Source organism: Lithobates pipiens, unplaced genomic scaffold, assembly GCF_037356315.1.
Source record: "Lithobates pipiens isolate NorthernLeopardFrog02 unplaced genomic scaffold, aLitPip1_a1.2 Scaffold_3, whole genome shotgun sequence".
In the NCBI taxonomy this organism is placed as follows: Eukaryota; Metazoa; Chordata; class Amphibia; order Anura; family Ranidae; genus Lithobates; species Lithobates pipiens.
This window is the reverse complement of record NW_027507790.1, coordinates 43708876-43829222: the sequence shown is the minus strand read 5'-3', so window position 1 is coordinate 43829222 and position 120347 is coordinate 43708876. Positions and strand designations below refer to the sequence as shown.

General features: G+C 43.2%; 1 protein-coding gene across 1 annotated transcript; it reads left to right on the top strand.

Annotated features, from left to right (window-relative positions):
- The first annotated feature begins 28974 nt into the window (after positions 1–28974).
- LOC143940334 (solute carrier family 2, facilitated glucose transporter member 11-like) lies at positions 28975–76401 on the top strand. The gene is made up of 12 exons (XM_077461582.1): positions 28975–29176; positions 31582–31680; positions 31850–32010; positions 34588–34712; positions 37868–37997; positions 43424–43572; positions 44652–44839; positions 48799–48909; positions 61830–61931; positions 69912–69987; positions 71011–71138; positions 72762–76401. Exons 1-12 carry the CDS (start codon positions 29153–29155, stop codon positions 72963–72965), a joined length of 1497 nt encoding a protein of 498 aa, XP_077317708.1. The 5' UTR covers positions 28975–29152; the 3' UTR covers positions 72966–76401.
- Positions 76402–120347: the final 43946 nt, after the last annotated feature.

Here is a 120347-nt window from a genome sequence, read left to right as displayed (position 1 = left end):
TCGCCTCCTCTATCTCGCAGCTCCACACCCTGGTGTCGTCCCTCACAACCTCGATGTCTGATCTACAGGGCCGAGTGGCCCTCCTCGAGACCCACCCCTCTGTTTCTCCGCCAGTGCCAGCATCCCAGCCAGCTGTTAGTCTTCCCGCAGGTATCTCCGGAGGTGCACCAATAGTGTACCCATCTCATTTGGTGTCAGCAAACATCAGAAAAGATATATTAGAGGGCAAGGACGTCAACTTGGCTTCTCTTCTGATCTCGATTCACGAGCTGGCAGAGAATAAGGCGTATACTTGGGGGGACGTATCAGTGGTCCTCAAGGCCAAGGATCCCAGACTAGACAGGAAACTCTCTATCACCGAGTTTTCCCTGGCCTTCGGCATGATGAGGGACATCATTTGCTCAGCCTCCCCTGGCAGAAGGGAGGAGCTAGATCGGTACCTCCATGTGGTAGTTGACCTGGGGTACAAGTACGGCGGGTTTTCATTCTATGACTATCACCGCTCCTTCTCCGCTAGAGCAGCTGCCAGGCTCTCCCAGTTCCAGACCCCTACGGACTGGAGCACCATGGACACCGAACTGTTTTGCCGCCACTTCGCGGGGCTACGGTCCCCTCTGTGTGCAATATGCCAGTCAGCAACACATACTGCGGCCTGGTGCGCTACCTCAGTGGCAGCCTCTCCCTTCGACGGTCCATCTACCTCGGGTACCGCTCAGGGCCTGCAAGCACCAGCTCGCCCGCCACAGACCGATAAGCTAGGGCGCCCAGTTAAGACCATGGGCGGTGCTCCGATCTGCAACAACTACAACAGCGGGTCGTGTAACTTCAGTCAGTGTAGGCTGCTCCATGTGTGCACCCAGTGCCATAGAGCTCACCCCCGGCTCATGTGTGAGGTCAAGCAGCTCAAAAGGTCCTGACTGAGCCGGCTCAATGTCGCATGGCTTAGTGTCTACCTTTCCAGTCATCCTACCCCCTCACTGTCCACCTTCCTCGTCCAGGGCTTCACAGAAGGTTTTCACACTGGACTTGTCTCTCTCCCTCACTGCACGCATGAATGCCAGAACCTACGGTCAGCAGCCACGGATGAACAAGCCATCGACCAACTGCTGCAATCTGAGCTAGATCAGGACTTTGTCATCGGCCCTTTTAAACAGCCCCCTTTCAGCACCTGGCGAGTCAGCCCTATTGGGCTTGTCAAGGGCAAGTTCTCTAATAAACTCAGATTGGTTTATGATTTGTCAGCGCCTCATTCCTCCACGGTTCCCAGCCTCAATTCTCTTATTCCCTCTGAGGAATTCTCCCTTAAATATGCATCAGTAGACATGGCCATCCAGGCCATTCTTAAAACAGGCACAGGTACCTGGCTTTCCAAGGCCGACATCTCAAACGCTTTTAAACTTCTTCCCATCCATCCGTCCCTCTGGTGCTGGCATGGAATCAAGTGGAGGCAGCGGTACTACTTTGCCACTAAACTCACGTTCGGGTCCAAAAGTAGTCCTTGGCTCTTCGACACCTTCGCGCAGGCTCTTGCTTGGATCCTGTTACACGTAGCCCAGTGTCAGGAAGACATTCATTATCTGGATGACTTCCTGCTGATAGAGCCACCCGGCTCTCCTCCACGAGATCTGGGTAAGTTGAGGGTAGTCTTCAATAATCTTAATGTCCCCATCGCCGAGCACAAGGTGGAGGGTCCGTCGCAGGCTATCACCTTCCTCGGGGTCAGCCTAGACACCAACACTATGCAGGCCAGCCTTCCCCCGGATAAACTGACCCGCATCAGGACGGTCCTGAGGGACTTCACTCATGCCAGAACTTGTACCAAGAGACAACTTCAGTCCCTTCTTGGTATGCTTAATTTTGCTATGCGCATCATCCCCCAGGGGCGCTCGTTCGTGTCACGCCTGTTAGCCTTGTTATCCCACTCTCAGGACCCGGAGCAAGTACTCAGCCTGGATTCCGCGGCTATGGCAGACCTAGCCATGTGGGAGGAATTCTTATCTTCTTGGAACGGAGTGTCCCTGTTCGTCCCCTCCGTGTCCGCCCTTTCACCTCGGGTGGTGACCGACGCGGCGGCCTCCACGGGCTTTGCGGCGATCTTTGGCAACCTCTGGCTCGCAGCCCCCTGGCCTCCACAGATACTGGCTATTCCTGGCTTCACTGAGACGTCCTCCCTGTTTGAGCTATATCCCATTGTAGCCGCTGCACACACCTGGGGCCGCAGCTGGTCGGGCCAGACGGTGGTCTTTTCTACAGATAACCTGGCCACTGCGGAGATTGTTAATAAAGGCAGGTCCAGGTCTCTACAGATTATGTCCTTCCTGCGGCGACTGACCCAGCTCTCATTATTGTTTCAGTTCAACCTTCATTGTTCCTTTGTTCCCGGCAAATTTAATCAGGCGGCGGATGCTCTCTCCCGCTTTAACTTTGTTTCATTTTTTAATCAGGTACCCGGAGCCGAACCAACATCAGCAGCTATCCCGGACTGGTCTCAACTGATCTTGGATTAGCCCCACACTTGTCAGCAGCAACGCAACTCATCGATCACTCCCTCTCAGACAATACCCGCAAGGCCTATCAGTCGGCCTGGAGGGCCTTTAGTCGCTTCACATCATCTCACAATACAGAGTCCTCCCGGGTCAAACAAGTCCTTGCCTTCCTTTCCTACTGCCATTCGGACTTGGCATTATCCTTTAACACAATCCGCTTGTACTTGGCCGGGGTACAACACTTCACGTCCCTCCAGGACCCTACCAAGCCCTCCTTATTTACCTTTCACGCCGTCCGGGCTCTCATGCGCGGCATTCAGAAACGTCGGCCAGTTTCCAGCGTCAAACGGCTGCCCATCACAGGCGAAGTGTTCAGGGACATGTCAGACATTTTGGCCTCTTCACCTTTCGGTCTCCATGTCAGTGTCGTCCTGCAAGCAGCCATACATCTGGCCTTCTACGGCTTCCTGCGGCCAGGCGAGTTTACCTGCAGTAGCCCCTCGGCACGTATGCTGTGCAAGCACCATCTAGTCAGGTTCGAGGACCACTTCATCTTGCACTTAGCGGTTTCCAAGACACAGCAGCTTGGCCCAGGGACGGACATACATTTCTATAAGACCTACAACCGCTGGTGTCCGGTTACTGTCCTCTCCCGCTTGTTGACCCTTTTGGCCGATCAACCAGGGACTGGCCCACTTCTACCCTTTCACTCAAAACCTCTCAACGCAGCCCAGTTCATGGAGCATGTCAGGATACTCCTGGGCATCCTTCACCTCAATCCTGCGCACTACTCAGGACATTCGTTTCGCATCGGGGCAGCTTCAACGGCCTCCCGCCAAGGGGTCCCGGTCCATGTTATTAAAAAGTTGGGTAGATGGAAGTCCTCCTGTTTTGCACGTTACGTACCCAATCCGCAGATTGAGATGGCCCAGGCCTTTGTCAAGCTTACCCAGTAACAGTCTGTGTTCAATAAAATGCTTCCCCTACCTGAGTGTTTTGCCCCCTTATTTTGGTATACCGTACGTTAGACCAAGGCACACTTTCAGGTCCATTTCAAGTAAGCGAGTTTATGTTATCCTTGTCTGTCATCCTTATCCGTATCGGTCAGAGGGCTCTACACCATAAATAGAAAGGCCAGTATGGTGGCCTGAAATTATGGGTGGAGCCCGGTGGTATATAAGCAGCCGTTCGCCCATCCTTCCTCGTCGGTTCCAGTGCGCGATACCCGCCCACCCGCCCCTTTTATCAGGCCTTTACTCTAGCACACTCCTCATATGAGTACTCATTTCACCCATTTCATATTTATTTCATTTTAAGGTATGCCCCCTTATTTTGGTATACCGTACGTTAGACCAAGGCACACTTTCAGGTCCATTTCAAGTAAGCGAGTTTATGTTATCCTTGTCTGTCATCCTTATCCGTATCGGTCAGAGGGCTCTACACCATAAATATATATATATATAAACTGTTGTTATATCTAGAGAGCTATAGGTATACAAAGACCTAAAATGTCTATGAGGCTGACCACTGGAAAACAATAGTAACCTAACATCAAGCATCCAAATCATCAGCATGGATGATTTTATAGAACCTGGATTATCTACTTTCTGTTATCAATTGCTTAGAAAATCCACCCTAATCATTTTTGTTAACGCTGACATGCCGATCTTAGTCACTTCCTCTATGCTGACATTACCAGTCATGCAATGCTCTTCAGCAGACCACAGAAATTTAACCCTTTCATGACTAAGCCTATTTTTGGAATTTAGTGTATACAAGTTAAAATCCATATTTTCTACTAGAAAATTACTTGGAACCCCCAAACATTATATATATTTTTTTAACAGAGACTCTAGAGAATAAAACGGTGATTGTTGCATTATTTTATGTCACACGGTATTTGCGCAGCAGTGTTTTAAATGCAACTTTTTGGGAAAAGGGACACTTTCACGAATTAAAAAAAAAAAAACAGTAAAATTAGCCCAATTTTTTTGCATAATGTGAAAGATAATGTTACGCCGAGTAAATAGATACCAAACATGTCACACTTTATAATTGCACGCACTTGTGGATTGACGACAAAGTACGGTACCTAAAAATCTCAATAGGCGACGCTTTAAACATTTTTACGGTTACCAGGTTAGCGTTACAGAGGAGGTCTAGTGCTAGAATTATTGCTCTCACTCTGACGATCGCGGCGATACCTCACATGTGTGATTTGAACACCGTTTACATACGCGGGCGCAAAGAGTAAACCGCGCTATTCAAAAAAAAAAAAATATGCTATAAGCAGCAACCCTAATCGTAATACTCCGATATCAAACTAAATAAGTGAACAAAGTGAGCTGCACTAAAAACAAAAAATATTACTAAAACCTAATCAAAAACCATATCAATAACCATGAGAAAAAAACATTTTTTTGTGACAAAAATGCAAGTAATGAAATTCAAATAATAAAATTATATATGTGAATAATATCTTGTCATCATATAAGTGAAAAAAGTGTATACTAAATCAAAACCAATAATGAAATTAGCATAAATAGTATTCAAAAACAACAAAGGATTTATATCTATTGAAACAAAAATTGTCCAAAGAATAGTGTTAGTTCTTCCAAGGTGATATTAAGGTGTAAACACCCACAAATTCCTGTGTGAAAAATAATCCAAACAATCCTCCACCAGTGAGAAGAGGGGCCGCTTACCAGAGTTATAGATCCCAGTGTTAATGGGATCAGCAAAGCAACAGCACAGAAGTTCTGGATGAACCGTCACAGGCACCACACTGCTTCTATCTCCAATACGAAGCCTCCAGTCAGGAAACGAGGGTATCGTGGATTGTGGTTTTCTGCCTCCTTGTAACGTCCTCTGCGAGCTCCCGAAGCTCTCCTATCCACTTTTGAAAAGTGGTTCATAGATGGGCATTGTAATTATTTCAACATCCGCTAGTCGCCATCAGAGAGGAGAGGCCATCGGGTGTAAATCCAGCAGAGGGATAGATGATGTGGATGGTCCCAGGCCCAGAAACACAGCTGGATACAATGTTTCCGGTGGTTGTGGAGCGCAAACACTAGGCACCAGCACTGGCCGGGATCGCCGTCACTTCGGGGTTAGCGGGGAAGAGCTCGCATTCGGGAAATGCGTGTCCCTTCTTCAGGCTTTACGCGGGCGCGACTTCCGTATGCGTTTTCTTTGCTTCGCGAGCTCGCGGGGACGGCCGGCGCTTTAAAAAAAATTTTTTTTTTATTTATTTTATTTATTTTAAAATGACTAAATTGTTTAAAAAATAAAATAAAAAAATTGATCACTTTTATTGCTGTCACAAGGAATGTAAACATCCCTTGTGACAGTAATAGGCGGTGACAGGTACTCTTTATGGAGGGATCGGGGGTCTAAAAGACCCCCCACTCCTCCTTTAGACTTCAGTGTATTCAGATCGCCGAAAACGGCGATTCTGAATACCGGATATGTTTTTAAAACCGGCGCCATTGGCAGCCGAGTAAACGGGGTCATGACGTCGCTTCCGTGTTTACTATGAGGAGACTGGAACGAAGCCGATTACGGCTTCGTTCCAGTTCCTCCCCAGCGGCTGGAGGCATCAGATGGCGAATCGGTGCTCCCGATCGAGCGGGAGCACCGGTAACAGCGGCGGGAGGCGGCGGGAGGGGGGGACGTCCCCTCCCGCTCCTCCGGCATAACAGCCGAGTGGCTTTTAGCCGCATCGGTTGTTATGCCTGGATAGCCAATCGCCCGCTGAACAAAACGGTACCGGGATGATGCCTGCAGGTGCGGGCATCATCCCGGTATACCCCCCGGAAGCCGAGTACGCACATCTGCGTACGCTCAGCGGGAAAGGGTTAAACTAATGCCCTGTACACACAATAGAATTTTCCGACAACAAAATCCATGTTTTTTTGGGGGGTTTTTTCCGATGGTTGTTGGCTCAAGTTTGTCTTGCATACACACGGCCGGTCACACAAAGTTGGTCGAAAATTCCAAAAGTCAAGAACGCGGTGACATACGATGAGCCGAGAAAAATTAAGTTCAATAGCCAGTGCTGCTCTTCTGCTTGATTCCGAGCATGCATGGCACTTTGTGCATTGGAATCAAGTATACACACGATCGGAATTTCGACCGGATTTTGTTGTCGGAAAATTTGAGTGATGGAAATTCCGATGGAAAATGTCCTAAGGAGCCTACACACGGTCAGAATTTCCGACAACAAGCTCCTATCCCACATTTTCCATCGGAAAATCCGATAGTGTGTACGGGGCATCAAGCTGCATACACACGAACGGATTTTCTGATGGGAATTTTGTGATGACAGGCTGTTGTCAGAAAATCCAACCATATGTACGCTCCATTGGACAATTGTTGTCGGACTTTCCGTGGACAAATGTTGGATGGCAGGCTTTAAAATTTCCCGTGGACAAATTTTCCCAGCGTGTGTACACAAGTCCGTCGGACAAAAGTTCAAAGTACAAATGCGCATGCTCGGGAAGCAAGGACGAGTCAGAAGCGGTCGGTCTTGTAAACTAGCATTTGTACTGATGGACTTGTTGCAAACAAATTTTCAAAGGCTTTTTTTTTTCTAGTGATATCAAGAATAATATTATTATGCTTGTGTTTTTTTTATTTGGTGCAAGTTACCACAACACAATTATGCCGTAGTTTTTAAGATCAAAGCTACAACTATGTTGGTGTGCCTTGTTAATTTTACATTGTATTTTTTAAAATATAACTGCCTGTTCTTCGCAACTTTTTTTATTGTGCATTAAAAAAAGAAAACATATAAAATTAGACATGCTATCTGCCAATAGAACTTAACCAAAAAGTACATCCAAAAATATAGAAAATATACCAAATAAAATCATGGCTGGTTGACTAACGGCCATTCAGAAACTAACAGAAAAGTGTGAAATGAAGCGCGAATCTACACTCGCCAAACTTCTACTAACCTGAAATTAGCAGAAGTAGCACAAAGGGTGACGCCTGACAATTGAACTTCCTCTTTTTCGGCTTTTAGTACATCATTACGTTCATGTTTGCCAGCCGAAAATTGTGTACCATTTGTATGCAAGACAAAATCCAGGCACATGCTTTCGTGTGTACGAGGCTTAAGGCTGCATGCCCACTAGGCTTATGTACCACCCCAATTTCCAGGGTCCTGGTGGTGACCCCCAGAGACAGGGAAGGTCGACATTCCTCCTCAGGGTGCAGGTTACTAGGCATGGTGGGTGATGTACAAGGTCCATCAAGAACTCCATCCCTTTCAGCATGTTTTCCAGGTATTGAGCACCTGGATAAGCCTCAGACAGACCTAGCAGCTGGGAAAGCACCTGGATAGGCCTCAGGCTTCAGGCCTAGCAGCCAGTAGCTGATGCTCCTGCACCTACCCAGACTGCAGCCTGGGAGGAGAAGACCTATATCGCCTGACTTTCTCCAAATAAATACCTTCTCCCAGCATTCATAGTGATCAGTCTGATTGGCTGTGAAAGGTATGTTTATTCATAACCCAAATTCACTGTGGCTTATCATACTAAAGCCAAAGACAACAGATCTTATATGCACCCAGCCACCCCCCCAAAGAGACTCCACCCAGCGTCACGCGGTGCAAACACTCAAGCAAATGCAGGCCTCATCCAGCGTAGTGGCAACCACCGCCCACAGCAGCTGTAGACGCTGCCATCCATGTGTTTTCCCAGATGGAAAACACGTCGCCAATGCCGGATTGGCCAATCGGATGTCACGTGTGTGGCATGGGGGTGTGATGCCGATGCACGGAGGGGAAACCTCCCCAGATCCCCCACACCATCAAAGCGGACAAGGGGGAGAGGGAGGGACCCTAACATGCCTCGCAGCTCCCAGATATTAGACAAACAAGGCAGCCAGCCAGCTGCGGACTCCGCAGGGACACACTCAAATACTGCACCACTAAGGGGAAAAAGCTAAATGTCAAAGAGAATTAGTAAAAACCATACGGGGGACATGTTATATCATACTACAACCCCCAATAGGGGGCAAATGATTCAGAGCAAATGCCCTATGTAATAATATCCATGATAGTCTCTTTTTCCCCCCTGCCTGGACTGTACGTTTTTATCCTTTTATCTCTCTCCAAAAAACATTTTTTTGATCTGCATCAAGGCCAGTACTCAAGGGTACAATTAACAGCACATATATAGAATTCAAGATATATAGTATAATATAAATTGCATAAAACTGCATGAAATCGCACGGAATCGCAGGACAATATATACTAGTTTTGAGCGTGGCATTGTAAGCTCCATCCAAAGTTAAGATGTCTAGGAGGAGAGCGGCGGATGATCTGCCACCACCGGAGGGGGCCCTACCAGCACGATCTGTTAAAGACAAAGACAAGGGGAACCAGAGCCAGACTGCAGCAGCATCGGCTGCGAAACTGGAGAAATATGCCCATGCAACTGTAGTGTCGCCGGTTAAAGGGGGGGCCCTGCAGGGGCCCCCGCAAGCTAAGATGACTACAGACATTTCTTCAGATAGAAGGAGCCAAGGACAGACCTCTTCTAATCCATCTACCCCCATAATCAACAAAACTGTGAGTTCTAAAGGGGTAGGAGGGGCAAAAATTGGAGCTGTGCCTTCAAAGTCTACTCAAGCTTTAGAGGTGCCAACGGTTCCCCCGATGGTGAACTCTATATTTGTGAGTGATGAGCCCTCACTGAAAGACATTTTTGATGTGGTAAAAACTTGTAAGGTTTCAATTGATAGTCTTGATATCCAGCTGAAGAGTATAAAGGAGGAGCTGCATTCCACAGGACAAGAACTGTGTAGGATTGCGGAAAGGACTTCAGCTTTAGAGGAAAGAATAAGCATGTTAGAGGATGATGTGTTTCCACTGTCACGTGAAATAAAGGGGTTTAAGGGGAAGTGGACATGCAGGCAGAAAAACTTGATGCGATAGAAAACAGAAATCGCAGAAATAATGTTAGAGTGTTAGGCCTCCCAGAGCAAAGTGAGGGTTCAAATCCTATAGTGTTTTTGGAGAGGTGGCTCAGGGATACACTAGGCTCTGCAATTTTTTCTCCCTTTTTTTGTCTTGAGAGTGCGCATCGTGTTCCTTTGACTATGCGCCAAATGGGAGGCCATCCCAGACCCCTTCTTTTGAAATGTATGAATCACAATGACAAGGTGGCCTTGTTACGGAAAGCTAGGGAGATGGGAGATATTATGTATAATGGGGCTAAGATATCTTTTTACCCTGATTTCTCCCCAGAGCTTCAAAAACGTAGGGCTGAATTTATACCAATCAAACGTATTTTCATGAAGTACAAGATAACATATGCATTATTGTATCCAGCACGTTTACGAGTATCAGCCCTGGGTCAAACATATTTTTTTAATACTCCAGCTGAGGCAGACCACTGGTTTGAGGAAAATAAGACTGTCTTGTGACCTGCGACTTGTTTATGCGATTATATTGTTCTATTATTATTTTTTTGTGTGTAAAGTAATAGGAGAAATGGGGAAAGAAAATGGAGACATATTTTTTTTTTTCTCTTTCTTTTTTCTTTCTTTCAATAACACTTTAAAATGGTATAAAATGGTATAACGGTATAATGTTATAATAATGTTAGGAATACAAGGTAATCCAGTGTGGAGGAGGGTGAGTGCACCTCGATTTGTATGTTTGTTATTTAGAGGAATGTTTGTTAAGGAGCAAATGAGGCTCCCATTTTGGATACACTTTGCACTTATAAACTTGAGACTACAAGGATGGGATGCAAGAGGGGATAGGTATGGTAGGGTCACGAGAAAACCCTTGATGGGTAGCCCAAGTGGGCAGAGGTGGGAGGGTAAGGGAGGGTAAGGGAGGGTAAGGGAGGGTGGGGGGGTGGTCACGGGGTGGATGCACCATATTTATTATGTGCACCTCAAGTATTTCAGGTACTACAAAGATTAACAGACTGGTTTGGGGAGGGTCCATAGAACTCTCACTAACTTGCCTAACCCTGATACGTTTTTTTTTTTCTCTTTTTGTTATTTTTGAAATATTGTTTTTTATGCTTATGCAGGATAAAACCTTCAGTATAGTTTCTTGGAATGTCCGAGGCCTGAGGGACCCAATTAAAAGAAAGATAGTTCTGTCCGTATTAGAGGGGTCAGGGCCCGGACTCCTTTTTCTCCAGGAGACGCATTTGACCAAGGATACTATTCCGCTATTGCGTAGTCAGAAATTTCATTCCCAATATCATTCGGTTCACACCTCCTACTCGAGGGGAGTGAGCGTAATGATTGGGAAATAATTAATCTTCTCCTGTAGAGAAAGTCACATTGATGTACAGGGCCGGTTTGTTTTTCTGTTCTGCTCAATTGAGAATAAATTATATGTTTTAGCGAATATCTACATACCCCCCCCCCCCCCCCCAGTTAATTTTGAGGTATTACAAGAACTGGTGGCATTTACATTAAACAAAGTGGGTATCCCCATTATTGTGGTGGGGGACTTCAATTAAGTTTTAGACAGAGGTTTAGATAGGTTCCCACCTGGGAACAGTCCTAACACAGCAGCTGAGGGCCACTTATCCTGCTTTTTATCTGAAATGGGACTATTTGATATATGGCGAACCCGATATCCGCAAGAGCGCCAATATTCTTGTTTTTCAGGTACTCACCTTACCTTATCTAGAATTGATATGGCCTTAGCTAATAGTGAAGCATTTCCATTGATAAGGAGTGTAGAATATGGCCCAAGAGGGGTCTCTGATCACTCCCCACTGTCGTTGGTTGTAGACGCTGGGGGTAAAGCCCAACGCATCGAGTGGAGAATAAATCCAACTTGGCTAGAACTGATGGGCAGCTCTGGAGGAATAATAGAAAAACTGCAAGAATTTGTCCAAATGAATACTGGTACAGCGTTGTGGGGGGTGGTCTGGGACTCCCTGAAAGCCTACCTCAGGGGCTTTTTAATCCAACAGGTAGCAAGAGTGAAGGGGATTTCTAAAAGGCGGGAGATTGATGCTAGAAAAGAGATGCTGCTTGCAGAAAGGTCCTATGTGATGAATCCAACCTTTGATACCCAGAAAGAGTGGCTAGAAAGACAACGGGCTTACAAAATGACCATCATGAGGAAGGCAGAGAATAAACAAATATTTCAGCAACAATGTCAATTTGGAGAAGGAGAGAGAGTCGGTCGTATGCTGTCCTTCTTGATTAGAGCTAACACCTCCCCTCCGGTTGTTTCTGCGGTCAGAACCCCAGGAGGAGGGATTACGACGGATGTAGTAGAGATAATCCAAGTATTTAGTAATTATTATAAATCTCTCTATACATCCAATAGAGAGCAAGGGAGGGAGAAAATTGATGATTTTCTCCAGGAAATATCAACCCCGACCTTATCAACAGAGGCTAAAAGAGAGTTAGAAGCCCCAATTTCCCTGCAGGAAATCCATTGTGCTGTAGCTGGGATGTCCAATCGGAAATCCCCAGGTCCAGATGGGCTCCCCATAGAAATATATAAAAAATATGGGGAGGTTCTGCTCCCGGAATTACTTAAAACTTTCAAGTGGGCACTACCTAGTGGGGGTCTGCCCACATCAATGTCGGAAGCTAACATCATTGTAATTCATAAAGAGGGGAAAGATCCGTTAGAACCTTCATCTTATCGCCCTATCTCTCTTCTCTGTACGGACGTGAAAATTTTAGCTAGAATTCTAGCAACTCTAAACAGACACATACAAAATCTGATACAACCGGATCAGTCAGGGTTTATCCCCAATAGGTCGACCAGCGTTAATATCAGGCGAGTTTTCTTAAATATGCAGATTCCAACAGATGAGGAGGATTCACGGGCTGTGTTAGCCTTGGACACAGCCAAGGCCTTTCGACACCCTAGAATGGGATTATTTATGGAGAGTACTCGAGAGTTTTGACTTTGGCTCTTCATTTATTAGGTGGGTGAAAATACTTTATACTGAACCACGCGCAAAGGTAAAGATCAATAATGAATACTCAAGTCTTTTTCGGCTTGGGAGAGGAACAAGGCAGGGATGTCCCCTGTCTCCTTTATTATTTGCCCTTGCAATTGAACCCCTGGCAATAAAGACTAGATCAATGACCGAGGTACAAGGATTTCGGAGACAGTTGCAGGAGGATAAAATATCGTTGTTTGCAGATGACGTCCTTTTTTTTTTTTAGGTGATGTCCAGTCCTCACTGAAAAATGTGATACAAATGGTCGGCGAGTTTGAACGGGCTTCTGGTCTGGTTGTCAATTGGGAAAAATCTGCCTTATTGCCGGCTGATCCTCTTGGCAACCAGACCTGTGTAGACATCCCCAAATTAAAAATAGTGGGAAAATTAAAGTATCTGGGCGTCTGGATTGACAGGGACCTAAACCAATACCTCAGGGATAACATAAGTCCATTGTTGCTTAAATGGAAGCAACACACCTCCATCCCTATATTGAGTTAAAGAAGAAAGGTGTGACGCTGGTCTTTCATTGGGGGGGGGGGGGGTGGCTGGGTGCATATAAGGTCCTCATTTCACGCTAACCTGTCTCTTGGCAGCACGTCTATCACTAGGCAGACACGACTGGCCGTCACCTACTATCTATTCACAGGTAAGGCTTTTTTCCCCCCCCAGATTCTTCACATCCCCACTCATGTTTTGACTGCCATTTACTTTCTTTGTTCACCTCAGTCATGATATATTTTCTCCTTGCTCATTTTTAATTTCTCTTTTCCTTTTCATTTTTCTTTTTCTCTTCTCTTTCACTTTCCTTTTTCTTTTTTTGTCTTTTTTCTTTTTCTTCTTTTCCTCCTTTCATCTCAGACATTTCACCACATGGGTACTTATGTTCATATTTGATTTTGGGTTCTAGTAACTTTTTAGTTATACTTTACACTTATCACTATTTATCACCAGTGTGGACACACTTATTATATGGGGACTTCTCTGTGTGCCTGGCCATCCCTCTTTGAGCTCCTCCCTCAGCTCCCAGACTTGACTCATTTGGTGGCTGTGACTGTGGACCTCATGGAGTTCACTCTATTGGCATGTGAGTATCCATTGGGGATGAGTGGCCTTTCACCTCCCTATAACAATGCACATTAAAAACATTTTTTGATGCTTATTGTTTTTTAGACTTCTTTTTTAGTGCAAAACTGCCCCTGAAGAGTGTTTTGATATGCGAAACGCGTCAGATTAATGACATGCACCAAACAAATATTTATTTTACTAGGTCTATATACCAGTAGGCTTTTATTTAGAAGCTCTATGACTATGTGCATTTTAAAATGGGTGTATCGCCTATCAAGGATTATCTGCCCTGTATCACCTGGGGGCTTGTTACTCTGTTCACAATTTATTAATCATGGTGTATATATAATGTGACTGCTAATCCATACTTGGATATTTATCAAGTTACTATGTTATTGTTTACCAATAAAATTATTTTATATAATGGTGACTGCTCCTTTGGCCTCACTTGTCCACCCCATTCAAAGTCCCAACACCCCTCTTTTTCATGTATGCATAGGGATGGAGACCTGTGTTTCATTCAAAGTCCCAACCTTTCTTCTATATTTTAGGACAAGGGTGCTATGCAAAAAACACTCATATAGATCATTTTTAGTAAATAGTTTAGGCGAACTTAGGAGAATTTAGCGTTTTTTTTTCTGCCAGAAGGTCCCAATTGAAAACGCAAATCTGAAGGTTTTTTTTTTTTGTTTTTTTTCCCTGCCTCTAAAAATTAAGCTTAAAATATGCCTGTAATCGTCCATGGACACATAGGATAATGCCGCGTACAGATGATCGGACGCTCCGACAACCACACCGTGGATTTTTTTCTGACAGATGTTGGCTCAAACTTGTCTTGCATACACACAATCCAAAATTTTGTTGGAAATTTCGATCGCCAAGAAGGCGGTGACGTACAACACGTACGAAGAGCCAAGAAAAAGGAAGTTCAATAGCAAGTGCCGATCTTCTGCTTGATTCCGAGCATGCGTGGACTTTTGTGTGTCTGAATTGTCTACACACGCTCAGAATTTATGACAACGGATTATGTTGTTGAGAAAATTTGAGATCCAGCTCTCAAACATCTGTTTTCAGAAATTCAGACAGCAAATGTCCAAGGGAGCCCACAAATGGTTGGAATTTCTGACAAGCTCACATCGAACATTTGTTGTTGGAAATTCCGATTGTGTGTACGTGGCATAACACTGAGCTGCTTCTACAGGCAAAACACAAAACTCCTCTAGAAGTAGCAAAATTATTATTATTTTTTTAAGCCAGTGTGCATGGAGCCTAAGATAGGTTGGGCTGTTCCTACACAGATAACTATCCTCTCAAAAATATGAGCAGCTTTATACGTTTATATGAGGAAGATTGGGAACAATAAATATGAAAAATAAAACTAGCTAATAATGTTATTTGGTAATTCACACCCACATTATTGCTTTTAGTCTACAGCTGTGCTGGCTGCTATTTTTTATTTTTATAATTTTATTTTGTTCACAGCGCAGTATATTTTTTCCTGTTTGTCCAATAATGTGATTTGGTAATGACCTGGATCATGTGTAAAGTGATTTTGAATATTAGGTCTGCTTTAAAGGCTCACTCCGAGTACAAATAAGCACAGTGAATAGGAATTGTGAAGTCATTGTCATTTTCTACCTCCATGCTATGCTTTTCTAGTTACTGTTCAATTTTGAAAAGAGTGTTCAGAGTAATGCCCGGTACACACAGTTGGAAATTCAGATGGAAAATGTCCGATCCGATTATATTGAGCGAAAATCCGATCGCGCGTGGGCTCTATCTGACTTTTTCCATCAGAATTTCCAACAGAAAAAATTTGAGTGCAGGATCTCAAATTTTCAGACAAGAAAATCTAATCGGACTTTTTCCAATCATTTGTACAGGATTCAGATCGGACAAAGTGCCACGCATGCTCAGATCAAATTTAGAGACCAAAGCTATTGACTACTAGCCTCAACGTAGTCCCGTCGCAGCAAATGAACGTCATCACGTTCCGAACGATCTGATTTTCTGACAACTTTGTCCGACCGTGTGTATGTAACACCAGTTTAGGACAAAAACAGTCGGAAAAAATCCAATGGATTTTGTTGTCGGAATGTCCGACCGTGTACAAGGCATTAGACCAATGCTGGTCCATGCATTGTGTGCTTCCTGTCCCTGCTATTTTATTAACGCAATTACCTTCTGCAGATGGCAGCCATTGCAGCAACTAATTTTGTTTGTAAAATATCAGACACCATAAACAGAATGCACTGTGCACACAAACCAGAAGTATTGACTTAACAGTACCACAGTTTTCAAAGAGCAGTAACGATAAAAGTACAACATGAAGATAAGGATATTTGACAATTCACACCTACCTACAACTGTCCTTTTCAGTTATATTTCCTTGAGCTCCACTTTAAAATAAAAAAGCATTACATTAATTTCCCCTGATTTGTATACCACACTGAAGCCGTGAGTATATAGTGCCTTGAAAAAGTATTCATACCTCTTGACATTTTCCACATTTTGTCATGTTACAACCTGTAGCGCTGGCTCCTGACGAGCTTGCGCTATATGTTTTTCAAAGTTAAATCTCCTGAAACCACAGTTGGGTTTTGGGGCTAATTTTACTAAATGTATGGTTTCAGTACCAGTCTGGCTGGGTTCTCTATGGCCGCAGGTGTCGCTGTCACCACCGGCAAGGCTGAGAACGCAGTCTAGCTGGGTGTATTTAATGCCACGTTTCTTTCGGCATCGGCCCAGTGGGAGTATTCTCCTACTGTGCATTCTGGGAGGTGGTATTTAAGGTAATGACATCACGTGCTTAGGTGTTCTGTTCCAGAGGTTATTTTCTGTCAGTTTGGTTCTGGTCCTCCTGACCAGCCCCCATGGCCCTCCTGGTCTGGGGTGCAGAACCATGCATTTCCAAGTCTCGGGGCTAGCTAGCCCGAGGCGACGCAACTGCAGGGACAGGCCTGAATAGATATTGGGGCCTATTGATTCAAAGGTGGTCCGGTTCCATCTCATCTAAGGGAGAGGCTCAGCAACTGGAGGAACCCCAGGGGAAGACTCTTCAGGAGAAGGCCGTGCGCAAGGCTGGCTTCGCTGAAGGCGCCTGGAGGCTCAGTTGAAGGACACTTCATGGATGTTCACTCATATGGTATCACCGGATCGGCTGAGAGATACTGGTACTGTATGATAGCTCTTTAAATTTGTCTATGTCCCTCAGTTACACTCAAGTCTGTGGCAGAGACTTTTTTTGACACCCTGCCGGCTGCTAGGCCTAGTGAGACGAGGTCTATCGGGGGGTTGTGAAATCCAGCTGTGAAACGGTTATTCTCTGGATTTTTCATATAAGAGACTTTCCATTTTTTGCAGTCTAAAGTACCTGAACTTACTCCTAATCCTCTACCCTAAACTGAGAGACTGTTTCTACTTTAAATAAATAACCCAAAAGAAAATTCAGTGTCAGTTTCCACGTTTCTTTGGGCCACCTACCACAGGAAACCCTAGATGGAAAAGCAGTCAAGAAGGTAACGGTAAGCCCAATAAAACCAGCAGCTCCTTCAGGGGTCAGTGCTACAAACCAAAAATGTAAATGTATTTTATTGGGATTTTGTGATATACCAACACAAAGTGGCACAACATTTTTTCAAATAAATATCTGAAAAGTGTGGCATGCATTTGTATTCAGCCCCCTTACTCTGATACCCCTAACTAAAATCTAGTGGGACCAATGCCTTCAGAAGTTACCTAATTAGTAAATAGAGTCCATCTGTGTAATTTAATCTCGGTATAAATATAGCTGTTCTGTGAAGCCCTCCGAGGATTTTTAGAGAACCTTAGTGAACAAACAGCATTTATAAAGGCCAAAGAACACACCAGACAGGTCAGGGAAAGTTGTGAAGACGTTTAAAAGCAGGATTAGATTATAAAAAAAAATATCCCAAGCTTTGAACATCTCACAGAGCACTGTTTAATCCATCATCTGAAAACAGAAAGTATTGCATAACTGCAAACCTACCAAGACATGACCGCCCACCTAAACTGACAGGCTGGACAAGGAGAGCATTAATCAGAGAAGCAGCCAAGAGGCCCATTGTAACTCTGGGGGAGCTGCAGAGATCCATAACTCAGGTGGGAGAACATGACAACTATTAGTCATCCACTCCACCTTTATGGAAGAGTGGCAAGAAGAAAGCCATTGTGGAAAGAACAATTAAGTTAGTTATGACACCTTGGCTACCATGGACATAAAGAAAGTATACTATGCCTTGTCCCTATGAGAGAGAAATGAAGACCACAGAAAGTGGGACTTTATGGGCACTGTATCAGAAACATGTATAAAGGTAAACCATAGTAATTTATTAAAAATAGTTAAAACATCAACAGTAATTACCCAAACTGCTATGTGAGCATACCCACCCCCTAATACAGGTTTACAATACGCACCCCTCTATAGCCATAGCCCCTGTTTGCTACTGACATTCGGTGACTTTGTTGATTATGTTGCATATTTGCCATTGTTAATACTTTGGAGGCTCCCTACCTGTATTAGGGGGTGGGTATGCTCACACAGCAATTTGAGTTGATGTTTTAACTATTGATGTTTTAACTATTTTCAATAAATTACTATGTTTACCTTTTTATACATGTTTCTTATACGGTGCTCATAAAGTCCCACTTTCTGTGGTCTTCATCTCTCTCTCTCTCTCTCTTTGTTGAAAGAAAGCCACAAAAAGTCCTGTTTACTGTTCGCAAAGCCATGTGGGGAACACAGCAAACATGTGGAAGAAGGTGCTCTGGTCAGATGAGACTAAAATTTAACTTTTTGGCCTAAAAGCAAAATGCTATGTGTGGTGGAAAACTAAAGGCATGTATACTCGATCTGACTTTTTGACAACAAACATGCAAATTAGCTGTTTTAACCACTTGACAACTGGGCACTTAAACCCCCCTCCTTCCCTGACCAATTTTCAGCTTTCGGTACTCTCACACTTTGAATAACAATTACTCAGTCATGTAACACTGTACCCAAGTGAATTTTTTGTCCTTTTTTTCCCACAAATAGAGCTTTCTTTTGGTGGTATTTGATCACCTCTGTGTTTTAAATTTTTTGCGTTATAAATGAAAAAAAAGACCTAACATTTTGGAAAAAATAATAATTTTTCTTTGCTTCTGTGATAAAATTTTGCAAATTATTAATTTTTCTTCATAAATTTTGGCCACAATTTATACTGCTACATATCTTTGGTAAAAATAACCCAAATTAGTGGATATTATTTGGTCTTTGTGAAAGTTGGAGAGTCTACAAACTGTGGTGCGAATCATACAAAATTGATCACACCTGAAGTACTGGTGGCCTATCTGATTTCTTGGGACCGAAACAAGCCAGGAAAGTACAAATACTCCCCCAAATTACCCATTTTTGGAAAGTAGACATTCCAAGGTATTTAGTAAGAAGCATGGTGAGCTTTTTGATGTTGTCATTTTTTCCGCACAATTCTTTGCAAAATGAAAATTCTTTTTTTTTTCCCCACAAAATTGTCATTGTAATAGGTTACATCTCTCACATGGCATGTGTATACCACAAATGACACCCCAAAATAAATTCTGCTACTCCTCCTGAGTATTACGATACCACATGTGTGGGACTTTTCCACAGCCTAGTCACTTAGAGAGGCCCAACATGAGGGGAGCGCCATCAGGTGTTCTAGGAGCATAAATTACACATCTAACTTGTTAGCTACCTATTACACTTTTGAAGGCCCTGGAGCAGCAGGACAATGACACGTGACACTGACGTGGCACTGATACGTGGCACTGATGACACGTGACACTGATGTGGCACTGATGACAGATGCCACTAATATGTGGCACTGATGACAAGTGACACTGATGACAGATGGCACTTATACGTGGCACTGATGACAGATGGCACTAATACGTGGCACTGATGACATGTGACACTGATGACAGATGGCACTGATACCTGGCATTGATGACACGTGACACTCATAACAGATGACATGTGACACTGACAGGTGGCACTGATGACAGATGGCACGGATACATGGCACTGATGACAGATGCAATAATATGGGGCACTGATGACACGCGACACTTATATGGCACTGATGACAGATGGCACTATGTGGCACTGATGACATGTGGCACTGATGTGGCACTGATGACAGATGGCATTTATACGTGGCACTGATGACAGATGGCAGTTATACGTGGCACTTGGGACAGATGGCACTGATGACAGGTGGCACTGGGGACAGATGGCACTGACAGGTGGCACTGGGGACAGATGGCACTGATGACAGGTGGCACTGGGGGCAGATGGCACTGACAGGTGGCACTGGGGGCAGGTGGCAGTGGGGACAGATGGCAGTGGAGACAGGTGGCAGTGGGGACAGATGGCAGTGGGGACAGATGGGCACTTTATTTTCCTATTTATTTTTTTTCACTAACCGCTGCATCTCTGACTAAGCCATTAGCTCTCCCTCCTCACATGCTGTCTCTGTGTGAAGAGGGAGAGCCGGCAATGAGAGATGATCTCATATGTTTACATATGAGATCATCTCTCATTGGACACGCCGATCATGCTGTAAACAGCCGCTGTGATTGGCCATTTACAGCGATATGTGACTGGCTGTATCCAAGGGACACGGCCAGCACAGAACTTCCCCGATGCATGCTCACGGGAGCTCACATTGCGGAAGTAAACAGGAGGACATCCGGGGACGCCCTCTCTGCAATTGGCGTCCGCGCTGTAGCCGTCTTTCGGGTATGAGTCTATCAGCATGGTACATCTTGCCTTGGCAATATTTGCCCACTCTTCTTTGCAAAAACACTCCAAATCTGTCAGATTGTGAAGGCATCTCCTGTGCACAGCTCTCTTCAGATCACCCCCCAGATTTTTCAATCAGATTCTGGATTTTTACATCACAGAAAACTAATATTTTAACAGGGGTGTGTAGACTTTTTATATCCACTGTACATGGATATGCACTCAGGTAAATAAATTTCACAGTTTCAGTATTAACATTATTACTTCTGTGTGTTTCCTCTTTGGCATTGGTGATATGTAAGCACAGATATTCTCAGAGTTCTTTCAGTGGTTGCTAGAGGTTCCATGAGCAATGGCAGATTGACTTCCCATCTAATGGTGCCTGCACGGTTGCAGGGCCAAAGCCCCTTTTTAGAGTCAGAGCCCTGTGAATTACACTAATGATCATTTTAAATGTCTGTATGGGCTGCACTGATCCCACTGATTACCACTGTTTTGCTGACCCCTAATGAAATGGTAATTTTTTTCCTCTGACTACCAATGTAAGAGACATTCTTCCTCTCAATAAACATTTTCTCACTAGGGAGACACCTTTCCCACTGGCCATCAGTGTGATGGGACCCTTCTATGAACACCAATATAGGCATTTATTTCTCCACTGACCAACAAAGTAGGAGAGTCTGTCCGTGATTCTTTTTTGCCCATTTTTAAAATAATTTTTCATGTTTTTAAATTGTGATTATTATTGAAAATTACTTTATAAAATACATGAAGGGGTATCAAGCATTATCCATCTTGGTCGTCAAACTCAGTGTAAGTAATGGGTGGGAGTCTTTATTCCCTATACACCAGCGAGAGTCTCTGGGTGCGGAAACACTGGGAGCTCAAATACAGTATACAGGACATGTTAAAAAAGATTGGAAGCTAATGCTGGAGCTCGCAGTAGAACATAGCTGCATGCTGTGTTGAAAAGCAGAAACCATAAGGGTATGCAGGGCTCCTCAGGAAGAAAAATGCAAACTCTGGAGATACAGGGGGCTTGGCAGCTAGATAGTACCCTATTAATGTGTTGCTCAAATGCTGAGATCGACTTGGGATCTGATTTGCTGTGGCACCAGCAGTCTCTAATTAATTGAATTCCGGGAGCCTTGCACAGAGGGGAAGACCTGGTGTTGGAATATAGCTGTAACATTTGATGAAAAATTATATCATTGCTGTTTGGACATTAAACTGAAATGCAGCTTCTCTCTGGGAGCAAACTGCTAAAGGACATTTGCACATCTGGCCAACATCAAAGAGGGCTAGATAAGTGAATGAGTTTGTTAACACTTGACTAATAGACCCCTGCCCCCAAACTTGGACAGTATGAGTTACTGAAGGGGGAGGGACAAAATGGACATTCTGATAACCAGGACTCTTGCAGGGGTTTAATGTCCAGATCTGGCTAGAATAATAGCTTACCTTCTGGGCTGGGAGATCCTATGGACAGCTGATGTGATTACCTGATCAAAGAGTCAACTGTAAGCCCGGGGACAGGAATGAATTTTTTATGACCTTTGGTTTAAGATATCTTCACTGACTGCAATTACCAACCAACCCCCCACCCTCCCTCCAACTGGAGAACGTGTTTCAACTCTGGACAAAAAGGACTCTTAGTATGAGGGATTCAGAGAGAATGCGTGTATGTGAGTGTTAGACAAGTAAAGATCCCCTTCTTCCCCTGTTACCCCATTTTCCCCTCTCCTTATTTATAACTGTAATGTATTGGTATCCCTATTGTAAGTAAATCTGACCCTTACTCTAAGAATTAGTCGTCCTTTTATTGTAAGCCAGACACCCCAAACAGAGCATATTTTACAAGATCAAAGGTAAGTGTGACATATGCCCCCGACCAGTTTTGCGGGGCCTCTCCACTCGCTGAGGTCAATATTTTAACAGAAAGCAAAGATTGAATCATGTTACCAGGAGTGGGACTGCAACATCTGAAGCGGGGACACAGTATCTATCCTCAGGCACCAAATAACTGTTACTGAATTGCCAATAGTACATTGTTACATATAGTTACATAGTTAGTTGGACTGAAAAAAAGACACAAGTCCATCTAGTTCAACTGGAGTAGTTTGTGAAGCCTTGGAATCACTGAGTAGCCATGAGACTGCTGAGTAAGGGCCAGTTGTAGATAGCAGAGACCTTCTCCAGGTCCCTGGGGAGACCCTCTTGTAAATGAGGAAGCCCAAGAAGGTGACTTGTGGAAGCTCAACAAGGCATTTTTCATTGCGGCTTAGAGCCCTTAAGACTGTACGGACATATTGTCTCTTCAGGGGATAAATCTAGAGAAAAGTTTAGCATGTAATCTAGGTAGATGACTATATATATACTGTATATAAGCAAATCACAGAAGATCTCATTGACTAACTTCTGGGACATTATAAATGCAAAAGAGCATCACTAGACATTTGTACTGGCCATCCTTGATTTTGAATGCAGTTTTCCACTTGTTTTCTTCTTTTATCAGGTTGTAGGTAACACATATGCTGAGTTCCATGGAACCCACTGAGAGGATTGACCAGTTCTGTAATAAGTGACAGTAGATCAGGGCTCAAAATTTCAAGTCCTGAGCTACTAGCCAGGCCTCAAGAGTTACTCGCCACCAGTTGCCCCACCCGACCCCTACCCTGCCCCGCCCCTAAACACGCCCTCATAAATTATCTTATGAAATGACACTGTTGATTTATGTTGAGAATTAAGTTACAAAAATAAATATTAACAACAACTTGATCAGTGCCCATTAATGCAGCCTATCAGTGCAGCTTATCAGTGGCCATTAGTGTTGGTTCAATAGTGGCTATGAATGCAGCCTCACCAGTGCCCATCAATGCAGCCGATCAGTGCCCATCCATGCAGCCTATCAGTGCCCATCCATGCAACCCGATCAGGTCCCAAAAATGCAGTCTATCAGGGCCCAGCAATGCAGCCTATCAGTGCCCAGAAAGCCAGCCCTATCAGTGTCCAGCAATGCAGCTTCAATGCATTGGATTTTGAGGCATTGGCATGATAGATTGGGGGGGGGGGTGGAATTGGAGGCATAAGTATGATTTAAACCTATGCCTCCATAACCCCCCCTTTCCTCCCAGCACTCATCTTGTTCAATTCCAGTCTTTAACACCTCCATGTGCTGCTTTCAATCACAGCACGCTGACGTACTGTTACCTTTCTCCTGCAGCCAGGGGGTCAGAGATCATCTTAACACAGTGGGCGGACCGAGAGGGTTTGAGCCTGCCCACTTGATGATATGCATCGCCCCATTTAGATGTGCAAAAGGAGGAAGGTGGACTCAGGCGGCGCACTCCTCCTTCTGAAATGCTCCTCTCTGCAAGCCTATGCGAGGGGCGGGGTCGAGCGGCAGATGGGAGGTGGAGAGGGGCGGGCCAGGGCAGCCGACTGCTCCTCCTGAAATGTTCTTCCCTGTGAGCCTGTGGGCGATGGGGGAGAGGCACTGGCTAAGTGGCTATACATTCCCGGGACAGCACAGCCCTGACCATACTCGCACTCCTCATAATTTCACTCGCCAAATGTGAGCAGGCGAGTTGAACTTTTGAGGGCTGCAGTAGTATTCTTGATAAAGAAGAATCCTGCTCCAGCGATACCTCTAGGGATGCAGTAAAATGGAATCAATTAAATAGCACAATCAAGGACCTATAGGGTGGAAAAAGATTTTCCTGTATTTTGAGAATAGATCCAAGAAGTTGACATAATGAGCTGGTGTGAGGATGGAGACCTCAGAAGAAGCCAAAGGAAGTGATTTGAGTGGAAATACTTTGGCGAGACAATTGGATTTGAAGGATAAGATAGCAGGTTTGAGGAGTATCTATCAAACACTGGAAAATGTTATTGCAGCTAAGGGAGACCCAGGAAAAGTTTAGAGAAACCTGGGGGCAATACGAAGAAGGAGATGTGTTGGAGTTTAGTCATAATAAAAAAAGTGTCCCTTGTGCTGTGGCTTGAAATATTCAATGTATGACCAAGCATTGCTTCAGGAAATGTCCCTTCTGGCTGCAGTAGATACATATGTCCCATCTGACCTGGGGCAAGCATTGGGTTATATTATATCCTCAGAGGGAAGAAATGCTTGGAGCAGTTACATTTTCTCAGAGTGGTGAAGCAGATATTGGGCAGTTCAAGGGGACACTGGAAGGTAGGAGCCTGGTGAGGAGAGAGGGCCTCGCACTGGCTAGCCCCCTCTTTGGAATGCTTTTAAAGGCAAATCTCAATCTGTACAGCCAGGGGGCATGATAATCAAGAGTGGTAAGAGTCTCTCAACTTTCATATCATCTTTGATGAGTTCTACCAAACCTTGCCAGAAAGTAGCCATAAGGCTTCTTTCTAGGAAAGCTGTGCTATGAGAGTTATATAGTGTAATGGAAATTTGTAAGTTCTGTATATAATTGTGTTCTATTTTATATGTATTGCACAATGCCCTCACTGTGCACACGGCACTAGTAATGTTTTCAGTACATGTTTTGCATTCTTTATTAGAATTAGCCTGCCTATGTAATGCCCCTTGTTACCATAAACATACAATTGTAATATTAATGTGATACCTACGTAATCATGTGTATAAAAACCTTCAAATGCGTCATAATAAAGGAGAACAGTTATTTGGAAAGATGCTGAGCGTATCTTTTGTGTCTGTTCCCTACTGCAGTAGTTATTATTAATTTGGAACCACTAATCAATATGAGGATAGGAGTTGCCTATCTATAAAATATATATGTCAATAATTACATAGTTAGTAAGGTTGAATAAAGACACCAGTCCACCCTGCGTGAGTGTCTTACAATTGTCCCTATTCCTGTACATTGCACACTCACATCAGTCCCTACCCTCAAGGAGCCCACAATCCAAGGTCCCCATTCTTATACTAGGGCCAATTTTGGACAGAAGCCAATTAACCTACCTGTATGTCTTTGGAGTGCGGGAGGAAACCGGAGTACCTGGAGGAAGCCCACGCAAGCACGGGGAGAACATGCAAACTCCAGGCAGGTAGTGTCGCGGTTGGGATTTGAACCAGTGACCCTTTTTACTGCTAGGTGAGAGTGCTACCCACTACACCACTGAAGAGTGCATGACTGAATAACATGCTGGCTTACTGCAAGGGCATATTTGGCAGAAGTGAAGGAGAACAGCTGCAACAGTAAAATTTCGAGCTGTCTCATCAACTAGTCTCTGCAAAACAGTGAGAAATGCAGCAATATAGCTGGTTACAGGATCCCTGCCTTTCTTTTAAAGAAGAAAGGCCCAGTCCAAGGCTTCCATGGAAACCAGCAAAACTGTGTACGCCACCACCCTGCTGTGGTCCTTTAAAAAATTCTAGGGTTGCAGTTCAAAATAGATGTGTTGCAAAAATGTGGCAGGCATCTAGAAAGAAGCAAGGTGTAGGCGCTTACTGTAGCATCGAAGCTACTGATATAACAGACTGATGCTGACTTTGTGGAGATAACAGACTTTGGGGTGAAAGTTGTGATGGGCCCCATAAGTTCAGGAGCCATTGGAAGAGAAGCTATAAGTTGTTCTAGCTGAATGGAAAGTGTACAAATGTGATGAATGACCATAACCTGTTTGGCTTCCTGGGTCTTGTGCTTTTGGACGAGATCCTTCTTGAGATTCACATGTTAAATAGGCGCATTAGTGATGCTTTGAACACATTGTTATTGACAGGGATCTGTATTTGCTAGGAACAGTGTTGACCAGGACTTTGATAGCAGTAATTGGATCTGTGTTGAGGTGCAAGGTTCAGAGGAACATCAGAGGGTCACTGAGGCACACTGGAGTTTGAGCCATGGAGTGGCAGGTGACAATCTGGAAACCAGATAAGACACAGGATACACGTGGAGACATGGCGGCAAATATTGAAGACACATCTCCAGGGACATGGGAGGAACAGGCCTGCACATTCAGTGGAGGTGAGAGCCCTGAGAAGAGCCAAGCTACAGAGTCTAAAGAGGCAGTTGGTATTCACCAGAGCATCCTGCAAATGTGATCGACTTTACTGCTGGATATGTCCCAGGTTGTGGCCCTTCAACTCCCGCAAACGGGCAGCAGCTGAGCAGGGGATTGCATGTACTCAGAAAAGAAGGTCACTTTGAATTCAACAGAGTCATGTGGTACACAGGGGTGCTGGAGTCCCTGGAAATACTGGAGCGCAGAAGTCACTAAGAGCCCAGAAGTCACTTAGAGCCCAGAGATACTATGGACACAGGAATAGAAAGATGCAAGAGTCCTCTGGGATCCCTGCTGTGCTGGAATGACAGGAACACAGGAGTGAAAGTCTCTGGGAAATCTGTGGTGCCGAGTTTACAGGAACACAGGAGTAAAACCTTTAGGAGGACTAGCACCCTGCTTAGATCACAGGAACACAAAAGTGACAGCTTCTGGGAGCACTGGGGTGCTGCAATCACAGGAGCACAGAAGTGAAAGTCTCTGGGAGTGCTGTGGTGCTGGGATCACAGGTACACAGGAGTGGGAGTCTCTGGTAGAACTTGGGTTCTTGGATCACAGGTACACAGGATTGAGAGTCTCTGGGGTGCAGGATCATTGAAAGCTACAGGCTGTAGTCAGGTCACATATGAAAGCTCACATGGAATACATTGGAGTCTGCAGGAGAACACAGTGGCATGCTGTGCAGGAATACAGAAGCCACTGGGGTAACACTGGAATCTTCAAGCAGCAAGAGACAACCTCCAAACACACTGGGGCTTGGCAGTTAGCAGACTGATCTGTTGCTGGAATGTTCAGCAGCATGTACGCAGGTGGCTTATTGTATGTTTAGTTAGCTTTGGCTACCCAGGTAGGAGGAAGAGGTTAACGTTTTACCATATTCCCTGTGTGTATGTTTGCAGGCTTTTGCTGGGGTCCAACCTCCCTCCCGTTATACAGTATATAAAAGGGAATAGGTCCAAATCTTAGAGAGTTGGGGAAAAGCCAGGAACCTACTGTAAATAGAAGACAGAACATCTCTAATGCCCATACACGGACATCTCTAATGCCCATGGACTTTCCGATGGAAAATGTGCAATCGGATTGTTTTGTCAGAAATTCCAATCGTGTGTGGGCTCCATTGGACTTTTTCCGTCGGAATTTCCGACACACAAAGTTTGAGAGCTAGATCTAAAATTTTCCGACAACAAAATCCGATCATTTAAATTCCGATCACGTGTAGACAAATCTGACAAATTGCCACGCATGCTCAGAATAAATTACGAGATGAAAGCTATTGACTACTGGCCTCCTTATAGTCCCGTCGTACGTGGTTTACGTCACCTCATTCTGAACGATCGGATTTTCCGGCAACTTTGTGCGACCGTGTGAATGCAAGACAAGTTTAGGCCAAAATCCATTGGAAAAAAACTGATGGATTTTGTCGGAATGGACTATCCCAGATATTACTCCACCTGTTCAAGTAACCTGGGGCAGCCTCAATTAAGTGTGATCAGGCTGAAAACATTACTGCATGTCATACATGTTCTTCTGAACTGTCAGGGTTGTCAGGGTTTTTTCCTCCTGAATTGAGCCTGGTCTGAAGTTATTCATGGGGTGTATGTTGGGTCTAGGCTCATTCCTAAAGAACCCGGGTCCGTAAAAGCTTTACGTTATATATGTGTAACAACACAACAAAAGATCAACTCACAAGGCAAAGAAGAGGAGGTAGTTGCCATGGGTAATCACAAGAAAGAACAGATGCAGCAACCAGTCATTGGCATGGTACCCAGTTAGGTAAGAGGCCCTCCGGTAGTGAGGGGTCAGTGCTCTGACTCCCTCTCTAGCTGTCTGTCTCATCTGGCCACTGGGAGCAGATTAGCGTTATGCAGATCTAAGGCCTGATCACTAGGTACGGGAAGGAGAGAGTTAATGAGCATGAATGGGGCCTCCTATTCTGTGCCTCAGAGTGAGATAATAGAGGTAGGCTGGACTAGTGGAGCCGGCAATGGCTCTGCAATACATACACCAGTACAAGTGTGTAGCTACATGGGACAGAACATCTTAGGGAAGAACTCTGTCAGGGGACTGCCTTAATGTTTGATTCTTCACATGAATGCATCCTCGGCCTGGTCTTGGGCATTGGTGAGCATGCCTTCAGGGGAGTTCATCTCCTGGCATAGCCCAAAAACTCATGGGGGCATACAATTGGAAGTGGTCGGCAAGGATATGCCGCTGTACCGTACTGCCCCCCCACAAGCATGCTGCCTTTAGGAGGGTGTGTGGTATCTGAATGGCTGAACACCAGCCGCCTTGCACAGAAGTAAAGACCTGGAGCTGGAACTAGGCACAGGTTAGTGTAGCCATACTCTTTATTTATCTATTTATTATATCTATAACTTGTTGATCCTATGAATATTGTTTGTGGGAGTCTCCCAAAGACCTTAAAGTCATTTCAAGGGTACCTCTGGATTAAAAGGGTAGAGAAAAGGCCATCTTAGCGCGAATAAACAGTGCTTTACCCCACATCCTCCTAGTAATAAATACAGTTGCCTCATATTTAAACATAGTGGGTTTGCATTTCTGCATCACTATACTTACTCTGCAAACTTTCAGGTTCACTGATCTTGTGACGTTCTCTATGTAAGCGCCGTTAATATTTTGTCATACACCAAGCCTTTCTCTGTATCTCCACCCTCATTGTGGTCATTAGCTGCATAAATGTTTGTCTTTAGAGTGTCTTTAACACTGTGATTTATACAGTTTCTAGGTAGCAAGCAGGACCCTCTATCTTTGTGCCATTGGCTGATAATACATTTTGGCTGTAACTAGGGAAAATAAACTACTGGCTTTTTCATAGAAGAAAAATTCCTAGAAGTACAGATTCAATGATGTCCTCATCTTCAGAGCTGGTGAGTTCTTTCTTTTAATATGAAATATCATAATTTTTTCGTCATTATAAAATATGCACTACAACAATTTACAAATATAGATATAATATGGCAGAGGAATCCTTATTTTTTTTGCATAAACTTACCAACTGAAAGCTTTTATTTCTCTGTATTTTAATTTGTGATTTATTTCTTTATCATCGCATGAAATATGCTCCTTTTCCTGCTCTCCTCAATACACCCCTCATAAACACTCCCCATTATACCGGCTAAAAACTATTCGTAAAAAAAAAACCTCTCAAAATGGCTTTTACATAAAGACTATATTAAACTCCACAAAGATACTTACCGTATAAAGTTTGCAGATAATTTTTTTTTTTTTTTTAAATACCAAAAAATTGACTGTTAAATTTGGTAATAAAAAACCTGCGATTGCTATGCTTTTTTGAACAACACCGTAAAGTGAAAAAGGTATGTGCCATGCATGGAAAGAGGTTTTTAGACGTAAACATCAACATTACTTGGCAGTCACTTTATCTTCACACTGTATGAACTCTTGTACCACTATCTTCGTACCTCAATGTGTCTAGTGACCCGAGCTGTAGACTATATGTGCCATTTACTTGCATTATACCCCTTTAGTAACTTCAGACCTGGCAAAGTTTCAAAAGCTTTAGTTGAATAACTTAACATGATAACATTCATAGATGACAGTTCAACATGACTGCCCCAGTGTACCTGCATAGCAAAGAGTCCATTCTTGGCCAAGTTGCTGTGTTCAGGGGGGACTACAAGCCCCAACAATTTTCCTGGGCAGTGGGAACTCAGATTTCCAAACTCTGGCAGTACAGCAACAAGAAACCCCTAAGCCCTCCAGACCACTCCCCAGGATCTGGGTCTCCCTTTTATAGCACACAGGACTGGGGTGTCGGACCCAGGAAAAACCTACCACAAAAAGAATTGCGCCAAAGAACATGTGAAAAAACACAAAAACCTAAAAGGATAAATAGAACAACATAACAGCCGCTGCTTGTGACATACAATCAATATTATGCATAATCACTTGAAAACCTAAAAGTCAACAGCATCGCTCAATGTAAAGAATGCAATAAGATACCAAAAAAGTCATAAGATGTATGGAATGGAAAATTGGTGAATGAAAGTTCATAGAAAAGTCACATAAACAGTGCAAAATAAGCCAGAGTAGCGTAAGCGATCCTTTGAAGAATGATGAAGTCTTCACACAACAACGTAACCTCTATTCATCAGTAATGAACTCACCAAATGTAGTTGCCTCACATTGGCATGTTTTGCAGCAGAGCAGTTATCCATATAGGGTTAAAATCTTCAATACGCCACTTTCCAATAGGTACAATCAAAGTGTAGCACATTCACGTAGAGGGAAGATAAAAGAAAGCTCCAGAGAATTGAAGAGAAAGATCTGTTCTTGGGCATCCACAAATTACTTTAGTTTATCTTTCAGAACCAATGTAAAACTATGGCCAGTAAAACGTTGTCACCTCCTCTCCTGGCTCTGAAAATTCCAAATGTTTTCTCGTGGCTTTTATCCCGCCAGGTACTGATGAGGGTTTCGGGCCTGGTTCACACCTAAGTCGGTTGCAGTTGATGCATATTCTGGGTGCATTTTGCTTTTTTCACTACACATTTTTGATCCGTTGAAGCCTATCGAACCAAAAACAGAACCTGCTGGTACCTTGCCCTTTCCATAAAATGCACAGGTATGAACGTGACCCATAGGAAACCATGTTACATGGACTATATTGTGTTTCTGAAAAACTGAAAATGCACAAAAAAATGGATAGGTGTGAACCAGGCCTAAAAGCCACACAGAAAAGAACATGCTGGTTATGCAATAACTATAGAACTGCTGGTTAACTTAGAGAGGTAGTAAACTTTACTGCTGCCTTTTACCTATAGGTAAGCCTATAATAAGGCTTACCTAAAAGGAGTGTGAATATCTCCTTAACATGCACCGTTTAAGATATATTTACTGTACATGCAGCCAGTGAAATCACTGGTGCATGTGCTCAGAAGGAACGGCCGCCTGTGCAATTTCTTCAGAGCCCTGTGCCGTGACTGGCGGCTACCGCACGCGTACATGGGAGTGACGAACCCAGAAGAAACACCGGGGAAGATGTCAGACTTCTCAGCAGTGTGTGAGTGCCTTTGGAGGGCTTCGCTCTAAGGTAAGTATTTCATATTGAGCTAGTGTGCAATGCATACTAGCTCAATATGCCTTTGTCTCACAGGTTGTTTTTTTTTTGGGGGGGGGGGGGTTCCAACTCTTTAACCCAATGGAATCTATTGAACTCTAAAATATTAGTTTGGGGCGAATTGACCATTAACTTTATTTTCAGTCTACAAATCAGTTTAGAGTCATAATTTCAGTCTTTTTTCTATGACAGGTGCACTACAGGGGCCTGTTCCTGATGGTCTTTGTTCTAGGAATTGGAAGTACATTTCAGTATGGCTACCACTTGTCTGTGCTGAATTCTCCATCACCAGTAAGTATGACGCCAATCACTACAGATTAAAACAGCCATAATTTTTGATACTTTATGCTGGTATTTACCTGAATTTATAAATGAGTTTTAAGACACTTACATTTTTTACATCCAGTCACACTAAGAGCAACGTACTTCTCCTAACATTATATATTTTCAATGTCTCCAGTTCATCAAGCAATACATCAATGACACATGGTCGAGAAGATTCAAGACTGAGATTAGCGATGGGACACTTACATTGATTTGGTCTTTTGTGGTATCCATATTCAGTATTGGGGGTCTCATAGGTTCTACTGCATCTGCATATCTGATTGTGAGGTTTGGAAAGTAAGTATTAGAAGAAAAATGAACTGTTTTAGCCCTACCTCCCAACCGCTCTGCTGTGATTCCCCCCCCCCCCCAAAAGTGAAGGCCTACAGGTCCCAGCATGAACCCCTCAGAGCTAAAGACATGACACCCGCCGGCACCTGCATGGGAGGAGTCATATCAGCAGCCAGCAGCAGGGGTGTTCACTTTCCCAGGGCTCCAGTGTGTCGGACTGTTGGCAGGCTATAGGTGGCAAGGGGCACACTACATCTGGTGGCAGGCTATAGTTGAAAAGTGGCACACTGCATCTAGCAATAGGCTATAGGTGACAAGTGGCACATTGCATATGGTGGCAGACTACGGGTGAAAAGTGGCACACTGCGTCTGGTGGCAGGCTATGGGTTGAAAGTGCCACACTGCACCTGAAGGCAGGCTATGGGTAAAAAGTGGCACACTGCATCTGGTGGCAGGCTACCGGTGGATAGTGGCACACTGCATCTGGTGGCAGGCTACCGGTGGATAGGGGCACACTGCATCTGGCGTCAGACAAATGGTGGCAAGTGACACGCTGCATCTAGCCTCAGGCAATGGTGGCAAGTGAAACGCTGCATTTGGTGGCAGGCAATGGGTGGCAAGTGACACACTGCATCTGGCAGCAGGCAACTGTGGCAAGTGACAAGCTTCTTCTGGGGGCAGGCGATGATGGCACGCCCACAATTTACCATGATGTAGCATGCCGCAGGTCTTTTTACTCCTCCTGTGTCCCTCATTCTAAAGTTCAGAAGTTGGGAGGTATGTTTTAGCTAGAAGCGACTCACCAGGGGTCTGTGCCCACAGCTTTTGTTCACTTCAAACAGGTTTTGCATTACCCACACAAGGAGGTCTGAAAGTGGCCAGCTGTAGGTTAAATGTATCTGTCAAAGAATTCTGAATGATCTCAGAAGTGTCTCAAACTGATGTCAACTGATGCAATAAACACAAGTCTAAAGCACGCTGACACAGACCCTAAAGTATCCTAAAGAGCCTAAATTCTTTGAAGGAAAGATGTTATATATTTTAGATTAGATGTGGTGCCTATATTGGTTTTCGTTTTTTAGGCTTCTATTCACCCACTTTCCCCAGGGATCTGGCCAGTAACACACCTCTTGTATTATACGGACATCACTCTGGATAAAGTAGAACAGGGGGTAGATTTGGACTGCAGCATTATCTGTCTGGGGGGAGGGGAGTGTTAGTCGTACTAGCAGATTTAATACACTAACAAATTGAACCCGAACTCCAGCTAATACTTTATAATCCGTTACAACAAACAGTTCTTTTTCTTTTGGGATAACGATTTTACATATATAAATCAAAGCTGATAATTGTAAGCACCCCTGCCAGTGTAAATGCTCTGGCTCATCCCTGTAACTACAAGAGAGCTTTTCTGTTGAAAAGCAACAGACTTACTGGCTGGATCACCAGATACATATAGAAGAAAGAAAGCCTTTAAAAAGGAAACAAATACAGCCATCACATCTAAGAACTTGTAAGCTGCAATATAATAAATGTTTGCTTTTGGGTTTAATTACAGCTTTAACAACGATTTTTAGTATTGGAAAAATTGAGAATGGTTAGATTCTCTATCTGGATTATATTGGTGTTTCTGTAGTCATTGGGGAAATTTTCCCCTCACTTCCTGTATGGTCACCAAGACACCAAGAAAGTGAGCAAAACCTCTCCAACAGGGGTACATACAGAGGAAAGGATTGCCGCTACTCCTGACCAGCTCAGGTAAATAAATGATGAGAAGCAGCCTCAGCCTTCATGGGTTGCAAGAAAGAAATTTCCATGTTTCCCCTACCAACACAGACAGTGCTGACAGGGGAATCCCTCCTGCCATGCAATTGTCTGCTCCCAGCATGGGGGTGGGGTAAGCCATCCCCACTGGGAGAAGACAAAGATGATTATTGCTTGCAGCTATAGCAGCTGCTAGCGATAATCACAACTGAATCTGGCAGGCTCGTTTGACCCAAATTGATCGATTAATCAACTTGGTACATTCAGCCTGCCTACAATCAATTCAAATCTTGGCTGGTTCCTGGGGAACCGGCCAAGTTTCAAATGGTCTATGGCCAGCCCCAGTCTAAGTAGGGTGTGTGGTGTGGTGGAGACATGTAGACTGAGACTCCTCCTTATCATTTGCTCACCTGGGCCGGTCATGGATAGTGGCGATTCTTTCCTCTTTACATTTACTAGTCCTCTGGATAGATATTAGGATAAGCCTGTATCCCATGCTCTGGGGCACAGGGGTATGCTTTCGCCTCTACTTTGAGCAGCGCCAAAACCAATGTAACAGGGCACGGGGGTATGTACAGAATGTAAACATTTAAACAAGTATAGTGGTAGAGAGTAAGAATTTTAATAGTAGTAGTAATAGAATTGTACTGCTATCACTGCCACTGGAATAGGAAATCTACCCAACAGGTACACAGACAATAAAACCCGATAGGTATTCTAACCCTTTTCCACTCTGACATTTGGCAGCTAATGTTTGAAACATGTTTTAGCCATTGATGTATATCTGTGGTTGTTTTCTATTGCCCATGTGTTTTACAGGAAGAAGTGTCAGCTGGTCAATTCCATTCTTCCAATTGCCAGTGCTCTGCTTGTAGGCCTCAGCAAAGTAATGGGTTACTTTGAAATGATTTTGGTTGGTCGTTTCCTTTGTGGCTTTTGTTCAGGTCTGTATAAAACTTGTCACATGCTGTAAAAGAGTAAAGTTATAATAACCAAATGTTCTGATTCAATAGAGTTATTAATTCTTAAGGGTACATAGGATAGCTCCAGCCCTCTAGTACTATGCCCAGCCCTGCCAATTTAGCAGAGGGCCGGGAGGCAGAGAGGGAACTCTGAATTTCTGGGCACCCCCCTGTGCAGCAATTAAATTAAAGTCTCTGCCTCTTCTATATCAATCTGTCCCAACAGGCTGGGGCTATAATTTAATGGGAACTGCATTGCGGTACATTGCCGCACCTGCATTTAAAAGTCAATAAATGGTCCACTTTCTGCGCCTTGCCCCAGCTAAACAAATGGGGCTTGGGGTCATTTTTTTTTTTTTATTGCTGCACACTTGGCTCTTTTGGTGCCCTCTGAAGAGTGTATGTATATAGCCCTGTCTGGCTGTATTGTGACAGTTCTAGTGGGTGACTGGTGAACTCTGCATCCCAGCTGCCCTTTTTACCACCCAACCTGCTGCCCATCTGAAAGAGCCTGAAGCGCCCAGAACCTTTTAAATAACTACACATTTGTTTACCCCACTGAGGAGCGATCCAGGTTGAAGTGCTTTTCAGAAGGTGTTTGCCAGGCAGTGGAGAAGCGTTATATTGCTTCCCCACCACTTTATTTAACCCATAAAAACCTGCACTACTGTGCTATAAGTGCATGCACTGTATGAAGTTTTGGGAGGCTTTGTTAAGTGGAATGGGTGGCATTTGGCCACCAAGGTATAATGAACCCCACACTCTGTTTTACCCAATTCTGAACTATGTACAGTATCTCACAAAATTGAGTACACCCCTCACATTTTTGTTAATGTTTTATTATATCTTTTCATGTGGCAACACTGAAGAAATTACACTTTGCTATACTGTAAAGTATTGAATGTACAGCTTGTATAACAGTGTAAATTTGCTGTCCCCTCAAAATAACTCAACACACAGCCATTAATGTCTAAACCGCTGGCAACAAAAGTGAGTACACCCCTAAGTGAAAAAAAATGCCAAATTGGGCCAAAAGTGTCAATATTTTGTGTGGCCACCATTGTCTAATCGGATGTGGCCACTGGTCCTAAAATGTATGTGTTGATATCAGTGGTAACAAGACCAGTTGAAGACCAACAATGAGAGGGGTTTCATCAGAACTCGAAGGGGGGAGCAGACTGTGAGACCATGAAGTGAGGTAGATCCTCTAGATCAGAGGTCTCAAACTGGCGGCCCTCCAGCTGTTGCAAAACTACAAGTCCCATGAGGCATTGCAAGACTGACAGTTACAAGCATGACTCCCACAGGCAGAGGCATGATGAGATTTGTAGGTTTGCAACAGCTGGAGACCCCTGCTATAGATAATCCCCTCAAAAAAAGCTATACATTTTTTATTACATTGGTTGTTATTTTTACCACAGACCCACAGTAAAATTTTAACCACCTGATCTAACAATATGATCACAAGGAATGATATTCCGTGTGGTTAGTGGATGTGCCATTTGCATATTACTGATCACAACCAAACAGATTATCAAACTGCACTGATCCAAAAGTTTCAATAGACCAGGCCTTTTTATGAATTACTGTAATGAGTAATTCCATAAAGCTTAAAGGGGTTGTAAAGGAAAAAATATTATTTCCTAACTAGCTTCCTTTTACCTAATGCAGTGCTCGTTCTATAAACTCTTCCATGGATTTCCCTTGCAAATGTCCTTTTTTCTTCATTAAAATGCTCACTTCCTGTTACACTGTATGTAACTACACACCATCAGGTGAGCCGTTCTGCCTGGTGGTGAGTGTCGTGCTTGCCCCACCGTTGGACTAGAGGAGTGTGTCAGAACGCTGTCTGCGTTGAACACAGAGACAGTGTGTTAGCAGGCGCTTATATCACACAGCAGTGCCGCCTCCCTTGGCTTAGTTTCTATTCTTCACTGGCCCACCTTGACTCCGCCCCCTTGCTGCCTGGAGATTTGGAATCCTATGCTCGACATATATCGTAGTATATTTTTAATATAATTATATTTTATAATTAAGTAAAAAATACACAAAAAAATTGTTATTGTTATTTAATAAACAACTTACAAAAAATATTTATGAAAACACTATCAATACCTTATAATGTATATAGATTGTGCAGATGCATAAATGGTGTGCATTTTAATTTTCTTCATATAAATTAAAGTAAAAGAATTAATAATTTTAATCAATCGAATAAATTAAATCATTTGCTTTTTTTTCCAATAGTTTATTATTTATTTTTTTATTATTATTTTACTTATTATTAGTGATTTTATTTTTCTTATTTCATCATCTATGCATCCCCTTAAATTATACCAGTCATCTGCATTGTTTATATTAAATTGTTATTTAATTATTTATTACTTTAATTATTAGTATCGTTTTGGGGTTTTTTTCATCAACTATGCCCTTATTGTAATTTATAAATCAATGTAATGTATAACTGGTATCTAAATTTTTTAAATGAAAATAATTACTTTTTTCAATATAAGCACCTGACAAGGAATAATTATAAGGGAAAACATGTTTTCCTTTATAACCCCTTTAATCAACAGCTTCTTTTAACCAAGAACTAATAGTAGTATAATACACATCCTACAATATTAAAGAGGCTTTCTTCAAACAACTTTTGGAAGATAAAGGTTTTACTTGATGCAGTATATAGCATTTCATGTCTATTGATTGCTATAACTGGGCCGTACTGCAGTGGGTTTTTTTTTTTTTCGGTTCTACATCTTGAGAAAGCAACTATTCTACTTCATTAATCATTATATTATCTCCTACAGCCACACAATAAACAAATCAGTATAGAATCTCCATTCAAATGTTAATTTCAAGGGACAGATTGGATGGATTCAAGACTACTGATGGCAGTACGAAAGTCCCTGGAGTGTAATTAAAAATATATCTATATTCAGCTCTGTTGCTTAAAAGTGTATACTTCACAAAGAGGTTGCTTTTTCACTTTTATAGTATTTGAAAATAATGTATCATAAGATGAATCTGTCCTGTGACTGTCTTCTGAGAATGTCTTAAAAATGAACTGTTTAGAATTTCTGACATAGCAATAATGTCTGCTAAAATTTCCATCAAAGTCTCTTGTATGTCCCACTCAGGTCTGGGAATTAATATTCACGCTCAGTACGTGGGAGAGACTGCCCCCCGCAAACTGCGTGGTTTCATCAATGCCACTGGGCCCATGTTTGTAACTCTGGGCAAATTGTGTGGCCAGATTGTTGGACTCAGGTAATGCTTCATTATTGTGACTGGTATAGTAAGTGATTGTAAAGTCAGTTTTTGTAAAATAGTTTTCTTTTCTTTTTTTTTTTTTAATTAAAATAACAAACATATTATACTTTACCTGCTCTCTGTAGTTGGTTTTGCACAGGGCAGCCCATATCCTCAAAAACAAAAGGGAAAAATACTGCGCTAATATAAAAAATAAAATCTAATCTGAATATCTAAAAGCAGCATTAGTCTGGTGTGATACACACCCATAAACCGTATAAAACAAAATGTTATAACCGCGCTCTACCATATACAAAATCCTAGTGAAAATCAACTAACATCTAATAAAATTAAAAGTAAAAAAAAATAAAAATAGTAATAATAATAATAAAAAACAACGTGATATGTAAACACAACTAGTGTGTGTACACTGTAAACAATTAAGATCCAGTGCAAATAAGTTCATACACAGTATAAACAATTAAATTCAAACAAATAAATAGGGAGAAATTCCTTGAAATAAATATAAATAAATTCATGCAATTAATGGAAATTCCTTGAAAAGCATGATACACTAAATATGTAAACAATAACATGCACCCAAATAATATATAAAGTGCTCAGAGAGAATGCGCAAACAACAATTCCTATAGGAATATAAACACACGTGCCTAGTAAACATACACAAATAAATGAATAAATTAAAATATAAAATATAAGCGTAAAAAAATTAAAAGTAAAAAAAAATAAAAATAGTAATAATAATAATAAAAAACAACGTGATATGTAAACACAACTAGTGTGTGTACACTGTAAACAATTAAGATCCAGTGCAAATAAGTTCATACACAGTATAAACAATTAAATTCAAACAAATAAATAGGGAGAAATTCCTTGAAATAAATATAAATAAATTCATGCAATTAATGGAAATTCCTTGAAAAGCATGATACACTAAATATGTAAACAATAACATGCACCCAAATAATATATAAAGTGCTCAGAGAGAATGCGCAAACAACAATTCCTATAGGAATATAAACACACGTGCCTAGTAAACATACACAAATAAATGAATAAATTAAAATATAAAACATAAGCGTGACAGTTCGTCACATAGAAATATTCCTCCAAAGAAAATTCAGTGTAGATTCAGTGTAGAGCATAAACTTCCTTCACCACCACCGTGCTAATCGATAGTAATAATGCGCGCTTACCAAATCCCAAAACAAACAGGCATGTAAGTCAGGAATCTCAAAAGATCATCACACCAGGACAGCATCTCATCTTTCCAAACGGTGGGACCATTCATAGAATATAGATAGAAACTCCCATAGCGTAAATCCGTAAATAAAATCTTTTATTAAGTCATAGAAAACATACTCACAAACATAAAAAGTCAAATCAGCGTTAGATGCCGGCCGGCAAAACGAGCGCCCTGTACCCCAGACGACGTCATATATGACGAAATGGATGTAGGGTGGTATCGATGTGCTTGACGCTATCACGTGACATTTGGGCGCTCGTTTTGCTGGCCGGCATCTAACGCTGATTTGACTTTTTATGTTTGTGAGTATGTTTTCTATGACTTAATAAAAGATTTTATTTACGGATTTACGCTATGGGAGTTTCTATCTATATTCTATGAATGGTCCCACCGTTTGGAAAGATGAGATGCTGTCCTGGTGTGATGATCTTTTGAGATTCATGACTTACATGCCTGTTTGTTTTGGGATTTGGTAAGCGCGCATTATTACTATCGATCAGCACGGTGGTGGTGAAGGAAGTTTATGCTCTACACTGAATCTACACTGAATTTTCTTTGGAGGAATATTTCAATTTGACGAACTGTCACGCTTATATTTTATATTTTCATTTATTCATTTATTTGTGTATGTTTACTAGGCACGTGTGTTTATATTCCTATAGCAATTGTTGTTTGCGCATTATCTCTGAGCACTTTATATATTATTTGGGTGCATGTTATTGTTTACATATTTAGTGTATCATGCTTTTCAAGGAATTTCCAACAATTGCATGAATTTATTTATATTTATTTCAAGGTATTTCTCCCTATTTATTTGTTTGAATTTAATTGTTTATACTGTGTATGAACTTATTTGCACTGGATCTTAATTGTTTACAGTGTACACACACTAGTTGTGTTTACATATCACGTTTATTATTATTATAATTATTACTATTTTTATTTTTATTTTTTTTTATTGTTTTATTGTTTTATTATTTTTTTTTTGCTTTTAATTTTATTAGATGTTAGTTGATTTTCACTAGGATTTGGTATATGGTAGAGCGCGGTTATAATATTTTGTTTTATACAGCCCATATCCTCCTCTTTTCGGTCCCTCTTCTGTGCTCCTGGCCCTTCCCTTCTGTTGATTGCCCCCACAGCAAGCAGCAGAGCTGCATCTCTAAGTATTCATTCAGACACAGAGCTGTGGTTCAGCCCCGCTCTTTCTCTTCTGATTGGCTAACTGAGTTTGACAGCAGCGGGAGACAATGGCGCTGCTGCTGTGCCTTAGACAATTAGGAGGGAGAGTCCGGGACGGATGAGGCACTTCATGGACATTGCTGGAAAGAGATGGGGCTCAGGTAAGTATTAGGGGGGCCCCCCCGGCTGCTACACACAGAAGGTTTTTTATCCTTTTTTTATATACAGTATAATGTTTATTTCAGTTTTCAAAAAGAAAGGTTTGACATACACTAAATAAAAGAGGAGGGGCATATAACGAAGGGTAGTGAACCATGAATCACCGGTCTGCAACATTAAATTCAGAAAAGCCTTTAGTACATACAGACATAAGCAGCAGTTGATTCCAACTTTTGTAGACCATATAGAAAGCTTTTTATCTTAATGCTTAGAATGCATTAGGATAAAACCTTCTGCCTTTACAACCACTTTAAAGCGGGAGTCCACCGGGACTCCGCGTTTTTATTTTTTTTTTAAAAGCCAGCAGCTACAAATACTGCAGCTGCTGACTTTTAAATAGTGACACTTACCTGTCCAGCGCGCCCGCGATGTCGGCACCCGAAGCCGATCGCTCGCTCGTGCCGCCACCATCTTGGGTATGGGAATCAGGAAATGGAGCCTTTCGGCTTCATTTCCCGGTTCCCTACTGCGCATGCGCGAGCCGCGCGGCGCAATCCGGACGGTCCCCGCTGCCTCTGGGAGCTGTGTGTTTCCCAGCAGGCAGCGGGGCACTTGCTGAAGGGGGCGGGCGCTTGCGGAAAGGGGCGTAACGTACGCCCCTTTCCGCAGAGAGCTAGCCCGGAAGTGGGTGCAGTTACCTGGATTATCCAGGTAACTGCACCCCCCTCCCCCCTGAAAGGTGCCGATTGTGGCGCCGGAGGGGGGGGGATTCCGATGAGCGGAGGTCCATTTTAGGGTGGACCTCCGCTTTAAGTTTATCTAGTAATGTAGCTAAAACATAAATTGTAAACAAAACAGGAATGTGAAGTTTTTAGACAGGTGCCTTAATTTAATATATTAAATGCATTTTTCTGTATTCAAATATATGTAAAAAATAGCTTAGTGCTTTAGCTGGTCCCCAACATCATATTCTCATTTAAAAGTATTGAAACCACTCAATTGCCACAACTGTAATATTTGAGGATAGGAAGAAAAGGGAGAGCGTTAAATAATAGGACTTTAAAGGCAATTTGGACCACATGAAATATATAAAAAATATAAACTTTATTTGTACAATACAATGAAAAGGATTTGTCAAAAGCAAAAAATATGGAGCTAAAAACATGTGTTTACATATGTGTAAAATATAGGCTACATAGGCAAAATACTATAGAAGTGAATTGTTACACCATATCCGATGAGTGAGCCCCTGTGCGTCAACGCATTACACTGGATTGCTTTATCAGGACACCTGTAGGGGTAGTTTGAGGAAAACAGGTCTCATTGTATTAAAACAAAATATACATCATATTTCCATACATCTCATCACATATGTAAAGTATAAGCTATAAAACTCATAGGCAGTATAATCAGCTGGGTTTGTATTCACCTTGTCTGAGTCAAAACACATAGACAAGGAGCTCCCTGGGTGGACACCAGGCAAAAGTACAAGCCAGAGGTTCTGATTCCCATGTATATTAATGTAAGCAAAAGGCTATCGTAATAGGGGCAAGTGACCATAATTACTCCATAGAATGGAATATATAAACAACTAAGATACAATAGGATACAGTAAAAAAGAGAAACAAAAAACGTACTCAGCATTCCGACCCAGCACCCATTGGCCGAGGCAGAGGTTACCCGCCCCTTTAGGCAAGTCCCCTCGCTCGGCCTTTGCCTGGTGACATAAGAAGATGTGGATTAGTCTTTGTGCCTCTCCCTTCTCCTTCTGTCATTTTAAACTACCCCTACGTATGTCCTGATGAAGCGAGCCAGTGAAAAGCGTTAAAGCATAGGGGCTCACTCATCTGATATGGTGAACAATTCACTTCTATAGTGTTTTGCCTATGCATCCTATATTTTACACATATGTAAACACATGTTTTTAGTTTCATGTTTTTGCTTTTGGCAAATTGTTTTTATTGTATTGTACAAATAAAGTTTATACTTTTTATATATATCATGTGGTCCAAATTGCCTTTAAAGTCTGATTCTTCAATGCTCTTCCTTTTCTTCATATTCTCATTTAACTTACATGTGCATGCTACAACTTATTTGATATTGATTTTTAAAACATAAAGTAAAATAAAAGTTTCGGCATTGCCAGTATCAAAAAAAGGTTCCAGATAAAATTGTTGTGCTGGTTACAGAATAGCAGTCAGCTGGATTGACTAGAATAGGGCAGAGTAATTTTTCTTTCCTGCAGCTTTAAAAAAAAAATTCTATGTAAATCTTTATGATTACATAAAAACAAACAAAAAACAAGAAGTTAAAATAAACCTATACTGTGTCTACATCTACTAAACCAAGGTCCTCCTAAATACCATCTTCCAGAATGTGCGATAAGTAATATGCTCGCTCCATATACCTGTGCTCAGTGTCTGAGCAATTTATAGCCATGCCTGCTGTAACTGCAAGGGTTCATCTTTACAGATACAGATGTTCAGAAAAGCAGCATTTTTATAGGAACCTTCATAGGATACATCAGCGTAATGAACATTTTAAGATACAATGTTGCAGCATATGTTGCTTTGTATCCTAGTTTAGTTTAGCAGCTGTGAGAGCAGTAAATATTAGTAATCATTATATGTAGAAAAACTATTGTAGGAAGCTTTCATGCTGCGGAAATTAAAATCTAGTCTTAGATGTAAATCATATACAGGTATTGTAAATAGCTGTTTGCTCTTTTTTTCTATGCTACTTTATATTCTTTCTGGCTACATTTTGTAAAAAAAATTTATGTACAGTATACTCCTCTTAATAATTTTAAATCCACATTTTACTATATTTCATGCAGAGAGATATTTGGGACAGAGTTTCTGTGGCCTCAGGTTCTGCTGTTGAGTGGCATTATATCCTTTGTTCAGATGGTTGCCCTGCCCTTCTTTCCAGAATCTCCAATCTACCTACTACTTGAGAAGGATGACAAGGAAGCCTGTCAGAAAGGTAACATCCAGCTGTAGCTACTAGTTCAATGGTAGAACTATAGGAATACAAGCACAAAGCGTGTCTATGTTACAGCAAATACACATATAAGCAGGAAACAGTGTAAGGGCTCATGTAAATATAGACTATGTTGATCGCCGGCCACAGGAAAACATGACAAAATTGTGTCGCAATTTTACCACGTTATGCAACCGGCAGTCAAAACTTTATTTTCCTAAATGTGATTCTTCCACGTTCAGGAGCAGGAAGTTGAGGGAGATTGAACCTCTCCCAACCGCAGCAGCTTCTAAACTCTTGTAAAAGCATATGTGTACATGGACACATAGGCTTTTACAGAGTTGAGTTTAGGACTTCTGGCAAAAAAACACCAAAAGCTCCTAAATTCAAGTTTAGAAGCTGTAGCATACATGAGCCCTTAGGGTTACTGTATAGGAATGGATAGGGATATAGCATTGATCTCCTGCTGCTCTGTATCCTTTATACTTTTCAAGGGAATTTATCCTTAGCCTAGTGAATGAGGTGAAGCTCTGCTGACTTCCTTCATACATCCAAACATTTTTTTTCCTTGCCAATGACTGAGTATTCTTTGCAAAATTAATTTTCATCACATTCACTAAGCCAAGGGATACATTTCTTGCAAAGAACAAATTCTCTTGCAAAGTGGACAGCCTATACATGCCTTTACTACATCAACTCCAATGTGTTACTCCTCACTTATACATCAGTTGTGGAGTGATAGGGAATAGGTAGGAGAAGGTCATGGCATTGCTTACCACATTCAGTTCCCAATCAAGTCAGCTGGAAGGAAATCCTTTTACATAACCACTGAATATTGGATTAGTTGGTCTGATGCACATCTGAAACATTCTGTACTTTTAGAGAGAGTCTTACATATTGGAATGTCTGGCTTCTTTGCCCCTCATATGGCTCTTCTTGAACCTCTCCAATTAGCACCACTGGTCATTTGGAGGTAGCATATTCCCATACATTTTTATTAGACTAATCTATTCAGTATATTAAAGTTGAATTTGTTTAGTCCCAAACATACTGTATGTTTTAATTTTTTCTTGTTTCTTTAGCGCTTAAGCAGCTGTGGGGAGACAGAGACCATCAAGCAGCCATTGAAGAAATGTTAAAGGAAAAAACTACCAGAGGGAAAGGTGGAAGGATGGGTATCCTGGAGCTGTTACGTGACCCATCCCATCGCTGGCAACTGTGTGCTATGATTGGCATGATCCTTAGCTTGCAACTTAGTGGAGCCAGTGCAGTTGAGTATTGTTATGATACCTTGGGATTACAATTTCAGTAGAAGAAATATTAATAACTAATACATTGGAAATCCTGCCAAAACTTTTGTAAAGTTTGAAATAGTGTTGAGAACAATCTCCCAGCAAACGATGTACCATTTATAAGGAAAGTGAAGGAAGTCTGTTCAGCAGATAGAAATCCAAATCTGACAGAGATTCTAACTTTTTCCAGCATTAACAAAAAAGCTGCAAAAAGTTTGCTCACTTCCTGTTCTTGACCTCATATGGAGTGAGGGTAAATCTATCTGAAGGAGAACACAGACATCAATGAAAACCTGACTTTGAATTTAAACCTCCCAATGCTACCCAAAACTAAAATTAAATGTTCTGGCCAAAGTTTTGTTTTATTGCAGCCCCTAAAGCCAAATCTTTATTTTAGGTTTAGATTGTCCGTTTATTTTATTTCATTTATGATCAATTAGGAAGATATACTTTCACTTTCTGTTCTGGATAAGCAACAAAAAAAGAGAGGAAACCTTTACAAAGTTAATGCAATTCCCTTTTAGACATATTGTAAATACGTTTACCAAGTATACAAGTTTTTTTCTAAATTCACCACCTCCCAGAATTTAGAAAGAAATTATTAGAAAGGCACAGAATGGGAGTTTTTAAGTGCTTATTAATCAGATTTGAAACAAAATATACATAAAAAAGAATTTTTATTTTGTATAAACATTGTTTAAACGTCACATTTTTAAAACCAACACAAATTCATACGGTCGTTGTACCAAAGTTTCCGCTCTACATGATTCGCCAGAACTGTGGCTTCTACAGGAGAATTATAAGAGTTTGTATACAACATCACCTTAATTGAATAAGAAAGCATTATAGGTTCATATATAGATAGAGACCTTAATGGTCTATAAATCACAAAACTTAAATTTACATATATACATATACAAACAAAATATAGTCATATATATATATATATATATATATATATATATATATATATAAATAAAATAGAATTTTATATACAGCTTACCTGTAAAATCCTTTTCTTGAGAGTACATCACGGGACACAGGAGCTTCATTACATAGTGGGTTATATAGGCACCTCTGGTGATTGGACACTGGCTAACCCCCAATTAAGGAGAATTCCTCCCCTATATAACCCCTCCCATATGGGAGGCACCTCAGTTTTGTAGCAAAGCATTAAGAAACCACGTAAAACCCCAAGAAGGGCGCAAGATGTACTCTCAAGAAAAGGATTTTACAGGTAAGCTGTATATAAAAACCCTATTTTCTTGATCATACATCACGGGACACAGGAGCTTCATTACATAGTGGGATGTCCCAAAGCAATGCTCAGTTTGAGGGGAGGGAGACACAGATCACAAATATATAGACCGCCATGGACCAAAGGATCTAAACTGCAGCCTGCAGAACACTGCGCCCAAAGGTGGTATCCTCTTGCCCTCTGACATCCACCTGATAAAATCTGGTGAATGTGTGGACTGATGACCAAGTTGCAGCCTTACAGATCTGAGCCAGGGAGGCCTGGTGATGCACTGCCCAAGAGGCACTTACAGCCCTAGTTGAGTGCGCTTTCACTTGAAAAGTAGGACTCTTCCCCTTTACACTATAGGCCTAAAGAATAACTTGTCTAATCCATCTTGAGAGAGTGGATTTTGATGCCGCATGGCCCTTCTTAGGGCCTTTCCGGCAAAATAAATAAGCAATCAGTCTTCCTTATCTGAGCAGTTGCCTGGAGATAGATACTGATTGCCCTTACTACATCTAGAGTGTGCAGAGACTCTTCTTCTGCGGACTGTGGTTCCGGAAAAAAGGATGGTAGGATTACATCTTGATTCAAATGGAATCCTGAAACCACCTTAGGCAGAAAGGACCTATTAGGACGCATCACTACCTGGTCCTTATGAATAATTAGATAAGGTTCCTTGCTCGAGAGAGCTGGCAGTTCTGACACTCTTTTAGCCGAGAATATGGCTATCAAAAAAAGCAATTTTTTGTCAAAAGAACTAATGAAGCCTGATGCAAAGGTTCAAATGATTGCCCTTGCAATGCCGAGAGAACCAAATTCAGATCCAGTGGGCATACCGGAGGTTTGACTGGCGGACTAAACCGCATAGCCCCCTGGATGAAAGCCCACACAAGGGAATGTGATGCAAGTGGCTTCTGGAAAAACACTGACAAGGCCGAAATCTGCACCTTGATAGTGCTTACGGCCAATTTTATTTCTAGGCCTGACTGGAGGAAAGCCAAGATCCTGCTAATGACATACTTTCTAGAATGCCATCCCCTGGGTTCACACCAGGAAACATATGCCTTCCAGATTTTGTAGTAAATAAGCCTGGAGGCCGGCTTTCTGGCATTGACCAGAGTAGAAAGGACTGGCTCCGAAAGTCCACGATCTCTCAGAATGTGGGTCTCAGCAGCCAAACCGTTAAATTCAGACTGTGTAAAGCAGGATGGTAAATTGGACCCTGCGAGAGAAAATCTGGCCGGAGAGGAAGGATATATATATATATATATATATATATATATATATATATATATATATATATATATATGTGTGTGTGTGTGTGTGTATATGTAAATTTAAGTTTTGTGATTTATAGACCATTAAGGTCTATATTATGAACATATAATGATTTCTATTCACTTATAGTGATGTTGTATACAAAGTCTTATAAGGCTCCTGAAGAAGCCACAGTTCTTGTGAAACATGTAGAGTCAAAACTTTTGTACAATGACCGTATGAATTTGTTCATGTTGGTTTTAACAATATGTGAATTTTAAACGATGTTTATATAAAATAAAAATTATTTTTTTATAAATATTTTGTTTCAAATCTGATAATACGCACCTAAAATTCCCATTCTGTACCTTTCTAATGATTTCTCTCTTAGGCCCCTTTCACACATGCGGATGGTATGTCCGTATTTCATCCATCCGTTTGCGGATGAAATACGGGCCATACATTCATCCCTATGGGATAGCGGGTGTCTGCGGATGAGCATCCGCAGACACCAGATTTCGTCCGCCTCCGCAACTGTCCGATTCTGCAGATGGAGGAAAATCCTATTTTTCTTTCCGTCTGCAGAGCGGATCGGATGAACACGGACACACGGTCCGTGCTCGTCCGATCCCCATAGAGGAGAGCGGAGAGCTGACAGGGCGGTCCCCGCACAGTGTGCGGAGACCGCCCTGTCCGCAGCCGGCTCAGCGGGGACAACAGAGCGATCCCCGCTGAGCGAGCGGATCATCACGGGGCGGATCTTTACTGATCCACCCCGTGTGAAAGAGGCCTAAGACAGTTATCACTGGAACATACACCAAAGTATATCCCCACTGGAAGATACGCTGTACCTTTTTGTTCTGGTGACATATGTAAAATTTGTTATTTCCCATTAGTTTTTGTTTTTCTACCAGTAGTCGCCAGGACGAATAATTTGGCTATATATACAATTTAAAACTCAATAAACTGCCTCTTCCCTATACCAGTTTCACTTAAAAAGACGCACTTAAAAATGAGACCCACCACATATACATTGTTACACAACACTTTGTGTGATTATTCAGTTTGAATTGAATTGACTCAAATGACAAACTGCAGGTCAGTGCCCCCAAAAAGCATCATGAAACATTTTTTCTATGTATTGGAGGGAACAGAATTAATGGCTTTTCAAAACAGTGAATTTTTTATTGTCTATGAAATTTGCCTTGACTGAAAAAAGGCATGAAAATAAATCTGGTCATAACAAGCCCTAAAGTTATGGCAACGTAGTATTTTACATTTTACTATCACCTGTAAAATCATGGACATAAATTTACTTTAATCTCACGTAGAAAAAAAAAATAATACAGGTGTTTTTTTAAGAATCTATAGATTGGCACTGCTAAAGAATCTAGGAGTTATGCCTGTAATATGTTGTTAATTCTTATTATCCAACAGATTTATTTCTACTCATATGATGTATTTCTTAACGCTGGTTTTCCTGAAGACCGGATTGCTTATGTCTCTTTGGGAGTTGGTAGCTTTGAATTTGTCTCAGCCATGATCTGTGTAAGTTTTTTGCTCGACTGTAGACATTCCATCATAAAGAAAAACCTTTAGGTCTCATTTATACCCCAATCCTTGTGTTCACTGTGCAGTTCTGCATGCAGGTTTATATTCGTTTGTAATTCTTTGGAGTGCTTTTGTGACGCATTTGTAGTGTATTTGCAGAATGTTTTTTAGACATTAATTATGATTTTTTTTTTTTTGTTATAGAGTTGCATTTACATGCATTTACAGTTCGTTCATGTGCATTTACACATAAAAAAAATGCAGTATGCTGCTGTACTATTTTAAAAGTCAAATGAAAGCAACATAATGGACTAAACTCCCCTCATTGAAATAACGGAAAATTTGTATCAAATACTTACCGTAATTTTCCTTTCCTGATGGACTCCATGGCAGCCTACGTGTGGGTTAATCATGCCCCCTCATACCTTATAGGATCCTTCTCCCATAAATCTTTGCTCTGGGCCAGAGGCCGGGTTCCATAATTTAGCCTACTCCAGTCACTGGGAGGGAACTCCTGCTGCCATGGAGTCCATCAGGAAAGGAAAATCACGGTTAGTATTTGATATAAATTTTCAGTTTTCCTGACAGACTCCATGGCAGCCTACGTGTGGGAAATAACTAGTCATAAACACCCGGGTGGGCAGAGTGCTGGACAAAAGAAAAAGGTTTAATTGGCACTATCAACAGACAAGATACGTAAACCAAATTTAACAGAATATAACAAGGCTTGCTCTATGCAGTAGTGTGCGATTAGGGATGAGCTTCGAGTTCGAGTCAAACTCATGTTCGACTCGAACATTGCCTGTTCGCCTGCTCAGCGAACAGTGAACAATTTGGGCTGTTCGCGGCAAATTCGAAAAGCCGGAACACCCTGTACAAGTCTATGGGAGAAATCTAAAGTGCTAATTTTAAAGGCTAATATGCAAGTTACTGTCCTAAAAAGTGTTTGGGGACCTGGGTTCTGCCCCAGGGGACATGGATCAATGCAAAAAAAAGTTTTAAAAACGTCAGTTTTTTCAGGAGCAGTGATTTTAATAATGATTAAAGTGAAACAATAAAAGTGTAATATTCCTTTAAATTTCGTACCTGGGGGGGGGGGGGGGGGTGGGGTGTCTATAGTATGCCTGTGAAGGGGCGCATGTTTCCTGTGCTTAGAACTGTCCCTGCGCAAAGTGTCATTTCTGCAGAAAAAAAAATAATTTAAAATCACTCGCGGCTATAATGAATTGTCGGCTCCCGTAATACAGAGAACACTCAATGAGTGTTCTCTGTATTAAGGGAGCCGACATTTCATTCATTGATAAAAAAAAAAAAGCATGAGGTTCCCCCAAATTAAATTACCAGGCCCTTCAGGTCTGGTATGGATATTAAGGGGAATCCCACGTCAAATAAAAAAAAATCGATGTGGGGTCCCCCAAAAATCCATACCAGACCCTTTATCCGAGCACGCAACCTGGCAGGCCATAGGAAAAGAGGGGGGATGAGAGAGCGCCCCCCCCCCCTGAACCGTGCCAGGCCACATGTAGGTGTAGATGACCTGGGCATGGATGTAGAATTGCCCCTTGTGATAGGAGATCTGGTCTGGAGGGTAGAGGAACTGGGTCGGAGTTGCATCAGCAGTGGAAACCATGGCCTGTCTGCAAAGTACGGAGCTATCTCTGCTTCTTCCATCCTGAGCCTTGACAGAAACCAGAGAATGACAGGAACCAGGCGAGAGGCATAGGCCCTGTGGAACCGCCAATGGTCTGTCAGAGCATCTATCTGAAAGCCTGGGGACACCAAGACCTTGTGTAGTATCTCTGTAGTCTGAAGTTGCATGGGGAGACAAACATGTCTACTTCTGGAATGACTCCCAGGGACAGGAGTCCAGGACCCACCTGAAGACTTTGGAGAGAAACTCTTGACAGAAAATCTTCCTGAATGTTCTGGACTCCAGGGAGATAGACAGCTGTCAGGTCAGCCAGGTTTTTCTGGGCCCAAATCATGGGCTCTACTCCCTTTGACAGGGAGAGACTGCGAGTACCCCGTCTCTTGATGTATGCGACTGCTGGCGTGTTGTCTAGTCTTAGGAGGACTGAGGCTCCTGCTGTTAAGTGGTAAAAGGCCTGCAGAACGCAGAACGCTGTCCGGAGTTCCAGAACATTGGAGACTATTTTGTGAAAGGGAAAATTCCATATGCCTTGGGCTACTTCTGTTAGGCAGAGAGTGCCCCAGCCCCTGTTGCTGGCATCTATAGTGATGGTGACCCAAGACAAAGGTGCGATGGAGTGACAATTGAGGAGGTTCCTCTTTTGTAGCCACCAAGGAAGGCTCTCCTGCATGGATGAGGTTATCCCAAAGGTGATCCCGAAGCCCTGGGTTCCACTGCTGGAGGAAGCCCTTCTGAAAGGGCCGCATTTTCCACTGAGCCCACTTTACCATGGGTGTTGTTGCCACCATGGTGCCGACGATCTTTAGGCATTGAGAGGCTCAGAGATGAGAGGACGACATTTCAAGCCAAACTCTGTCCCAGGTTACTGGAATTTTTCCAGGGGTAACAAGATGATGCTCTTGATAGTGTTGAAGTGTGCCCCGAGGAATACCAGGGACTGTGTAGGATCCAGATGGCTCTTTTCCAAATTCAGAAGCCAACCCAACTTGAGTAGAGTGGAGGTGACCTGGGATCAGCAACTGCTCCCTGTTCTGAGATAACAGCAGGTCATCTAGATAGTGATACTGACGGATACCTCTGGTCCTGATCAGAGCCACGACAGCCAACAATAGTTTTGAAAACACAAAAGGCGATGTCATAAGCCTGAAGGGGACACAGGTGAACTGCAGATGGATTTTATCTATAGTAAAGCGAAGGTATTTCTGGAATTCTAATGCTATCGGAACATGGAAGTAGGCATCCTTCAGGTCTATGGACACAAGCCAATTGCCTGGTTGAATTACTTGACTGATCGTGAGTAGTGTTTCCATCTTGAACTTCTCCTCCTTGATAAAAGAATTCAAGTGGGTTACGTCTATAACTGGCCTCCAGGAGCTGTATCTTTCTTCAACACCATGAAGAGGGGTGAGTGGACTCCTTAAAACCTTTACTCGGCTGGAACTGGAATTGCAGCGCCTTCAGCCACAAGGGAGTCTGCATAGGACAGGAGATTGAGCTTTTCTCTTCCGAGAGAGGCAAGCATGCCGACTCGTTCTGTCTGGCAGGCACAATATCATAAAGACTTAGGGGCTTCTTGTCCACCGGAAGATGCCCCTTTTGAAAATGTCTGGCCTGAAGGCTGTTTTTTCTTCCAGGCCTTCCTGAACTCACGGCCAGGCCTATAGCGGCGAGCATCCCTTGCTCTATCTAAACCTTGCCTGAGCTGTGTTCTCTTCTGGCCACAAGGCACGCCTAGCCATGACAGATGACAGCATGATCCAAGCCACCAGGCGAATTATGTCTAGGGAAGCCTCATCCAGAAAAGCCACCGCCAACCTTAGCTCATGATTAGGTGAGCTCCTGGCCACTTCTTCTGAGATGCTCTCCAGAATTCCAACGCTTTAGAAAGAGCTGCGAGAGCTAGAGCTGGTTTGCAGGTCATACCCGCTGTAATGTAGATCCGCTTGAGGTCGGTATCAATTTTCCTCTCCAGGCCATCCCTAAAGGAAACAGTATCCTCCAATGGAAGTGTGACATGCCTCACCAAGCTCATTAGGGCTGCATCAATGAGAGGAGCCGACTCCAGGTGTTTTAAATCCTTGCTTTTAAATGGATACAGTTTTGATACCTTCGTTAACAGGCAATTCTTAGTTTCAACACCACCCCATTCATCAGTAATTATTGCGCCGAGTACACCCAAAAAGAGGAAATTGGGTCGTTCTTTTTTGAGGTATTTAAAATATTTCCTCTGTTTGGAGGGTGCCTCCACTGGCTCTTCCCATCTCAAAGCTTCTTTGGCAGCTTTGACCATCTGTGGTACTAGGGCAAATTCAAAACCTGCACCAGGGTCATCTACCTCCACCTCACTATCTGAGGCTTCAATTGAGGAATTGCTCAGCTATGGCGGGCCTGGAGCCTCAAAATCATCCCTAATAGGGACTGACATAGTGTCACCAGCAGGGTTATGGGTATGACCAGAATCCGCTTTACTCAGGGTTTCATGGACCACCTTTCTGACCAGTGCTTCCACTTGTTGGTCTCCACCCTCTGCTTTAGAAAAGCATCGCTCGCAGAGCGATTTGCCTTCAGGAACCTGAGCCCCGCATACTCAGCAGGCTTTCCTCACAGAGCAGCTGAAGTGACAGTGAGAGTGTCACCCAGAGGTGGTTTTAGATTCCTCTCTGTGGTGCCTAGATCTAAAGGGAGATCTATCACATCTGGAGATTGAAGAGGAGTGATGACTTTGAGACCTAGGACGGTCTTTGCCATGCTTTGGTGTTCAGACCTAGAAGGGCTGAGTGAAAAAGAAAGGGTTAAGAGCTTCTGAATGAGTGAACCCACGCATCACAGGCAGAAAATAACTAAATTCTACCTGCAGTGCAAGGGTTGGCCACAGGAGAGCAGTGACAGAGCCATGGCAAGGCAGTTTGAAACTAAAACGAACCATGAAAGCCTATTGAGAAACAGGAGTGACAACAGACATGAGAGAGCACATAACAAGCAGCCAGTACCTAGGGAGCCTGCAGCAAAGAATTTACCTTGTAAACCAGAGAACAGTGCCTGGGGAAACTGCCGCATAAGCCTGCAAGTCATCCCAAGGAATAGCTGCTTTGACAACTATTTAAATCTGCCGCCATTAATGATGTCACTTCCCCAGTGTGCCTGCGCCAAAAAAACGTTGCCACCTGGTGCCAGCCAACCGCTTATGCGACTGCCGCTGCCATTTTGGCGAAACCATGCCTGCAGGAACCAAGCACAGAATCTTCGTTTGCGGAGGCACAGACAGGGACCGCGACTTCCTGAAATGGCGAGCTGGAACGCAGCTGCCATGGCCACTCACTGGAACTTGATAGAAAATAAGGAGGCACACAAAAAACAGAGATATGGCTGCCATATAAAACAAATATCTTTGTACATTACCACCACCATGGCATGATCCTTCGGCGGGGAGATTGACACATCGCTGGACCCGTCACCTGGTATGGACTTAAAGGGTAAGCCCTACGCTGAAAAAACTGCATGGGGCTCCCCCCCTAGGTCCATATCATCATATCTGAGCACGCTACCCGGTCGGTCAGGAAAGGAGGTGGGGTCAAGCGAGCGCCCCCCCTGAGCCGTACCAGGCCGCATGCCCTCAACATGGGGGGGTGCTTAGGGGAAGGGGGGAAAGCACCTTGTCCCCATGTTGATGAGGACAAGGGCCTCTTCCCGACAACCCTGGCCATTGGTTGTCGGGGTCTGCGGGCAGGGGGCTTATCAGAATCCGGGAACTCCCTTTAATAAGGGGGCCCCCAGATACCGGACCCCCACCCTATGTGAATGAGTATGGGGTACAATGTACCCCTATCCATTCACCTGTGACAAAAATGTAAATAAAACACAACATACAAGGGTTTAAAATAATTTATTGCACAGCTCCGGGGGTCTTCTTCTGTCTTGGGGGGTCTTCTTGCCGGACTCCTCCGCTATCTTATGCTCTTTTACTAGCTCTTTTACTAGCGGAGGAGCCCAGCTTTCTTCTTCGTCGCCGCTGCCGGGGGGTCTTCTTCAGACTTCGGGGGTCTTGTCCCCCTCTTCGGTTCTTCTTGCTGAGCCTCCGCTCCTTCTTCCAGCTCTTTTACTGGCTGTAAATCCTCTGGGACTGTGACATCATAATGGGTGGGGACATCACCCGGCGATGTCCCTATATAAGTCGCCGCACGCCGCGTCCCTGTCATTGCGGCCAGAGACAGAGACGAGTCAACATCTCAAGGAAGAAGAAAAAGAAGAAGAGAAGGCGGCGGCGGCGATAGAAGACCGGGCCACCGCTTGCAAAAGAGCTGGAAGAAGGCGCGGAGGCCCAGCAAGATGAACCGAAGAGGGGGACAAGACCCCCGAAGAGGGGGGCAAGACCCCCGAAGTCGGAAGAAGACCCCCAGGCACTGGGGACAAAGAAGAAAGCCGGGCTCCTCTGCTAGTAAAAGAGCTAGTAAAAGAGCAGAAGATAGCGGAGGAGTCCAGCGAGAAGACCCCCCAAGATGGAAGAAGACCCCCGGAGCTGTGCAATAAATTATTTTAAACCCTTGTGCATTGTGTTTTATTTACATTTTTTTCACAGGTGAATGAGTAGGGGTACATTGTACCCCATACTCATTCACATAGGGTGGGGGGCCGGTATCTGGGGCCCCCTTATTAAAGGGGGTTCCCGTATTCCGATAAGCCCCCCGCACGCAGACCCCGACAACCAACGGCCAGGGTTGTCGGGAAGAGGCCCTTGTCCTCATCAACATGGGGACAAGGTGCTTTGGGGTGGGGGGCCCCTTCCCCAAAGCACCCCCTCCATGTTGAGGGCACGCAGCCTGGTACAGCTCGGGGGGGGGGGCGCTCGGACTTTTGAGTAAAAAAAGTCAGCCGGAACCCACACACGGGCGGATTGTCCAGAGTCAGACTTTTCCACCGGATAGTTTGATCGTGTGTACGCGGCATAACAATATCCTCACCACAGATTGACAATACTGCTCTTCCATACAGAGTGGAGACATCCTAAGACAGGATGCGTGTTACTGGCCTGATCAGCAGGTGAAAATACACATTCATTTCCACATTTAAAGATTGGTAAGCTGCAATATATTACAATTTTTTTTTGGTTTTTTTTTGTGGTTTTATATCACTTTTTCACTGTCTTTTAAAATGAAAACACTTTGTTAATGTACAGGAACGGTTTCCTAAATGTTGACAACCCTCGGAGGGACACTAATTCTCTATCATGCAATATCAACTAGTTCCTGTGGCTGAGAGTTTGCGCCCATCACAGCATATCTCCAGCCCCTCACAAATGGGCAATGAGTCCACCACAGTGGTCGAAGAATGCTGGTCTTTGGTCTTGAACTCAGGAGCTGGTTAAGATATGTCAAAAGCAGCCTGGGTCTGGGTGCTCCTGGGGCATTGGGATGTGATTGAATGCAAGCATCTCTGTGTACTTTCAATAAATCCTGCCTGTTTATATTCTCCATAAATTCACTTTAACATTCAAATTAGCAGTTTTAGTATGTACAAAATCTTGTGAAACCTTTTAGGAAAATACCATGATAATATCAATCTAGCACTTTTAGCAATTTCAATTATGACAGCTTGACGAATCAGTCCATATGTATGCCATCCATGTACAGAAAATAGCGAAGGCCATGAAACTAGAGTTGTTGCATATTAAGATTTACACATATGGACATATTTTTGGGTTTCAATCATTTTTCATTGGAGGGGTGGAGTTGATTTACCAATGTAATAGAGCATGTTCACTTTCACAGGGAATTTTCACTTATCTTAAGCTGGCCATAGGTGGATTGAAAATCAGCCCATCCAGCAGTGACTGGCCAAATGTTGATCAATGTTTGGCTGTCCCCGTTCGACAGAAGTCAATCATTTGATCAGCTTCTGTTAAAGGTACACATTGGAAAACTTTTGTTGAACTGCTGACTGAAAGAAAACACACTGGCCAGTTTTAGTGAATAAGGTGAAACAACCTTAAGGCCCCTTTCACACTGACGTCCCGTTCAGGCCCGCCTGTCAGTTTTTCAGGCGGACCTGAACGGGTGCTCCATAGAGCTCTATGGAGCGTCGGATGTCAGCGGTGACATGTCCGCTGACATCCGACCCGCTCCGATCCGAAAAAGTGTAACGGAGGAAAAAGCTATTTTTCCATCCGTCTGCGGATCGGATCGGGTGACGACGGGCACTGCGGTCCGTCGTCATCCGATCTCCCATAGGGGAGAGCGGCGCTGTGACAGGTCCGTCCCTGCGCAGTGTGCAGAGACGGACCTGTCATCTCCCTGCTCAGCGGGGATCGACGGAGTGATCCCCGCTGAGCAAACGGATATCCACGGGGCGGATCAGAACTGATCCGCCCCGTGTGAAAGGACCCTTAACCTGAAATTTCCCTTTGAAAATAATACACAATCATGTGAAGGAAAGTAAAAAAAAAAAACAAGATTTTTAGTTGCTTATGATTGAAGTTAACAAAACTTCATCTCATTCTTATAAAGAAATTTTATTTTTGCACAGTCAATTTTTACTTAGCATACTGAATAAGGTGAAGTTGTACTGACTTTATTCATTCAATCATGTGCAAGGAAAAATCCTGTTTTTTCAAATTTTTCTTTTGGAGGATTGGGTATTCTTTGCAAAGAGAATTTTCAATTTGCTTAATCTCATTTATTAACCACCTCGCGCCCGCCCTATAGCCGAATGACGGCCGTAGAGCGGGCGCTTTCGTCCGGGAGGCCATCCCTGGACGTCCTAATGTTTACTTCCGCGATGCGCGCCGCCGCGGGTGCGCATCGCGGAAGTTCTGTGTTCACCGCGTCCCCCGGGGACAGGCAAATACAGATCGCTGTAAACGGCCAATCACAGTGGCCGCTTACAGAGCGATCGGCGTGTCCAATGGGAGATGATCTCATATGTAAACATATGAGATCATCTCTCAGCGCCACTCTCCCTCCTCACACAGACAGAGTGTGAGAGGGGAGAGATGAACAGCTGCAGCGGCAGCCGTTCTGCTTTGATTTGATAAAAAAAAAGTAAAAAAAAAAGTGCCATCCTCCCCCAGCAGTGCCATCCTCCCCCAGCAGTGCCATCCGCCCCAGTGCCATCCACCCCAGTGCCATCCACCCCAGTGCCATCCGCCCCCAGTGCCATCCACCCCAGTGCCATCCACCCCAGTGCTACCTGCCCCCAGTGCTACCTGCCCCCAGTGCCACCTGTTGTCAGTGCCATTTGTCCCCAGTGCCATCTGTCATCAGTGCCACGTATAAGTGCCATCTGTCATCAGTGCCACGTGTCATCAATGCCACATAGTGCCATCTGTCATCAGTGCCACATATTAGTGCCATCTGTCATCAGTGCCACGTATAAGTGCCATTTGTCATCAGTGCCACCTGTCAGTGTCACGTGCCATCTGTTGTCAGGGTCACGTGTCATCAATGCCACTTATCAGTGCCATCTGTCATCAGTGTCACGCGTCATCGGTGCCATGTATTAGTGCCATCTGTCATCGGTGGCACGTATTAGTGCCACGTATTAGTGCCATCTGTCATCAGTGCCACGTATTAGTGCCACATGTCTTCAGTGCCACGTATTAGTGCCACGTGTCATCAGTGCCACGTATAAGTGCCACGTGTCATCAGTGCCACATATTAGTGCCATCTGTCATCAGTGCCACATATTAGTGCCATCTGTTATCAGTGCCACGTGTCATCAGTGCCACGTATAAGTGTCATCATTGCCACGTATCAGTGCCATCTGTCATCAGTGTCACGTGTCATTGTCCTGGTGCTTCAAAAGTGTAATAAATAGTGAACAAGTTAGATGTGTAATTTATGTTCCTAGAACACATGATGGCGCTACCTGCATGTTGGGCCTTTCTATGTGGCCAGGCTGTGAAAAAGTCCCACACATGTGGTATTGTAATACTCAGGAGGAGTAGCAGAATTTTTTTGGGGGTGTCATTTGTGGTATACACATGCCATGTGAGAGAAATAACCTATTACAATGACAATTTTGTGGAGAGAAAAAAAATGAAAAATCTTAATTTTGCAAAGAATTGTGGGAAAAAAATGACAACATCAAAAAGCTCACTATGCCTCTTACTAAATACCTTGGAATGTCTACTTTCCAAAAAGGGGTCATTTGGGGGGTATTTGTACTTTCCTGGCTTGTTCGGGTCACAAGAAGCGAGATAGGCCACCAGTACATCAGATGTGATCAATTTTGTGCGATTTGCACCACAGCTTTTAGACTCTCTAACTTTCACAAAGACCAAATAATATCCACTAATTTGGGTTATTTTTACCAAAGATATGTAGCAGTATAAATTGTGGCCAAAATTTATGAAGAAAAATTAATAATTTGCATAATTCTGTCACAGAAACAAAGAAATATGCGTTTTTTTTTTCAAAATTTTCGGTCTTTTTTCATTTATAGCGCAAAAAATAAAAACCCCAGAGGTGATCAAATACCACCAAAAGAAAGCTCTATTTGTGGGAAAAAAAGGACAAAAAATTCATTTGGGTACAGTGTTGTATGACTGAGTAATTGCCATTCAAAGTGTGAGAGCACCGAAAGCTGAAAATTGGTCTGGGCAGGAAGGGTGTTTAAGTGCCCAGTAAGCAAGTGGTTAAGATAGCTCTGTACTCCTAGTAAATTGGGATCAATGTGAATGCAAAAGCAACTCCAAAGCAGCTCACAACCATCCCAAAACAAGAATTTGACTTGATTCTGATTCTGATGTTTATATACTGTACATGAGCCCTGAATCTGGTCGCATACTAAAATGACTTAAATACAATTTACAATACAATGAGCATTGCAACCTTACAGTCAGTTCAATTCAAAGAGATCAGAATAGGAAATGTGGTTAAACTGTAGAAATGTAGTCAAACTGACAAAGCAAAGGCTTGCTATTTATGTTTTTTTTTTTTTTTAATTCTTTTTATTATGTTTAGGAATTAAGTCATACAGAAACAGAACGAAGGTTGCCCACACAGATTGCCCTCAAATAAGCTTTTGGGCTTACCGGTTACCTCCGCTTGGCTTTTCCTTTCTCGTCTAGGGGTTCCCAGGGTTGATACCCAACACTTTGGACGCTGACACCAATAAAGTCCTTTTAAAACATTTTTATTTGCAGGGGTAACATCCAACAACACAGTCTCGTATGGGAACAGAGGGCAAGGGTGGAGAACTCAGGCACCTTGAACTGCTAGTATAACAAAGTCTCTATTACCACCCAGAGAGTAGCCACTCGCGGCTGGGTGCTTCCAGGCTGAACAGATCTCTAACCTTGAATAAATTGTAACTGAAGGTGAACAGGAACCTTTTTCCTCAGTACCTGGAACGTTCTCTGTCTCCTTGGCAGTACTGGAAAAAGTGTGGATGTCCTTCACAACTCAGTAACCAGGCACTTCCCAGGATGCCAGCTTGTCCTCCTCCGAAGAGTCCTCCCCCGATCACTTTCACGAGCTGCAATGCCCCTCCAAGCCGAGAGCTCACCCGGAAGTCTTGAATCCTCCCTCAGTTACTGCGCCTCGGTCCAGCCGGTTCCGAGACTCGGGAACAGATGGATCCCTACCCCAGACCAGACAGGTCTATTGGGGCTGACCAACAGAAGCATGTTGCGGAGCATCGAACGCTCCGTGGCCGAGACCCCTCGCGGGGCTACCCCAGTCCAGGAACAGACCACTCGGGCCTCACGAACTCCCCTCAACATGTGACTTCAACATCTTAAGTACCCTTCCCCAGACTCCTCAGCGGGGCCCGGCACACCCACTGATTGGTTTCAAGGAAGTTGATACCCAAACCGTCCAACCAGGCCTGGTTCTGGCCTGTCATGTGCCCCTCACCATACACATGACCAGGCAGAACTCTAAGGCCGAGTACACACGTGCGGACTGTATGGCCAACTTAGTCCGTCGAAACACATTTCAGCGGACAGTCCGCTCGTGTGTGGGCTTCAGCGGACTTTTTCAGCGTGCAGTCTGGCGTACTAAGTATTTCGGAATTTCCGTAATACTGTCCGTCATACTTTGGTTTCAGCGGACAATCTGCTCGTGAGTAGGCTAGTTCGATGGACTAAGAATGGCGCATGCTCAGAAAGGATTTACACGGCGAAAGGTTGCATTGCTGTGTATTGGACTTCCTATTTCTAGTCCCGTCGTACGTGCTGTACACGTCATCGCGCAAGCTTTCGACGGACTGTTTGTGCATCCGTGTGTGGTCAAGTCCGTTCATTCGAAAGTAGGACGGACTGTCCGTCGGATTGTATGGCGGACTAAGTAGGCCATACAATCCGCCCGTGTGTACGCGGCTTAACACAGCCCAGCCAAACTTATGTCAAAGTTAACCTACACAATTAACCCTCAGAACCTGAGGCAAAAACTAAATTTACACATAAATGACACTTTGTCCAAAGTGTCATCACTATATATATATATATATATATATATATATATATATAGAGAGAGAGAGAGAGAGAGAGAAATACACATTGGTTTTAAAGTGCACAGCTCGATAATTGCACATAGAAGGTATACTACCCATTAGGGGGCCAATACTCTAAAGAGTTGACAGATCTACAAAGGTCAAATAGAAGCATTGATCACTGTCACAGCAGTGGAATGGTTTTCCAACAGCAAGACCATACTTTCTGGAACTTAGGGGGACAACCCCTATTTGCATATGTGGCTTGATATTTTCCAGTTCAATGTAATTGCCTTACTGCCTTACGGGCATAGAATAGCAATAAGCTGAGCAGGATTCATCCTGCGACCTTGTGCGCTAGAGGTTCAACTAGATCCACCAAGCAATATCTAGGTTCAGAAGGGATTACTATTTGAGTTGTAGTAGCAATAAGATTTAACACACTTTTCCAGTACATAGCTATAGCAGTGCAAATCCAGAAAATATGGAAAAGGTCACCTGTCAAGTGTCAACAAGCCGGGGAAGTAAGGGGGTTGATCTTGTGGAGCCTATCAGGGGTGAAATAAGCCTGGTGCAGTATTTTGAACTGGACCAACTTGCCCCTGGCAGATAATAAATGGGAGAGGGGAAAGTCCCAAATCCCAGGCCTTTCCTCAGCTAACTCAGGGATGTCAGACCTCCATTTCTGTTTTAAGGAAGTCAGTTCAGGACTAGCTGCCACAAGAGGGCACTGCTCTAGCTCAGAAGTGGGGCTTGCTATTTATGTATAGTTTAAAAATGCATAGAAAATTAATTGTGTCATTTGTATTAATTCCTATTTAATAACTTTATTCCCCAGAGCCTGCTTATTGATCGCTTTGGAAGGAAAGTTTTAATACTTGGAGGTTACAGCCTTATGGCTTTGACCTTGGCACTCCTTACAGTGACTCTCTCTGTGCAGGTAAGATTATCAGGGAGGAAAGAAAAATAAGTAAAATCTTTCCTTTTATATGCAGATTTTGATGAATGCTTATTTTTATGTTGACTTCATGCTAATTAACCACTTCAGCCCCAGAAGGATTTACCCCCTTAATGACCAGGCCTTTTTTGCGATACGATACTGTGATGCTTTAACTGACAATTGCGCGGTCATGTGACGTACACAAACAAAATATATGTCCTTTTTTTCCCAACGAATAGATTTCTTTTGGTGGTATTTGATCACCTCAGCGGTTTTTATTTTTTGCTCTATAAGCAAAAAAAAGCAAAAATTTTGCAAAAAAACTATATTTTTTACTTTTTGCTATAATAAATATCCCACAAAAAATGAAAAAAAAAAATTCTTCATCAGTTTAGGCTAATATGTATTCTTCTACATATTTCTGGTAAACAAAAACCGCAATAAGTGTATATTGCTTGGTTTGCGTAACATTTATAGCATCTACAAAATAAGTGATATATTTATGGCATTTTTTATTTTTTTTTACTGGTAATGGCGGTGATCAGTGATTTTTAGTGGGACTGCGACATTGCAACGGACAGATCGGACACGTGTGACACATTTTTTTGGGACCATTGACATTTATACAGCGATCATATCAAAAATAGCCACTAGTTACTGTATAAATGTCACTGGCAGGGAAGGGGTTAACACTAGGGAGCGATCAAGGGGTTAGGTGTTCCCTAGACAGGTGTTTCTAACTGTGGGGAGAGTGGACTGACTGGGAGTAGAGAGAGATCACTGTTCCGGATTACTAGGAACAGCAGATCTCTCTCTACTTCCCTGACAGAACGGGGACCTGTCTATTTACATTGACAGATCCCCATTCTGGCTCTCTGAGGAGCGACTGCTGGTCTCTGACGGACATCATGGCTGCCAGCCATACGCATCAGCTCCAGCATTGGGCCTTGGGCACCCCCTATAGCTCTCAAAGTGGCGGCCATACAGCTACGGAGATTCCTGCAGCCGTGCCAATGACAGCGGCTGGTCGGCAAGCAGTTAATGTGCATTTTATTTATTCACACTTTTCCAAGCTAGTACAATTATTATGATTTGTGTCTTCGATATTTATGAAATGTTGTTCCTATCTCAGCCCCTCTTTCCTGTGCTCGAGCTGTACTCTGGTGGTCAATGGAAAAACTCTCTGACCGGTCGGGTAGTCAAGACACCATACACAGTGTGTGGATGATCAAGAATACAAACATTTACTCCGGCTTCACAGAATAATATGCAATAAGCAAAAAAGGGGTCGTATAGGGGGAAAGCCCCATTAACAACCAATCACATTTAAGCATTATGTTAATACAATATACAATTAATATTAACCTAAAAGATATTCATAGTAATTCGGCCTAGAGACAGACTCAACGTCACAATGTTTTACCTTATCACCTTGGCTTGAGGCCAATGTTCTCAACACACAATATATGTTCTTAACGTCCAGCAACTAACCGCAGACGCATCCTGCTTCACACTTCGCCTTAGCACTTCTTGCACAAGCTAGCATGAGATGAAAACATTTTCTTAAACATTATAGATTTAAGGAGTAACTCTACATTTCCTTACAATATCTAAAGAGTAACTCTACATTTCTTTACAATCCCTCCTTTGACCGTGGGAGACCCTTGTCTCCCCTTGATCACTCAGCATGGATAAATATGTCTCGTTCCCATGAATACAGCCCTGGCCTTCACTTTTATATTAACATTCTCTCCCACCCCGCATGAAGAACTTATCCAACACCCAAGGAGTGAGAGCAGGAATACAATGATGGTCATTACAATTGAGAAAAAGAAGATTGTCCAGGTAGTGCACCTCCTTGGCTTATGGGGAGAACTTATGAAAAAAATGATACGGGCGGCTAAGGGGTCTTGGGGGAGGGGGCAGGGGGGAATGGTGGCAGAGTCTCTTCTTGAACAGTTACTGGCGGGAACTCCTTCATCCCTTCTTCTGATTCCTTCATCTGTGGGCTTTTCTTCAACCTTGATGCATGGATCGATTGCGGGCTTTGATCCATCAGCACTGCTGTCCTAGAGACCTTAAGGACTTCAAATGGACCTTGGAAGACAAGGCCTGGTTGCTTGTGGACTTCAAGTTGTTTGATCAACACTTTGTCCCCTGGGACAAAAGGATGTGTTGGTTCTGTGGAAAGAGGAGGAAAGGTGACAGCAACCTTGTCATAGATTTCGGCAAGGTTACTTACCAGGTATTTCACATGCTCTTCCTGCAAGGAATATAGGTTAGATTCCTCACCTATCTTGGGGGCTCTTTGAGTGGGTTTTCCCATGAGGATTTCGAAGGGGGAGAGTCCTGTCCTAGCATGGGGGGTGGTCCTTATCTGCAAGAGTACCCCTGGCAAGAAATGGAGCCAGTTCTTCATAGTACCCTGTGTGGCCTTTCTTAACTTGTCTTTAATGTTTCTGTTCATTCTTTCCACTACTCCTGCACTCTCGGGATTGGAGGGTGAATGTGGAGCTTCCATTGTATGCCCAGAACTTTCACTAATTCTTGGGTGAGTTTTGCTGTGAAAGCGGGTCCCTGGTTAGAGTATATGGTAGCAGGTAAACTGAACCTACAAATCCAATGATTGATTAAACACCTAGTTGGTATCCCCGCGGTCTCTCCTGTGACAGGAATAGCTTCCGGCCAGGAGGAAAATTTGTCTACTATCACGCAAAGATATTTGATATTACCTTTCTGTTTGGGCATGTGTGTGAAATCAATCTGTAAGTCCTGCAATGGGCCCAAAGGTGCCTGTAAGTGACCATGAAGGCCATGTTTCGGCCCTTGAACATTATTCTGGGCACAAGTTAGGCAGGAGTCAATTAGTTGTTCGATCAATAGGTGAGTGGTGTTTCTGTTATACATTTGCTTCAGGGGCTTCTTTCCTATGTGTTCGGGACCATGGAGATAAGATAAAATCAAAGGAGAAACTGTTTCAGGAATGCCTATAATCAAGAGTAAATTGAACAAGGTGCTAAACATCACAAATCTAGAAGGGCCTACCAATGCCCCATCCTAATATACCAAATAGTATGAAAAGAAAATTTTACTCCTCTAGGTAGAGGACTTTAACATGGGCAGGTGGCCATACAAAATATACAAAATTAGATCAAAGTGACAATACATAATTTAATAATATAGAATAATTAAAATTAACAATATTAAATACAATACAAATAACATATGTTTACAGACATAGAATAATAATTGTACATATCCTGTTATACTGTGTACTTCCTCGATCCCACTGTATAAGAAAACCCTACAGTGGACGGAGGGCAACAAACCCGAGTTTGTAGGGTTTTCTTATACAGTCGGATCGAGGAAGTACACAGTATAACAGGATATGTACAATTATTATTCTATGTCTGTAAACATATGTTATTTCTATTGTATTTAATATTGTTAATTTTAATTATTCTATATTATTAAATTACGTATTGTCACTTTGATCTAATTTTGTATATTTTGTATGGCCACCTGCCCATGTTAAAATCCTCTCACTAGAGGAGTAAAATTTTCTTTTCATATTATATAATCAAGAGTAACTCTACATTTCCTTACAATTTAGAAATTGCCACAGTTAAAGCAAAGGTAGACTTAAGCTGGCCATACACTGATCAACTTTCTCCTCGGTTCTGCCGGGACTAGCTGAATTTCAATCAGTGTATGACAGTGTTTATTCTTTTTTAAAATATAATTTACTGAACTTCCCCTCAAATAAAAGGTCTCTCCCTAATTTCATGACCCCGCTTTTTTTTAGACTTTCTTTATCAATAACCACTTCTATAGCAAAATGATGGCCGGCAGGTGGTTTCATTATCCTGACTGGACGTCATATGACGTCTTTCAGGATAGTGAGCCGGCAGGCATTACTAGTGGGATGATTGCATCATTTGTGGGCACAGATTGGCATCATTTGTGGGCACAGATTAGCATCCCTGGTGGCCATGGGTGGCATACCTGGTGGGCATCAGTGGTGGGCATCCCTGGTGGTCCTATGTGAGAATCCTCAAGGGGCTGACCTGATAATCAATCAGCGCAGATATCCCTAGACCCCCCCCCCCCCCGGTCAGGAGAGAAGCCAATCAGCTCTCCTCTAGTCGCGTCTGTTAGACGTGATAGAGGAAAAGTCAATACACGGCTTTTGCTGTTTACACCGTGATCAGCTGTGATTGGACACAGCTGATCACATGGTAAAGAGCCTCTACCAGAGTGTCGCTCTGCACGGATTTTTGAATTTAGCATAGGCACTGGAGCACTTTATTTAAAGCTTGTGTATTTCACAGACTTGGTTATATTGTTGATTTAGCATATGCATTTAGCACTATATGCAAGTTTATTTTAGGCACCTATTGTTGCTGTATTTAGCGTGGCACTTTATTTATGATTTATTTGTACAGCACAAACTAATGAGATTGTAAGCAGTGCCAGCAGCTATATTAATTAGGATGGTCATTTATAACACTCTGTTTTTTTCGCAAGATCACTCGTTTATTTGTTTAACCACTTAAGCCCGAACCAATTTGCAGCCAAAAGACCAAACCCATTTTTGCGATTCGGCACTGTGTCGCTTTAACTGACAATTGCGCCGTCATGCGACGTGGCTCCCAAACAACATTGGCGTCCTTTTTTTCCCACAAATAGAGCTTTCTTTTGGTGGTATTTTATCACCTCTGCGGTTTTTATTTTTTGCGCTATAAACAAAAATAGAGCGACAATTTTGAAAAAAATTCAATATTTTTTACTTTTTGCTATAATAAATATCCCCCAAAAATATATAAAAAAACTTTTTTTCCTCAGTTTAGGCCGATACGTATTCTACATATTCTTGGTAAAAAAAATCGCAATTAGCGATTATTGATTGGTTTGCGCAAAAGTTATAGCGTTTACAAAATAGGGGATTTTTTATAGCATTTTTGTTAATATTTTTTTTATTACTAGTAATTGCGGTGATCAGCGATGTTTATTGTGACTGCGACATTATGGCGGACACATCGGACATTTTTGACACATTTTTGGGACCATTATCATTTATACAGTAATCAATGCTATTTAATCGCATTGATTCCTGTGTAAATGACACTGGCAGTGAAGGAGTTAACCACAAGGGGGCAGTGTAGTGTTATGTATGACGTTATATGTTTTTTTATTTTTTTTTATTGTAGGGGGCGTGGCCTGGCATGTGACGTCACTGATTGTCCTTCCCTATAAAAGGGAAGAGACGATCGTGACAGCCACACAGGGAAGCACGGGGAGAGGTTTGTTTACACAGACCCGATCGCGGGACACCACCACGGCTGGGCAATTAAAGAATCACGTACATATACGTGATTTTGCCCAGCTGTGCCATTCTGCCGACGTACATCGGCATGAGGCGGTCCTTAAGTGGTTAAATACTGTTGGGATTAGTGTAATATCAGTTATAATCATTAGTATTTGTAGGTATTTACTTAATGTTGTTTAAGTTGGTAATATGTGTTACTTTAGTATATAACATTGTCAGCACATTACTAAACAAGATCAGCGTGGGCTTCTCAATCAAAGTTCATATATGACTCTGAGTTAGTACCTCCTCTTGTATGGCATATTGCGTGCCATACAAGGTTCTGAGTTTTGTGAAGTTATGATGTCCACATGTAACATATAAAGCCAAGACTTTGATATTCGGACACACACACAGGGGAAGGCTGACCAATATTCAGACATATAAACACATGTCTATTCATAGACCCTTTGACAAATGCTAGACAGGTGACTCTCTCTCAGAGTAACCTTATACTACGTCACTTCCTCCTGCCATCTTGGAAGACTCAGATTGCATTATGGAGAAGCACATGGAAAGATACACAGCCATGAAGCCCACATGCCTCCATAAGCTTGTCCCAGCTTTATAACTACTTATTTTTATTTCATATATTTTAACCTATGCTGAACTGTTATACTTTTTACATTGTATTTATGATGCCAACTGTGTAACAATAAACTCACGCTTTGCTTTTAAGTCAGTCTGCCTATCAGTGCTATTCATTCAGAAACACCTAAAAGATATCTAAAATATTAGATATCTTCAATATTCTTCAGTGACACACTCATCCTCACAATGTACAAAACAAGAGTTAAGAGCCCTGTACTAGACCAGTCCTTGGGGGAGAAGAGAGAACAAACAAATGGCCCCTGCCCCCACCTATAACTGGCCTTCACAGCCAGGAGCACATGGAAGGTCGAACACATGAAAGACAAAAACAGAGCAACTCACCAACCAGTCTGTTGACCAACCAAAGTAGCCTCCCTGGCGGTGTTCCCGAGTCTGGCTCGGGGTAAGATTTCATTAGCATAAGCAGTATTCCCAAGCCAGACTCGGGATCACATCGCTGGATCCATGGAGGGGGTTACTTACCTTGTCCCCTGGATCCAGCGATGTCTCCCCGCTGTGATCAGCGAGCCGCCGTGTCTCACTCGGTCTGTGACAGTGCCGAGCTCCGTTCCCTGCGAGTGTTGTGACGCACGGGGATGGAGTTCGGCGCCAAATTAAAAAAGTCAAAAACACAGTATAGATACTGTATACTGTAATCTTACAGATTACAGTGCTGTATCAAATAATTACACATCCCCTTTGTCCCTAGTGGTTTCTCCAGTGTCCTGCATGGACTTTTATATTATAAATACAAATTTTTATGCCAGGAAACTGGAGATTGTCCATAGCAACCAAAAAGTATCCGTTTACATCAAAAGTGGTTGTAGACCAGCTAGAAAACAGCGATAATAAATTAGAATCACTCGCAGAATTGAGCGATAGTAATTTGTGGAGAAATTCGTCATCAAACACTAAAAGTAAAGACAGCGACAATTCTGCAACTGAGCACATTTCAGTGTTTTTGATTTGATTACATTATTGAATATTTTTGTATTATTATTATATTATTATTTGATTATTTGTTATAATTATTTATAGTTATTTATTTTATTATATATATATATATATATATATATATATATATATATAATATTATATTATAATTTATGATTTCATATTTCAAATTTTATCATACCCGGGAAGTTTATTAGACTCTTGTTTGGATGGATTTAACTGAATTATTTCTAAGAATTACAGGAATACAATCTAATATGCCAAATTTCCATGCAAAATAATTGTACCGCTTTCAGCACCTAAAATCCAACATAATCATACCACCAGGGAGGTTAAGTAGTCTGCGTTAAAAAACTAGGGTTTAGTTAGCACACATTTGAATGAATAGCACTGATAGTCAGTTTAAAAACAAAGGGGGGGATTTAGTAAGACTGGTGCACACAGAATCGGATGCAACTGTGCATAGTAACCAATCAGCTTCCATTGTCAAAGCTTAATTGAACAAGGTGAAGTTAGAATCTGATTGGTTTCTTGGAAGTGTAGTCACTGTAGATCCGTGGGGAACATGCAAGGAAAATAAAAAACAGCATTTACAGCGACTGCACTTCCAAGTGTACTTTCAGGTGTACTTGCAGTGCACTTGTAGTGCAGAGTGGATTTGCCTTTAGTAAATCAACCCCCTTGCCACACAGTTGGCATCATAAATACAATGTACAAAGTATAACAGTTCAGTGTAGGTAAAAATATATGAAACAAAAATAAGTAGTTAAAAAGCTGTGACAAGCTTATGGAAGCATGTGTGCTTCATGGCTGTGTATCTTTCCATGTGATTCTCCTTAATGCAATCTGAGTCTTCCAAGACGGCAGGAGGAAGTGACATAGTATAAGGTTACTTTGAGAGAAGAGAGAACCCCAGAGCCTGCTGGAGTGGGGTGTCAGGTTAGCAACACAGCATCTTCTTCAACCTCCTAGAATAAGCCCCACTGCAAGGAGTGTTTTTCGTGTGCCCACTCAAGCCTGTACCTGTACCTCACTCTATATTTCTGTATTTCTATTGTGACTTTTAGGAAGCATATTTTTGGATGCCATACTGCAGTGTTGGACTAACCTTTACGTTTATTTTCCTCTATGGAGCTGGACCAGGTAAGTGCACATTATATCCTTTATCATTTTTTATCAAAATGTTTTTTCATCTAAATCTTCAAGGTAACTTACATAAGCTAATGCAGTTTGGATGAGCTGATTTATTTTTAATTTAGCGACTGCTATAACATTTTTGTAATATTTTTAACCTAAATGTATACTATATAAATACTCTGTGAACAATAAACATCCATCAAACACATGTACCTTGATAAATGCATAGCACTATGTTTGACTTCTGTTCAGTTATCCAACAAATCAGGACTGAGAACTGCTGGCCATTTACCAGCATGAACACCAACTCATGTTGTCCCTCAGCCTCCTATTCTATCTACATTTTGTGATTACAAAGCTGTACTGGAAAATGCTTCCTCTGTGCTCTGATGCTGTCAAATATGTGGTTAGCGTGGGGAAGGAAGGGAGAAGTGGAGGGTGCTACACGAAACCATGATTGCAACACTGTTATATTGTTCATTTTTCTACTGGAAAGATTGTCATTTCACCTGGCCTCAGTTCACTGTTTCACGCTTCTGTATACTTGAATTCAAATTCACTTGAAAAATATGTGTTGTTTTAATTATAATCTAGGCTTTTATTTATTTATTACCATATTACTGTAGGATGTTGGGGACCCTAGAGGACCCTAAATTCTGACAAATTACATACGTCATTTTGGTGGTGGTACTTGAATAGTGCCTTAACTTCCCATCATGTGCTGAGGCAATGAATGCCAGGCTGACTTCCCTTTTTTAAACCTTTCCACCTAAGCTAGTTTTGCCAACTTTTGCTTAGCTTGAAGGCAGAAGTCTACAGGATGAGACAAAGAATAGGCACGACATAACAGATAATGTGTGTATAGTGGTGGGGAACAGCATGCTCTCTTAATAGATATAGAAAATGTGTTTTTTTTTTGGCTTTCTGAAAGTCAAAACAATGCAATGTTCATGTTCTCAAAGCATTTTTTCTCCCTATTCTGATATATAATACCTGTTTTTTTTTTTACAATTACATTTTCATTCACAGCTGGAGCTACCATAGCTACCTGTGTAGAAATCTTCGGACAGGTTCCCCGGGTTCCAGCCTTTGTTGTCTCAGGAGTTTTTAGTTGGGTTGGGCTCTACATCCTAGGGATGATTTTCCCATATATTGTGGTAAGTGTCGATGCTGATTTATTTTGAGTTTCCTTTTGAAAATGTCAGTTACATTTGTTGCACTTTTATATATGCATTATAGAACCTCTTACTTTAGGTTTCTGATACAGGGTGATCATTAATGGCAAAGCAGCATTTTACTTATATTTTAAGATGATTAGGGTGGCAATACATGGCTGGAGATGACCTGCTAATTAAAATCATTTATTATCTTTGAGTGTCAGTTTTTACAGTTGACCCATGCACAGACTATAGTGGCTGTAAACGTTTTTTTTTAATTATAAACGTTATACTTACCTGCTCTATGTGGTGGTATTGCACAGAGTGGCTCTTAACCTCCTCTTCTGGTGTTCCCCACTGGTGCCCTTGGCTTCTCTTCCTTTCTGTCCACCACCAGGTGTGCCTTTTTCTATGGGGGTGCACTTATGGGGTTGCTCCAAAAGCCATGCTGTGCGTGTCCATAGGGGTTGTGTGTGCCCTTCCCCGATTACTTCCAACAGGATTTAATTGACACCAGCAGGAGTTAATGGCTCCTGCTGCTGCCTCTGTCCACTGAATACTGGGAGAGAGAAGAGAAAGATACTGCAGATGGGCACAGTGGTCTGGATCAAGTATTTGGGGGCAGGAAGGCATACAAATACTGGGACATTTGTCTAAATGCAGGGAATGCATTAAGGTAAAAAAAAAAAAATGGCTTGCCTTTACAACCACTTTAAAAATGGAAAGATGCCTAACACTTTTGAATCCTGAAAGCCCTTATCAATCTATCACACACTGCAGAATCTCTATAAAAGCAATAAGCAATCTTTCCCTTCTCTTTGGACAAAAAGGGAACCTGCTTTCCTTGCACGTGCACCACATATGTTTTTTGTTGAAGCCACAGTAGAACATTCACAAGTCTGATTGGTGCTCTGCATAAGCAAGGGCGGGAAGATTTCCGCTAACCTGTCATTGTAAATTAAATATCTATCTGCTTGCAGTCATCCTAACACCATTTCTGGATCTAATTTATTTACCTCCCGCTTCTCTTCTTTTTATGGTTTCCACTTTTCTCTAAAACCCCGTACACACGAGCGGACTTTTCAACATCCAAAGTCTGACGGAATGATTCCGGCAGACTATTCGATCGTGTGTGGGCTGCAACGGACTTTTGATTCGCAAAAGTCTGACAGACTTTAGAAATGGAACATGCTTCAAATTTTTCCGCCAGAACTCTGCCGGACCCAGTTCCTACCGAAAAATTTGCTCGTGTGTATGCTATTCCGACGGACTAAAACCGAAGCTAGGGCAGCTATTGGCTACTGGCTATGAACTTCCTTATTCGAGTCCAGTCGTACGAAATCACGTTCGAATCCGTCGGAGTTTGGTGTGATTGTGTGTGGCCAATTCCGCTCATTCGGAAAGTCCGTCAGAACTCTGTCAGAACTCCGGCAGAACTCCTTCGAAAGTCTGTCGGACATAAGTCTGGTCGTGTGTATGCGGCATTATTCTTCTTTATTTTCTATCCTTCCTTTCCCTTCTGGTTGTCAAAACTTCCTTTACAATACTAACCAATGAACTGGGTAGAGAACTCACAGTATTTGCTTTGTCATGCCCATTTGGACTTTAATTTATGTTTTCCAGGAGAGTCTCCAACATTTCTGCTTCATCCTCTTCATATTCGTTATCCTTCTTTTTGGAACTCTAATATACTTTGTCATTCCTGAAACCAAGGGAAAAACAATTAGTGAAATTTCACAGGAGTTCAACAAGCTGAATTTCAGAAGGCAACACAAAGAGGACAAGGCAATCATGAGCCTCAGGATTGTCCAATGTACCAGACTGTGACCAAAAAATATTCATCAAGATGGGTGCTAAACACATACAGTAGCAGAAGCAACACTCAAATGTATGTAAGGAAAATATAGAGTGAAGAGCCAGAGCTTAGGACAGGCAGAAGATATAGGCATGGTACAGGTTAAAGAACTTGAGAAAGTTTAATATTCTACTGTGTTATTATATGTGCTTGACATTTGGAGGGGATATAGGATACATGTTTGTTGTATCAAAACTGTATATTCAATTTTAGCAGATCTAAGACAATTTTAGTTACATCCAAATAAAATCTTAACATAACATAAATGTAACATACAACAAAAATGCATTGAACTGTTATAGTGCCACCATGGGTACACCACAATATGTTTCACCTACTTTCTTACAAAGCAAAACAAAATTGAACTAAGTAATATTCTAACTATAGCCACTGTGCTTATTTATAAATCCAGACGCTGAGATGGCTCTACTGCTTATACCAGATTTTGTAAAACGCCTTTTGTTGTTTTTTGGAGTCCCTTTTCAATTTAAAAAATCTTGTTTTTTTTTTTTTTGTAGTTTCTTAGGGCCCCCTTGTTGATCTGGTCTTTATAGCTTTATAAAAGCAGTGGTATGTGTGTTGAAATTTAAACGTTTTGCACAAATTGTAACTTATAACATTACAGATAACTGTACTACTGTTCTTTAAAAAAAAAAAATGTCACAAACCTGGGTTTAAGAAATCAAACATATGATGAAAAGCACGCACAAGCACAGGTTTAAAAATATAACATCACTGTAAAACTCCTATTTTTTTTTAAACAAAAAAATTGTCTGTATTAAGGAGTGACAAACCTCAAGCCAAAGTAGCTGGGTTTGTATTCAGTCTGATCAAGTCTTCATTTTGATTATGACTGGAAGCCTAATACATCATTCATCAAAAGTGTGATCTTGGAGAAAGCATTATATGTGAATTTGTTTGTGCATTTTATGTAGGACTATATACAGTCTTATAATGAGATGCATCCTCAAAAAGAGGCAAAGCATAGCTAAAGGCAAAGCTTTTTTTTCCTTACTTTTGGATAAAGGAGGGAGGTTAGAACACCTGACAGGATGCAACTCCTCAATGCAGCAAGGTAGTGTATCCCTGCACTATGGAGGCAACCTCAACCTCCGGCCAGGGCCCGTGGAATTCTAAAGTTAATTGTATCCTCTGGATGGAGGAACTGACAGCTACTCTCCATAACATGGAGGAACAATTTCTCGACAAGTGGAGACCCTGGGGGTACTTCACAGGCACAAATGCCTATTTGCAAGAGGTGGCCTGGACCACTACCCAAGAGACATCACTCACTTTCTTAACAAACATCATTCTGTGACACTGGTGTATAGGCACAGTGTAGGGAAACATGGCCGTCCATGGCCCCCTTTTTTGGGGGGGCTGGAGTGGCCCCCAGCCCCCCCTCTCCCCCTACCGACTCTTCTGCTTCACTGTTTCTTTCTTCGTTTACTTCTTTACTGTAAACTATGTCTCATTGCTTCAGCCATTTCTACGGCTGAAATAAAGTGTAATGCTTATGAACGACAGGAAGATTAAGCAGTCTTGGTCAACAAGCTGAGAATATCTGACCCAATCATTTAAATGGACGATATATTTAAAGAGGAAGTAAACCCTTACAAACCACTTTGACCTACAGGTAAGCCTAGATTAAGGCTTACCTGTAGGTCCAATAAATATCTCCTAAACCTATATGGTTTAGGAGATATTTGCCCGAAAACGGGCACCGCTGTCTACGGCGCATGCGCCGTAGACAGCGGCGCGCAGGTGCACTAAACGCGGCAGTTCCAAGAATGGAGCTGCCGCATTTGTCGACTCCCGTGCGCATGCGCGGGAGTGACGTCATCGCGGCTTTGCCGAATGACAGCGGCGGAGCTGCGAGACGCCACTCCCGTGCGCATGCGCGGGAGTGATGTCATCGCGGCTTCGCCGCTGTCATTCGGCGGAGCTGCGAGACGCCACAAGCAAGATGGATGCGGCGGACTACAGGGGACAGCGGCGACTTCGCTGGCTCCTGTGTCAGGTAAGTGACACATAATGGGCTACTATGCGATGCATAGTAGTCCATTATGCTTTACCTTTGCAGGGAAAAAAAGAGGAAGTAAACTCATCAGGGTTTACTTCCTCTTTAAGTTTGGATTAATTAGGTAAAGGTTCTACAAGGCTGCTGAGGCCTCCTGGTTTTCATGTCTATAAAAGCAAACGTATTGGCAAAACAATGCTTAAACTGTTGATATGGATCCCAGGATGTCTGGTCATGTCGTTAGTCTCATGAAACTTGTTGACACAATGTATACATGTACAAGGAAATTATGATGACACGATGTATTGTAAAGAACTTTGCCATAAACAAATAAAGGAATTTAAAAAAAAAGAATACCCGACGGGTTTTTATTGCTGTCTGAGCCCTTGTTAGAGAGACTCATTAGTCACGTATACCTTTACCACCAAAAGTGAAAGAAAACTCAAATTTTGAGCTGTCACCAGTAGAGGGATGGAGGGGACATCTTCCAATGAAAGCCCTGGTGAAAACAAGGGATTTCCTTACTTTAGAGGGATTTACTCTCACTTCCTGTTTTGGTTATGGGACAGGAAGTTACGGGAAATCTCCCAAAGGGGACAAAGATGGCATAAAAACCTTGAGAGAGGTTATAATTCTCCCTTACATTATCGAAGATGAAAAAAAATAGTTTTGCTGCTGTTTTTACTTTAACTAAACTTCAGGTGTAGCACTAAGCTTGTCCAAGTTCCAAGGGTAAAATCGCAAAAAAATAAGTTCGAATACATTTTGTATTTTTGTCTGTCCCTGTAGCTACCAAATTTTACCGCATGGTACATACCATATGTTGAATTCCACACATCATCCAAGATCAGTAGTATTACTATCCTCACAGCATTTTATATTAAAATGAAAACGTGTGCTAGAAAGAACTGCTGTGTGAACAGGTATATACATTGTATTCACAAATAACCATAGAGCACATACAGCAAACACAAGGCCCGTGGGCTGAATCCGGTGTTCCGTCAGAATCGGTGACCCGCCAGATTGGATAATGGAAGTGACGTTCCGTCAGCTGCGCATGGGTCCACAACTACCAGGTTTGCTCATCTGACAGAACACCTGCAGTCAGAATAAGGCGGCAGCGCACATCTTACTACACCTAGCCATGTCTTGAATTTAACATTAATTTTAGCATTAAAGTGAGCCTATATAAATAAATATAGTATATTGACATCTGTGATGCTGTTTTGATGTTACATTTTGAATGAAGCTGGACACCAGCAGTAGAAATATGTTGGAGGCTATGTTGGTATACCGCAAACTGTTAAGCGCTAAACATTTAGGCTTTAGAAATTAAACATACAAACAGCATCACAGATGTAAATATACTCTTACTATTTATATACACTCACTTTATTGCAAAAATTAATGTCAAATTCAGGACGTAGCTGGGTGTAGTAAGACTGCAGGTGTTCTGTCAGATTAGCAAACCTGGTAGAGGTGGAACGCATGCGCAGCTGACGGAACGTCACTTCCGTTACCTAATCTGAGGGGTCGCCGATTCTGATGGAGTACCGGCCCACCAGGCCATATCATCTGGCCGTCACAACTTTTCAGCTAGCACTAGCCCTGACTCTCACCCCTGAACTCTGCACTCGGTACGTAGCGCACCCTTAACCACTTTCAGACCGGACCATTTTGCTGGCTTAAGACCAGACCACTTTTTGCGATTCGGCACAGCGTCGCTTTAACTGACAATTGCGTGGTCATTGTTGGCTCCCAAACAATATTGACGTCCTTTTTTTCCCACAAATAGAGCTTTCTTTTGGTGGTATTTGATCACCCCTGTGGTTTTTATTTTTTGCGCTATAAACAAAAATAGAGCGACAATTTTGAAAAAAACGCATTATTTTTGAACTTTTTGCTATAATAAATATCCCCCAAAAATATATATAAAAAAAAAAAATTTCCCTCAGTTTAGGCCGATACGTATTCTTCTACATATTTTTGGTAAAAAAAATCGCAATAAGCGATTATTGATTGGTTTGTGCAAAATTTATAGCGTTTACAAAATAGGGGATAGTTTCATGGCATTTTTATTAATCATTTTTTTTACTAGTAATGGCGGCGATCAGCGATTTTTATTGTGACTGCGACATTATCGCACATTTTTGACACATTTTTAGGATCATTGTCATTTATACAGCAATCAGTGCTATACAAATGCACTGATTCCTGTGTAAATGACACTGACAGTGAAGGGGTTAACCAGGGGGTGGCAGTGTAGGGTTTAAGTGTGCCCTAGGGGCGTTTTACTAACTGTGGGGGGCTGGGCTATGTCTTAGTGAACACTGATCTCTGCTCCAATCACATGGAGCAGAAATCAGTGCCACTTGTTGCTTAGCAGAACGGGGAGATGCTGTTTACATCGGCATCTCCCCGTTCAGCCTCCCCATGAGACGATCGCAGGTATCCCCACAGCGATTGAGTCCGCGGGACCCGCGACCAGACTCACGGGGGTCCCGAATGGCACACGCGCCGCCGGCGGCGTGCACGCAGTGGCAGGGAGGCAAATACAAATGGACGTACCTGTACGCCAATTTGCCTGCCCGTGCCATTCTGCACGACGACGTACATTGTCGTGTGCCGGTCGGGAAGTGGTTAAAATCTGCACTCTGTATATAACGCAGCCTTAAACCCTGCACTCTGTATACAACGCACCCCTAAACTCTGCACTCTGTACGAAGTGTACCCCTAAAGCCTGCATTCTGTATATAGCACACCCCTGAACCCTGCAATCTATACATAATGCACTCCTGAACATTGCACTCTGTACGTCACGCACTCCTGAACTCTGCACCCCTGATACAACCGGTGCTATGAGGGCAACCATACAGCTGATGCGGCCCCCAATGAAATTAAGTTTGACAAAATATTCTCGCAGAACATACATGGGTTCAACTCCCCCAATAAGAGATCGAAGGTCTTCCGCCATTTAAAATCACAATCTATTGATGTGGTGTGTCTGCAGGAGACCAGGTTCTCCCAATCCTCATCCCCCAAATATTTGTCCCCCCATTATCCAATGTTTTTTACGGCCTCTGCCACTGAGAAACATAGAGGGGTGCTGATGGCCTTCCGGCGTAATCTCCAATTTATCTGTTCTAAAGAAATAGCAGACCCTACGGGTAGATATTTGATCCTGCGGGGCACCCTGTGAGACCAGGAGGTCACTTTGGTTGGATACTACGCTCCTAACTCATTTCAGCAGAAGTTTTTCTCCCACCTACTTCAAGTGATCACCAGGCACCAAAAAGGCCTTCTGATTATGATGGGAGACTCAAACTCTGTTTTTAACTCCTCTTTGGACAGGCGTAGTCTCAGGGAAGTGCCTCCGTCCCGTGATGCCTCTCAGGAACAACTATTGCATGATCTTTTCCAATCTTATGGCATGGTGGACGTGTGGCGTGAGCTACATCCATTGTCTCGGGACTTTACCTTTTTCTCTAACCCCCATCAGAGTTTTTGTAGGATAGACCACGTGTTCCTGCAACTTAGCTCCCTGCCATTGGTACAAAAGATCACTATTGCCACCTCTCCGTGGTCCGACCATGATCCCCTGATCTTTGGAATCACTTGGGCGGGATTCTCCCGCCCAGCCTATCTTTGGCGGCTTAACGAATCCCTCCTAAGTATGAAAGCTACATCCTCCCAGATAGAAACTCATATCCAAACTTATTTTGCAGAAAATGTGGGCTCGGTCGGCACTCCCACAAGGCGACGGTCAGGGGACACTTGATCCAGATCGCTTCCCGTACAAAGCGGGCCAGAGAGCAGCGGATACGGGAATTGATCTCCTTATTAGAGGCGGCGGATGCGACATGGAAGGCGCACCCTACGGTAACCCATAGGCGGACACGTGACAAATTGGCCACTGAGTTGGACCTGCTCGCCCGCTCAGGCGGAAAAGGCCCTGCGTTGGTCCAAATATAAGTTTTATAGTTGCTCGAACAAACTTGGTCCTATGTTGGCTAGGAAACTTAATTCAGTGGGACGCCCGGGCAGGCCGGTTCGACTGCAGGTGACGGGAGGGGGACTTACGTCAAACCCATCTAAAGTAGTGGCAGGCTTTGCCTCCTTCCTCTCATCCCTATATAATAGACCGGCAGCCTTCAACCGAGACAGGGCTGAGAGATTCTTCCAATTGATTGACCTCCCTACATTGTCCTTGGCGGCACGAGATAATTTGAATGCTCCTATAACGGAAATGGAGGTCGCCCAAGCCCTAAAGTCCCTTAAGCCTTCCAAGGCTCCGGGTCCGGACGGCTTCACCGGTCTATATTATAAGACATTTGCACCCCTGCTCACGCCCCATCTCACATCTTATTTCAACGCCTGGCGGGACGGCGCGAGACCTTCGCCGGACTCGCTGAAAGCCCATATCACTATGATACCTAAGTCGCCTGAGGAGGCCACGGACCCACAGTCCTTTCGTCCCATCTCCTTGTTGAATGTTGACCTGAAGGTGCTGGGCAAGGTCAACAGATATCTTCAGGCCCTCATTCACAGGGATCAGGTGGGCTTTGTACCCGGTCGCCAGGCGGGGGATAATGTCCGCAAGGTGGTCCATCTCCTCCATATACTTAATCAGCGCAAAATTCCAGGACTCTTGCTTTCCCTAGACATATATAAAGCGTTTGATTCGCTCTCGTGGGATTACCTTTATTTTGTTCTAACCAAATGGGGATTTGGTCCACATTTCCTGCAATGGATCCAAGCCCTATATTCCGCACCGTCGGCATCAGTAAAATACGCGAGCTTCCTTTCGGACCCTTTCCCGATACTCCGGGGAACTAGACAGGGCTGCCCCCTGTCCCCGGCACTGTTTATCCTGGCCTTGGAGCCGCTGGCGGCGGCGATCAGGGCCAATAGTGATATCTCGGGAATTCCTTACGCGGGCACTCAATACAAAGTGAACCTGTTCGCGGACGACGCCCTCTTGACCATTTCAAACCCGCTCATCTCCCTGCCCAACCTGCAACTTGTATTGGATCAATTTTCAGCCTTCTCAGGTCTCCAAATTAACCACTCCAAAACCACAGCGCTGAATGTTAACCTCCCTTTGGAACTGGTACAGCGACTTCAAGACCATTTTCCTTATCGTTGGGCATCACACTCGATTGACTATTTAGGTGTCAAATTGACCCCAGCTTACTCCTCCCTATTCTCTGCCAATTATTATCCCCTGTTACGCATGGTGTCCACCCTTATGCAATCCTGGCAATTTCCCTCACTCTCCTGGGTGGGGAGGATCTTGGCGGCAAAGATGACGATACTTCCCAAAGTCCTTTATTATTTTCGCACTCTGCCTGTCCGGGTACCCGCTTTTTTCCTTCGACTCCTGCAGAATAGGATCCTCCAATTTATATGGGAGCGCAAACGCCCTAGGGTACCTAGAGTGACCCTTTATACCCACGTGCTCCGGGGAGGCCTGGGGGTCCCCAACATCTCTAAATACTACGTTGCAGCCCAGATCTCCCCATTGACCATGCTTCATGCAACCACGGATGTTCCTCTGTGGGTGCTCCTTGAGGTACCTGGCTCTGACCCGTGTTCACTTCAGGCACTCCTATGGCTCCCCAGGAATCTACACCCTCCCTCTCTAAGCCCCATGCTGCTTCATGGTCTGCAGGTGTGGGACTCAGTTCGATCGGTTAACAATTTGATGTCCCCCTTCCTGCCCCTACTCCCCATCACCCATAACCCTGTTTTCCTTCCCGGTCATGTGGAGCCCCTGGCATTCTCCTGGTGGTCTTCGCATGGCTACCCACAAGTTCCAAATTTTCTATCTTCACGTTCTTTCCCCTCCTGGGAGAGTATCAGGGAAGCGCAGGGGGCGCCGGTCACGGAGCATTATCACTTTATCCAATTAAAGCACTGGATTGGGGCATTGCGCCGCACGTCCACCTATCCCTTCCAAAAAACTTTTTTTGAACATACATGCCATCACTCCCCAGGGTCCCCGGGCCTCATCTCGGCCATTTATGCCTCCCTGAATGGTCGCCCGCCATCAGCACCCCTCTCTTATATGACTCAATGGGAAAAGGACCTTCAGGCCCCAGTAGACCCTGAGGATTGGAACAGAGCCTGGCACACGGTCGCCAAATGCTCGTTCAACACAAATACCTTAGAGGCCGCATATAAAGTAATGTTCCGATGGTATTGGGTTCCTGCCCGCACGGCCCGGGCATTCCCTGGGAGTACTGACAGATGCTTCCGCAACTGCGGTCAGCGAGGTGATGTCATGCACACCTGGTGGGCTTGCCCAAGGTTGGTGGGGTTCTGGTCTAGGATCTTTGGTTTACTGCAGACACTCTTTCATCTAACGATTCGAAGGGACGCTAGGCTAGCTCTCCTACACTGCCCGGTTCCTGGCCTGCGCGGCCCTCAACAGAAGCTGGCTGCCTATCTATTTATAGCGGCCAAGCGGACCATTGCCCAAGCCTGGAAGTCACAACGGGTAGATTTTCAAGGGGTTAAGACACGTATGACTGCTATGTTACTTCAAGAACGTATGTCCAGTATTGTCCATGACTCTCATGCTAAATTTCTGAAGATCTGGGAGCCGTGGATCTCTTATGAGTTCCCCACGCTCCAAGCGGCATGCCTGGGCTTGGTCTGAATTCTCCTGGCGGGGCGTCCGAGCCCGAGCTTTCCCCCCTTCCTTTTCTCCCCCCCCCCCCCTTTTTTTTCTCTCTTTCTTTTCTGTCTTCTCTTTCTCCCTACCCTTCTTTCTTCTGTTCTCTAGTTCTCTTCTCTCTCATTAGTAATCTCTCCCATTGCTAATTAAAAACTGCTACCTCCCATGGACGGGGGTGGCAGGAACAGGGCTTACTCGCAGAACATAATTAAGAGACGAGTTGTTTGACACGGAATCAGTCTAGTTTCCATTTTTTACTCATCTTACTTTATTATCCTGAGTTTATTAGAAATATATTGTGATGGTTAGCCCTTTGGATTTATATTCGTGATTAGTGGCCCCTGCGAGGGCTCACAAGGAGATGATTATGCTCTTTTGTTTACTACTGTTTATTCAAAAACTCACAATAAACATATTGAAACAGAAATTAAGTTTGACATCCCTGCCCTAGATAGGTATGAAAAGCCATCTGTCATTACTACAGAAGACCAAACAGTTGAAAGACAAAAACAGAATACTATTAAAACAAGTGTATTTTTAGACAAGCGCTAAGCTGTTTTATATGTATAAAATTGTTAAATTGTTTTTTAATGAAACTGTGATTTGAACTGTGTTATTTACAATGTGCAAAGCACAATAATTAAAATAGAGTTTTTGTTTGTTACAAACGTTATCATTATTTGATATATGACAATTAAAAAGGATGTGTGTAATTTGTGACAGAGGTTGTACTCAGATGTTAGCTATGTGGCAGGAAGGCACTGTACAATACAGTCTCTTTGAGAGATTACATTCACATTAGTCATTTAGATTAGTCTTACATTTATTTTCATGTATCCAGTTAACAGAAAATAATGCTTCACTTTAGCAGTTACAGGCTAAGTTCTGTTTACTTTTTTTTTTTAACAAGAAAAAAGTTCTGCTTACTTGAGAAAGGCCAGTAGGCTGGATTAGTTAGGCTGCATTCACACCTGAGAGTATTTTTTTCAGGCTGAAAGCCACGCATTTTTACTGCAATTTTACAGTGATTTTTGCAGCATTTTTTCTGCAATTTTGTACAGGTCAAAAGAGTCACCAATGTAAAAAGCAGAAAAATGCCTGTAATCTGCCTAAAAAGGAGCTCATGTACTTTTTTGAGCTTCAGGCACTTTGTTTCAGGTGACAAAATGCTCAGATGTGAACAGGTGGCATTCAAATGAATGGGATTTTGCTTGTTGGGCGTTTTTTAGGCGTACCCGAAGCCCACTACTGTCCAAAACCAAATATTTGGCAACAACTATTTCCCATCCACCACCTTTTTCCCTTTCTTTCCCAAGATTCTGTCACAGTACATGCACAAGCAGTAAGTAGCTTAATAATACCTGCAGATTCCCTGAAATGAGAAAGGCATAAGATGACACTGAAAGGTAACAGGATTACAGGGTATATTAACTAAGGAATTTTTCGAAAGTGTGTTTGTCTTATTTAACCATTTTTACACTTTCTTTGTGAAATAGTAGGGGTACTTTTGTACCCCCTTACCATTTCAAATGGGGGGCGGGATCTGGGGGTCCCCTTGTTAAAGGGGGCTTCCAGATTCTGATAAGCCCCCGCCCGCAGACCCCCACAACCACCGGCCAGGGTTGTGGGGATGAGGCCCTTCTCCACATCAACATGGGGACATGGTGCTTTGAGGGGTCACAGACCCCCAAAGCATCCTCCCAATGTTGAGGGCATGTGGCCTGGTACGGTTCAGGAGGGAGGGCGCTCTCTCGTCCCCCCTCTTTTCCTGCGGCCTGCCAGGTTACGTGCTCGGATAAAGGGTCTGGTATGGATATTTACATTTGACAGGGGGTTCCCCTTAATATCCATACCAGACCTGAAGGGCCTGGTAATTGAATTTAGGGGAACCCCCACACTTTTTTATTTTTATTTTTTTAATCAATGAATGAATTGTTGGCTAATGCAGAGAACACTCATTGAGTGTTCTCTGTATTACTGGAGCCGACAATGGAAAGTGATTTTAAAAGACTTTTTTTCCTTGGGAAATGATACTTTGTGCAGGGACAGTTCTAAGCACGGGAAACATGCGCCCCTTCACCGGCATACTAAAGACACCCCCCAGGTACGAAAGTTAAAGGAATATTACACTTTTATTGTTTCACATTAATCATTATTAAAATCACTGCTCCTGAAAAACACGGCCTTTTTTAACCACTACAGCCCCGGACCAATAAACACCTTAAGGACCAGAGGTCTTTTTCCAATTTCGCACTGCGCTGTTTTAACTGGTAATTGCGCGGTCATTCAATATTGCACCCAAACGAAATTTGCGTCCTTTTCTTCCCACAAATAGAGCTTTCTTTTGATGGTATTTGATTGCCTCTGCGATTTTTATTTTTTGCGATATAAATGGAAAAAGAGCGAAAATTTTGAAAAAAAATGATATTTTCTTCTTTTTGTTATAAGAAAAATCGAATAAACTAAATTTTAGTCATACATTGAGGGCAAAATTTATTCAGCCACATGTCTTTAGTAAAAAAAATGTCAATAAGCGTATATTTTTTGGTTTGCGCAAAAGTTATAGCGTCTACAAACTAGAGTACATTTTCTGGAATTTACACAGATTTTAATTTATGACTGCCTATCTCATTTCTTGAGGTGCTAAAATGGCAGGGCAGTACAAACCCCCCCCCCCAAATGACCCCATTTTGGAAAGTAGACACCCCAAGGAAATTGCTGATGGGTATGTTGAGCCCATTGAATATTTTTTTTTTTGTCCTAAGGGATTGAATAATGACAAAAAAAAAAAAATTTTACAAAAAGTTGTCACTAAATGATATATTGCTCACACATGCCATGGTTATATGTGGAATTGCACCCCAAAATATATTCCGCTACTTCTCCCGAGTATGGGGATACCACATGTGTGGGACTTTTTGGGAGTCTAGTCGCGCATGGCACCCCGAAAACCAATCACCACCTTCAGGATTTCTAAGGGTGCAAATTTTTGATTTCACTCCTCACTACCTATCACAGTTTCGAAGGCCATAAAATGCCAAAATAGCACAAAACCCCCCAAAATGACCCCATTTTGGAAAGTAGACACCCCAAGCTATTTACTGAGAGGCATGTTGAATCCATGGAATATTTTATATTTTGCCACAAGTTGCGGGAATATTACAAACTTTTTTTTTTTGCACAAAGTTGTCACTAAATGATATATTGCTCACACATGCTATGGGCATATGTGAAATGACACCCCAAAATACATTCTACTGCTTCTCCTGAGTACAGGGATACCACATGTGTGGGACTTTTTGGGAGCCTAGCCGCGTACGGGACCCCGAAATCCAAGCACCGCCTTCAGGATTTCTAAGGGCATACATTTTTTATTTTACTCCTCACTACCTATCACTACCTATCACAGTTTTAAAGGCCATAAAATGCCAAGATGGCACGAAACCCCCCCCAAATGACCCCATTTTGGAAAGTAGACACCCCAAGCTATTTGCTGAGGGCCATGTTGAGACCATTGAATATTTTTTTTTTGTCCCAAGGGATTGAATAATGACAAAAAATAAACATTTTTTTTTTTTTTACAAAAAGTTGTCACTAAATGATATATTGCTCACACATGCCATAGTTATATGTGGAATTGCACCCCAAAATATATTCCGCTACTTCTCCCGAGTATGGGGATACCACATGTGTGGGACTTTTTGGGAGTCTAGTTGCGCACGGCACCCTGAAAACCAATCACCACCTTCAGGATTTCTAAGGGTGCAAATTTTTGATTTCACTCTTCACTACCTATCACAGTTTCGAAGGCCATAAAATGCCAAAATAGCACAAAACTCCCCAAAATGACCCCATTTTGGAAAGTAGACACCCCAAGCTATTTACTAAGAGGCATGTTGAGTCCATGGAATATTTTATATTTTGCCACAAGTTGCGGGAATATTACAAACTTTTTTTTTTTGCAAAAAGTTGTCACTAAATGATATATTGCTCACACATGCTATGGGCATAAGTCAAATTACACCCCAAAATAAATTCTGCTGCTTCTCCCGAGTACGGGGATACCACATGTGGGGGACTTTTTGGGAGCCTAGCCACATACGGGACCCCGAAAACCAAGCACTGCCTTCCGGATTTAAATATAAAATGCTACCAAAAAAACTGTTAGCGATCGCAGGGATCAGGCCTGAGGCCGCGTACACACGCGGGGACTGTTCGCTCAACTTTGTCCGTCAAACAGTTTCAGCGGACAGTCCGCTCAAAATTAGCATGGACGGACTTGCCCACACACGACGAACGAACAGTCCGCTGAAACCGTGCGCGATGACGTGAACGGCATGTACGACGGGACGAAAAATACGACGTCCTATACACTGCAATGCAAACTTCGGAGTGTAAATCCTTTCTGAGCATGCGCGGAACTTAGTTTGACGAACAAGCCTACACGCGAGGGGACTGTTCGCTGAAACAGAGTTTCAGCGGACAGTTTTTCGGAATTTCCGAAAAACTTTGTTCAGCAGACTGTCCGCTGAAACTGTCCGCTGAAAGCCCACACACGAGCGGACTGTCCGCCGAAACACTGTTCAGCGGACAAAGTTGAGCGAACAGTCCCCGCGTGTGTACGCGGCCTGACTCTGCGATCGCTGCAGTTATGTGTTTAGTGTTTTGTAAGTGACAGTGATCGATCGATACTGCACTTGGGTGGGCTGGGCAGAGGGGCAAAACGCAGGTGCTAGCAGGTATCTGGGCTGATCCCGCTGACAATGCGTTTTTTTGGAACCCTGAACTGCTGGGGACGCTAGTATAGATCTGATCAGATCAGATATTGATCTGTTCAGATTCTATACCACTACAGGAGGTTTATGCTTTGCGTGTGGGTGTTAGCGGTACTGGCACTAACCTAGCGCTGCCTGGGGTGACTCAGACCCTGACCCTAAAACCTAATTGATATCACCCGCCGGGTGATCAGGGGGTTAAACATTTATTGGGTAATAAATGGTGGGTGCCCTGATGCTATAAAAAGCAAACTAACCAGAGTCACCCGTAACACTTATACGGTGATCACTGGTGAAAGGGTTAACTAGGGGCAATCGGGGGGTTCAAATTTTTATTAGGTAGTATATGGGGGTCCCTGCCGCTATATAAAAACCTGACGGGGAACCTAAATAACTAACTGGCTAACCAGCGTCACCAGTGACACTTATACTGTGATCGCTGGTGAAAGGGTTAACTAGGGGCAATCAGGGGGTTAAAACCATTATTGGGTAGTATATGGGGGTACCTAACGCTATAAAAACCTGGCGGTGAACCTAAAAAAATAACTAGCTACCTAACGACACTAGTGACACTAATGCAGCGATCAGAAAAATGATCGCTTAGTGACACTGGCAAAAGGGGGTGAAAGGGTTAACTAGGGGCAATCAGGGGGTTAAAACCATTATTGGGTAGTATATCGGGGTACCTAGCGCTATAAAAACCTGGCGGTGAACCTAAAAAAAACTAGCTACCTAGCGACACTAGCGACACTAATGCAGCGATCAGAAAAATGATCGCTTAGTGACACTGGCAAAAGGGGGTGAAAGGGTTAACTAGGGGCAATCAGGGGGTTAAAACCATTATTGGGTAGTATATCGGGGTACCTAGCGCTATAAAAACCTGGCGGTGAACCTAAAAAAATAACTAGCTACCTAGCGACAGTAGCGACACTGATGCAGCAATCAGAAAAATGATCGCTTAGTGACACTGGCAAAAGGGGGTGAAAGTGTTAACTAGGGGCAATCAGGGGGTTAAAACCATTATTGGGTAGTATATCGGGGTACCTAGCGATATAAAAACCTGGCGGTGAACCTAAAAAAATAACTAGCTACCTAGCGACAGTAGCGACACTAATGCAGCGATCAGAAAAATGATCGCTTAGTGACACTGGCAAAAGGGGGTGAAAGGGTTAACTAGGGGCAATCAGGGGGTTAAAACCATTATTGGGTAGTATATCGGGGTACCTAGCGATATAAAAACCTGGCGGTGAACCTAAAAAAATAACTAGCTACCTAGCAACAGTAGCGACACTGATGCAGCGATCAGAAAAATGATCGCTTAGTGACACTGGCAAAAGGGGGTGAAAGGGTTAACTCTATGGGCAATCAGGGGGTTAAATCTTTATTGGGGGGTGATAGGGGGCTACCCTGGACCTAACACTAACTGCCCTGACAGTTTTAACTGTTACAACTGACACTGAATGCAGTGATCAGTAAAGAAATGATCAATGCAATCAGTGACACTGTGACTTGGGGGGGAGGGGGGGCGGGGGGGATCGGGGGCGATCGGGGGGGGTATGTGTACCTGTGTGTACCTATGTGTCAGTGTAGTGTTTTGGTGCACTTACTTTTAGTCTTCTCCTCGTAGTCCGGTCAAAAAGACCGCCCCGAGGAGAATGACATCACTTCCTCCTTCCTGTGTAAACAATACACAGTGGGAGGAAGCTTGTCATTAGCCAGGAGCGATCCAGAGGGGGTGGCCAGAAACCAACGGCCATCCCCTCATCATGGATCGCTCCTGGAGCGAACCGGACCGCTCGCTGGAAGGCAGGCACGTACATCTACGTGCTTGTGCCTGCCTGTGCCATTGTGATGACGTACAATGGCAATACGGCGGTCCTTAAGTGGTTAAAACTTTTTTTTGCATTGATCCATGTCCCCTGGGGCTGGACCCGGGTCCCCAAACACTTTTTAGGACAGTAACTTGCATATTAGCCTTTAAAATTAGCACTTTAGATTTCTCCCATAGACTTGTATAGGGTGTTCCGGCTTTTCGAATTTGCTGCGAACAGCCCAAATTGTTCACTGTTCGCTGAACAGGTGAACAGGCAATGTTCGAGTTGAACATGAGTTCGACTCGAACTCGAAGCTCATCCCTAGTCAGGGACTGCAGGCATGGTACAGGCAGACAGTCAGGGACTGCAGGCATGGTACAGGGAGACAGTCAGGGACTGCAGGCATGGTACAGGAGACAGTCAGGGACTGCAGGCATGGTACAGGGAGACAGTCAGGGACTGCAGGCATGGTACAGGAGACAGTCAGGGACTACAGGCATGGTACAGGAGACAGTCAGGGATAGGGTTGCCACCTGTCCAGGATTCACCCGGACAGTTCGGGTTTGGAATCATGCGTTCGGATTTCAGACTGCCTGAAACCCGGACACATTATTTAAACTGGACTATGGCCTCCCAGCAGGGTTGCTGCATGCAGTTGTCTAAGCTGAGAGTGTCTGTTACACTCTTTAACACTGCCCAAAGCCAGCACTAACAATCCCCCCCCCCCAAACACACACACACAGGAGTGTCTGCCCACACTCCAATCCCTGGTGCTGAGCCCCAGAATTGGAAAGTAAGTCGGGCCGGAAATTTGAAGTCCAGCAGCCTCAGATACATCTGGATGAGAGGTGGTGAGTGAGCTCACCATCCATCCCTGTCGGTGACTGAAGTCTCCCCCCTTCTCTCTCCTGCCTCTGCGTGAGTACACTAAGGCAAATCAGGGTTCTCAGAGCACCCCTTACATCAGATTTCCCCTTTGCACCAGAGGCCACAGCGTTTGCCTTTTACACGAGAGTCTTCTTCGTACATCAGAGTTCTCAGGGTCCCTCCTTAAATCAGGGTTCCTAGAGCATCCCTTATGTTAGAGTTCTCCCTTACATCAGAGTCTGCAGAGTCCCCTCTTGCAGTGAAAGGGAACTCTGCGAGTTCAGATGTAAAAGGGGAACTCTGTGGACTCTGATGTAAAGGGGGGTTCTTGTTCTTAACTTCATATGATTAGAAATGTTATTTAATAGCAAAAAATATATATATATATATATATATATATATATATATATATATATATATAGTTTATACTATAAAAAAAATTGCTGTGCGCCACAAAATTGTTCGGGTTTGACTTAAAGAAGAGGTGGCAACCCTAGTCAGGGACTGCAGGCATGGTACAGGAGACAGTCAGGGACTGCAGGCATGGTACAGGGAGACAGTCAGGGACTGCAGGCATGGTACAGGAGACAGTCAGGGACTACAGGCATGGTACAGGAGACAGTCAGGGACTGCAGGCATGGTACAGGAGACAGTCAGGGACTACGGGCATGGTACAGGAGACAGTCAGGGACTGCAGGCATGGTACCGGAGACAGTCGTGGGACTGCAGGCATGGTACAGGGAGAGAGCCAGAGACTGCAGGCATGGTACAGGAGACAGCCAGACACTGCAGCCACGGTACAGGATACAGTCAGGGACTGCAGGCATGGTACAGGGAGAGACCCCCTGCTGCTCAGTACAACAGGATACCGCCCATCAAGTGTCTTCATACAGAGCCCCCCGTTCTCTGCCTCAGCATCCAGCTAGGGAGAGCGCAGATCTAGTGTTCTGTGTGGCTGGAAGTCAGAGCTGGAGAAGGGAGGTGTGCAGCGAGGAGACCTGGCTTGTGGGCTATAAGGATGGGCGGGCCTGCACCTAGCGATGCCACTGAGAGGAGGAGGCGGGGTAGGCACTGTCTGGAGGGGAAGAGGAGGTGGGGTAGGCACTGTCCGGAGGTGAGGAGGAGGCGGTCCACTCCCAAGCGACATCACTTCCAGTACTGATATTCGCGAAAAGGGCTTGTATCGGCGCCAATATCAATATCGGTATCGGTGCATCCCTAGTGTCCAACCATTAAATTTGCAATGCCCCCACCTTTGGTTAGTGCCTGGGGCCATCTCTGGATACAAGTAGCCTGTGATTTCCAAGAATGCTTGTGTTATGAGAATAAGAAAGGTCATATATATGGGGCATAAATTAAACATCTTAAAATTTAGTTTTTTGACTTAAGTTCTGCTTTAACATCTTAGTAATGTCTCATAGATGTTTTGTATAGAAGTGACACACCATAAACAATTATATGTAGTTTCTCATAACTGCGAGGTACACCCATGATTATGACTTATAATGTTTGTCAAACTTTTTCCATCACTCTGTTTAATAATAATAATTTATTTTTTGGATGCATTAGGTAATTATCTAATGTATATGGGGAAGTGTATAACAGCCATGTGTGGCCTCTTTGTCTTAAACAGGGGCTACAATGTCAATTTAGTTTTTAGCTGGGCTGTAGTTAGCTCAAACTGATTTTATTGCTTTTCACCTGTTTTTTCTCTAAGCTTAAATTGGCTTGTGATTTCTCGCTGTCACCAGTAGATGTCACTGGTATCACTGGTCACAGTATGAGATTTCACAAACAAAAAGAAAGTTATGAATATTTATATTTCTTTAAGCCTAGGTCTAGGGAAGACGAAACAAAAGTCTGTACAGCAGCACTCCAAAAAAATAGTAATTCCTTTATTAATATGTAGCACTGACCCCCGACGGAGTGGCTGGTTTTGCTGGGCTTACCGTTTACCTTCTCCACCTCGTAGCTCATTGTTCTTGTCTAGGGGTTCCCGAGGTTGATGGCCCAATAACTGCAGAGACCGACACTTGAATTCCTTTAGGAATTTTTATTTGCATAAAACATTGAACAGAAACACAGTCTCTTGGGAAGTTGGGAATAGAGGGTATGGGTAGGAAAGCTCAGGCACTTTTGGAATCTGCTGACACTTAAAGATGTCTTTCTCTAGGTGATCCAGGGAATAGCCACTCGCAACTGGATATTTCAACTGTTGGATAAATCCTTGTTTGTGGATCTAGCAGCCAACAAGTGATTTTAGCTTAGCAAAGTCTCTGCCACAGACTTGGTTGTAAAACTTCAGATGAACACTGAAAGTCTCTCACAGAAACTTAGTTGTAACCGAAAGATGAAATTAGGAACTTTCTTACAGTACCAGTATCTTGCAGCCGGTCCGGCGATACCGTAAGAAATGCGGATTCAATTAGTGTCCTTACAGCCCAGCTTCTAGGCTCTTACCGAGCAGCCAGCCTCATGCATGGTCCTCTTCTGAAGAGTCCTCCCCTGGTTGCATGTTGAGTTGCAGGGCCTCTCCAAACCCGAGGCGGCACCGGACCACTTTAGAATCCTCCTTCCAGTTACTGCACCTCGGACTAGCCAGTCCTGAGACTCGGAAAAGGATGGATCCGCACCCCAGGCCATGAGGGCATCTGGGGGCTGGTCAGGAGGACCAGGACCATGGAGTCAGAACATACTTCTTTACCGGAAACCCAGAACCACATGACTTCAGCACCTTAAGTACTCGCTCTCGGAATACACAGCGAGACAACGCACTCACTGATTGGCTCCGAGAAAGAGATTGGTGCCCAATGCATCCAACCAGACTGCGTTCCAATGCCTGTCAAAGGTGATACCTATGCCTAAGACCAGGCAGAGCATAGCACAGCCCAGCCAAACTGATGCCAAAACCATAATTCAGTGAAATTAACCCCAAGACCCAACTATAGTCTTAGGAAAAACTAAATTTACAAACATAGCGCGTACTCTTCAGGAGTACCGGCACTACAAATATAAATCCATACAGCATGAATAAAAACCACTAACGCATTTCACACCATCAAAACAGGTGCTTATTCATGAATAAGCTATGAATAAGCACCTGTCTTGATGGTGTGAAACTCATTTTCATCCCTGCTGTATAGATTTACATTAATAAAGGAATTACAATTTTTTTGGAGTGTGGCTGTCCGGACTTTTGTTTAGTTTTTTCTGCACATGGTCCTTTCTGAGGTCTAGGGAGTTGCTGTTGGATGAAGCTCTGTTGTTAGGTCCAGTAGCCTGGCTTCAGGCCGAACATTTGCTGAAGTTGTCCTGAAGATGTCCTGCCTGGTCTGGAGGAATCTGTGCCAAGGGGGAGGCCCCTTGCTGGAGAGAGCCAGGAAAAAGGCTGATCTCCGAGAAGGGCCTGGGGACTCACTGAAATTTGGAAACTTGTTTACAGTGTTGCCAGGTTGGCTTAAAGGTTCTGATGCTGTGAAGCTGCTGTGAAGCTGCACACTGTTCTGGATCTGGAGAGTCTTAAGTGATCTGCTACGGTATCAGGGACCACTAACCCTCACCTCCATAACCATTCTGCAATTAAACTTCAAACTGTCAAAAGTGCCCAATAACCTTTCTGGGTGCCCCCATTTTACCCATGGATTCAGCCCTGGGGTGAAATGCTAGCCCGTCCCTGCCCCTGGAGATACTATTCTGCCTCCGGGCCAAAGGGTGTCAGAGGGGTGTTACACATGAATGACTGTTCATGGGGAACAAACAATCAAGTAGACTAGAAAACCTTGCCTGACAACTGTTTTCTTTGAAACAATAAGATGATGCCAGAACCATCCAAACAGCCGCACGCACAGGGTGCAAGGCTCTGGAGTGGACAACACAAGCGCCGGTGTCTCCTCTCTAAACATCCACCAGTACACAGCCCCCCCCCCCCTCCCAACTTCCAACAATACAGAGCTTTCCCCAACCTCCCTCAGTACAGAGCTCTCCCCCCAACTTCCCCCCTTCCCCAGTACAGAGCTCTCCTTCCACCTCTTGCCGCCATAATCCCAATACAGAGCTTTCCCACAATACCCTCCTCAGTACAGAATTCTTCTCTCAATACCCCCCCCCCCCCAAATCTTCCCAGTACAGAATGGAGCTACTTCCCTCCCCTACCGGTACGGAGTGGTAGAGATAGGTGCTGCTGTGAGCAGAAAGAAATTACAAAGTGAAGTCCTGGCTGCAAGCAATGGCAGCTGGAGGAGCTGCTTTCATGGGGCTAATGCAGCTGACCTCATCGTCTGTGTTTTCTGTGACTGGAAATGTATGCTCTGGATCCTCCAGAGAGGGTTATGTTGGCAGGTGCAGCTAACTTGCCTGCCATTAGTTGGCTGCACTGCCATTGTGGTATGGTAAGGGGAAAGTTATAAGCCGGTGTTAGCTCCCCTTTCACAGAAATCCCTCCTCTAGTCATGTAATGGGTGGAGTTAGTGCCAATATAAATGTCCATTTTGGATGGGCCCCTAGAGAGTCCAAGGTATGGGAACAGGACACCCTACAGCTGAAAAGATGTAATCCTGTACTGAGCGAAGCTAAAGTGCCCTGGACAGGGTTGAATTCCCAAGTGAGAGTACAGATCATGTGTGGATATTCTGTAGTCACCATGTCTCCCCTGACATTCTTCTGCAGGTCCTGTAGCGGGGTGCGTAAGGCTTTGGGGGCATGGACAGAGTTATTTTATGTGAATAATGGTGGAGGCCTGGGAATGAGTATGTCGTCTGGGAACATGCACGGCTGGGCAGAGCTATAGAAGGGGCATTGGTAAGAGATTGATAAATTAACAGAAGCACTTTGTTCCTTCTGACCTTCAGCTGTGGGTCCTGTAACTTGGTGATGGAAGTTTAATGTTGTGGCAGGGAAGTGGTCCCAACACTGTGATGCTCCCAAGGACAGAGGACATAGTTGCCAACATTATGAAACATTGTATATAGACACTTTTTTGTCTGTAGGTGGAGTCTTATTATAATTAGGGGTGGGGCATTCAGTTGTGGGTAGGGTGCAGTGAGGGGGAACGGATGTGGTTTAAATTAAATGTGGGCGTGGCTTAAAGGGCTGTGGTTAGAGTCTGAGATGAAAGAGGGATGGAGGGAGAAGGAAGAGAGGGAGAGAGAAAGAAAGAGAGAAAGGGAGAAAGAGAGAGGGAGGGAGAGAGAAAGAAAGAGATAGGGAAGGAGAGAGAGGAGACTACAGACCTACTACAAGAGATGGGGTTAGAGATTGTGAACATGATAAAGATGGTCAAAGATTAAAGACACAGCTGACAGCACAGAGAGATGAGGAGGTGTACAGAGAAGATGGGGGTAATAATCACCAGTCCTGTTGTGTCTCGTCCCGGTCGGACCCTGCACTCCTCCATTCACCTGTCTGTGGGGGGCAAACCCACTGCATTCAGGACAGCATCATGATGTCATGTGCATGCGCCCACCCGAGCTAGACTGAGCTTGCCAAAGCCCAAATGGCCAAGGTAGGCTGAGCCAGAGCGGTGCATGTGCAGCTCCACATGGCCCACAGAAATGGAAAGGGGCAGAGCAGAATATTTGAGTGATTGTGTGTGGACATCCCTTTATTCTTCAATATTAAGAATTGTGGCCGGGAATGAAGTGAGCGGCCTCTGGCTTGAAGTATGACACAATATGGTGGAGAGTGTCTCTCATCAACAGGTGGGCGGCTGTCCTATCCAAGAAGTAGCAGGGCAGGAAATGTACAATTTGGCGCCAACATCTGCCCAATCATGAGCCCCCTTACACAAACTGTCATAGTAAATACAGAAGCCAGCACAGAAAGCTAGTACTGGCTTCAATATTTACAATGAACAAGTTGCTGAGCACAGGACAAGAGTTGGAGGTGGCAGAACAAATGGCTGACTTGTTCTGGACAAAAAAAAAGCCCTGCTGTAAACTATACATTTCAAGAATTTTAGTTTGGTGTACACAATACTGTATGTATTGTGTACACCACCAGTAAAGTAGTAGCAACTGCACTAGAGGTGCATGGTACTGTGTACACCAACAGAAGTGTAATAACAACTATGGGTGCACTGTATGTATTGTGTACACCACCTGGAAAGTAATAGCAACTGCACTAGGGGTGCTCGGTACTGTGTACACCAAGAGAAGTAGTGTAATAACAACTATGGGTGTACTGTATTGTGTACACCACCAGAAAAGTAGTAGCAACTGCACTATGGGTGCACAGTACTGTATACTGAATATTAGAGTAGTATATTAGTATACTCTAAGTATATTTTAAGTATATTAGAAACAGTACACTAGGAATGGCCTGCAGTAAAATATAGTTAAACTGTATGCAGTGGATATATATATATATATACACAATACTATTTGTATATATATATTACATACACTGCAGCTAACTGAATCACCTGCCTGCCTGCAGTATATTAGAAACAGTACACCAGGAATGGCCTGCAGTGAGATATAGCTAAACTGTATGAGCTGATGACATAATTGATGGCATATACAGTAAATATCTCCTAAACGGTGAAAGTTTAGGAGATATTTACAGTACCTATAGGTAAGCTTTATTATAGGCTTGCCTATATGTACAAGCAATACAGGGAGTTTTACTTCCTCTTTAAGACCCCTTTGACACTGGGAGCATTTTGCAGACGCTATAGCGTTAAACATAGCTCCTGCAAACCACCCCCAAAACTGCTGCTCCATTCATTCAAGTGTGAAAGCCCCAGAGCTTTCACACTGGAGTGGTGCACTGGCAGGGCATCAGAAAAAGTCCTGCCAGCAGCTTCTTTGGAGCAGTGAAGGAGCGGTGAACTCAGCGCTCCTCCCCATTGAAATCAATGGGACAGCGCTGCTATACCGCTGGCAAAACGCGCAGATTTATGGGCGGATTTAACCCCTTTTTGGCCGCTAGCAGGGCTAGGCGGCACAGTGTGAAAGGGCTCTAAGTTTGGCTTTACTAACTGGCTCAGTGCCTGTTTTCTTTGATATAGTACTACTACTGGGTATCAAGTATTACTCTCAGTGATTTTATGTGATATTGTACATTTGTACTCTCAACCAAGTGTGTCAGAGAGGCTGAAGTTCTTCAAGAAGTCGAGGCAAAGGACAGAGGACTCATCCCAACCAGCGGCTCCTACAGGGGTAGCGCTACACACATAATTCTGTTTAACATTCTTTCTTCAGCTTTGTGCACAAATGGCCATTAAAGCAACTCTGTCACCAAAGGTCTCCCTTTATAGAAGACAGTAAATAATTACATTTATGGCTGAAAATCACTTTAATAAAAGGAAACTTGCTACCTGAAGAGAAACCAACAATTCTTGAAGCATTAAATTCTGATCCACACTGTGCTCAGTGGTACCTCCCACCAACCTATCATTATGTCATTACCTGCAGTCTGATACTTCTGGAGCTGTCGGTTACTGCAGCAGCATTTAGCAGTGTTTCTGTCCTACAGCTGTAGCTGTTAGAGAGATGAGACAAACTGACACGGGTGCTTACAATGATCAGCTTTTATTTATTTATGTAAAACCTTTATCCTAAAAGGGAAAAAAACAACTGTTGCTGTAATTCCTTAGTGTATTTAATTGTATTCCCCTCCTCCTAGACTGACAATTCTGCTGTCCAAGGGTGTCTTTGTTGCTCCTTCATACAGAATGTAGGCACTGTAATACAGAAGGCGCGTTACTGGCCAAATCACCAGGTGAAAACAGAGGGGAAAGCCTAAAAAAATAAAACTAATGCAGCCATCACATCTAAGGATTGGTAAGCTGCAATACATTAAGTTTTTTGGTTTTGGTTTTAATGCAACTCTAATGTGGGGGAAAAAACACAGTATGAGGAAGATGAGCACCTGCAACTAAACAATACTAATTTATTAGAACAATCGAGTGATAATGCTACAAAAAAATATTTAAAAAAGAATTGGAGAATAGTCCATATGGAGGTAATGTCCCTATGAGGTACCCCATCATATATGGAATCCATTCTATAACAAATCAGAAAGGGAGAATACAGTAATACCTTTCCACAACCTGTGAGGTGTCAGCTCCCACCTTTTCCAAAAAATGTACTCAATGATATATACCAAATGGGACATCTTTTATGGGTGTCAGTCATGTGTTTTGTACCATGGACGTCATGTAACTTCATAAAATTATTTTTCAGGAAAAGGGGAAGAAAATCATTGGGGATTTTTTAATCACTTCCTGCCAACAGTACGCATATGAAGTCATGGAATTGAGTAGGGATATCTGGATAATGCCTGCAGCTACAGGTATAATCCAGATATCATATTTTTTTGCCGGTGATTCTGTACACTGTAAGAACAATAATAGCGGTAGTTCATATGCTTGATCGCTCTTACAGGCAGCGGAATGGGACAACCCCCCGCTGCTTCTGCAGACTCCCCCATGCGATTGGTGAGCTGGAGAATGAATCGGTCGCCTCCAGAAGTTTACCATGGAGATTTCTGGTGACCAGATGTTCCCCAGTCATCTCTATGACCCTCAGAGGCCCAGGCGGGACATTATGATGCCCTGTCCAGGCCGGCGGAAGTAAACAAAGCCGAGGACACCGCTGGAAAGACTAAGAGAGTTTTTTATCTCAGCCTTTCCAGCCTGAAGGAGAGATATGGGGTCTTATTGACTCCACATCTCTCAATAAAGAGGACCTGTGACGCACTATTCCTAATACAAGGGATGTTTACATTCCTTGTAATAGGAATAATATATATATTTTTTTAAAGAAAGTGTAAAAATAAAAAAATAAAAGTAAAAAGAATGAATAAAATTTTATTTTTTTTAAAGCACTCTGTCCCCGCATGCTCGCACACAGATGCGAACGCATACATAAGTCGTGCCCACATATGTAAATGGTGTTTAAATCACACATGTGAGGTTTCACCGTGTGCATTAGAGTAAAAGTAATCTTCTAGCCCAAGACCTTTTCTGTAACTCTAAACATGTAACCTGTAAAAAAATTTAAGACTGTGCGCAATTTTAAAGCGTGACATGTTAGATATCTATTTACTCAGTGTAACATCATCTTTCACATTATAAAATAAATTTGGGCTAACTTTACTGTTTTGTTTTTTTTAAATTCATTGAATTCATGAAGGCATTTGAAAAATCGCTATGCAAATACCGTGTGACATAAAAAGTTGCAACGTCCGCCAAACACCTAAAAAAAACATATATCATGTTTGGGGGTTCTGAGTAATTTTCTAGAAAAAAAATTATGATTTTTACATGAAGGAGCAAATTTTTAGAATATAGATTCACATATGGTGTTTTAAAAAAAAATGATAAAAAAAATTGCATTATCTGTAAATAGCTTTTGGTTTAATCATTTCTACTACAGGTAAACCACAGGATTGGTAATGGGTGCCAAGTATCTATCCAGCTTTGAAAATTTATTCACAGATGAGTAAGTGAATGTTTTGAAACAACATAGATTTAAGGGTAAGTTGTTAATTTGGAAAATGTACATGAGCAATTGCCTTGTAAGGTGCACAGAGGATGGTGTGCAACATTTTTCTATTGTATTGTATTGATGACACTTTGGACAAGGTGTCTGTCATGTACAAATTTAGTTTTTGCCTCAGAACAGTAAAGGAGTTCTGAGGGTTAATTATGTAGGTTTAACTTTGACATCAGTTTGGCTGGGCTGTATTATGGGCTGTATTAGCCTGGTCATGTGTACAGTTAAGTGTACATGACAGGCTCAGAACCAGGCCTGGTTGAACGCTTTGGGTATCAGCATTCCCCGAAGCCAATCACTGGGTGCGCCGGGCCCAGCCGAGGAGTCTGGGGAAGGGTACTTAAGATGTTGAAGTCAGGTGTTCCGGGTTCGTTCGTTCGTGAAGCGATAGCTGCCTGTTCATGATTCTGGACCGGGGTAGCCCCGCGAGGGGTCCCGGTCACGGGATCGTGTGTCGCTCCGCAACATGGTTCGGGTGACAAACCCCAATAGACTTGCCTGGTCTGGGGTAAGGATCCATCTGTTCTCGAGTCTCGGAACCGGCTGATCCGAGGCGCAGTAACTGAGGGAGGATTCAAGGCGTTCGGGTGTGCTCTCGGCTTGGAGGGGCACCGCAGCTCATGTAAGTGATCGGGGGAGGACTCTTCAGAGGAGGACCAACAAGCTGGCATCCCAAGAAGTGCCTGGTTGCTGGGTTGTGAAGGACACTAATGAATCCACGCTTTTCCAGTACTGCCAAGGAGACAGAAAACGTTCCAGGTACTGAGGAAAAGGTTCCTGTTCACTTTCTGTTACCAATTATTCAAGGTCAGAGATTTCACAAGTTCCGTATCAAAGTGCTGACTGCCATAATCTCTGGCTAGAGATTTGTTCAGCTTTGAAGTGCCCAGCTGCGAGTGGCTACTCTCTGGGTGGTAGTAGACACTTTCTGATGATTAGCAGTTCAAGGTGCCTGAGTTTCTTCACCCTTGCCCTCTGTTCCCATATGAGACTGTGTTTGTTGGATGTTACCCCTGCAAATAAAAACCTTTCTAAAGGACTTTTATGGTGTCAGCGTCCAAAGTTGTTGGGTACTAACCCTGGGAACCCCTAGACATGGAAGAACAAGCCAAGCGGAGGTAACAGGTAAGCCCAAAAGTCAAGGCCGCCCTATCGAGGGTTATGGCCGCTACACTATTTATATTAAAGAATCTAACATTTTAATATTTTTTTATGATCCCAACAGTGTGTGCCATTTCCACTATGGCTAAATAAAATTCCTAAAAGACATTTTGCAGTATGATTTACAAGTGGTTAATCAAGGGTGTGCATCGGGGAACTGCTTAACGGATTATAAGAAGAACATAATATCTCTTTGGATAAAAGGATTCCCCTGGAAAAAGCTAAAAAAAAACAGAGCACAGGTCGGGATTTTGTTTTAGGCATGCTGGTTGATCTAATCCCCTTTGTGAATACAATAAATTGAGCTTTAATATAATTTCATTGCATCTGCTTTCTGTCACTGCTCGTAGTTTGTATTTCTACCCAATCACTTTGGAGACACAGAGGAAAAAATTTTGCTGTATTGCAGGGATATTGGCAGAGAGAATTGTTTGGAAATGGGTGGGGTTGCTTTATACACTTTGTAGCACATAGATTTTGGAGGTCCAGACTAAAATGGCTTTTGGAAGCAGCTGGTATTAAAGGTGTTCTTAGTTACAAGAGGAACAACCTCAGAGGGCAGCAAGTGGTGAGAAGGTATTGGTTATATTTTAAAATACAATGGTGTATGTTAATTATCACAGTTCTCTCTAATAGCTGCTATCTCACAACCTTCAACACCTAATTACCGCAAACCATGTTTTAGTGATATGTCAATCTACTGAGATTTGATTTTGCTTTTGGATTTATTTAGTGAATGTAAGACTGTACTTCAACATATCTACTGCTGTTCCTTCGTGCACTGGTTCCTGGTTATTTCTTAATACTATGCAGCAGGTTGTAAAATATTAAATACAGACATTCATTTACAATTATAGAGGTTAGGAAAGTTCTTAAGACATAACCTTTGTTATAATTCAGAGTCATATGCACAGTGCATGACACTTTATTCTGGTTTTCTAAGGACTGCCACATGTTATACATTGAATTTGTCAGTGATTTTTTCTGAATACAACTATAACTTCAGTTCAGTTTGAAATACATTAACAATATACCTTGCAAGGATATTACCCAATGCACATTTATAGAGTTTTTCTTTATTATTATTATTATTATTATTCACGGTTTATATTTATGCACAATTTATTATTATACAGGATTTTTTTCTTCTAGTAGCTCATGCTTACCTTATTTTGTTGTATTGGCAATTACGTAAGCTAAAAGGGAAAAGTACAGTTTTAAAACATAGTAGTGGAGGAGTCTAAAAGTATTTCACCAAAAAACACACCTATTGCGTGAGGTGTCCTGAATGTGATTTGCAGCTCAAAAAAAGTAATGGTCTACTTTCAGAAGTAGTAAAAATTACATTTTTAGGGCATTTTGTGTGGTAAATGCCCAGGGTTGTTGTATTAACAATTTCATTTTTCTTTTCAACATTTTTATTAATGGTTTTCACAAAGTGTAAAGAAATGCCAATAAAGGTTTCAAACAATACCCAATTTACACAACATGAAATGCATATATACTGTAACAAAAACAAAAGAGTTTACATTATAATCAATTGAAGAACAGAAAGTGTATAACACCAAGCTCCACATTAGCTAAGGGCTACTTCTTCTAGAATGACTATCGTCATCACATCCAAAACCCATAACTGTGGGCTTATTATTTATTCTCAACCATTTACATTCTAGCAATTATAGCCTATGGAAAGACTGTAAAACCTAGTAATCTCAGTTTGTCATTCTATTTTCATGAAAACTATTGGAGTTAACGGAGTTCAGGGTACGCCCTCCACATTCTGAAGTGCACGGCCCTTCCCCCATGGGGAGAGGACGTTCTTTCTTCTACAACTGTAAAATTACATAGTCCGATTATTTCAATGACACAAATAATCATTTTACTTCTGTTGAGTTTGTGCTTGTGGGTAGGGATGAGCCGAACACCCCCCGGTTCGGTTTGCACCAGAACCTTCGAAGGGACTGAAAATTCGTATGAACTTTAGAACCCTATTAAAGTCTATGGGACTTGAACCTTTCAAAATCAAAAGCGCTAATTTTAAAGGCTAATATGCAAGATATGCAACAGACAACACCAGCAATAAGGGGTAGCTACAGGTGTATACTGTGCTGGAGGGACACAACACCCACTTTAACTCCTGCAGATGGCTGAGAAAAGAACACACTGTCCCTGCCTATCTTGCTCTTTCCCTGCACGCCGGAACACACTACACAAGGCTGTCACGCTGGTGGCCTTATATAGTGTGGGGCATGTACTAAACCCCCTGAGCTATAATTGGCCACAGGCATCCTGCCTGTGGCCAATTATGGCTCTCCTCGCTGCGGGCACTGTGATTGGCCAAGCATGCGGGGTCACAGTGCATGCTTGGCCAATCATGAGCCAGCAATGCACTGCAATGGCGTAGTGCATTGTGTGCCACACGAATTTGGTGCAAATGGTCCACAAAGTTCTGAATTCGCTGAAAAGACAAATGGCCGATGTTCAAGTTTAATGCACGTTCAAGTCGAACAGTGAGCTCATCCCTACTTGTGGGTTTGTATCTGGTTTTCAGTGTGTGTTGTCAGTTCGTATCTGTTTTTCAGTGTGTTCTTGTCAGCTTGTTTCTGATTTTCAGCTTGCTTTTCACAGGCCTTGCTGTTCTTCAGTGCGTTCTGTAAGGCCGCGTACACACGCGGGGACTGTCTGCCGAAACTAAGTTCGTCAAACAGTCCGCTCAAACTTTTGAATGAACGAACACGCCCACACACGGCACTTTTTGAGCGGACAAATACGGCAAACTTTGTTCGTCGTACTAAGTCCGCGCAACTTTTGAAATGAACGGACTCGCCCACACACGAGGCAACAGTCCGCTCATTTCAAGCGCGTGTGCAGGTAGGCGGGGCCCGCGACGGAGACGTCGCGGGCTCCGCCGCCTGGAATGTACTTAAAGGGGAACCCCAACGCCGAAACCCATGTGACATATACCATGTGACACCGCCCCATTGTCCCTATATAAGTGGCCGCGCAGCGCGGCTCTGGCATTCCGGCCGGAGAGAGCGACGTGTCAACATCTCCTGGAGAAGAAGAAGAAGAACAAGAAGAAGAACGGAAGGCGACCGGAAGGCGACAGCGGCGACAGAAGACCGGGCCACCGCCTCTAAAAGAGCTATAAGAAGGCGCGGTGGCCCGGCAGAAGAACGGAAGGCGGCGGCGACAGAAGACCGGGCCACCGCCTGCAAAAGAGCTATAAGAAGGCGCGGTGGCCCGGCAGAAGAACCGAAGAGGGGGACAAGACCCCCGAAGTCGGGAGAAGAGGCCGGCGGCGGGGAGGAAGAAAGCCGGACTCCTCCGCTAGCAAAAGAGCTACAAGAAGATAGCGGAGGAGTCCGGCGAGAAGACCCCCGAAGACGGAAGACCCCCGGAGCTGTGCAATAAAATATTTTATCTCGTGTGTTGTGTTTTTTTTTTGGGTACTTTTATTTTACAGGTGAATGGGTAGGGGTACATTGTACCCCATACTCATTCACATAGGGTGGGGGGCCGGTATCCGTAAGACGCGCTTGAAATGAGCGGACTTTCCTCCGAGCGGGAACAGTTTGCTCATTTCGAAAGGGGCCTACACACGGGCGGACTGTCCGCTCAAACCAAGTTTCAGCGGACAGTTTTTCGGAATTTCCGAAAAACTTTGTTCGTCAAACTGTCCGCTGAAACTGTCCGCTGAAGCCCCACACACGAGCGGACTGTCCGCTGAAACACTGTTCAGCGGACAAAGTTGAGCGAACAGTCCGCCCGTGTGTACGCGGCCTTAGTCGTTCTGACCAGCCGGCCGCTTTGAAGCCATGTTGCGGTTACGTACTTGTCATAGAGTTCTGAGCTTGGTGTTGGGGTTCTTAGTTTGACCAAAGCCAAGTCCATGAACAGGGTGGGGAGGAGTTCATGGACCAAGAATTAGTTACTCCAGCATGACCAATTCTCTCATATGGCTCTGCTGCATGAGATCCAGGAGAATAACACCAACAATTTCAGGAATTTTCTCCGGATGACGGAAACCCATTTTTCCTGTTTGTTGGCTTTGCTCACCCCTTATATTAGAAGGCAGGGTACCTGTATGAGGCAAACCATCACTCCGGAATGAAGCTAATTGCTACCTTGCGGTACTTGGCGATGGGGAGAAGTCTGCAGGACCTCAACTTCTCTACAGCATCTACCCCCAGGCTCTGGGGATCATTATTCCAGAGACTTGTTCTGCCATCATTCAGGTCCTGCAGGAGGACTATATTGGGGTAAGTTTTATCCTTTAACATCACATTATATGTATTTAATGTATGCTAATGTTTTGTATTTCTTTCATCATTCCATAATTACCCTGATTGTACTATGCTGTGAATGTCCCCTTTGTCCTCATGCATGCTTGAATCTTTTAATGCTTCTTTTTTGGCCTACATGCATATTTGCCTTCACTAACCTCCCCAGCATGCTATCCTGGGCCCCTACATACTTAGCCTAGTCACCTAAACAATGTATTTTGTCAGCTCCATTGTACTGCTTTACCCTAAACACCCCTATAATGTGCACAAATGTTATTATTGTCCTTAAATTCATGCAGAGTTTCAGAGGCTTTTTTTGGGCTCACAAACTCATTTAGAACCCCCCCCCCCCCCCCCCAAAATTTGAACAATGGGCCATCAGAGGGGGGATGAATCTGATAAGTGGACCTTATTTTTTGTCTTTAAATACACATTAAAATCAATGTTATACTGATGTTGGCCAAGAATGTTTATCAACCTGGCAGAGTATAAACTGAACCACATTGATTTATGCTGCTGCATCCTGCACAACTTTTTAAAAAGAAATGCTCCCAATTCTATAGCCTCAGTTGGGCCTGTGGCTGGACTTCGGGAACCAACACTGATGGCCCTGGAAGCTATCCGTCCTGGCTTGCCCCCCCCCCCAAGCGCCCGTGAAGTGCGTTAAAAATAGGGGGGCCATTGCTATGCCAGCTAATTTGAAAATATTTTTTAACTAAACTAAAAATTGATTTGATAAAATCTTGATTTGGATTTACTGCTTGTGTTTGTTTTATCTGTCTCTTAGGTTCTCCTAGTACACTTGTAGTGCCAAGTAGTTTTCACATTATTTAAATAACACCCATTGTCACTGTAAACACCAACTTGATAAAAAAAAGTGTTATTGAGAATTGAAAGAAGAAGCCACACATTGTTGAGTAGAGAGCCTTTTACTCTGTGCACATTCACATATGCGTTTTATAAAACATTTGGTGGTTAAAAAAACAAATTTTTTTTTCAAAGTTTTACCTTGAAATTTTTTCAAAAATACAGAAACAGGCATGTTTCCAAACACAACATATACAACTCTGGAACTTACAAAGTTCAACATTGCGAAAAATAAGGCAATATCAGACATTTTATAGTGTGAAAAAGGTTTTGAGCTTGCCTTCATCAGATGGGGTGAAGTCACCCCTGTAAAAGCCAAATTTAGAAGATGCACACAAATTGTGAGTCAAAATGGGGATTTCCTTTCTGATCCCATACCTAATGTCAACATGTGCTATCTCCCATCATGGGGGATCAATGAACGCGTACATTGAAATCCCCTGATGGCAGATAGCACATGTTAACACACTGTGTGCATCTTCCAAATTTAGCTTTTAACCACTTGACAACTGGGCAGTTAAACCCCCCTCCTGCCCAGACCAATTTTCAGCTTTCGGTGCTCTCACACTTTGAATGACAATTACTCAGTCATGCAACACTGTACTCACATGAATTTTTTGTCCTTTTTTTCTCACAAATAGAGCTTTGTTTTGATGGTATTTGATCACCTCTGGGTTTTAAATTTTTTGCGCTATAAATGAAAAAAGACGGAAAATTTTGAAACAAAATGCATTTTTCTTTGTTTCTGTGATAAAATTTTGCAAATTAGGTTATTTAGGTTATTTAGGTTATTAGGTTCTAACTTGTTGACTACCTATTACACTTTTGAAGGCCCTGGAGCACCAGGTCAATGACACGTGACACTGACGTGGCACTGATGTCAGATGGCACTGATACGTGGCACTGATGTGGCACTGATGACAGATGCCACTAATACGTGGCACTGATGACACATGACACTGATGACAGGTGGCACTAATATGTGGCACTGATAACAGATGGCACTTATACGTGGAACTGATGACACGTGGCTCTAATACGTGGCACTGATGACATGTGGCACTAATACGTGGCACTGATGACAGATGGCACTAATACGTGGCACTGATGACACGTGACACTGATGACAGATGGCAGTGATACCTGGCATTGATGACACGGGACACTGATAACAGATGACACGTGACACTGACAGGTGGCACTGATGACAGATGGCACTGATACGTTGCACTGGTGACAGATGGCACTTATATGTGGCACTGATGACATGTGACACTGATATGGCACTGATGACAGATGGCACTATGTGGCACTGATGACACGTGGCACTGATGTGGCACTGATGACAGATGGCACTATGTGGCAATGATGACATGTGGCACTGATGTGGCACTGATGACAGGTGGCACTGATGACAGATGGCACTTATACGGGGCACTGGGGACAGATGGCACTGATGACAGGTGGCACTGGGGACAGATGGCACTGATGACAGGTGGCACCGATGACAGGTGGTACTGGGGACAGATGGCACTGATGACAGGTGGCACTGGGGACAGATGGCACTGATGACAGGTTACAGTGGGGGCAGATGGCACTGACAGGTGGCAGTAGGGGCAGATGGCATTGGGGGCAGTGCGGACAGGTGGCAGTGGGGACAGATGGGCACTTTATTTTATTTTTTATTTTTATTAAATTTTTTTCACTAACTGCTGCATCTCTTCAGCGGTTTATCTCTCCCTCCTCACACGCTGTCTGTGTGAGGAGGGAGAGCCGGTGATGAGAGATGATCTCATATGTTTACAGATGAGATCATCTCTCATTGGACACGCCGATCGCGCTGTAAAGGGCCACTGTGATTGGCCGTTTACAGCGATCTGTGACTGGCTGTGTCCGAGGGACACGGCCAGCACAGAACTTTCCCCTCTGCGCGCCCGCGGCGGCACGCAGAGGGGAAGTAAATAGGAGGACATCCAGGGACGCCCTACTGGCAGATAGTGTCCATGCTGTAGCCGTCTTTTGGCTATAGCGTGGCGCAAAGTGGTTAAACTGTATTAAGACTTTAAAAAAAAAAATCCAGGAATCTTTTTAGGATTTAGATTCTCCCTAGTACATCAATCATGTTCTTCAGTCTTCGTTCAATCTCTTTGGTTTTTTCTTTGATAATGGCCAAATCACAACTACAGAACATGATTTCCTGGATCAGCCATTGTGCACTGTCACTGGTGAAATGACTGGATTTTGGTACCACAAACTGAACATCACCTAAAATAAAAATACACAACATGTATTAAAAATATGCAGGCATACATCTATTACCTGAATCTCTGTCCGACACTGACCTGTTGCGGTGCCAAATTCAAGCACTTCTTCCACCTCTCCTTCCTCCACATCCTGAGGTACCACAATATTCTGCTCCCCTTCTTCCTGAGGTGTGGTGTTGCTGGTGTCCTCCTACAGAGCGAGTCCTTTCTCCCCTATGAGAATGAAACAAAAGTACAGACATTTTTGGACAGAAATATGAATGTGAAACATTGCTTGGAAGTGGTGTACAATTGTCTGTTTGGGCAGAGTTCCAAGTTGAAGATATGGTTCATTTCTAGATTGTAAGCTCTAACGAGCAGGGCCCTCTGATCCCTCCTGTATTGATTTGTATTGTAAGTGTACTGTCTGCCCTCATATTGTAAAGCGCTGCGCAAACTGTTGGCGCTATATAAATCCTGAATAATAATAATAATAATTCCCTTAACCAAGCTGGAATACCTACTTTTTTGGACAAGTTTCACACATGGAGACACCCCAAGTATCCACTAGAGCACCTGTGTGGGTCACCCTAAAAAATGTGCTCTGGTGTCCCACACTAGTGCTTCAGAATCCAGATGTGTAAACAGCTGCTGAGTGTCCTCTCCTTACATTCCACTGAATCAAGTTTGCAATTTATTCTAGTTTCAAAGGCTTCTAGACAACAATGTCATAAACATCTTTTTATACAAATTATCACGGTCAAATTTAGTTAACCCTGTATCTCGCAAAAACATTGTATTTAGTTGGCAAACGAACTATGTTTACTACGACGATTACTGTGCCCACGAAAATTAAAGTAGCCATTTTAAACTGCACAACAGTAAAGAAAAGCACATGGAGCAGCATGCAAGTAATAATAAGAATAGGAACACACGACAAGTACTTACTTTTTAGAAGCACTTTCTTGATCCTTCTATACTGATCCTGCTCCCTTAATTTGAGGTCCAACTAGAGTTTCCTCAGTTGCTCCTTGGATCGTCATGATCTTGGACTTTCTCACATTTGGATTTAGGTACGGTCCATACTTCCCATCATAGTCAGTCCTCTTTAACTAGTTGCTGACCGCCGTCCGTCAAATGATGGCCAGGCGGCGCACCTATTGTGGCGGGAGGCCGTCATATGACGGCCTCCCGTTTAAACAGGGAATGCGCGCGATCGTGCGCACGCATCCCTGTTTCTTCGGTGGCGGCGTGTCACGGAGACACCGCTTGCCACCGAAGGGGGTGAACAGCCATTCGTTATGGCTGTTTACCACGTGATCGGCCGTGATGAAGTCACGGCCGATCACAGATGGTCACACCCCGAACGTGCACGGCGCATGCGCGCGATCGCGAGCGCGCTGCGCGTGCACGTCGGTGGCGGCGTGTTCCCCATTGGCCGGCTGTTTACCCACGTGATCGGCTGTGATCCTTTCACAGCCGATCACAAAAATGTAAACAAACTGCGGTAACGGGATGTTACCGGGTTCTCCTCCTCACACACCGATCGTGTGTGAGGAGGAGATTGCGGTAACATCTCATTACCGCATACAGTGTACACCAATCATACTGATTGCCCCCCCCCCAATAAAGAGGACCTGTCACCACCCCTCATAGTACCTGTCAATCACAGTCCATCAGAGTACCTGTCACAGTCCATCAGAGTATTTGAGTACCTGTCACAGCACATCAGAGTACCCGAGTACCTGTCACAGCCCATCAGAGTACCTGTCAGCCCATCAGAGTACCCGAGTACCTGTCACAGCCCATCTGAGTACCCGAGTACCTGTCACAGTTCATCTGAGTACCCGAGTACCTGTCACAGCCCATCAGAGTACCCGAGTACCTGTCACGGCACATCAGAGTACCCGAGTACCTGTCACGGCACATCAGAGTACCCGAGAACCTGTCACGGCACATCAGGGTACCCGAGTACCTGTCACGGCACATCAGGGTACCCGAGTACCTGTCACGGCCCATCAGGATACCCGAGTACCTGTCACGGCCCATCAGGGTACCCGAGTACCTGTCACGGCCCATCAGGGTACCCGAGTACCTGTCACAGTCCATTAGAGTACCGAGTACCTGTCACAGTCCATTAGAGTACCGAGTACCTGTCACAGTCCATCAGGGTACCCGAGTACCTGTCACAGCCCATCTGAGTACCCGAGTACCTGTTCCAGTCCATCTGTGTACCAGAGTACCTGTCACCAGGCCATCAGAGTACCCGAGTACCTGTCACCAGGCCATCAGAGTACCCGAGTACCTGTCACCAGGCCATCAGAGTACCCGAGTACCTGTCACCAGGCCATCAGAGTACCCGAGTACCTGTCACCAGGCCATCAGAGTACCTGAGTACCTGTCACCAGGCAATCAGAGTACCCGAGTACCTGCCACCAGGCCATCAGAGTACCCGAGTACCTGTCACCAGACCATCAGAGTACCCGAGTACCTGTCACCAGACCATCAGAGTACCCGAGTACCTGTCACCAGACCATCAGAGTACCCGAGTACCTGTCACCAGACCATCAGAGTACCCGAGTACCTGTCACCAGGCCATCAGAGTACCCGAGTACCTGTCACCAGGCCATCAGAGTACTCGAGTACCTATCTCCAGCCCATGTCTCATAGAATATACGTTGGGGTGTTTGCTTTCCAAAATGGGGTCATTTTGTGGGTAATTTCACTGTCCTGGTGGTCCAGGACCTTCAAAAGTGTGATGGGTAGGAATGAAATGAGATGTGTCATTTATGCTCCTAGAACGCCTGAACGTACTACTTCAATGTTCGGCCTCTCTATGTGGCCAGGCTGTGTAAAAGTCCTACACATGTGGTATCGCCATACTCGGGAGGAGTAGCAGAATGTATTTTGGGGTGTAATTTTTGCTATATACATGCTATGTGTTAGAAATATCTTATAAATTGACAATTTTGTGTAAAAAAAAAAATGCGTTTAAATTTTTTTCCACATATTCCAAAAACTTCTGGAAAAAAATGAACCGTTCAAAAGACTCATTATGCCTCACAGATTATACGTTGGGGTGTTTGCTTTCCAAAATGGGGTAATTTTATGGGAAATTCCATTGTCCTGGTACTCCAGGGCCTTCAAAAGTGTAATAGGTGGTTGAGAAATGAGATGCGTAATTTTTGCTCGTAGAACGTTTGAAGGTACTACATCAATGTTAGTGCTCTGTATGTGGCCAGGCTGTGTAAAAGTCCTACACATGTGGTATCGCCGTACTCGGGAAGAATGTATTTTGGGGTGTAATTTGTTGTATGCATATGCTGTGTGTGAGAAATAACCTGATAATATGACAATTTAGTAAAAAAATAAATAAATAAATAAAAAATCTTCATTTTGCAAAGAATTGTGGGAAAAATTGTGGGAAAAAATGACAACTTAAAAAAACTCACCATGCTACTTACTTAATACCTTGGGATGTCTACTTTGTAAAAAGGGGTTTGGGGGGTATTTGTACTTTCCTGACTTGTTAGTGTCTCAAGAAATGAGGTACACCTGATGTACTGAAGGCCTGATCAGAAGTGATCAATTTTCAGTGATTGGCACCATAGTTTGTAGACTCTATAACTTTCACAAAGACCAAATAATATATACTAATGTGGGTTATTTTTACCAAAGATATGTAGCAGTATAAATTTTGGCCAAAATTTATGAAGAAAAATTACTAATTAGCAAAAATTTATGACAGAAACGAAGAAAAAGGCATTTTTTTCACAAAATTTACATTTTATTTTATTTATAGCACAAAAAAATAAAAAACCCACCAGTGATTAAATACCACTAAAAGAAAGCTCTATTTGTGTGGAAAAAAGGACGCAAGTTTCATATGGATACAGTGTAGGATGACTGAGTAATTGTCATTCAAACTGTGAGAGCGCTGAAAGCTGAAAATTGGTCTGGTCAGGAAGGGGGTGTAACTGCACTGTACTGAGGTGGTTAATATGTCCACCATCTCCACCATCTCTTCAAAGGACATATTTGAGGCCTTAAATCTCTTCCTCCTTGATCGGGACGTTTTTTGCTCTGGGCTTTCCTCCTCGTTACTGCTATTAAGCATCTGCTGTGTCTCCGCCATGTTCCTCTCCCACTGAGATGAAAGAGACAGGGCAGGGAATATTCTAGAATGCGCAGTGTATATAAAGCGTAACACGCGTGCATCGTACGTACGATCTGTGAGTGGAGGAAGGTGTAGCGGAAGCGACAATCGTTATAATGAAGGTACAATTTTACGTTGGTGCATCAGTGGCCTATACTACTTATAGATTGAGGCCTATATTGGGTCAAGATTAGGAGAGTTTAGCCTGACATTAGGGTTTGTCTTGTGTTGTGTCTTGCAGAGAAAATGGATCTATTCAACAATGAGGACTTTATCCCCATATTCATTGATATGTACAGGGAGCTGCCCTGTCTGTGGCAGGTAAACCACTCCTTTTATAACAATAAACCGAAGAGGAAGGCAGTGCTGGATCAATTGGTGGAATTTGTGAAACCGGTGATGCCCACGGCAGACATCCCCTATTTGAAGGCCCTAATTGGTTGCATGAGGAGCACTTATAACAGGGAGCTCAAGAAGGTCCAGGATTCCCTGAGATCAGGTGCTGCAGCAGATGATATTTATGTCCCCAGGCTGTGGTACTATGACAGACTGTATTTTCTGGCAGGCCAGAATGAACCCAGGCCAGCACTCTCCAGTCTTCCTTCCACACTTCCTTCCCCCCCAGCTGAGGCTTCTGACATCCAACCTGGGCCTTCCAGGCAGCAACATGTGGAGGAGCCCAGCTTGAGCCAGGTATAGCATTCTTCAAAATATTTCTGGTTGTCAAATTAATGATGTGAAATATATGTTAGTTTTGATAACTCATTTCTGATTTCACAAAGTGTTTTACATATCAATAGACAGTAGTAGCCACAAATGATTGGGAAAAGAATGAAAAACGCTGCGGTCAGAATGATAGTCTTTTCTATTTATTAACATTAAATTTGCAACAGTCATGAGATGAAAATTGTGTGTGATTGATGAACCAAAAACTAAAACAATGTCCCTTTTTCATACACAGGAAAGCCTCAGCCAGGCCGCGGAAAGTGGCAGCCAGGAGGTGGCCGGGCACAGTAGCCTGCCAGAATCGCAGGTCCCTCCCCCTATTTCTGAAGGCTACTGCGGCCCTCAGAACCCCCCACAGTGTTCAAGAGGACTTTGCGTACATTACAGCCTGCAAAATGCTGGAAATGGAGGAGGGCCAACGTCTCTTATGTGAGGAAATAATGTTACAAGCCCTAAATAAGGAGTTGAGGGGCCAACTCAAAAGTCAAAGCCACATTTGTGAGTTGAACCATGGTCCTCCTCCAGGTCCTCCTCCTCCACCTCCTGCCACACCTCCAACACCACAGCCACAGCCTGAAAGGAAGCATCTAAGGAAGACCAGAGAGTGATGGCTTGGGTTCAGTCTGGTCTGGCAAAAGATGCAGGCTGTGGTATGACCACAGCCTGGGGACAGATATGTCATCTGCTGCTGTTCCTGAACTCTTGTAGCCCTGGACCGGATTCTTCTCACTATTATAAGGATTCCTCAGGCCACCAATTTTGACTGTAAAATTATTGATGTCTGCCCTGGGGTACAAAGGCTTGGCAAATTTCACCAGTTTCTCCAGCGTTGCCTTCCTCTTTATTTTGTTATGACCCACAATAAATTGATTTTTTTTTTCAGAAATACTTGCCTATGTGTTTCACTTCAGAAAGGACAGTTTGTTTGTGAGTAGGCAGGTACATTTAAAAAATACAATGTCAAATTAACAAGGGACACCAACCAACCTCCTTGAGATTTACAAATACAAGATAATAATGGTGTTGTGGAAACGTGACATACAAAATAATATATAATTTAAAATTAATTCTAAACATTGTTAGGGAGATCTTGCTTGAAAAACAAAAAAGATTATTCATGAGATCACGAGAAATAATAAAGAAATCAGTTTGTGAGAACTTTTTGTGAATATGAGCAGCAAAACAACTTCATTCTTCTAGCATTATAAAGAAGAAGAGAATGTGCTTCATTGAAAGATTTAAAAATTTGTAGTGTGACGAATGTGCCATCTCCATTACGAACGGTTGTTTTACCAGACTGAGCAGCTCAATCTCGTACTTGATTCTGAGCATGCGTGTTTTTTTGCACATCGGAATTGCATACACACGAACGGAATTTCTGATAGAAACTTTTTCCGTCTGAAAAATTGAGAACCTGCTCTCAATCTTTTGCTGGTGGAAATTCGTCCAGGAAAAGTCCACACGGTCGGATTTTCCAACCAAACGCTCTCATTGGTCTTTTGCTGGCCCAAATTTCCGATCGTGTGTACACGGCATAAGTGTAGACATGAGATTATGTACTTCGAGCTCAAGAAAACTTTTCTTTATATCCCATACATACTATTAAGCATTTGTAACAGGCAATATAAGTTATTGACTAGCATATAGTGGAAAATTACTTCTGCGCTGATAAAATAAAATTACTAATGCCACGTACACATGAGCGGAATGTCTGACAGAAAAAGTCAGATGGAGGCTTTTCATCGTATAATCCGATCATGTGTATGCCTCATCAGTATAATATAACATAATGATCTTAGACGCACAACTGAGCTTTTGCTTCTTTTTAAAATTGGTGGTTTATGTGCCAAACCACTAATTATTTATATTGATGTCCATTAGTCCATGTCCATGTGCAGCTGTTTGACCACTTTGGAATCAGTGGAATGAAATGCAAAAACAACCCGCAAGAGACAGCGCACTAATGAAACCTTGATATAATAAAACATAAAAGTCATTTATTAAGAGATATATAAAAAAAAACATGACAAAAACATCCGATCCTTCCTGGGATCTAAGCAGCAAAAATCAGTATCCCTGCCTACAGTACAGTTTTATACACAGTCGTTTTTAAAGTTTCTGGCGGGATTCTGACGTCATTTGATGTCACAGGTAGGGGGTGTAACCTATTTTTTTGTCTTTGCACGTTTTGATTGGTGATTGATGTATATAAATTCTGTTTTTGACACTGTTGCACTGTATCACATGCCTGACGAAGGGATCCTGTGCGGCTCCAAAACGTTGCACTTTCTTTTGTGATGTGATTCTTTCCATTAAACCTTTTGGACGAAAAATTGTCGATCCATGGTGTGCTGGCGAATATGTACGCTCGTTTGACGTTTCCAGGACCCAACTGGTAATCGCTGCAGCACCCACTAGTTTATGAGCCAAAAATACCAGGAACGTGTGTGATAGGAATATCGATTTGACTGTATGCTTCATCAGACTTTTTTTTATGAAAATTCTGACGGACCTACAAATAGAACATGTTTTAATTATTTCCGACGGAACCAATTCCTATCGGGAAAACCGCTTGTCTGTATGCTTTTCAGATGGACCAAAAACGACGCATGCTCTGAAGCAAGTACGAAACGGAGGCTATTGGCTACTGGCTATTGAACTTCCTTTTTCTAGTCCTGTCGTACGTGTTATACGTCACCACGTTCTTAACGATCGGACTTTGGTGTTATCAAGTGTATGCAAGACAGTTTCAACGGAACTCCATCTGAACTCTGTCGGAAAAACCTTCAGAGTTTATTCCGACGGGAAAACAGCTCATGTGTACGCGGCATAAGCCAAAAATGTTTAAGCACATAGCAGCATAGTGAAAAAAAGCTGGCATTTCACTGCATGAATTTCCTGATGAACTGGCTGCAGTGTTAATTTTGTCCACTAAAAACTAAAGCAATTTAGAGCACTAAAACATGACTAAAACTAAAATGGCATTTTAGTCAAAAGACTAAAATACGACTAAAACTAAAATGGCATTTTAGTCAAAAGACTATGACTAAAAGTAAATCGAAATTTGACGTCAAAAAGCTCATTTGGCTGTACTTCTGCTGTGGACCACAGGAGTACAGTTCATTCTGGACTCCTGTGACCCGCTTTCAGCAGATAGCCCGCTGTCAGCGGACATCACAGAGCCAATTAACGCTGAGGAAAGATTGCAACCATTTGAACCCTGGACCAACACCTGGCTCAGCCTCTCAGCGAGGGCCAGGGCCAGCAGCTCCCAACAGCCACAGCCCAGTGCTCCAGTCAGCACATGGGTGCAGAGCTGACAGTCACCAGGTCTCTGCTCAGGGAATTCTGAGGACTGAGCGATCAGCTGTGTTTGATTGCTCAGTTCTCAGTCTTAGAGCAGGTGAGGAAAAGATGCAGCATCGAACCGATGTTGCATCCACCTAGGTAAGTATAATTAATTTTTTTTAAACTGAACTTCTCTTTTAACACTACACTATCACATAAGAATAAGTAGAGGGTGTCTACTAAGCTGCTGAAAGAAAAAAAATATCAACATGGGGATAAGGTGCTTTGGGGGAAAGAGCACCCCTGCCCCAAAGTACCCTACCCCATGTTGAGGGCATGTTGTGTACTCTTCCTCAGGGCTAATCGAGCATGTGGTGTGCTCTTCCTCAGGGCTAATCAATATGTGAACAGAGAGCCACAGGAGACATACATTTGAAAAAATACAGTGTTTAGCAGAAATCCAGATGAGATCCTTATTCACATTGGCTACGGTCTTTGCTACATTCCTTTTTACCTTTCATAAGCAGTGCTTGGACTTCTACATGAACTATTGAGGAGCCCACAACCTGGGGCATAATAAAGCCTGTGCCTCCTTTTTTTTCTATTCCAAGCAATAAAACAATGTTACATTTCTAAAAATTCCTCTCTCCCTTTTCAAAACTAAATAAAAATGTAGCAGGTTGGGCTTTAAAAGCCACAGGTGAACATTAAAAATAAAATCTTCATCTATCTTACATGTTACTTTGTAGACGTGCACACTGAAATATTTAGTTTCGGAATTTCGTTTTCGTCCGAAAAATACATTTATTTAGTTACTCCCGAAATTAGTTTATATTTATTTTGTTTCGCCAAAAAATGCATTTGTCTCAAAATCCGAAATAATTCAGGTGGAATCTGTCATTAAAGGCTTATAGTGTCTGTCGAATGCTCTAAGAAAATTCGACAGAGCAGCTAAACTGTACGACGCCGCAATCGTACATTTCCGGTCGAATGTTCCGCCTACAAGCTATAGTAGAATTCTAATGTTGTATGACTCTAGTAATAATTATATTTATTAAATATTATTACTAGTCAACCAACATTAGAATTCTTCTATAGCCGATGGGCAGAGCATTTGACCACAAATTTCCGCTTGCGGCGATTGCTTCGTCGAATCTTCATGTCGAATCTTTTCTCTCTATGTCGAATAATCTTGGACTAATAGAGTTAAGTTAGGCACATTCAACCTTTTTTGCTATTGTCTCTATAATGTCGAATCTTTTCTCTCTATGTCAAATCTTTTCTCTCAATATAGAATCTTTTCTCTCTTTGTAGAATAATCTTGAACTAATAGAGCTAAGGTTAGGCACATTCGACCACAGCTTCGATGGACACAGATCGCTATTGTCAGTGCCATGTCAAATCTCCTATCTATATTGAACTGTTCCAACAAAAACGAAAATAAAGCATTTATTTACGTCGGATCTTTCAGTTTTCGGATTCTGCATGTTCGTTATCGTTTGATAACGAAAATACCCAAAATTTGGATGAAAATGCATTCAGACAAAAACAAATGCACATGTCTATTACTTTGTCCATCCAAAAACATAGGAGATGTATGTGACAAAAAATCTGACATCCTTATATGTGTGTTCAGCTTTGCAGCGTCCTATGTCATCTCTTTATCTCTAGCCTGCTCATTGGGCAATTCATCACTGTCTATCCAATTAGCAGGGGGATGATCCAGGAAGAGGTAGAGCTGAAGAAAGAAATAGCAGAGAGATCTTCCCAACTGTAGAGTGTGACAGAAGCATGTGAATCGGAGACAGCGGTATAGAATCAGATGGCAGGTAAACAAATATGTATTTTAAGTTTGCTTGGCGTTTAACTTTAATACATAATTAATGCCGGCAAAGCACAATCTTTAAATAAGCGATAAAACAAGATTCTTCTTTGCTGGAAATAATAAGCATGTTCATTTTTTATAATGGCAGTTACAGGAAGTGATACGCCAAACAAAAAACATAGTTTGTTATTTTCAACAGAAACAGAACATAAGTATTTATTAATGTTGAAATTTGCAGCAGTACTGCATGTTTTCAGCAGAGCTAATGTTTTTATACCATGTTCCCAGCGGCTACATTAAAGATTTACATCATAGGCACATGCTGTTTTTGGCATGAAAGTAATATTGGAGCTGAGCTTATGACTGTTGCAGTTAATTATGTTTAGTAAGGGTTATGTCTAGAGTGAATACAATTATTACATATTGTACATTGTAAAACACTAACACTGAAATGAAATTATACCAGCACTGAATTTAATTCATATTATTTTTCTGTAAGATCAGGGCTTTTTTTCTCAGAGAATAGGTGCAGGAACCCATCCTTCCCAATCAATTCCCCGCCCCCACCTCCCCACCCCTGCCCCCAACCTGGCCCCCAACCCCACCCCCTCCCGCCATTCTTTGGAGAAGAGAAGTAAAGTGATGCAAAATAATGGGTGTGGTCAAGGCTCAGAACTGAGTTTCGCACACAATGCAAGGTTCAGGAAAGTGTAACACACAGATTACTGGACTCAGAAGTACATAACATACAGGAGTGCGTATTGTGCAGTGCCGAGGAGTGTGTATAACACAGTGTGCAGAAAAAAATCAGCAGCTGCCTCCCCAGCTCACCCTCTCCTCCCTGTGCACAGCTCAACCTCTCCCCCCTGTCCACAGCTTACCTTCTCTCCCTCTCGCTTTCAGCTCACCTCCCCCCCTCCACAGATCAACCTCTTTCCCCCATCCACAGCTCACCTTCCCTCCCCATCAACAGCTCACCTTCCCTCTCCATCCACAGTTCACCCTATCCCCCCACCCACAGCTCTCACTTTTCACAATCTACTAACCCCCACCCATCTTTTGCCTCTGCAGAACCCCCCAAATCTTCTCCACAGCTGTCTCTTTACACAGCCACCCCCCCCCCCCATGCTTCCCCCTTTTCCCTCCACAGCTCTCTCACCTCTTAACAGTTGCAATAGAACAGTGCAGTTCGATCCGTTCTATTGGGTGGAGATTTTTTTTTTATCTCAGCCTACTCTGCAGTCTCATCCCAAACAGGTCATTCTTTAGGGGGCATGTATCTCTTCAGTGCTCCTGTCAATTGTTTGGACCAAAATCCAATAGGTATTGCTCTCAGTCCTTTCTTTTCATTTGGCTGCCACAGGCTCCAAGATATGGTACCATCCTGCTCCACCTACATCCAGCAGAAATGGTACTTCTTGTCTCACAGGTCCTAATCCCTGATGCTGCAAAATGGCTTCTTTAGCAGCAAAGAATGCGGTCTGCTGCTCTGAACCCCATAAGAACTCAGTCTTTTTCCTGGTGACATTGTATATAGGCCTCAGAATCAGTCCAAGATGTGGGATGAATGATCTCCAGGATCCCACAACTCCAATGAACTTCTGTGCCTCCTTTTTGGTAGTAGGGGGCGACAGTGACTCGATAGTTTTCACAACTTTCTCTGGAATTTTCCTCTGCGGCCCAGTCCACATCATTCCCAAGAATTTCAGTTCTGTGGCGGGTCCTTGAACTTTGTCTCTGTTGATAACCCACCCTCTGTTCTCCTTATGCTGTATTAACAGGTGCAGTGTTTCAGTTACATCTTCTTTTGTCCCAGAGATCATGATGTCATCAACGTTGTGAAACACAGCAACTTTCAAATTCAGGGTACTTAAATCCATGACAAATCATTGGATAATGATGATAGCCTTGCGGAAAGGACAGTCAAAGTGTACTGGCGGCTGTCCCACACAAAGGAAAACTGGTCCTGACACTTTGGGTCTATCAAAATCTAAAAGAAAGCATTAGCTAGGTCTTTCACAGCATTATATTCTCCTGCCTCTTTAGCAGTTTCCTCAACAATTGAGATCATAACAGGTACTGCTGACTTCAACGGAGGTGCCACTTTGTCTAGACCTCTGTAATCCAGTTCCTTCAGGTTTCTTTATTGGGAACACCGGAGACAAGAAACGACTTACAGCATGTCTAAGGATCCCTACTCTCAACAGTTTTTGAATTGTCTCCCCAATTTCTTTGAGGCCTCATTGAAGTCTGTACTGCTTGAAACAGACTGGCTTCTCTAGGAATGTAGACAGGGGTCCATTTTGCATGACCTCTGACCACAGCCTTAAGCTCCCTAACCAGATACGCTTTATCAGGACATACATTTGAAAAAATACAGTGTTTAGCAGAAATCCAGATGAGATCCTTATTCACATTGGCTACGGTCTTTGCTACATTCCTTTTTACCTTTCATAAGCAGTGCTTGGACTTCTACATGAACTATTGAGGAGCCCACAACCTGGGGCATAATAAAGCCTGTGCCTCCTTTTTTTTCTATTCCAAGCAATAAAACAATGTTACATTTCTAAAAATTCCTCTCTCCCTTTTCAAAACTAAATAAAAATGTAGCAGGTTGGGCTTTAAAAGCCACAGGTGAACATTAAAAATAAAATCTTCATCTATCTTACATGTTACTTTGTAGACGTGCACACTGAAATATTTAGTTTCGGAATTTCGTTTTCGTCCGAAAAATACATTTATTTAGTTACTCCCGAAATTAGTTTATATTTATTTTGTTTCGCCAAAAAATGCATTTGTCTCAAAATCCGAAATAATTCAGGTGGAATCTGTCATTAAAGGCTTATAGTGTCTGTCGAATGCTCTAAGAAAATTCGACAGAGCAGCTAAACTGTACGACGCCGCAATCGTACATTTCCGGTCGAATGTTCCGCCTACAAGCTATAGTAGAATTCTAATGTTGTATGACTCTAGTAATAATTATATTTATTAAATATTATTACTAGTCAACCAACATTAGAATTCTTCTATAGCCGATGGGCAGAGCATTTGACCACAAATTTCCGCTTGCGGCGATTGCTTCGTCGAATCTTCATGTCGAATCTTTTCTCTCTATGTCGAATAATCTTGGACTAATAGAGTTAAGTTAGG

Bases quoted from the DNA above. Each gene is read 5' to 3' on its own strand.
- LOC143940334 (XM_077461582.1), top strand. From the start codon at position 29,153: ATGATGTCCTCATCTTCAGAGCTG. The intron at 32,011-34,587 runs GTAAGTATTAGA...TGTGTTTTACAG, and splicing joins CTGATTGTGAGGTTTGGAAA to GAAGAAGTGTCAGCTGGTCA. The intron at 44,840-48,798 runs GTTGAGTATTGT...ATTATCCAACAG, and splicing joins AACTTAGTGGAGCCAGTGCA to ATTTATTTCTACTCATATGA.